This window comes from Amblyraja radiata, chromosome 33 (assembly GCF_010909765.2).
Source record: "Amblyraja radiata isolate CabotCenter1 chromosome 33, sAmbRad1.1.pri, whole genome shotgun sequence".
In the NCBI taxonomy this organism is placed as follows: Eukaryota; Metazoa; Chordata; class Chondrichthyes; order Rajiformes; family Rajidae; genus Amblyraja; species Amblyraja radiata.
In genome coordinates, this window is record NC_045988.1 from 15,756,510 (window position 1) to 15,900,688 (window position 144,179).

The 144,179-nt window shown below is 40.9% G+C and overlaps 1 protein-coding gene across 1 annotated transcript; it reads right to left on the minus strand.

Moving 5' to 3' along the window:
- Positions 1-11,791: 11,791 nt before the first annotated feature.
- LOC116991128 (otoancorin-like) lies at positions 11,792-85,146 on the minus strand. Its single transcript, XM_033049490.1, has 25 exons — positions 84,824-85,146; positions 72,602-72,704; positions 69,838-69,872; positions 65,076-65,242; positions 64,581-64,747; positions 61,428-61,558; positions 60,695-60,831; positions 59,548-59,659; positions 59,137-59,352; positions 55,383-55,550; positions 52,281-52,424; positions 51,374-51,429; positions 50,266-50,371; positions 49,732-49,850; positions 41,720-41,858; positions 34,607-34,800; positions 34,403-34,496; positions 32,426-32,570; positions 31,317-31,498; positions 22,658-22,810; positions 21,405-21,547; positions 19,133-19,272; positions 18,549-18,646; positions 17,310-17,442; positions 11,792-13,962 (listed from the first exon to the last, which is right to left on the minus strand). Exons 2-25 carry the CDS (start codon positions 72,663-72,665, stop codon positions 13,892-13,894), a joined length of 3,114 nt encoding a protein of 1,037 aa, XP_032905381.1. The 5' UTR covers positions 72,666-72,704; positions 84,824-85,146; the 3' UTR covers positions 11,792-13,891.
- Between the last annotated feature and the right edge of the window lie 59,033 nt (positions 85,147-144,179).

Here is a 144,179-nt window from a genome sequence, read left to right on the forward strand (position 1 = left end):
ATATCATACAGCTTTGAGCAGACATCTTACCGAGACACCATCCATCGCTGGTGTTGAAATGTGGTTAATCTACAAAACGTACTGTATTATAATGACTATCCAACGTTTCTTTAGCTGCATCAAGTTCTTAAAAACTTTGAGTTCTACCACATGCAAGGACATGACAACAAAACCATGGTCCTTCCCGACAAACAAGTTTATCTCCAGGAAACACATCTTCCAAGTTACACATATCAGAGATTCCTTGTTGCTTCTGGGCTAATATTATGCAGTACCTTATTTGAATATCTTCATGTTAGCGCTGCAGCAGTTCAAGAAGATTAGTACCCTAATCCAGATGTGCTTTACTGACAAAAAACAAACAATTGGAGGTCCACGATAGTCCAAGCAGCATCTGTGCAGGGAATGTATTGGCTCAGAACTCTTCTTCAGACGTTTAGTTTTCCATGCCATTCATGTCTCAACCATCCACCACACATCCAAGGTAGCCTTTCAACAATTAGCTTTAAGTCCATCATATTGACGTTCGATGTTCTTGCAGTAGTCCTTACTCGAAGGGATAACCTTCCAGATTCTCCTCTGAAGAGGAGGCATTAGGCTTGGAGCAAACGGTACCACGAGATAAGAACAGAAGTCTGTAGGAAAGACCCAGAAACGTCAACATTCTTCAAAGAGCACGTTATTTTTAATCAAAGCTGCCAATATTGATATTTTTCCAGATAATCAAATGTCATCTAGGAGCTGAACCCAAATGCTAATTGTTCCTATTCATTTCTAAATCCTTTAAAAAAAGAACCAATTGCCCTGACAACTATGTTTAGGTTAAGACTACATTTCAAGGGTGGAAATCAGCCTCGGTCTGAGTTTCAGGTCAATTTTAACCAACCAAAGTAATTTCGGTTTCCCTATTCTTGTATTGTTATTTTTTTTAGTTTCCCTATCATGCGATTTTTTTTAGTTTATTTAGAGAATGACTATGTCAAATTGATGTGCCACAGATCACAGCATCTGTGTTCTGCAGTGTGCTTACTGCAGTGCCATTTGTCACTGGCAGCTGACAACTGTTTTCCTTTAACACTGACTTAAATCATTATTGTATAAAAGTTGTGAATCTATTTGTCCCTACTGAGAATTTGCTTTAATTCTCAGTGTCACCTATTGAATCTCCTGCTTGATGTTTGATGGTGGATTATTAGTGCAACATTAAAATTTAAAAAAGATTTGTTTCGAACAATTTCTGCAAAAGTCAACTCGTCCATTAAGGCTCATTATTTCCCTTTTAAATGATTCGTGCAATTCAAAGAAAGCAGTTAACATTTCCTTTTTTTTTTTAAAACTCATCACATATTTTCTCAGGCACAAAAGTATAATTGGATTCAGCTCTAAAAATCACACATGCTTTCTTGGTTTTGCTTTATTGAAATTTCAGTATCTTCCTTTCAATGTTGAACATCAGATTTTAAAAGTTGCTAATTGGGATTAATATTGTTATTCTCTGGGTTGGTTTTTTTTTCTGTAATGTTGGAGAGAGAAATAATTCTCTTGGCGTTATTTTAATTTACAATTCGCTTGGAAACTTGCTTTCCTCCCCATCTCACCAACCTTTGTGTGTTATCCCTGCATTACTTTTGGCTTTGAGCTCTCAGAGCCTCTGCAAATGGAAGATTAGCATTCCAATCATAGGTAAGAATAACAAGTTGCACACACAAAGGGCTTAATATGAGAAAATCTCCAGAGTTACCGCACTCGAGCCATGTGTCAATTCCATCTACGTGATTACATGGAGGCTGTGGTGCTTGTTCTGACACTTTCCTGAAGTTAAGTGCTACACTTGCAACTGATTAAATCCATATCCTATTGTCCATCATATCCATATGTAAAAGCAACCCAGCTGCTCCCACTCCCCTGCCTTCTTACCCGAGCCCTGAAGATTCTTTCCTTTCAAGTGTTTCTCCATCTTCTTTCAATAGCATCGTTGAAACACTATCTGTTACTAACTTAACAATGCATTCCGCATTCCTCTGCATAAAATCATAATTTCTCAAGTCCCTTATTTTTGCCAATCAATTTCATTCTTTGTCCTCTGTTTCTTGGCCCCTTCAGCAAAGAGAACAGATTACCTTCTATCTATTCTGTCCAGGCCATTCACAATTTAAAATACCTCGATCAGACCCCTCTCTTGACCTCCTCCATTTCAGAAAGAACAACCCCAGCATCTCTAGTCCATCCATGTCATATTATTTGGAGCAAAAAATATATAGCTGTAAAAAACTCAGCAGAACAGGCAGCATCTGTGGAGGGAAATATACATAGGAAGCATTTGCAACCAAAAATAAATGTCCATTTCCCTTACAGATGCAACACGAGGCGTTGATTTCCTCCGGCAGTTTGTTTCTTGCTCCAGATTCCAGCATCCGCAGTTCCCCCACATCTAATTATTCCTATAAAGTTTCTTCCTTAATGGATAGCACATTTCTCTGCAATTTTTCTTTTAAGATTTTGCATACTTTTTAATTTAAACTTTCTTTATAGTAGTGATAGCTTCACAATTCTTCTTACCCTGAAATCTCTCTCTGGTTTGTCTCCATCTGTATTGAATCATGCTGTTTTGCTTCCCCAAAGTAAACACATTATCCTTAAGCAACAAAGACAATCTTTCATAATTTTGACTCAACACATAATCCCTTGATTAGAATTTTTATTATCTTCTTTATTATGACAAAAAATGAGACCTTACGACCTAAAAGATCATAAACAGCTCACAGCAGAGCAATCTGCCCCATTCCTTGATAGCCATCACATGGAAACAGTCCATTTGGCCCAACTTGTCCAGGCTAACCAAGATGCCTCATCTAAGCTAGTCTCTTGTTTAGCCCACATCCCTCAAAACAACTCCTATCCTTGTAATTAGCCAAATGTATTTTAAATGTTGTTATTGTACCTGCCTTGACTGTTTCCTCTGGCAGTTAGTTCCATATACTCAATCCACTGTGTGAAAAAGTTGCCCCCTAGATTCCTATTAAATCTTTCTCAATTAGCTCAGCAACTTATTGGAAATTGAGAAGAACGTAATCCTTCAATGCCCAGCAACTCCCCTTTGCCACTTCGAACACTAAGAAAGGGGTTACAGAGTCCAATGAACATGGGTGGCACAGTAGGCACTGCAGCTGTCTTACAGTCCCAAACATTTGCTCGATAGTAGGTAATTGGCCAGTGCAAATTATCCCTGTGTAGGTGAATTGCAGGAGAATTGGATAGTGAGGGACAGTTTGATGGATATGTGAGAGAAAAGAGGTTACAAGGAAACAAGTGAAAGAATGGAATTGCCAGAATAAATGCAATGGGCCAAATCAGCTTTTTGGATGTGAATATGAGAACTGCCTTCAAGAAGGCGGAGACTAGAACAATAAGCAGCACCCCACATGGTCACTGAGAAACTCCAGACCAGAATCTAAGCCAGGTCCCTGGAGCTGTAAGACAGCAGCACTAACTGCTGCACTGCCAAAGGAGATCAGCAAAAGGCAAATATTTTTGTCGAAAGCATTCATTTTGAATTCTTCACAATCACATGGTTAGCAGTGCAAGGAGGACTCAAAGATAACCAGAACAATAATAATTTTCTGCATGCCTGACTCATAACTGAAAACTCATTTTAAGAGTTTTTACCATTAGATTAGCTTGTGCAAACTCACATGGTTTTTATAATAGAAGAAGAAAATACATTAAATAATTTTCAGGTCAGGCATCCTCTCTGGAAAGACAAAAAGAGAACATATCAGGTAAAATATCTTTATCGGAACAAATGATCTTTCTCTCTCCACACATGTTAATTACCTACTAATAACACCCAGCATTTTCTGTTCTCTTTCAGATTTCTAATTTGTTTTATATCCCATAACTTATTTAAATTCTCAGCTCTTTTGATTTTAAAAAGTTTGTTGGGGCCAACTAAATAAAAAATGTGCCTTTGCTTCATTTGTAACACTGCCCCATTTTTCAACAAATATCAAATAAACAGACTAACAATAATATAGTGCAGGGCCACATAGTTCAGCCCATTGTATCTGTGTCGACCATCAAGCATCCATCAACACTTATCCTCTTTATTTTCCTCTCACAACCGCATCAACCCTCCCCAATGATTTTCCTGTCACCCATTACATCACGACTAATTTAAAATAACCTACCAACCTGCATGCCTTTGGTACTTGGGCACCCAGCAGAAACTTGTAGGATCACACGGAGAATGTGTAAACTTCACACGGACACCACTCAAGGTCAGGAGTGAACCTGGGTTATTGAAAATATGAGATGCCCATGCTAAAAAAAGTTTCTGATTTGTTCTGTACGGAGTCTCTTCAAGAAACTTTGTCAGTTTTCATGTCTAATCATTTGATCTCTGCCTGCAATTCTCCCCTGGATAAGAGTTACTCTTATCACACATTAAAAATATACTTTCAGAAGACATGTACCAAAAGTTTCAAACTGTGCAGGTCCCATTTCACAAATGGAGTAGATTAATTTATTTTTCTCTCCTACATCTTCTTCGGGGACCATTATGGAAAAGGAGAATATTCGATTGCAATAATAACACCTTCACCTTAAATTAAACTATACATCAAAATGTTTTCTACTTACAATGCTTGTGGTCTCCTGATGGTAACTTTCATTTGTCTCTGGATTTAATCATAAAGGGCAGTACAACTTAACTTCTACGGCAGGTTGCATTCCTCTAGGTAACTTTTCCATTACTTCCATTCAATTCGTGTTAAACTAAATTTCACCCTGCGTTTGTTTTCGAGGACATCTCATTCAGAGCTCTTATTTTCATTGATGTTTACTGCCAGGCCTTTACTTGGCAATAAATGTCCACTCAGAGATCTTGCTCGACCTGACTAATTCTCTGTCACATGCAGACTTAACTTCACTGCAGTATCGCATTTCAAGATTTGAAATGTTCTGGGCGAAACCTCTTCCAGGTACTTGAAGTGTCATCGAGTCGCCAACATCGGGTCTTGAATTCCAGTACTAATTTGTATCACTTTTCGGATAAGATACCACCTTAATAAAGAAGCCACGGCCTGCAGCAGAAATGGACAAACCATATGGAAAGCACTGACCAACATTGACAAATTATCTACCAGAGCCAATTGAAGTTACCACAGTGTATTGTTGATGAGATCTTAAACTCACCAGCCATCCTAACAATGGCCAGCTACCTACGCTCAGATTAGCTTTCACCACTCATTTGTGAGAACAACATTTTTTGGAGACGTCCTAAGATAATTTATCAATATTACACTTACACCAATAGTTCCTTCCACATTTTATGAGATGTTGAAGAGAAAGGTTCAAAGATGTCACCAATCAAAATGGAGTCCTCATTCAAGAGCATTTTGCTGGATTCACACATAATTTGTCAGAGAAATGGGAGCAGGTTACAAGGCCAGGCTGCACCACACCAGCAACTACAGGAGATCTGGGATGGTCAGATTGGCTTATTTTCTCTTTTGAATGCAGCACAACTTAGACCTTCTCCCCTGGGACATCCAGAATCACATCCAAAACTCAAAGCATCCTCTTCATGAGTGATCAACTAGCCAGCTCCATGCTATGGTGTGGGGACAATAACTACACTGACACATTTGTAGGGTGAATTCATGTGAAAAGGTTTACTTACAGTAAAGGAGGAGAAGGTGCAGGTCCTTGTGGAAGCGCAGTACCTCATCGTCTGGTGAGGAAAGACTGCGGCCTCGGGCTTGTCCCAGCTGCACAGTCCTTGCACTCCATGTGGGAGCACAGTCCCTCATCATGTGTGGGCAAGTGAGGAGGCACTGGCGGTCTTGCCAAATCCACAAAGGGAAGCCCAGTTAGCGGGGGGGGGTGGGGGCGGGGAGCCCATGTTTTTCCCACACCCAGGTGATGTCTGTGGTGCTGGTCTTCAGCTCCTCCTGGCCTGTCTGCCAGTGATTGGGATCAGTGGCATTTAGAGGGGGTTTAATGTATCAGTATTTACAGTGGAAGAGTGTTGTGCGTGCATGTATGTGTCGTGAGAATGCCCATGCGCGAGCGTGTATCACACGTGCATGGGTTTGTGCTGTGTGCGGGCGTGTGTGAGTGGGTGTGAATGTGGACATGTGTGTGTGTGTTGGTGCATGGGTATGTGTGTGTGCGCTCAAGTGCATGTTGTGTATGCTGGCTACATACACCACCATTCCTGGGAAAGTTAATGGCTAGCCTTATCGACATCCGTTTTATTATTTTGAGGCAAGTTTAAAACAACAATCAGGTTTAAAATGACAAGTTAAAACCAAACTTTCAAGCAGGTATGCCACCATCTCAACCTTTCACATAAATAATCTTGTTTGTTGTTGCAAAAAACTCTTTCTAATGCAAAAAGAAATAGATTTTGTTTGATTCAGTAGGAAAATACTTCCTCTATTACATTAAGAAAACCCCGCAGGGGAAGTCTTTGTTGCTCACTGATTTTTCACTGTGGAACCTGGAAGGAGATCTCTCGTAATTGTATTTCTTTAATGAGCACATTTTCTCCAGGCAATTGTGATCCATTTTCCTCCCACTCTGGAGTCTTCCTGCATTCAGTATTTAATTTTGGAACATACAAGTTACAAAGCATTTTCGGGCCTAGACAAATAAATTGACCTGAAATTATGCAATTTGAACTGAAACAAATGGCTTTAGGGTATGTGTCTTCAGTTTAAAGGTTGACATGTTTTGTTTACAATAAGGTTAGTGGATTAGGGTGGGGTAATTGTGAGAAGGATGTGAGGCAAAGAAATGGTGGAGCCCAAAGATTAAATAATTGGAAATAGTCCCATTGTGAAACTCTTCATGCCTCAGGCAAATACCTTAATCTATCACCACAAGTGTAAGTGACTGAAGGACATGCTCTGCCTAAAAAGTCACCCTAAGTATCAAAAGCAATCACCAAGATATTTGAACATGCTAAAGTAACAGTAACCAAACAGATGAAAATTATTCTTGTGTGTTCCAATTGGAAAGATGCATGGATGGACTTGTTTGTACAGGAACTATAGCTCACAAGGGCAGGACGGTGGTGCAGCGGTAGAATTGCTGCCTCGCCGTGCCAGACACCTGGGTTCGATTAAGAAAACTGTGTGTTGCCTGTATGGAATTTGTACGTTCTCCTTATGACCTTCTGGGTTTTCCCCGGGAGCTAAGATTTCCTCCCACACTACAAAGACGTACAGGTTTGTAGGCTAATTGGCTTGGTAAAATTGTAAATTTTCCCAAGTGTGTGTGTGCGCAGGGATCGCTGGTCGATGTGGACTCGGTGGGCCAAAAATCCTGTTTCTGCACAGTATCTCTAAACTATACTAAACTAAAACTGGTTCTGAAGCTGCGGAGGATGTTTAAACGTACTTTATTTTGAATTAGCTCAAACTGCTAGACACTATGATGTACAACTCATGGCGAAATTCCATTTCCCTTTATAACAAGATGAGGAGATGTATTTTGGGGCCTTTCTGCAGTGCCTGAACTGTCAGCTTGAGCTGGATCTTCTAGTTAAAGAGAACTGCTTCCAAAAAAAAACCCATCAGAAGAAAACCAAGTGCAAAATTTGTCAACTTGTTTACTTGATAAGTTACCAAATATTGTCAGATTGAATCCGGAAGCATTCTTATAATGAAATCCTAGTATCATATTCATGTCAATTATTATGTTCTTCGTATACAACGTGTTGGTGCAATACTTTTGTTTGCTCGTGTGTCAGACGAAGTTCTGCCATCGCTCTACCACAGCCAATGCCACATCTGTGCCTCTGCGGAGAAAGTCCGCAGTGCATGCCTCTCCGCCAGAAGTCAGTAGGGGCAGTACAAATATTAACAGCGATTGTAGATGTGGCATTAGATTACTTAAATGTTACCATCTGCTGCAATACACCTGATTTAGGAGTTTGCAGTATTAGTCATTGAGTGATATGTGTATGTAGGGAACAGTTCCATCACATAAACCTTCTGTTGAACAGGATCCATATGATGCAAGTTCTATAGCCACTGACGTAGGCAATAACTCGTTCATTCCACTTCAGCATTGATATTTCATTCCTCATCACAGCCACAGCGTGCATGTGCAGACATCAATAACTAACACAAGATGAAACCTGCCATTACTCTATTATTTTATATGAAGGAGTATGATGCTCTCTGAAAGAGGTAGCAAAGAGATGGACAATGAAACCATGGTGTTATTATTTACACAGCTGTTAGGAAACCTGAGGAATTCAGAGGATCAGAAATTAAAAGGCCTCTGTTCATGTCTCTTGCCTCACCATTATTCTTACAGAATTCCTTCCCCCTTCTCACTTCTGCTGGTAATTTCACATTTATGTGCATTCTCCTATTTATACTTTTTCCAACGCTACCCTATGTTGCTCAGTAACATTTTTGTCACCTGCAGGTCCTGACATCCCTTTAATCATGTCATCTTTTTTGTCTTCCATACTCTTGTAGACCCTACCTTCCAGAGGTTTGCGCATCATGCCGTTTGGGTGGCACAGCGGTAGAGTTGCTGCCTTGCAGCGCTTGCAGCACTGGAGACCCGGGTTCGATCCCGACTACGGGTGCTGTCTTTACGGAGTACATATCCCACCCCGTGACCACGTGGGTTTTCTCTAAGATCTTCGGTTTCCTCCCACACTCCAAAGACGTACAGGTTTGTAGGTTAATTGGCTTGGTATAAGTGTAAATTGTTCCTAGTGTGTGTAGGATAGTGTTAATGTGTGGGGGTCGTTTGGTGCGGACTCGGTGGGTCGAAGGACCTGTTTCTGCGCTGTATCTCTTAACTAAACTAAACTAAGGGTCTCGACCCGAAACGTCACCCATTCCTTCTCTCAGAGAAGGAATGGGTGACGTTTCGGGTCGAGACTCTTCTTCAGACATTTGATTGATTAGTAGGATTGTAACATCCTGTCAAGTGGCGGCGCTGTGATACGGCTGCGGCTCGCCTGCAGTCTGTCTGTTTTTACCTTTTTGTGTTGTTTTTTTTGTCTAGTTTAGTAATTTTTTTGGTTATTAGGTGGTGTTATGTGTGTGGGGGGAGGGTGAAACAGGGCTTTCTGTCTCTCCCTTCGGGGGAATGCGACTTTTTTGTCGTATCCCCCTTCTCTTCCCCCGTCTGCGCTGTGGCCTAATGGCGGAGCTGGCAGCCTCCAACCTGCGACCGACCTCGAGGTCCGGAGGTAGAGCCAGCCAGGACTCACCAACGCGAGGCTGGCCGTCTTCGAGCTGTGGCGACGTCCGGGTAGCGGCACGACTCGGCGCTCCGGTGAGGGCGGATGGCGCGGGGCTGAGACACTCCCGTGCGGGCGGCACGGCTACCGGCTGGAAGGCGCTCCCGTGTGAGCAGCCCGGTGCGGGGCTGAGACGCTGCTGTGTGGGTGGCTTGGCTACCGGCTGGAAGGCGCTCCGGTGAGGGCGGACCGGCTCCCGGCTGGAAGGCGCTCCGGTGAGGGCGGACCGGCTCCCGGCTGGAAGGTGCTCCCGTGGGGGCAGCCCGGTGCGGGGCTGAGACGCTGCCATGTGGGCGGCTGAGGCGGCGTTCTGGCGGCGGCGACCTGGATCCGGAGCTCGGCCGCGGGCCAGTGGAGGACAATGTCGGGAGCTCGCAGGTCACAGGCTGGTGCCTGTTTTCCGGAGCACCCGTTGCAACAGCTGCGTCCGCTGGACTGGAGGGCGGCAGCTTCGACCACCCCCGGGCCGCGGAGCTTGAACAGCGGGACTGACTTACCATCGCCCGGTGAGGTATCGCCTCGGCGCAGAGGGAGAAGAGGAGGGAAGAGACAGTAACTCTAAGACTTTTGCCTCCATCACAGTGAGGAGGTGTTTGGTGAACTCACTGTGGTGGATGTTAATTTGTGTTTATTGTGTTTTGTTATTATTACATGTATGGCTGCAGGCAACAGCATTTCGTTCAGACCGAAAGGTTTGAATGACAAATAAAGGATTCAATTCAATTCAAATGTCTGAAGAAGGGTCTCGACCCGAAAAGTCACCCATTGCTTCTCTCCAGAGACGCTGTTTGTCCCGCTGAGTTACTCCAGCATTTTGTGTCTACCTTTAATTTAAACCAGCATCTGCAGTTCTTTTCTAAACTATAAAAAAAACCTTATTTTCTCTCCTCCAAAGTTTTCAAAATTCCTCTGCTTGAAACATTAACTGTTACTTACATCCTGTGCTGCACTGTTCTATGTTCTGTGTTCGCTTTCCACACATGCTGCCTGACCTGTGGAGAGATTTTAAGCCCCTGTCCCACTTAGGAGACCTAAACAGCAACCTCTGGTGACCTTGCCCACTACCCAAGGTTTCCATGAGGTCACCGGAGGTTTTGGTCACTCTCCCTAATGGTCGAAAGTGGTTTCCGCGTGGTCGAGGCTTCATCTAGGTTGCTGCTATTTTTTCATCATGTTTAAAACCGGCCTCGACTAAAAATAGGTTGCCGTTTTTAAAATCGATAATTTTTTTGTCTAGTCGAAGCCGGTTTTCTTCATAGTCGAGGAAGGTTTTCAACATATGCGTGGGAGGTGGTAGGAAGTTGCAGGTCACCTCGACCTTGATTTTTTTTTGGGTGGCGGGCAAGGTCACCAGAGGTTGCTGTTTAGGTCTCCTAAGTGGGACAGGGGCTTTTAGGCTTGTTTTTCAAATTTCCAGCATCTGCGGTTTCTTTGATTTGCAAGGAATGTGGTTTCATTTTCCATAACGAGCTTTACTCTTAAGCATTCTTTTCTTTATCTAAAGTGCAAGAAAGCAGGTAAAGCATACAGCAACAAGGAAGGTACCCAATTTATCTGATAGTCTCACTTTAAAAGCCACAGGTGGCCATCACTTGCTTGTAGTCCCAGCTGCAAAAAAATCTCTTTTATCCATTTGTAATGGTTCACTCTCTCTTTAAATTATTCATAATTATGTTCTCTTTTACTCTGACTGTATTCACCTAACCTCTGTGTAATTCATGCTAATGTTCAGATACAAAACACACTACTCCCACACATTCTACTAATTCATATTCATAATTTATTCTTGACAATACCTTCCCACTCATATGCTCACATTGTCAACAACAACTTAAGTGAAAGATAAAATATATAAAAGGGGGCTATCATTTTAAGGTCAACAGCTCCTTCCAAATCTTTTAACCGGCAGAGTTTAGTTTAGTTTAGTTTCGAGATACAGCGTGGAAACAGGCCCTTCAGCCCACCGAGTCCATGTCGACCAGTGATAGCTAATACACTAATTCTATCCTACATCCTAGGGTGCAATCTACAGAGGGCCAGTTAGCCTCCAAACCCAAAGCCTTTGGAACGGGGGGGGGGGGGGGGGGGGGGGGGAGAAACCTGAGCACCCAGAGGAAACCCATGCGATCACAGGGAGAATGTGCAAACTCCACACAGACAGCACCAGAGGTCAGGATTGAACCTGGGTCTCTGGCACTGCGAGGCAGCAACTCCACCACTGAGCCATTCAAATTCTACCAAAACTTCAACGCAATTCTTCCTTGGCATCTCACAATTGCACGTCTGACTGCTTGCCTTTATTATGGCTGAAAGTTTATAAGAACACAACTTTGATCTCTGAGAATCCAATAAAAAACAAAATCAATTGGATGACAATTAGAAAACCTGCAAATAATGAACAAACAGCAAAGCAACAAGGTCATGAGGAACTAATTCATCAACAGTCACTTCAGTATTGATTTAGCAAGCAAATTGAATAATTGTTATACCAGCAATAATTATAGCAGAGGATAATTATAATCTTCAAGTCCAAATCTTTATTTTTTAGGAGACACAAATGTACTTATGATCACAATTGAATAAAAACATTAAGCAATGTGCGTGGCCCATGAAATTAATAGCTGAAAATATTTTATGCAATAATATCTCATAATTTGTACAACAGAATTTGTTATCCCAATTACTGTTATTAAACTATACTATGACAAAGGAGTGGCACAAGAACTTCTGCTTAAGTATATGAAATAATATGGTCACGTTGAAATATTTTCCTGTCTTTTGAAATTATTTTTCTCTAAGAACATTAAGCAGACAAAAGGCCAAAAGTGGCTCCACTTCAAAGGTTAAGGCAATTACTTCCTTAGACTGAAGGTTTAAACATGAATCCATTATTGAGCAGACACTAGGCCTTTGATCATTTATATACACAAATATCAAACTAAATAAACATTCCATTCAGGTCATTTAAAAAATACTTGTCCCCTGTCTAGGCATAAAACACATTCTGCAAACACAAACACGAGTGAAAATTAATATACAAATTTATTTAGCCCTTAGGAGTCACCACTTGTGAATTGTGTTCCTTACCTAAACCTACATTGAAAGCACAGTCTACATTGTTTTAACAAAAGATTATCCTGGTGCAATCTGCTCTTATCAATGTTGTCATTTTGCATTATAATTAACATTATAAGCATGTACCTGGATTTTCATTATTTGGCAACATAATGGTGGTTGAATATTTCAGTGGCTGGATGACTGGCTGAAAGTCACATTTTTTATATATCAATCCTTTGTCCAGTATTTTGATGGAGGTTTTCACCAGCTATTTAAATTAGGCTAATATTAGCCAAATACCAGATAGCATGCCATTATACAAATTCACCATACATGGCAACAGGACTTGCACAGGATAGATGATATTTTCTATTCTGTTGAGAATGCTCTAGACATTAAAGTGGAATAAATGGCACACAGGTGGCGTAGCCAGTGGCTAGACTGGACCTCTTTGGTAGGCAGGTAGAGTGAAGAACTAAAGTTACTAAAAAAAAATCTACATTTATTTCCCTGTCAGCCTATCAAACAATGCTAAATAATATGTTCAACTCTGATCTGAATCACGCAATCCAAGCTTCATAAGGGTCAGATGTATTATCATTTAATCAATGGAGAAAATCAATCTTCACCATACATGCATACACAGGCTAACCTCATATTGAAAAAAAACATTAAAAAAACATTCTGATAATTTTAGATTGTTGCAAAATTCTGGGTAACATTGGACAGGTGATCTATCAAGCTTTCTCTAGATGCACAATCTATAGATTAGACATAGGGGACAGATCGAGAATGGTCTCGACACGTCACCCATTCATCTCTCCAGAGATGCTGCCTGTCCCGCTGAGTTACTCCAGCATTTTGTGTCTATTATAGATGAGACATTCTGATTAGACATCAGTGTTTTCCCCCATCAGCCACACCCACCCTCTTTCCCCCAGCATGCACAAATTTATCCCTGTCCCAGCACAGCAGTGTTGTGTTCTCTCTTGAAAACAAAACCAAACAGAGAGAATAAAAACATCCAGTCATTTAGTGGAAAAAAACACAAGGGTGAAAGAAATGGTTATTCAAATCCTTCAGGCAATAAAAATTAGTTGAGAAATTCACCCGGATTAAATGGCATTAATTTCCTATTTAGATAATGCACTCTGTCCAACAATGACCATGAACTTTGAGTGGTTCCATTCCTATGATTTTATTTAATATCAGCTGATTATAATGCACTTGCAAATAAAAAATATCCTGCATATCGGATGTTGAATGCATTAACTGGAATGCACCATTTCCATTCAATAGTTTTCATTTGTTTCTTGCATGGTTTGAGCAGAGCCTTTTAGAATTAATTCGGTGTTGCTCACATGTTGTGTTATTCAATATGTTCATTTTTGGTGGATTACGGGAGAAATTCCATCTCTTGCCCTGCAACATTTTTCAAGGTGATCCAATTATCTTGCAGTTTGTAAATTTAACCTGAAATTTCAATGGGTGATTGTATGTGTTGTTTTTCTTGATGCATTGCCGAGCAACTGAAACTTTTCCAGTTCTTCAATTCACAAGTTAATGGAGTGTCACTGTCAAGCTGAGAACCAGAAGGGTCAACATGATCACCGGATTCCAGTAAATAGTGCCTGAATGGAAACAAAAAAAAACAGAGCATTAAGTTTGAAGGAAAAGCGTGGGCTTATCTGTAATAACATTTTAATACTTAATATTTGCCGAATAAACCAGACTAATCAATTTCCATTTTGTTGCAAATAAGGTGACTGAGTTTATTACCCTGCCTGATACCACCACAATCTGTTTCCATTCAGCTAACTGGGATATTAATTTAAAAATAAACAAGGAAAGGTAAATGGCTTTATACAAGTAAAATCATTATGAAGAGCACATTAATCTTGTGGACAAGCATTGCAATGTGAGGGTCTAATTTATGTTTTTGGTATTTGGCGCATTTGTGATATTAACACTTGTCAGAAGTGCATTTACTGCTCGATGTGGAGATTGTGGATGAGATTTACACAGCAAAAGTAGCTCTGAAATAAAATGACACCACCAATGTCACATGAAAACATAAAGAGCCTGTCTTACCAGCATGCGATTGCAAGCGTCTAGCGCGACCAAACGTGGTCACTTGAGGCGTACGGCCTCGCGGGGCCGGTCCCACTTCGATCAGCGGAGGCGTATGGAGTTGTGTGGGGCTGGTCCCGACATCGCGCGGAGTTCCAAAAATCTTGCACTGTCCGAAAATCCCGCGTGCCAACGGCCTGTCGGCCCGCAGGCGCATTGAGGGCGTACGCAGCGTCTTGATGGGCGTACGCAACGTCTCGACGGGCGTACGCAACATCTCGACGTCGTATGCAGCGTCTTGATGGCGTACGCCTAGCGCATGGCATTGCGCGATGATGTCACCGCCCAACGTCGTGCGACGTCCAAATTCAGTTGGCTCGCCTCCTGCCCAGCTGATTCGTGAGTTTGACGTAAATTACATCACGCGCGAACTTTGCGTGTACTTAGTGTGAACTTAGACCGAACTTAGCGCGAACTCCGCTTCAGTTTGGACGCGCTAGACGCATGCAATCGCATGCTGGTGGGACAGGCCCTTAAGAGTATAAAAAACAATGGAAATGCAGAGCAGCATCTCTATGCACACTTTCTGACTACATTCTATCTCTGTACCGCCCACTCCCCTGACCATCAGTCTGAAGAACAGTCTCTCCCATTCCTTTTCTCCAGAGATGCTGCCTGTCCCGCTGATTTACTCCAGCATTTTGTGTCCATCTTTGGTTTAAACCAGCATCTGCAATTCATTGCTACACATCACTATGCACATATTTTTTTTGGGGGGAAAGAACAAGGTATTGATAACTCCAATTCTAAAAATAGCTTTGAATGGAAATTATTGCATGGTTGGTACTGTAGCAATGGGCATGTTGCCTGCCGCTGACAGCATTCAGATGCCTGTTCCAAAATTCAGTTCCATTGAGCTCAAAAGATATACATTTTGGAAACAGTGCCAAGCACTGCTGCAATCATATAATGGTTTAGCAATGCCAATTGGGCACAAATTCCAAAGCAATTATGAATATTCTGCAATCATTTATCAACCTTTACTGTAAAATGAGCAGAGAGGACAAGTAGGGTGGGACATGGCTACCTTAGAAGAATAAAGCTTTAATTTGTGTTGGTTTACCTAATGGTTTACATTTTAACAATGCCAAGGTGGGGGAGTATGTGGTGGGGAATGTATTGATACTTGGAGTGACTTTTGCAAAGGCTCTGTGGGGAAGGATCATAAGGGAGAGTCTTGCAGCCACTGTAAACTGATGGCCGGGCTCAGTAAAACCCCTCAAAATCTTCATGGTTTTTTAAAGTGGGAACATGAGTGGCATTGATACATTGTTAGAGAAAGGATGAATATGAAAAATGTACTTACCAATTGTATTTAATATATATATTACAAATGAAGCAGTGTTGAATTTAAAAACAGCAATGCAATTTACAAAATGAAAAGTTTTGTTATAAAATACCAACATAATTTAGCTGTTATTTCATACTATAAAAATGGCTGCACGTCAAAAAAGGCTTTGCTTTTCTTACATGCGCTGAGCTCAGTTCTGATGTGCATGTGCATTCCTTTAATGATGTCTCAGTAATGGGTGAAATAAGCACAAGTTGCCCTTGCCTTGTCTCTTTCTTTCAATTGCAATCAGATCACATTAGATGCATGGGCAGAGGTGGCAATTCAATGATTGAAATCCCATCTCCAGCTAGGCATATTTTCAGAAAAGAAACAGGTTGAAGCAAAGTCTGTCTCTGCTTTTCGAGGGGCATCGCTACAATGCACATTTTTCACATAAAGGACTGGCCTGTAAATTGTTTGGATCTCTGCATGACAATCAATAACAACTTGCAGCTTGCCTTCCAAATATTAGCTTCATACGCATCTTCCCTCAACTGGAGCTTGATGACTGAAGTCTAGAAAACGTGCATTAATATGTTCTGACTAAGGGCATCTGACACACTCAAAGGAATACTTAGACTTCAAAGTGCCTTAAAGAGCATGTGCAGCTTTAAAAATCTGTCTCTTATTTAATGAAACATTCATAACTTGAAGTTTTTTAGTCATTCATTTTAATGAAGGTTTAACGATCATAATGGCCAGAGTGTCCACCAGAACTGCATGGACATCAAAATGCATGGCGAGCAAAGTGTTACCTTATGCTAGCTTTTAACTTAAATCTATCCTGCCCATTTACATTCTCAGCCACTTAAAGGTTTTGATATTTAGACACAGCTCTTTAAACATGGCTACTATGCTGCAGCATCCTAGTACTCTGCAATATTTACAAGCGACTGTCAAGAAATACAAATGCATAAATCTATACTGAAAGGCACAGCTGCAAAGTGAATGGACTATTAGTCAGGCAAGGCTCTTGGAGTATTGTTACATTGATAAACAGTGGGCGGCACAGTGGCACAGCGGTAGAGTTGCTGCCTTACAGTGCGAGAGACCTGGGTTTACTCCTGACTATGAGTGCTTGCCTGTATGGAGTTTATACGTTCTCCCATGACCTGCGTGGGATTTCTCTGGGAGCTCCGGTTTCCTTCCACACTCCAAAGACGAACAGGTTTGTAGGCTAAATGGCTTCTATCAATTGAAAATTGTCTCTAGCGTGTGTAAGATAATGCTAGTGTCCGGGGATCGCTGGTCAGTGCGGTCTTGGTGCGTTGAAGTTTCTGTTTCCGCGCTGTATCTCTAAACTGAACTAAACTAAATAATGTAGGGTTGGAAGGCTCACTTTTTTTCAACTTCATTTTAGAAGTAATGCAAGTTCAGTCCATGATTTCATTGCTGTGCTGTTCCAAAAAGCCCAATTATGGGCAGAGGCTGATTGGGGTTTATAATCAAACTCTGCTCCTTGCAAATGAAACAGCTTTTTCAAAACATTGAGACAATTCTAATTCCACTGCTCACCTGCACCATTCATGCTTCCAATATTTTCATTCAAGGCATCCAACTGCACCTGTGACAATGCTGCTTTCTGTGCTTTAGATACAGCACCATAATTTTCTGGCCCCAAGTTCCTCAACTGCTCTGAAGACATAGCCTGGGTTGATGTGAGAACAGATATTTCCGTCAGTAAAATCAGAACAACATTTTTTAATCTATAATTGAGTTGGTAAAGACAATTTTGGATTAATCTGTCCCCATTTGTAATAAACATCTTGCAAAATATTACTATAGCAAAATGCAAGCTTGAACAGTACCTTGACCTATATCTAACCTAAGTAGGATAGTTTCAGTTACTGTTAGTTTGTGGAAAATCCTGGGTACCTTTGTCATTGCCAACCAAAGGAAAAACCCAGTGAGATAGATTTCCTGCACCTGATTTATTTCAGTAATTTTGGTCGAACGTGTGGAAAAACACCCAGAGGAAATGATTGACTGCATGTTTCTTCATTACAGCCCTATGCATTTTTTACTTCATTGCAACAGCACTACCTCAGTTCTTTGGGGAGAGGAGGGGATCAATGGCTGTGGAGTTGGTGGAGTGGGTGGTGAAACAAGAGGTCCCCTATATCATAATACACAAACAAATGGCAGGCAACCACCATCTCTGAGAATACTTCTATTTATAAATAAAAGGAGAGAAATTTCACTTTAGCAAAGGTAAACATTGTGCATTTGTGAAATGGCGGCCTGTTAATCTCACTACGTTTTATTGGTTTCTGCCATTCCATTTTAAGAGGTAAACGGTATCTTGAATGCTATTTTTAGATGGTAATGGGTTGGAATTGACAAAATGAGGGCCATCGGTATTTTCCTGGTCAATGGAACCAAGGAACGCCAACAAAAGAAAATAAATCACGCAATTTGTAACTCCTTCCCTCACAAGTTCACTTTCATGTGGTTGGCCTGGACTGTCTTGAGGCCTCACACATTGAGTTGTCCAGGATGTCCACTTGCTGCTCCACAACTTAACTCCGTGATTTCATCAAAGCCAAGATCTTGAAATGGTCGGGTCTCTACTCAATTGTCGACTAAGCAGCCTGTCAGTCCCATCAAATAGATCCCAATGTGTTTCAAAGCGCAGTAAAAGTAAAGTGTTTCTCAACCTTGTTTAGAGAGAGTCACATTTTCACACACTTCCTATTTGTTTAGATTTTTCAATTATCCTGTTTCCCTTAGAAAGGATATGATGAAGATACTTGCCGAAAAAACGTTAGGAGGGAAGAAGGAGACAGCATATGGTGTCAGGTACGAAACAGCAGATGTGCTCAGCTCGGGTACTTCTTCTGCAGTCAACCCAGCTACGAAGAGAAGAGGAACAAGGTTTGCTCATGATCTGGTAATTAAATTACTTCCACCATTTGCAGTGCTGTAGCTTACCCAATTTTACAGTTCATAGAATGATGGGTCACTTGTTTTGTGAGGTAGGGAAGCTATCTATTGACTAATTCCCCAGCTAACTTTTTACTGGAGTGCTAGAAGCTTAATCGTTCCTGCCAGTTCTCTGAAATTACTCCCTGGCCAAAAGTGAAGCTCCAGTGAACAAGAGGTACGGGACCGTAGAATTAATGTCCATAGTTAGTGGAAGCGACAGGAACTGTCAGTACTGAAGTTTAAACTGGAAAGGTGGAAGATAGAAAAATGGCTATGAGGACGTGTGGGATGGATCAGTAAGGCTGATCAGAAACATTTACTTGTCAGAGGGTGGAGCATATGGAAAAGGAACAGTTGGGCCAAACACTCCATTTCTTTATAATAAACCATATCATCTTTGACATAATTATTACCGGCTACAAATCCTATCTCCTGTAGCTGTGCTCCAGTCCAGCTTTTTATATTGGGAAACGTCTGGACTGCTTTGACCTTCAAAGCAGTGCGTGCCTCTTCTCTCAGACACACTTTGTTCCCAATATCCCTGGCTGCAGATCTGTGTAATACAAGAAAAACAATCTGTGAGAGTATGGTTTTGTCTGCCACGGTCGATACATATGATTTTTCATTAAGGGAAGCAGTTAAGCAAAACCTACGCTCGGCAATTCTAAAAATATAAATAAATCCAACACATAAGTTAATTGGTGTGATGTGAATGTGCAAATGAAATTAATGAGTTCCACCAATCTTAAAACACTTTCCATTTTTTTTGTACTTTCCTCATTTATTTACCACTGCAGATGGTCTAGAGTATAGAAACACTGGAACAGGATACCATTCTTGCGACTAATTCAGTTCTGTAATATTATAACTGGTCTTGTAACACTGCATCCTCTAGCACAGAGATATGCCGATGAATCAGAAAGTCAGCTATGAATTTCATTGTAGTTTGTATCGAAGGAGCTCTGTGCTATTTTATTCTCTCATTGGACTTAGAAATCTTTAAAAAGTCACAAAGTGCAACAGTTGGTGGCGCGACTCACCCGTTGCAGCGGCCCCTACAGCCTGTCTGTCTTTTTAATTTTTTTAATTTTTTGTCTAGTTAAATGTAGTGTTGGTGTTTTTTAATACTGGTTTTAAATGTGTATATGTGGGGGGCGGGGGGGGGGGGAGGGGGAAACCGTTTAAAATCTCTTCCCTGTCCGGGAGACTCGACCTTTTCCCTGTCGGGTCTCCGTTGTCGTTGGGGCCTAGCACCGTGGAGCGGCCTCCAACCTGAACGACCCGGGGGCTTGGGAGACTGCGGAGCTGCGGACTACTCACCATCGTGGGGCTGGCTGGCCTCGGAGCGTGGGGAGCGGTGGTGACTCGCTGCTGCAACTCGACTCCTGGGGCTCGGAGGCTCCAGCAACGCAGCCGCAGGTCCGGTGGACTGGGACATCGGGAGCTCGCGTGTCCGGGTGGAGAGACCGCTTCCCGGAGTTCCCGCAATGCGACTTCTCCAGCTCGTGTCGCGGGGTTGGAACGACCCAGAGCGGGGCCGTACATCGCCCGGCGCGGCTTCATGGCCGTGGGACATTACAGCGCCCGCCGGGGGCTCCAACATTGTGACTTTTAGACCGGGAGCGGGGCCGTAAATCGCCTAGCACGGCCTAAAATGGCCGTGGGACTTATCATCGCCCGCCTGGGGCTTGGACATTGGGAAAGAAATGTCCAAGGAGAACAGGGGAGAGAAAAGACTTTGCCTTCCATCACAGTGGGTTCACGGTGATGGATGTTTGTGTGAATTAAATTGTGTGTATGTCTGTAGGAAATTGTCTTTGTTTGTATATCTGTGGAAACGGAATTTCGTTTGAGCCTCACTGAGGTTCAAATGACAATAAATATTGTATTGTATTGTATTGTATTGTATTGCATTGTATTGAACTCAGCGGGTCAGGCAGCATCCCTGTAGAACATGGACAGGTATCATTTCAGGTCAGGACCCTTCTTCAGAACTGATGTCTCTACATTATTGTGTCTTTACTGCCCTTGAGAAGATGCCAATGAACAGAGCAATTAAAATCACTACCACCATTGTGGTGAAGTGATCCTAAACATTATAGCAAAGAAGTTGTTGAATATCTTCAAGACCCAAGATTTTATATAATTTTGAAAGTAAAGGAATCAACTGATGTGGGAGGTAGATTGGTCATCATCTCTTTATGTGATACGTAGATCAGGCTCAAGGGGGCTAAAACGCTTCATGATCATAATCATACTTTATTAGCCAAGTATGTTTTGCAACATACGATGAATTTGATTTGCCATACAGTCAGAGCAATAAAAAGCAACAAGACACACATTTTAACATAAACATCCACCACAGTGACTCCTCCACATTCCTCACTGTGATGGAAGGCAAAAAAAAATCTTGCTCATGTATTTATATTTTCTGCAAATGAGATGGCTTATTTTCTGCTGTTAATTGCATCACAATAGATCAGATTTGATCCTGATTGAGTGCACCCTGCACTTCCTCCAACAACTTTCGAACTGACTACAGGCAAAGAGCTCTTTTAACAAAACAAATCCCGAACGTCACACTGAATGCGTTGGCAGTAGTCTGATCCATGTATCAAGCAGTTTTATTGTTAATCATTTTAATGACTAGCTCAGAGGCGATGGTGATTGTGGAATTATTTTTACCTGTAGGAAGTAATGGAAATGATCTGATATGGTTGAGCAGTGCAAATGAAGTAACCCAGTCCAACCAGTTCCGTGCTGCTGAGATTACTATATGCACGACCATTCATGAAGTTCTTCACTATTGTGTTGGCCCGTGAGGCAAACTTTGAAAGAAATAAAAGCTCTGTAAATCATCACTCCATTCATCTAACATTTCAAATACAAATCTATCACAGGACATTTTCACATTGTTTGTAATTCTAAAAAAAAGGAATCTCACTGTCGTCAGTATTTTGAATGTACCCTAAATAAAATAGCCCAGTAGATACTGGAAGTACAGATCATGTAGAGGGTAATAATGCTGGTTTAAAGTTTGAGGTCAATGACCTTTCATCAGGAGGCTTAATGGGGCTTAATGGGGCAAAGTAAATGGGGCTTAATTTGTTTCAGTTCACCGCCCTTTACTTCACTAACCAGGGATGGCAGGAACCTTCCTCTTCATGGCAGTGAAGGTTGATGTTTAATAAGCACGCCTGATCTCTGAATTTCTCCTCTTGAACCAATTCTACCCAGATATAGCCCTGCACAAAATGCCTCTGAATATTGCGGGTATATCCCCCCCCCCCCCCCCCCCCCTTAGCAAAATAATGGGATAATATCAGTCAAGATCTATAACAGATGGGGGTTCCAAAGCAGCATCTTAGCTCAGAGGCAACAAAGACCCAAATTTCCCTAATTTCAGCAGCAGTGTCTTTTGGTAAGTTGCTTTAGTTGAGTAACTTTGCAAATAATGTTTTCTGTTGCTTGTTAGTAACCAAAGCAAAAAGTGTAACGAGGATCATTACTTTTAACCTTTGCCATTGCAATTAAGAATAAGGGGTAGGCCATTTAGGACTGAGATGAAGAAAAAAGTTTTCACCCAGTGAGTTGTTAATCTGTGGAATTCTCTGCCATGGAAGGCAATGGAGGCCAATTCACTGATTTTTTTTTCAAGAGAGAGTTAGATATAGCTCTTAGGGCTAACAGAATCAGTGGATATGGGGAAAAAGCAGGAATGGGCTACTGATTTTGGATGGTCAGCCATGATTATATTGTATGGCGGTGTTGGGTCGAAGGGCCGAATGGCTTACTCCGGCACCTATTTTCTATGTTTCTAACTGATTGAAATTCAGATTGCAACTCGGTGTTATTCCTAAATATGGCCGTTGTCCAAAAGAAAACATTTAAATTCCATGACCTAAGTGATGAATGAAGAATGAGAAGATGATATCAACCTCACTACCGGACCACTCCATGTAATTTGAGATTGCACCAACGGTATCAATGTCGGGTTTAGTGAAATATTTCTTGACTTCCTCATCATTAAATCCAAGTGTGATCCTCTCCAGTGAAGCAAGCTGTTCATTGTTGATATTCATGCCAAAGGCCTGAAGAAGCAAGAGTCAGACATATTTATAAACACAACAATGTACATTCATATAAAGCAGTGAAACAACCCAAGGTCCATTACAAATCAGACAAAATTTGATGTGGAGGTAAAAGGGATTAGGAATGCTGACAATAGAGTGTTTAGCTGTAACAATCAATTTACAGAAAGTTAATGATGAAGGATGTCCTCAGTATAAAGGCTGGGATATAGCCACCACAAGAACTAGTGTTGCCTTTCAATGCTATCAAGACCACAGGTAGGTTGGTGGACAAGGTTAAGCGAGTTAATTCCCAGTGGCAGATGTTCTGTCAGCACCATCAAAAGTGGTGCCACCAGGCCAATCCTGGTAATGGACATTGAAGTCCGCCACACAGAGTACATTCTGTGTCCTTGGTACTCGCAGTGGCTCTCTGCAGTGTTTTGTAAAAGGAAATAAACATATTCATCAGATAAGGGACGCAGTGTTGTTAATCAGGTGGTTTCCTTACTCGTGTTTGACCAATTAAAGTGTTCATTTTAATTTTTAGGTCCACTCTGATCTATGTCTATATCAAATTCTACAATTATGGAAACGTCCTGTCTGTATCTAAACGGACCATTTCTGTCTCTCGTCCATCCTCCATTTTGGCTCAATTTCTATCTTTCGATCAGTATAGTCTGGCCCATTGAGCAAGTCCGACAACTTCGATATTGGCAAAGAAGCATAATCTGATTCCAAATGTCCAAATGTCCAATCAGATAGATTGCCTTTGCTCTCGCTATTGCTCCTCCAAACCTCTCTGCTGCTGAAAATTAACTGATTTTCTCTCTTTCCCAATTCTTCTGACTACATGAACCATCAACACTTTCTTTCCACAGCTAGTGCCTGATACACTGAATGTTTCCAGCATTTCCTGTTTTTATTTCTATGTTCTCTTGAGTTTAGAAGAATGAGAAATGATCATACTGGAACATACACATTCTTAAGAGATTGACGGATAGATTTGGAGAGCTTTATTCATGTGCTCGGATCTCTCGCCCACAACAAGAACGTTCAAAATGAGGCGGTGCCATTCAGGACAGAAAATATCTTTATGCGGAAGACATCAAATCTTTGGAGTACACACATTGCTTGATGCTGACCTGATGCTGGCTGACCCATTGAGTTACTCCAGCACTTTTTGTCTTTATTTGTAAACCAGAATATGCAGTTACTTGCATCTATCAAATCTTTGGAGAGACTTTTGTAAAAATCTTTACGGCGCGGATCCACAGAGCTCAGCTGCTGATTATATTCAAGATAAGAGTCAACATTTATGGGGAAATCAAGTGATATGGGGTTTGTGCCGGGAAGTGACAAATTAGTTAAAAGATCAGACTTAGTTACTATGAATGAACAGCCAGTTTCAAGAATAACTTCTAGACACCAACCATAAGGCTCTTGAACATTACATAACACCACCCTCAGCAACTATGAACTTCTGTGGACTATGTCTTTGGTTGCACCATAGTGTTCCTTTTTTTTTTGCACTAGTATTACGGTTATTTATCTATTGATTTTTCTTGATTATTAAATGTATCAGTATGTATGTATGTTAAGCTGCTGCAGTAAGAACGTCAATGTTCCAATGTCGGTACATATGGCAATTACACACTCTTGACTCTCTTAAATGACATATTTGCTTCTATTTATCGTGAAGCAGGTTAGCAAATCATTAACCCCATTATATTCTCCATTGTCACAGATAAATTTCACAACAGTCATCTCCCTTTTTCAACAGCACTATTTCACTGCATAATGCATCATACTATTGTTAAGTGCACATTTCTATTACCTAATGCAGTTCCTAAGACCCAAGGTGTAATTGCCCTACTGGGTAAGATGGCACATTTCCTTCTGCAAAGGTCATCAAAAAACCAAATGGATATTTATGGCATTCATGTACTTTCATAATCACCACTCCTGATGCTCTCTTTCTATTCCAGATTTACTATAACTGAATTTAAATTACCTGCCTGCCACGGTGGGATTTTAACTCTCTCCACTTCATTAATTCAGGATTCTCCAGTCGTATAACCACTCCACCACTGCAGTTCATATTATTACTTTTTTAGTTTGTTTTAGTTTAGAGATACAGTGTGGAAACAAACCCATCGGCTCACCGAGTCCGTACCAACCAGCAATCCTCGCACATTGACACTATCCTACAGACAGTAGGGATAATTTACATTTATATCAAGCCAATTAACCTACAAACCTGTCCGTCTTTGGAGTGTGGGAGGAAATCAAAGATCTTGTGGCTAAAGGGATCAGGGGGTATGGAGAGAAGGCAGGGATGGGATACTGAGTTGGATGATCAGCCATGATCATATCGAATGGCGGTGCAGGCTCGAAGGGCCGAATGGCCTACTCCTGCACCTATTTTCTATGTTTCTATGTTTCTATCTTGGAGTAAACCCACCCAGGTCACAGGGAGAACGTACTAACTCTGTACAGACAGCACCCATAGTCAGGATGGAATCCGGGTACTGGTGCTGTAAGGCAGCAACTCTACCGCTGCGCCACCGTGATGACCAATTTTACAATAGGTAGTTTTACAGAGTACACACAAATCATCACATTGTTGGATACAAGGAACTGCAGATGCTGGTCTTCACAAAAAGAGACAAAGCACTGAAGCAACTCAGCAGGTCAGGCAGTATCTCTGGAGAAGATGGATAGATGACGTTTTGGGTTGTGAGCTTTCTTCAGACTGTTTGTGGTGGGCGAGAAAGAAAGCTGGAAGAGTGGAGAGGCAGGACAAGCCTGACAGGTAATAGGTTGATACAGGTGATGGGGTTTTGTGATACGTAGACAACGGCCAGCGATGAAAAGACAGAGGTTGTGAGACAAAACGATTGAAGAGTTGCAAATTGTGATGCTAGAGGAAAGAATGTAAAGGGCCTGTCCCACGAGCATGCAACTGCATGCGGGAAGCGCGACCAAACCGGCAGCGGGGGCCACGCGGAGGTCGAGTGATCCCCGTACAGGGAATGTCCCACCAGCATGCGACTGCATGCGGCAAGCGCGACCAAACCGGTAGCGGGGGCCGAGCGGAGGTTGAGTGATCCCATACGAGTTGACGTGAAGTTCGAGCGAAGTCCGTGGGAAGTTCGCACTAGGCGTAAACGCCGTTGAGACGGTGCATACGGCCTCAATGCGGCTGCAGGCCGGCAGGCCGTTGCCGCGCGGAATTTTTGAACAGTGTCAGTTTTTCGGAGCCCCGCGCGATGTCAGGACCAGCTCCGCACAACTCCATACGGCTCTGCTGATCGAAGTGAGACCGGCCCCGCGAGGCCGTACGGCTCGTGGGACAGGCCCTTAAGTAGAAGGGGAGGAGAGAAATGGGTGTTTCCTGTCCTATAGGATGGATATATTGGCTCAACCAGCATCAAGTTACCAAAACTAAACTTGCTAATTTATGAAGAGAGTTATGCCTCTGTCCCACTTAGGAAACCTGAACGGAAAGGTCTTACCTTCCACTACCTGCAACCTCCGGCAACCACCTGCAACTAGCATCGCAACCGGCTTCGACTAAAAAATTACCGATTTTTAAAACGGCAAACTATTTTTAGTCGCGGCCGGTTTTGAATTTTTTAAAATAATCGCCGGAACATAGAAGAAGCGAAAACCATTTTCGACCATTAGGGAGACTGATAAAAACCTCTGGGAACTGCACAGAAACCTTGGATGGGGTGCAAAATCTCCAGAGGTTTCCGTTCAGATTTCCTAAGTGGGACAGGGGCATTACAAATTCAGTCATGTTTTCAGTTGGTAAGTTGATTGGTGATTGAATTGAGGCATTTTAAATTCTAATATTACTCAGATCAGGTATGAAGATAATATTTTATCTAGGTTTAGAAATTTCAAAAGAATTGAACGCACTCGCCATTAGATCAAGGCTATTCGAAAGAGAAAAAAGAAAGTACTTTCTCAAATTGAAAGGACTTTCTCACCCAAAGAAGTCTGCAAACATGGAACTCCCTCACAAAGAAACAATGTCAATGTTGATTAAGTAGGTCATTCGGCATTGAGTTCAGCAGGTATTTAAAAATTCAATGGGGTACCAAGGAATATAAATCCAAGGTACATGTGAACTAATTAAATGGTGGGACAGGTTAAAGGAGTGAATAGCCTCTTCTTTTTCCTATGTTCCCGTCCATGAGTTTCTCTACACTGAGCTCGACATAATACAAAATAAATGGTGAAATGATTCTCCTGAATTCACTCATTGGTATTGTGATGAATTACACAGTAGGAATTTGAATTAAATTCTTGTCTCATGGCTCATATTTTAATTAACCTGCTATCATCTATTCCATCATAAGAAATATTAGAGTATTGATTGTGCTTTTCTTTTGGACAAAAGTACAATTAGTTATATAGCGTTAAATTAGCCTTACTTTTAAAACAAGCTCTTCGGTACAAAAAGGGAGGTTCTCGTCAACCGACACTGATCTCTGTGATTTTTAAAAATAAAACTACCTCCATTGCAATTCAAACCATGTTGCTTTATTGCAGCAGGCGTTTTATATCATCATAATCAGACTTACAAACTTAATAGCCAATCTAAATCACATACTCAATTAGCTACAAATTATTGCCCAGGGGTACCAGTTATTTTTTCAATCGCTTCATTGATGTTATCTGCTCTAAACTGCATCGACACCACATTATTCATTTCTATCTCCTCTTGTCACTCTGAACTGCTTTAATATCTCAGCGACTCTCATCAAAATGCCATCTGAAAGGCACGGAATTGACAATTTCTCTTTCATTTTCTATCCAGGAATATTTAGTGGGAAAAGGTAGATGTTAACTGAAGGAGGGCAGAATGTGTATAAACTGATTGATGGCTTCAGCCTTGGTGAGATACGAGAATTGTAACTGTTGTGTTTGTCACATAAGTAAGTGAGTTGATTGAGGAGGTGCATTTATGTCGGCGGAGCTTTGGAATTTGCAACAGCATCAGGAATCCTCGATCACTCTTTTTGCACTGGAGCCTTTCTGGGCTTCAGAATCCGTGCTTTTAATTTACTTTGTGCGGACTTTGATTTACTCAAGGAACATGAGGACCTCGGCTTTACAATCACCCCAAAGCGTTCGAGAAGAATTGGGCCAGTCAACTTGTCAGAACTCGACTTCGCTGATGGCATCGTCCTGCGGTCAGACCAGATTAGGGAGGCACAGGAGCTCCTCGGCAGGGTCGAGACGGAGTGGGAGAATGTGGGCCTCCACCTGAATGCCAAGAAGACGGAGTACATGGTGTTCAACGTTGGTGACTATGAGCCTCTCAAGACCAGTGGCGGTGCATCTCTCAAGAAAGTGGAGGATTTCAAGTACCTGGGAGCGAGGAGGCAGAGCTCGGAGAATGACATTAAGGTCCGGAAAGCACTCGCATGGAAAGACCATATAACCATATAACCATATAATAACCATATAACAATTACAGCACGGAAACAGGCCATCTCGACCCCTCTAGTCCGTGCCGAACACATAATCTCCCCTAGTCCCATATACCTGCGCTCAGACCATAACCCTCCATTCCTTTCCCATCCATATAACTATCCAATTTATTTTTAAATGATAAAAACGAACCTGCCTCCACCACCTTCACTGGAAGCTCATTCCACACAGCTACCACTCTCTGAGTAAAGAAGTTCCCCCTCATGTTACCCCTAAACTTCAGTCCCTTAATTCTCAAGTCATGTCCCCTTGTTTGAATCTTCCCTACTCTCAGTGGGAAAAGCTTTTCCACGTCAACTCTGTCTATCCCTCTCATCATTTTAAAAACCTCTATCAAGTCCCCCCTTAACCTTCTGCGCTCCAAAGAATAAAGCCCTAACTTGTTCAACCTTTCTCTGTAACTTAGTTGCTGAAACCCAGGCAACATTCTAGTAAATCTCCTCTGTACTCTCTCTATTTTGTTGACATCCTTCCTATAATTAGGCGACCAAAATTGTACACCATACTCCAGAATTGGCCTCACCAATGCCTTGTACAATTTTAACATTACATCCCAACTTCTATACTCAATGCTCTGATTTATAAAGGCCAGCACACCAAAAGCTTTCTTTACCACCCTATCTACATGAGATTCCACTTTCATGGAACTGTGCACAGTTATTCCCAGATCCCTCTGTTCACCTACATTCTTCAATTCCCTACCATTTACCATGTACGTCCTATTTTGATTTGTCCTGCCAAGATGTAGCACCTCACACTTATCAGCATTAAACTCCATCTGCCATCTTTCAGCCCACTCTTCCAACTGGCATAAATCTCTCTGTAGACTTTGAAACTCTTCTTCATTACCCGCAACCCCACCTATCTTAGTATCATCTGCATACTTACTAATCCAATTTACCACACCATCGTCCAGATCATTGATGTACATGACAAACAACAGTGGACCCAACACAGATCCCTGTGGCACCCCACTCGTCACTGGCCTCCAACCTGACAAACAACCATCCACCATTACTCTCTGGCATCTCCCATTCAGCCACTGTTGAATCCATCTTGCTACTCCACCATTAATACCCAACCATTGAACCTTCTTAACCAACCTTCCATGAGGAACCTTGTCAAAGGCCTTACTGAAGTCCATATACACAACATCCACTGCTTTACCCTCATCAATTTCCCGAGTAACATCTTCAAAAAATTCAAGAAGATTAGTTAAACATGACCTTCCAGGCACAAATCCATGTTGACTGTTCCTAATCAGACCCTGTTTATCCAGATGCTTATATATATTATCTCTAAGTATTCTTTCCATTAATTTGCCCACCACTGACGTCAAACTAATAGGTCTATAATTGCTAGGTTTACTCTTAGACCCCTTTTTAAACAATGGAACAACATGCGCAGTACGCCAATCCTCCGGCACTATTCCCGTTTCTAATGACATTTGAAATATTTCTGCCATAGCCCCTGCTATTTCTACACTAACTTCCCTCAATGTCCTAGGGAATATCCTGTCCGGACCTGGAGACTTATCCACTTTTATATTTCTCAAAAGTGTCAGTACTTCCTCTTCTTTGATCCTCATAGTTTCCATAGCTACTCTACTTGTTTCCCTTACCTCACATAATTCAATATCCTTCTCCTTGGTGAATACCGAAGAAAAGAAACTGTTCAATATCTCCCCCATCTCTTTTGGCTCTGCAGATAGTTGGCCACTCTGACTCTCTAATGGACCAATTTTATCCCTCGTTATCCTTTTGCTATTAATATAGCGGTAGAAACCCTTCGGATTTACTTTTACCTTACTTGCCAAAGCAACCTCATATCTTCATAATATCATATCATATATCATATATCATAAAGACCTCACTAACACGGGGAAAATCTGGATGTCTCGGATGTCTAAGGGTCTCAAACTGAGATTCTTCCATGCAACTGTAGAGACCATATTATTGTACGGGTGTGAGGCATGGACTCTCACTCGAGCACCGTCCAAGTCTCTCGATGGTACCTACACCCGAATGCTCAGAAAAACTCTAAATGTCAGTTGGAGGGACCACATCACCAACTCTATGGGAAGAATCCACCTCTGACTGAGAAGATCAGGTGGAGAAGGATGAGGCCCGCTGGTCACTGCCACCGCCACCCAGAGATGCCAGCAACAAGGTTATGCTGTGGGAACCCACCCATAGAAGATGTGACCCAGGACGGCCAATAAAGACGATGCTGAAGACGTTGATGGAAGATGCATGTGTAGAGACAAAAGAGAAGGTTGCCAGCTGCACGGGGGACAGAGATGTGTGCTGCATCCGTTGGAAACCAGCACCACTGCGTTGCAAATGTTTTTCAACGATGAATTGTGTGGAAGATCTGGTGTTCAAAGATGACACTAAGCCATGCGTGAAGATGATAATTTAAAAAAAAGAGGACACGAGGTCTATGTGTGTGATAGTGAGTTAATGTGTCTGTTTTCTCTCACTGTTGGCACCGTTGATGAAAAGACTATAATTTCCACAAGGTGGTCTTCAACTTCATTAAAACCCACATTGGCAGAGATGTGGCGTAGCAAGTCATGTAATTGCACAGTTGGTTAAAACCATGAGGGGAATTAACGGGGTGACTGCATAGAATCTTTTTATTCAGAGTGGAGGGCTCGAGAACCAGAGGACATAGGTTTAAGGTGAGAGGGGAAAGATTCAATAGGAAGCTACGGTGCAGCTTTTCACACAGAGGGTGATGGAGCTGCCAGAGGAGGTAATTGAGGCAGGTACTATAACAACCTTTAGAAAACAACTGGGCAAGTAAATGGCTGGGAAATGTTCAGAGGGATATGAGCCAAAAGCAGGCAGGTGGAATGAGTGTAGATGGAGCATTTTGGTCAGCATGGAAGAGTTAGGCAGAAGGGCTTGTTTCCACATTGTATGACTATGTGGCCAAGGCCTTCCAAATATCATCACGATTATCGTGTAGATACAACCAGGTCATGCCTTCACTTGGGGATTATCCAATTACTCACCTGCATAGCCTTTGCTTTTAAAGCTTCCAGCTGTTTAGTGCTGAATCTTGTGACCTCAGTCAGTGTGTCCAGAGAATTTATAAAGTCTTCAACTGAAATGCAACCCAACTGTTCCACAGTCCACAAACTGTTTGCTTCACCGAGAGCTTCAATTTGCATGAAGGTTGGGGTCACTGTACAGTCTGGAAGTCAAATAAATACAGTTAGAGAAAGAAGGCAGTAACCAAGCTTTCAAGATTATTTTTTCTGTAAATATCAGATACCAAATTCTCAATTCTTGAAAATGTAAAGCAGGATCTCAGCCACATTGACCCAGGATCTAACCATCAGCTTCATCAGAAGTCAGGTACAAGGTAAATTCTCCAGGCATTGTAGAAGTGGTTTGTTATGGTTTATTTCTCAAATTTAGGCTTGTTTGGCAATGCATATAGTACCACAAAATATAACCCTAATCTGCCTTCGCATCCATTTAAGGCATAAGTCAGGAGAGCAAAAATAACTCACAAGATATCCTTGGAAGCTAATGTAAGAGAAACTCTTAAGAGATTCCATAAGTATATTGAAAGGGAGAAAATGTCCCCCTAAGTATCTGTATAGGCATCAATGTGGGGCCTGCATGTTGCTAAAAAGGCCAGCTTTTATTGCCCATGTTTAATTGATGGCTGTAGCCATGTGTATGCCAGGTAATAAGGGCGGTGGATTTCCTCTTCAAATAATTTAGTGATTGGAACATTCTTCAGTGAGTTGCACAAATATTGCAGTGACTCTAGTTCTAATTTATATACTGGGTCTTCTTAACGCACAGTATCAACAGAGACTGGGAAATAGAAACAAATCTCGGAGTTGATCTCTACAGAAGTTTAATTAGGCCGCAATTGGAGTATTGCATGCAGTCCTGGTCACCCCATTACAGGAAAAGTGTCGAGGCTTTGGAGAGAGTGCAGAAGAGATTCACCAGAATGCTGCCTGGATAAGAGAGTTTCCCCGAGCTGGTCGTCACAGGCCAAAAATCTTGTTTCCGTGCTGTATCTCTAAACTAAACTAAAACTAAACTGATGCCTCCTAGCTGTCCTTCTGCATTAAGTTTCTGCTAACAACGTGATACGCACCTGATGCCCGTTTTTTCCGGTTGGACGCTATCTTCTTGGTCACGATATCGAAGAACTTCCAATAAAGTGAAGAGAACTTGGATGCCTTATATAGACGAGGCTTGTGCGTAGAAAGGATTTGCTCAAGAGCTACTTTGATGTCATCCTTAGGAAAATGCAAACAATTACTATTAAAATGCATATTCCAATAAATAATTGATATTTGACTACACCTCAAAATATTACATATTACAAAAATATTACAGTCATGTGAATGCAATGACTGGACATCAATCAGAAAATAGATAAAACCTGGAAGATATTCATGGAGAATGCTGATGAAGCTGATGCTTGACAGCATCAGATACCCAGATCCATCCTGACCTCGGGTGCTGTCTGTGTGGAGGTTGTATGTTTTCCATGTGACTGCATGAGTTTACTCCAGGTGCCCTGGTCTCCTCCCGTTCCAAAGATGTGCAGGTTAGTAGGTTAAATGGCCTCAAATGTACAGGGAATGGATGCGTAAATGGGATAGCATACTGTAGATGGGTCGATGGTGAACGTGCACTCAGTGGGCTGAAGGGGCTGTATCCATGCTGTATCTTACAACCAATTATAAAAATATCCATGCAATGTGTAATCTTTACAAAACATTGGTTAGATTATATTGAAAATGCTACACTAATTTTAGCAAGTAAGAAACAAACAAAATAAAACAACATTGAGAAGAGTCAGGGAACCATTGCAGCAACAATGATTCCATATGTGAGTCAAGGAGGAAACTTGATGATGCTATCTCATGCATCCTTTCATAAAATAATTACGAAGCTCTCTTATATTTTCAGGAAATGTCATGGATAGGGGAACCTTTATTACAAAACTGCAGACCATTTACTGACTCTTTTTCAATGAAAGGTATCTTTGAGCTGTGTGAGGCCACGATGCCCTTCTCACCTGTATGTTTGGTATGTGTTTGAACAAGCTATTGGGTTTTTTTTGTGCTCTGATTTTTAATGGTTTGCTATCTGTTTTTCTTTCTTCTTTCTGTTTGAATTTGTATCTTGGAATCTCTCTCCACACTAAAATCATTACAGTGTTACAAAATGTTGTTTTCAGCCCACATGTTTGAGAACCAATGATATATTTTCTCAAATGTTCTCATGGTTGTACACGGCTCTTCTCCTTGGTGACATGGATGTCACCCTGGCCAAGCGGGAATGGTTTAATAAGTTCCGAGTTAGGACATTTGGCCCAACAAATAATCTCTGAACTGCAACAAACTATTATTATTGTTGCACTATATTTGTTATTTATTGAGTATGTGTGCATGTGTATACACATACTTCTCTTTTTTTTCTTCTCCCGTTATGTACTATGTTTACATAATTCTGTTGTGCTGCAGCAAGTAAGAATTTCATTGTCCTATCTGGGACATATGACAATAAACCACTCTTGACTCCTGAAGTCTACTCTACCATTCAATCATGGCTGATCTATCTTTCCCTCTCAAACCCATTCTTGGAGATGCAACAGTCTAGAGCTGTAATCACATTTGGCTTTTCACACTTTAGTTTAGTTTAGCTTCGAGATAGTGTGGAGATAGGCCCTTTGGCCCACTGAGTTCGCGCCAACACCAATCCCTGCACACTAACACACCAGGGACAATTTACAATTATATCAAGCCAATTAACTCATAAACCTGTACGTCTTTGGAGTGTGGGAGGAAACCGAAGATTTTGGAGAAAACCCACGCAGGTCATGGGGAGAATGTACAAACTCCGTACAGACAAGCATCCATAGTCGGGATCGAGCCCGGGTCTCGGGCGCTGTAAGGCAGCAAATCTACCGCTGCACCACGATGCTGCCCCTAGTAGCTTCTAGGAGCTTGTTTGACACATGACATTTGAGATTTTTGCACTCAATACATGTGGCTATATGTATCATATAGGTTTTAGGTGTAATTTAATTATGGCACGGCCAGTAGTAGAACCTGCTTACATTACTGGGGATTGATATAAAATCATCGTGAGATAGAACCGTTAGCAAGACATCCAAGAGAGTTAATTCATCCACTGTCCAGGCTGAGGGAGTCCTATATTAAAAAAAAAAAGTATATTGGCATCACACTCAAAGTGATCACAAACAAATAGCTTGGCAAACTCTAACAATATCTTAACAAACTAAAAAACGAATTTTGCTTACGGAAAGGCAAACACGATCATTTCTCTGAGAGCTTTTTGTTGCTCTTTAGTGAACCGCCCACATTCACGGAGTTGAGGAATTAGTGCAAGGAAGACAGTTTTATTCAAGGTTTTAATTTCTTCAGCGTTGAATTCACAGACTAAGGATCCCAAGCTGGCACCTTGGTCTTCAGTCAATGAGGAAACAGTCAGTTTCTGTAAACAAACAAGAAAATAAAATCAGCGAATAAGACAAATGGCAAGTTATTCGACCAAGATGTTTTTGTTGCTGTGAAGCAGCATCTGTTTTAACTGCACCATTGTGCCACCATTGTGGCTGTAAGTAGAGATCAGGCCACTGATTCATTACAACTCCTTTGTTAAACTTCAGGCTCATAGTTATGGCACTTACAGTATGTTCTCTTAGTTTTAGAGATACAGGGTGGAAACGGGCACATCGGCCCACAGAGTCCATGGGGACTATTGATAACCCACACAATAGTTCCACTTAATCCCACCTCTAACACAGTAGAGGAAATTTGCAAAGGTCAATTAACCTGCAAACCTGTATGCCTTTGGAATGTGGGAGGAAACTGTAGCATCATGGGGAAAAGACCCCATACGGTCACAGGGAGAACGTACAAACTGCACACAGACAGCACCTGTAGTCAGGATCGAACCTGCGTCACTGGTGTGTGAGGCAGCAACTCCACCGCTGTGCCCTTCTTTCAACATTCATGGACTGCTGTGTTGAAACATGTTGACTGAGCATTGAGAGTTAGGAGAGAAGCAACTGAGGCCATGATACTGGGACCTGAAGGATATGAACCGGGTTTAAGAGGGACAGGTGCATAGATCAGAAGCTGAATGATGTGCGATAGCACACCAGAAGCTGGACCGTACAGTTTGAGGACATTTATATAGCAAGTCCGATTAAAATTCATTAATTCTCAGCCCTGGTTTTGATTCTGCAGCAGATAAAGCAAAATCAGAAAATTAAATTTCATCTCCTACTTTGAAATCGATATTTTTCATCCTTTTGAACAGATTTTGACTATCCCGAGGGATTTGTCATGCTGTGATTGTTTCCACGATTTGTGAGGAACTGAACTGAGGGGGATTTAGTACATTATCCGTCTCCCAACTGGGAACAATGCAAAGGTTACTTAAATCCCTCACGGACTGCTGGCAAACACAGAATTGAGTGCAATGTATCACAGGGGCAATTTGTGCCAGAAATTAGTTACAAGTGGCCTTTCCATTTCAGATCTCTTCTGAAAATGGTCCCCCGTGCTTCCGTCCATTGAAATACAGTCTTATTACGAACTAAATGCAATGAAAAGATTATGATACATTTTGGTGATCTGACTAAATGAAAATCAAATGAAGGCATAATTTGGCAAAGCAACCAAACTAGTTATAGATTCACAAGAAACTGCAGATGTTGGAAGGATGAGCAAAACACCAAATACTGGAGGAACTTAATGGCTCAGCCTGACACATTAGGTTCATCCAGCTCCCTGTGTTTTAGGTTAGTTCAGCTTAGTTTAGTTTAGTTTAGAGATACAGCGAGGAAACAGGCCATTTGGCCCAACAGGCCCATGCCAACTAATGACCACCAGTACACTAGTTCTGTCCGACACACCAGGGACAATTTAAAGAAGCCAATTAACCTACAAACCTATATGTCTTTGGAATGTGGGAAGAAACCTGAGCACCTGAATAAAAACCACACAGTCACAGGGTGAACATACAAATTCCATACAGACGTCACCCATAGTCAGGATCAAACCTGGGTCTCTAGCGCTGTAAGGCAGCAACTCTACTGCTGCACCACTGTGCCACCATAGTTTAAGTAACCCCAAGCCCACTAGTTATGGAGTCATGAAGAATACAAGGTCTGGAGTCCACTGTTAGGGGTGATGGTGGAGGCAGATAAGAGGCTTTAGATAGGAACATGGAAGTACAGGAAATAGAGGATCATGTACGGGTAGATGAGACCATTCTAACGGCATCATGATCGGCACAAACATTGTGGACCGAAGGACTTGTTCTATGTAAGTTCTAACCTGCATTGCTGGAACACCATTTGCTGAAACACTGTTCAGTCCTCACTTCATTACTTCAGTAAATACCCCTTTCCTTTTCAGTTTTAGAATTAACTCAACAAGTCCAAAAAATGATGACAGCTGTGTTTATGATGTTTAGTTAATTATTGTCCTTATAAATTAGCACATGTCTTGCATACCATGGATATTATCAGTTTTCTATTTTGTTTTTCAAAAATCAGCGTGATTTATTAATGGCTTTTGCAACGTGGCATCCAAAACACACGTTAATAATTTGCTAAAATTAAACATCATTTTAAATTTAAATCGGATTGCGAGCAATGGAACCATTAATAATGCCCACAGTTAATTAAGGCATGGGAATAAAGGTGATGCAATATTCATAGCAAAGTCACAAATGAATCATGTGAGCCAACCTCATAAGTGAAGCGAATGTGTTATTGGTCCAACTTCCATCTAAAAATTGACTTTTAATTTATATATTCATTCAAATGTGAAGGGTTACTGTCACAAATTAAAACATTTGTGCTGGCGTAATCCTATACTGCTAAATAAAAGATTTGCAGTGACTGATTACACATTGAAGGTTTACAAACACTCCATACTGAATTAGAGCAATTAGTTACATTTTTTGAAGGGAATAAATTATTCTCAGCGGTGCGAAAATCTTTATCTTGTTAAAGCTAATTGTACTTTCCGTGTTTGGCAAGTAACTAATTTGTCTATGAACTTATCGCAGACATGAATTACTGAGATTTTTAATATTGATCTCTGCTAATTGTGATTCTCTGCCAAAGCGCCTGTGCTGTCCTTTGGATAAATGGTGAATGTATATGTTGAGGTATCAGATAACAGATTCTAAGGGTAGGATGGTTGCCCAAACTGGGTGGCAAAATCCCAGACCCAGAAACCTAATTTACACCTTCATCCATTTTGATTCCATTTGAAAATTGTGTTCCCACCCAAGTTGCATTTGGTTTCCTTCAATGGCATAATCTTCAAATATAATGCTGTCAGTATGACAGAAAGCAGTGTTATTTCCTCTTTGATTGCCATTTTATCACGGTACGATGCAAGGCAGATGGTGGCCATTTGGCCCATCTTTGTCTATCATGAAAATGCCAGAGCTTTTGTCCAATTTATAAATCTTTCTGAATATCAAAGCTGTTATCCAGATTGATCCATGGAATTCCCAAGCATAGAGACCTAGAGCAATAGAACACGGATGTAAGCCCCTCAGCCCAACCTGCCCATACCGACCTCATCTGCACCAGTCCCACCTGTTAGCATTTGGGCCATAACCCTCTAAACTTTTCCCATCCATGAACCTGCCCAAATGTCTTTAAATAATACATAAATACCTGAAGCATTTTCACAGCAGAAAATTTTACTCTGTTTACTAAGGAACAAAACGTAGCAAATTGTTTCATTTCAAGAAATAGTACAGATAGTTCTGCCATAATGTGTGTTTCTCCAACATGAATTGTACGTAATCAAATTGGTTTTAACATGATTTTAATCAGGAACTAGACAAACAAGAGCTGCTTTGGAGGTTGACCATCTGAAAAAATAGTGTCTGTGTTGGAAAAAAAACAAACTGATTCCATGTAACTTCCCCACAGTAATCAGGAATCATTTGTCTCTTAAAAAAACCGACTGCCAGTTTCAAAGCAGTTGCTTCGATTGACATATGTGCCTGATATTCTATTAAACAATATAACATACAGCCTTTAGTATCTTTAACTTGTAGTATAAAATAAGCATATTGTTATTAAAAAGACCGTAATTATTGTGAGCCGAAAGCATTGTAGTACCCAACTCCTTTTTTCCCCATTGACACCTTTGTTCTGATAACATGATTTTATGTAGTGCATGGTTATTTACAATCACGTCTATATGGGAATATCAAATCCAACCTCACAGAATTCACTCCAACAGCTTGCAAATAGATTTTTATCTTTGCAAACTGTTGTTCAAACATGGCATGATTATTCAAAATGGCATGGAATGAAAGCATCCATCCCCACAGGTAATAATCTCATGTTTATTATTAGGCTATTTGACAATGCAGGATATTGCAATCAAGCATGATGCTGCTCTTATTTCAAAACTCTGTGTGTCCTCCTGTCATATATCAGTTATATTTTTCGGAAGACACAAAATGCTGGAGTAACTCAGTGGGTCAGGCAGCATCTCTGGAGACCATGGGTGGGCAATGATTTGGGTCCGGACCCTTCTTAAAAATGATTGCAAATCAGTCTGAAGAAGGGTCCCGACATTAAACGTCGCCCATCCATGTTCTCCTGAGATGATGCCTGATCCATGAGCTACTCCAGCACTTTGTGTCTGCTTTTGTAAACCAACATCTGCAGTTCCTTGTTTCCCTATTTTTCAGAACATTGGCTAAATCAGTACTCCGTTATGCAGAACATCAAGGAACCGTAACCCTGAATATAAATCTCTTGGATATCCCTGGCTTTAAATATTTTCTGTTAACAGGCCTCTATCATTCCAACATTAGGCATCATAATGGTACCTTAGTCACCAGGTAGAACTAACTGTTAACATGCTAAAATAAAACAAGAAAAAACATTTACGGTGCAAGGAGTTATCACACAATTAAACATATTTTACAATCTAGATGTCTTCTCATCAGCAAACCTGCTAAATTTCGAGCTTATAATACTGTACTAAACCCAGTAAGTGCCAGTCTTGTAATTAGTGCTTTAATTAGTGATTCAGTAAGAGGACACTAATTAAGGTATTTTTTCAGGACCACAGATTCTCACTCACTTTCATTGTCTTCAGATGCCAATAGTGAACTATTAATTCGCTGAGATTAATTTTCTCTCTCTGAATTTGTTCTTTGTTAATGTCTTTAAGTTTTTTTTAAAAACATTTAAATCACGTTAAAAATACAAATAAAAATACATCATGAGATTATTTAGTGAATTCTGTTTTCTTTGATTATCATGTTTAAGAAGGAAATGCAGATGCTGGAAAATCGAAGGTAGACAAAAATGCTGGAGAAACTCAGCGGGTGAAACCCTTCTTCAGACTCAAATAGAAGAAGGGTTTCGACCCGAAACGTTGCCTATTTCTTTCGCTCCATAGATGCTGCTTCACCCGCTGAGTTTCTCCAGCATTTTTGTCTACCTTCTTTGATTATCACTTTCTTTTTCTATTTGCATTTTAGACAATTAGAATCAAAGCACTCAAATATGTTGCCCTGAGTAAAATCAAATATGGCCAAGAGGTAGGACCAGATTGTCATCAACCCACATTCCTTCATGCCAAAGAATGACAAAAGTAAGCCAAGGTGTTAAGAGTTGCTCAAAATCTACACCAAACCATAACAAGGAGAAACAATTAAGTGACCACATGTAACCTCATAAGTGTCCTATTTGTGTCCTTTATGATCTCATAAGTTCTAGGAGCAGAATTACTCCATTTGGCCCATCAACCATGGCTGATCTATCTTTCCCTCTCAACCCCAATACTGCCATCTCCCCATAACCCCTGACACCCTTATTAATTGAGCAATGACCAGCATTGCTTGCTTGCATGTGCAAAGCTGCAAAAACGAAGAGGGAAGATTCACAGATCATTAACAATAGCTGTTCAATATTTGTTTTATCCCAGATAATGAAAATAAAATAAGAGTCTCAGAAACAGGAATACATTTCTCAACTCCCGGATTTCCTAATTCTAGTCTATCTAGAATTGAATGAACCCATCCGGGTGATCCAACCCATTCTCGGCTTTTGTTCAAATGATCTTACCTTATTGAACATTGTTTGACCACCCTGCTATAGTTCCAAATCAGGTGATGCCAAGTTTGATGATAATGAAATACATAAACTGACGGTCTTTTTACAGAATATTTACTGCAATTGGTATAGTCTAAAAGCCATCAAATCCAATACTGGGAACTGAAACATCTCCAGATGGACACTATTTTACTTGTTTAGTTGACACATGCTCTGTCCCAAATGATCCATCTGTCTTTAGCTTTTCAGAATTAATGTTTTGGGTTATACCTCAAACATTGCACTACATTATGGTTCTGATATGCAGTGGCATTACAGAATCAAAACTAGCAACAAAATTAAAATACATCCGCCATTTCATCTTTTTAAATGCTTTCTGATTTGTGAACAGAAGTAGTGTGTCTGCCACCTAGTAACTATTTCACATCTTAACAATCGTCCTGGAAAGAACCAAAATTCAACTGTGATTATATCTAAAAAACAGTTCTGACTAAAGTGGCACATGTTGACTTTTCAAATATCATTACTCGATGCTTATTTTATTCAGTGTAGCAATGTTTTTTAATGCAAAGTCAATGGATAATTTGTGGTCCACTATGTTAATCCAGTTCTTGCCTTAACTAATTCGCAAAGTACCGCTTCTTCAAATTCCATGGTTACTTCTCAGGCAAGAGATACCCTTTCAGGTTTAACAATAGGCTAAAGAATGTCTCCATAGCATGTTTCAGTCTTTTGTATTCGATCTTGCTTCTCTATCTAAAAGTAGTGAAATTTTATGGTCCATTCACACGTATAGATTAGAATGGGATGATATATTTACAGTTAAACAGGGCAAGGATGTATTTAATGAATCTGTTCTCAAACCAGAGGGAATACCTGAAACAGACTTATCCACAGATTTTGATGTGTGTTGTTCTGTGTTTCACATTAACATTTTCCATTTTATTAGACATAAGTAAATGACACTGTTTTTATCTACTTTTCATTAGCTCCAGCACCATTCTGTTCATTTCAAATGTTTAGCCAGAATCTCTTCCATAAACCTGTAGATACTATTTTTTAGTTTAGAGATAAAGCATGGAAATAAGCCCTTTGCCCCACTGGGTTCACACCAATCAACGACCACCCGTATACTATTTCTATGTTATTCCAGTTACACATCCTACACAGTTCAATTTACATATCACAAGATTATTGTTTGGATGAACACCATACAATTTCCAATTATTGTTATATTTTTACCACAACACATTTGCAGCATGGTTTTGTTTTTATCTCATAACTGCTCACACTTACCAGACATTCCATGGCATATTTGAAAAGATCTCTACGTCTGTCTGACATTAGGGGCAACCCTGATATATTGGCCTGGCTGATCAGATCAACGATATTGGAGCACAGAGGCGTTGGAATCTCCCTCAGTTCCGGAATAGTCCTGAAACAAATAATTTATGGATGTCACAATTGTGGGCAGTATTTATATTACACTTTTACAGTTGGGGAAAGTTACATTAGGAAATATCAGACAATAGGAAGGAAGTATTGGGTTAGATGAATATAAAGCATCCAATTTGTAGAAAGATCTACAATTGTTAACATTGGCCTAATTCCCCACCTCAGAACCTACAGAACTGGTTAAATCAACTCATCCTCAACCAAAAGGACTGCCCTAAAAGGAGAAGAAGGCTGAGAATCTAAGAGGTGACTGTGAAAGTTGTGAGAAGAGGCAAAGAGCTGAAAGAGCTAAGGACTGAGTACAAGTACAAACTGCCGAAGTACGAACAGAGCTGTGTGGGTTTCAAAGTTAAGGAGGAGTACAAGAGGTTTGGGTTTTAATGGACCATTGTGAATTAGCACATCATGGCTCTTTCTGAATGGCTAGAAAATTTCTCAAAAAAAGGATATGTATTCACCAAGACAGTATCAGAACATGTGAATAGGCTAATATGTTGGAGTTACAAGGACATACAGATGCTGGAACCTTGAGTAAAACACAAAGTGCTGGAGTAACTCAGCGGGTCAGGCAGCATCGTTAACGTTTTGGGTCCGTCCAACATGAAATGTGATCTATCCATTCCCTCCACAGATGCTGCCTGACCCGCTGAGTCACTTCAACACGTTATGCATATTATAAATGGTTCAAAGAAACATTTAAATGTTTTGTTGAAGTCCCAGAAATATTATTTTGAAACTAACTTTAGAAAACATTGCATTGCTTCATTTTAACTATCACAGTTTAAGCATCATTTTATGTTACAATTTGTGTCTCCTTGTAGAAGTATTTAAAAGGAAAATATATGGTTGAAAAAAATGCATTAAATATAAAAAAAGAAAGTTTGTGCAATAGTATCTGATTTCATGTTTCTTTAATTAAATATTGTAGTCCCTTGAGAACATTTAAGCCAAGGGAAGAAGTTAGTTTAGACAGCCACCTTAAGCATTTATTATTAAAACTAAACACCAACTGTATGTGAAAATAGATTAATATAGAAGAGTAACAATGTATTTTGAAGGAAGAAATAACAGGTATTTTAATTCTCAATATTTGTTTGACCTGCTTTGGATCAGCAAATTTATTAGCCATTGCAAATGGCAGATAAAGCAGATCTGTGGATCAACCACACGACTTGCTCCACCACTGTGTCTTCCAAATTGGTCTTGTTAATGAAGGTCAGTGAGTTCAGTTAAATGAAAGGGGCTACTGCTTGTCTGCCAAGCCAAGCCAAGCCTGGACCCTCAGGTTGAGGATCTCCAAATGGTCTCAATCCTGAGCCCAGGGGCTGAGCGGGAGGACAGGGTTACCAGTCACAACAAAACACACTTTGACCCTGTTGTTTTAAAGCCAAGGATGGGGGCACCATGCCTGACATCCCATGGAAGCATAATTATCGAGGAGTTACCCCAAGCATTAATCGAAGCAAATTAATAGCAAAGGATAATGATATTTACCATATCATTATTATAAATATACAACAGCCAAATACCTACGACCAGATGATTTCCAACCAAGAATGTACAAACACGTGAGAGCATTGCACAAGTTACAAAAATCATCTAAAATATCTGTAAACACAAAATAGAATGCTGGAAGAATAGCAGGTCAAGCAATGTCTATGGGGGAAAAGATATATGCTGACGTGTCAGGTGGGGACCTGCATCGGGAGTATTAATGCCAGTGTACAGCAGAACAAGGGCGGGGTGGGACAGAGGCTGGTAAATGATCATTGTGGAAACAAATGGGGACAGGTGGATTAAAGTGGAAATGCGTGAGAGGACAGGAAAATTAGCAAAATAGAAAAAAAACATGTGAGTGTCTGCGAGAAAAGAAAAAAAATAGCTGTGGGTTACCTGAAATTGGAAAATTAAAAGTTTCTATAACTTTGGTGCATTCCTTTGAATTGGAAAGTTTATGCCGGTCACTTAATTGAGAACACTACACTAAAGAATTATACATCAGTTCAGTCTGATATTCATTGTTAACCAATTTCAAGAATCAATAATTAAAAGGGAGATCAACATTTATGGTTAATCAGGGAGTTCCAGCATGGAGTTGCAATGACTTAATGGATTTAGTTAATGGATTTAATTAATTTAGTTCAATCTTTTGATAAGGGATCTGTGGAAATGGACAGAGAAATAAGGATACATATTGGATAATAAACACGGATTTCAGAAGGCATTAACAAAGTCCCCATAAGAAACTGCTAACTAAATTTGAAGTTCATGGAATAATTGTGAAATTATTTCCATATTTAGAAGACAAGCCAAAGTGTAGTAGATATAGAATAGGGACGAAGATCAGGTATTCTGTTCAAGTTACTGACCCTGACCTCCCCAGGTACATTTATCAATGTACTTGCCTAGGTTAGGCTGAATATGGTCACAGATGCCAATGGGAATGAGGAGAGCAATTTAAGCATTGTCCCTTCAAATAGCACACCTTCACAAGAAATGGAGCCAATTAAATCTGTTCGTCTTAGAGACCAACAAGGTTAAACATCTCATTGGAAATTTCATTTGCAAACTATGCTAGCATTACAATTATTTGCAAAGTTTCATGCCTGAAAAGAGTTGCAGGGACAAATAAAAAGATCTGAAATATCATACATAATTTCTTGATAGGTGTTAAGGTGGCAAGAAATGTGCTAAATAACATTCTGCAGATAACACAAAAAATCTGGAGGAACTCAACGGGTCAGACAGCATCTCCGGAGAAAAGGATTATGTGACGTTTGGGGTCGAGACCCTTCTTCAGACTGGAGAAGGGTCTCGACCCAAAACGTCACCTATTCCTTTTCTCCGGAGATGCTGTCTGACCCGCTGAGTTGCTCCAGATTTTTGTGTCTATCTTTGATTTAAACCAGCATCTGCAGTTCCTTCCTACACATAACTAGCAATCTGCTCTGGATTAAAATAATTTTCAATTGCATCACCATGTTTTTTGTCCAAAGAATTTCCAGCCTTCGTCTTAAATCTACGGGTCACCCTCGTACACATTCTTTAGCCTTGAAATTATTATTGAGGAATAATACTGAAGATGTATGACATGCACTTTCCTGGAATTTCTTCCTGCTATTTCAGCCAAGTCATTAATCTAGTTTTGACTTTTATTGTGACAAAGAACTGTAGATTTAGTGTTGCTTGCTCTGTATCATTGTCCTAGAACAATTTCACCTCTACATCATCTGAGTTCACATTTACAAAGGTCTTCTGCATATTTTGATCCCCTGTGAGAATACTAGGGAGGGATCAATCAGCTATTAATATCCTGACAACTCTTCAGCATAATGAAGAGTTCAATTTAACTCATAACGGTGCAATGTTAAGATGTTTTACCTCTTTTTGTCATTTTTAAAACTTGGCTATTCTCACAAACGTGGAAATGATAACCTTTACGGTGGCCTAATTTCAAGGCGTCAGTGTAATTGACATATTTTAAAATTGGAATCTACTGTTAGTTCCAAAAATAAATTGGATATAACACACACACACACAAAGTCTGCCTTCTGGATTTTATCAACCACCAGCTTGCTAACTGGTCTCCTGCACCTAAATCACTGGAATTCTATGGTGCTTTCTGCCTCCATTAGGTGTTGAGTGGGCACAATAGAATGGTATGTTATTCCATCATTTTATCAACTAACTCCACGTTGTTTTTATTCTTAGTTGCTATGGAAACATTTTTAGTGATATGCTGTGCATCTTAGTACCGATGTAAATTCAAGGTTTAAATTGATTCACCTTTAATGCCATTGGGGGCAAAATAAAATTGATGGAGATGATGCAGTTTAACATTAATTGAACAATGCACCCTATCATACTTCAGCGATGCTACATTAGGCTAGTGTATTCTAATTCTCAAAGCAAACGACTGATTCATTTTGGAGGTCCTAAGGCAAATTTCTTATGTGGCATGAATCAAAACCAAACAAATCTATCATAAACCACACCACTATGATGTGGAAATGCTTCATGGATAGGACGTTTCACATATTTTAGCAGGAACATTTTCAGGTGTTTAAGTGGTGCTATCTGTTCATCACATTAGAAAATAGTCAATTATCATTGTGATTTATATCAATAAATCTCTGTAATTTTTTTACAGAATAAAAATAAGTATTGTTCTTATAATGATGATATCTGATTTTGAACAGTACGATTGATGAGTAGTGTGAAGTGCAATGGTTTGAATTCTAGGGCCGCACGATGGCGCAGCTGTAGAGTTGGTTCCTTTACAGCACCAGAGAACCAGGTTCGATCCTGACTACGGGAGCTTATCTGTACAGAGTTTGTACCTTCTCCCTGTGACCTGCATGGGTTTCCCCCGGGTGCTCCAGTTTCCTTCCACACACCAAAGACGTACAGATTTGTAGGTTAATTGGCTTGGTAAAATTGTAAATTGTCCCCAGTGTCCGTAGGATAGTGTTAGCCTACGGGGATTGCTGTTCGGCGCAGACTCGGTGGGCCGAAGGGCCCGATTCCGCTCCATATTTCTAAACTAAACTAAACTAGACAAAGAAAGCTGGTCTTGGTGTCCGGTTGCATGGAGATGTGCTGATTGATATTTAACACCAGGAAGAGAGAAACTTATTTTAAGTTTCAGTTGTTGTAAATTAATTCTACACTTAGTTAGCTGATTATTTTGGAACCAGAATAAAGCCAAGAAAGCCAGGAAAACAGATGGGCTTTCACTGTGCATATGCATAGATATAACAACAAGAACAAAAATATAATTGACAGAATAAATAAATTGACCAACAAAATGGGATTTTAGCACCAGCATTCAAGATGCTGTGCAGTCTTCTAAATCCTCAATATGATACACAAAGTATTGCATACCTAAAGCAACAGATAGTCACTCTTCATTTGCAAATAAACTGTGCCCTATTTGAAGATCCCATTGCAAGATTGATTTGTGTTTATGGAATTAGCATTATTCCAGACTGGATCTGGAAAAGCAGTCTAGTTAAAGGAGTGTTAAAATCTGGTCTTGCATTAAACTCTCCTCCCTCCTGGTTTGACTTTTGCGTCGTTAATGCCCTGGAGCTACAATTATTCCATCCCCTCCCTCGCCCACCTCCCGCCCACCTCTGGAATATTATCTACATGATCTGGCTCACTGCATATTCAGGTTGTTTTCTAACTACTGCGCTACAAGTTCATAATAATCATATTTACCAGAGGCAGAATTCCTTGTACATTTTCATCAGGCACTGAAACTGATGGATGACACAATTTAGATTGGTTTCCTCTGCTGACATTTACAGCGACTGCATCCTAGTCTTTTTCAATTATCTCGTTCTGCACCCAAAATGATTTAAAGAATGTTAAGAAGTCTACTATCATTGCTTCTTTGTGTTATTGGAACTTCCCCTTTAACATTGTATCTTTTGCTGGGTGGATGTCTCCAGAACCCTGTTTACAGGGTTTATAAATGTTTATGCATATCTTTCCAAAGTATTAATGCAAAAAATCCAAATAAAATCAATTAAATTTGGGAGCTCCAATAACTACAGCAACGTGAATTTCCACATAAGACGATGCTTTTTGATCAGCATGCTTTCTGTACTGTTTTGGTTCCCTTATGTAATGGGGCATATTTCCAAACCAAATTACATGACTGGAAATTTGACTATGATTCTGGCTGTCATTTATCTTGCACCAATGGTTTCTACATCTCCATTGATAATAGCATATGTGCCTCAGTTCTGGGTGGAATTATGTAATTCACTGAACTGCATGTCCTAAGAGGTGCAGACTGAAGTGGTCTTCCCATGATAATCAGCTTTGTTTTAACAGCACTGCTCCCCAAATAGTTGTCAGGCCAGCGCGGAGAACCCTACATAGTTAGCTTCACTTGCTTCCCCCCTCCCCTTCTCGCAATGGAGCAGCAGGTGAAGCATTTAGAAACATGCTGCCACTTTGGGCCTGTTGCAATTCATTACAGTTGGCCTGTGAGCCATGGCAGTCACCCATGGTCCCCAACCTCCCACCAATGACTTTATAGGCAACGTCCTTTAGGAGCTAAAACAGCCTTTTAACCTGATGTCTTCAACACAGCCAATAATATATACTTTAAGTTTCATGATAAATAAAGATCTATATTTTTGGAAGTGGATGCAAAAATACCAATTTGCATGAATCATTGTGCTGATTTTCTTCTGCTAACACCATAGTTTAATTCTTGTAAAACTGGCAATTAATTCCATGCTTGCTGTTGGTAAGTTAAGTTTGCAAATGTTTTAATCTTTGTGATTAAACATAAGAAAAATGTGCAGACAAAGGCCATTTTTCAAGCAAGCCTGTTCCACCATTCAGCATAGACGTGGTTGTTTTTTTACTGCAAACACGTTTTCCTGCTCTGCACCATATACCTTGATTCGTGCATTACATAGAAACATAGAAAATAAGTGCAGGAGTGGGCCATTTAGCCCTATGAGCCAGCACGGCCATTCAACATGATGATGGTTGATCATCCTAAATCAGTACCCCATTCCTGCTATTTCCCCATATCCCTTGATTCCATTGAATTTGGCTTTGAATGTAGCCTCCATTCTCTGGCATTTATTCCATTTTTTTTGTTGCATTCTTGACACTCTCCTAATCACATGGGGGCACTTGCTGTGAGTTGCTTGTCACACTTCGACTCGTGTACCAAAGCTATAATGCAACCAAATCTTGACATTATGATTTAAGACAAAGCGAATGTCCAGGCGATTGAAGCAAATCCAATGAATTAAACCTAAACTAACCAGGTTGTGAAATTCCATGACACATAGCTCTTTGCAAATAGAGATGATTGGTACCAATTTATACATTTCTGACACATTTAAACATGAGTCCCAAGCAGTTTGGGAATAGAAGGTGATGTCATTCTTGCAACAATTGGAGACATGAAACCATTAATCAATACGGAGGAGCAGGAGGAATAGGCTGTTTGGCCTTTGAACTAGATCATGCCTCATTCAATCTTAACCACATGGCATTCCCATGTTTTTTTTTGTCTCCCAGTTGGCATAATGGGCATGCTCTGTCTGTATTTTACAACATTTACATTATTGCACTTGCATTCTCACCACCAACTACCCTTATTTCATAGATTTTGATAATTTTCTTTTTCTAATTGCCCATTGAGCAGACAACCTTGAAACTTATCCCCAAACAACTCGATGAGGGATATTCTTTTTGTCCAGATCATCGCATGCACATACAACTAATTTGTTTTCTCGTCTCCCCAATTCTGACTAGGTGCCTTGCACCTGAATTGTAAACTCTGTAACTCTTTTCACCTATGTTGCCTGACGCGCTGAGTGTTCCCTAGCATTTTCTGTTCATATTTCTCATGCACCATCCAATCTGTCAATCTCTCTCAGAATCCTATGTGTCTCAGTAAGATCACTCCTCGTTCATCTAAAATCCATTGAGCTTAGACCCAGCCTGATAAAACTTCTCATTTGTCTTCCCTTCAATTCAGGAATCAATCTAATGAATCTTCTCGGGGTTTATTGAGAATCTCTACTGCTGGATCATGAAATGGGAGAGAAGCCAAAACAGCAGGTCATCAGTTTGATGGAACTATAGAAAGGGAAAGAATGGGGAAACGTGATCATATCAGTTTTGAAAGCGTTTATGTACTTTGGACCTTCAAATGAAAGTTAAGGTGCAAGAAATTATGGTTTCCAAGAATGAAGTGTAAATCTTAAATCAGATTGGCCAAGCCACAAAAAAAGGATGCCAAATGTCATATTGCTTTTCTATTTATTTGACAAGAAGGGTGAGTTTGAGGAAAGAATGTACAGATTACTTACGGCTCAAAAATCAAGTATGAGGCCAGGATCTCATTAATGCCTGCCTTCGTGAGGCTTCTGAAGTAATTTCCTGGAATGATTTTCTTTTCATTAAAGAACTCACTAGCAGCACAGCGAATCTGTAAATTACGTACAGAGTGTCACAATATGCATTAGAGCTGTTGCAAACAATGATCTGTAACATTGCAAAATGTGAAACTTTGCCAACGCAACTTGGTTAAAAATATTGTAACCTATTCAAATATTAAACTTTGCAATCTCAAGCTAAGGATTTTTCTTTGTTTAAAAGGGCAGCACCAGCAATATTATATAAAAGCAATGTTTTTCACTATTACATGCCAATTTCAGGCCACTGTGTATGCTTCCTCCCTCCCTAACAGACTAGATGGTTAAAATGGCCTTTTTCCGTGTCATACCGAAACATGCCGGAATGAAAAAGTCAGCATACACCAGTATTAGTAGCCTGCTTCCACACTGTTAGACAACTGAATATGAAAACAGCAACTTAATTCCAAATTAGAGACATAAAATTACCTGATCAATGGAAACATGTGGGTTATTTGCTAGGGCATTCACCACATCAGGGTTCAGTGAGCGAATGAGAGTACACGGAATACCTTTGACAGCAGTCTTCAGTTTACTTTTACATGAAATATAAAAATACTTTTAGTCAGACCAATAAAGGACACTGGAAGCACTGTGCTGAGAAATACTGAGAATACTGAGAAATTGGATCGCACTGTGCCATGTTTTGACATGATCCCATTTCAAGGAAAATCAAAGCAGAATTGAAATCTGTTGCAAATTTCGTGCAGATGCATCAATGCACACAGGATCCTGGAGACATCAGAGTCAGTCTGATACAACATTGACATAGGCCCTTCTCCCTACTGAGTCCACACCGACCATTAAACATCCATTTACTCTAAGACAACGTTATTTCCTTTCTAAAATTCTCCCCATCAATTGACATGATCCCCAGATTCTACCACTCACCCACACACCAGCGACAATTTACAGAGGCCAATTGACCTACCATCTTTTGGATGTGTGAAATCCAGAGTACCTTGGCAAAACCCATGTGGAATAACACTTCTTTAATTATTATCACAACACATTTGACTTTCACCATCCCTGGGCCACATTCAAAGACAGACAGATCTGAAGAAGGGTCTCGACCCGAAACATCACCCATTCCTTCTCCCCTGAGATGGTGCTTGTCCCGTTGAGTTACTCCAGATTTTTGTGTCTAGCGTGATAAACTGATGTCAGATTGAGGCAATGCTGTGCAGGGTGAGCTGTTATACCTCAGCTTCTGTTCTGGGCTATTGCCTCGTTTACCTGCTCCTGTGGTTGCAAAGAGCATTCAAAACTTCCCTGTAATAATTAGCATGAACAATATCTCCTTCAGCTCTGACACGCCCTGATCATTCATTATGTTATTTTTCTTGAGACCTTGCCATGCACATACAGTAGAAGTCAATAAACAGTATGGTCATTTACCCTTTTTAAAATGCTTCAATTAAAATGATAAAAATAATTTACCAAGCGGCGAAAGTTCTAAATACTAGTAATTTCTTGAAGCCCATCTGTTGAAATGATAAACCTTATTGTCAAGCGAGAAGATCTTTGTTTGGTTTACCTGATAACTTGGGCTTTGTTGAGTTGGTATTTAACACGATTAATTAGAGCAACAGACTGGGGGGAAAAGAAAGAAGGCAAGTTAGCTTCAGGAGAATGAGAGAGATACAATTTTCATTCAGAAATGAAAACACATCACTGCAATCCTTCATTGTAAAATAATTCCGAGGCAGGATACCTCTGGGCATCATCCAGAATAACACCAACATGTAACAATTTCTAATGGAACACTTACATATTTTATCAATATAGTATAGAGAAGGGAACCTATAATTGATAGGGGTTGGAAAAATGGTGTCAATACCTAGCAGCATTTTGAAACATACAATTTAAATGTCACACGTTCAAAAGATAATAATAATGATGATGGATGGGATTTATATAGCGCCTTTCTAATACTCAAGGCGCTTTACATCGCATTATTCATTCACTCCTCAGTCACACTCGGTGGTGGTAAGCTACTTCTGTAGCCACAGCTGCCCTGGGGCAGACTGACGGAAGCGTGGCTGCCATTCTGCGCCTACGGCCCCTCCGACCACCACCAATCACTCACACACATTCACACACATTCAAACACAGGCAAAGGTGGGTGAAGTGTCTTGCCCAAGGACACAACGACAGTATGCACTCCAAGCGGGATTCGAACCGGCTACCTTCCGGTCGCCAGCCGAACACTTAGCCCATTGTGCCATCTGTCGTCTCAAAAGATGGCCAGCTTTCTCAATTGACTACACTACCACTTCAAGTTTCCCTTGTGAATGGGGAAATGTGTGTTCCAAAACTCTAAAATTGAGCTTTGGGCAGTTTAATGGCTTTTTGGAGTCAACATTGTATCTGTGTGGTGTATTGAGTTCAACCTGATATCCCTTTCCCCTTGCTGCAATTCCCCATCCGATGCATTGCCTTACCTGACCCAGGTTCCAAGGCTTGTCTTTGCTCAAGAATTCTAGACTGATGTTGCCAGCCTGTTCCAAATTGCCTGTTGGAATCTGTGGCACCAGTGATTCGGGAAGTGATTGCAGAACGAAATCAATTTGCACTGAGTCCAAGATCTGTACAATTAAAAGAGGTCCAATTAGTTCATGTTTTGGTGAAAGGCGAGTCCTTTACAAGAGATGAGTCCTTTACAAGAGATGAACATCCAATATGTAGTTGGAATCCCAGTGGCACAAAATGGCAAACCTTGCTTGGTTCTCTTGGGTCTCCAGGATTGTTGCAGCAAATGTTGGTTGCCATAATGCTTTCCCATATGTTGGATGAACACGGTTTTTAGGTCTAGTCTTGAAATTTACTGATAATACCCAAGTAGAGTATTTCTTAAAGCAAAAGGAGTGCATGCAAAATGATTTGCAAAGACAGAATTAATGAAATGGACAAATAAGTGACAGATGAACCTTGAAAGTTCAAATTTTAACATTCCCTAAACCTACTAGATGTCCACAAATACATTCACAAAAAGGACAAGAAAATGCCAAAGATTTGAGAGCAAAAGATAAGAAACAAAATCAAAGTTTTTAAAGGTATTACTGAGGCTGCCAAAGCACTGGGGCACCAGTTCCATAGAAACCCATTGGTAACTGTGTCCATGGGTCAGCTTGTTCCTGATTTCTGTGCCTGCACATTGCAACCATCCAGACCTGAACCAAGAAGCTGGATGCATTTGACCCCTTAGTTTTATGCCAACCATGTAGCAAAATCATCCAGACTTAATAGGAACCTGAGAGGCCACTTTTTCACACAGAAGATCATGGGTATATGGAATGACTTGCCAGAAGAGGTAGTTGAAGCAGATACTATATTAACATTAAAAAAAGATTTGGACATACACAGATAGGAAATGTTTAGAGGGATATGGGATTAGATGGGGCATCTTGGTCAGCATGGGCAAGTTGGGCTGAAGGGCCAGTTTCCATGCTGTATGACTATTAGAGAGGAAGCACCAACCTACATTGTAAATGCAATGTTGGTAAAGGGTTTATCTATTTTAATTTATTTGATCTTAATATTTGCAATAAAGTTAGAACATTAAGCATTCATAGTAATTGTTATATTTAACTGTTTAAATCTTTTTTGAATCTGATCCTCAGAAACATTTAGATATTGTTCGAAGGTCTTTGGTAACAGCTGGTTGTCAAGAGGTCAGCAGGGCAGCCTGGAGGCTCTGACTGAGGCCCAGTTGCTTCATCTCAAGGCGTGCTTGCAGCAACCAGATCTCCAGGACAATTGGACTCACAGAGCCACACAAAGTGCGGCCTTGGAATAACTGCACAAGTACAGATTGTGGGGCAACCCATCCTAAACCTGCTTCGTTGAGCGTTGATTTTTGATCAGGAAGATTCTCATGTTCCTTCCAGGATATTGGCGACAGATAGGAAATTTATATCATAGAAAGTAATATAAGATATTAAGACTTAGTAGAAGCAAGGAACAGCAGGTGCTGGTTAATACACAAAAGGACACAAAGTGCTGGAACAATTCAGCAGGTCAGGCAGCATCTCGGGAGACCATGGATAGGTGACATTTCAGGTCAAGACTGTTTAATCAGGGGGAAAGATGATTTAATCAAACATTTTCAACTGAGCATAGACACAAAAAGCTGGAGTAACTCAGCGGGTCAGACAGCATCTCTGAAGAAAATGAATAGGTAAGATTTTGGGTCGAGACCTGAAGACCCACTGAGTCATTCCAGTTTTTTGTGTCTATCTGCTGTTCCTTCCTATTCATTTTCAACGGAACATTTGATATCGTTGCTGAAGTCTATTTCCGTTTTGCGATGAGGTTGGATCACATGAACATTGATACTAAATTGAGGAGCAATGGTCTGAGAAACTTATTTACACAGTTTTGAATGGAATGAAGTAGCTCCATGGTGCGAGAGGAGCCAAGACTGTTTTGATCTTTTAATACAAAGGAAAAAGACAAGTCTTGGTTCCTATTGCACCATGGAACTAATTCATTGGGAAGAGGGAGTATGAGATTAGTTTTGAATATTACTAATGAAAACCTGAAAAAATAAATTGATCTCTGCTCTAGTGCAGGTTTCAATGGTTTAATGGAGATATAATGAACTGTGATTGCTGGAATCTTGTGTTGAGCACAATGTGCTGAAGTAACATAATGGGTCAGGAAGCATCTGTGGAGGGAATGGATGCACGCTAGAAGTATCTTGACCCGACATTTCCTCCATGGACGCTGCTTGACCTTCTGAGTTAATCCAACACCTTTTGTTTTTAGGGTCCTGACCCGAAATGGCATCTATCAATTCCTTCCATAGATGCTGTCTGATCTGCTGAGTTACTCCAGCACCTTATGTTTTAGGGGTCCTGACCTGAAATGTCCCGTATTCATTCCCTCCACAGAGGCTGCCTGACTCACTGAATTACTCCAGCACTTTGTGTTTCAATTGTTTTATGATAGAAAGTGAGTGACCGAAGGCTGACAGATAAGGCAACCTTAACTGGGATACATTATCTCTTCAAAAATAGAAAGCAGATAAAGAAAGAATGTTTCTTTAATGAAACAAATTATACATTAGTTTTCATTACAATAAGCAAGTTGACATTAATTTGGTTATTGGAACTCATTTGCTGCATGTTCATCAATGTGTATATTTATTTTAGTTTAGAGTTACAGCACAGAAACAGACCCTTCTGCCCACCGAGTCCGCAATGACCAGTGATACCCGCACATTAACACTATCCTACACACACTAGGGACAATTTAGATTTATACCAAGCCAATTAATCTACAAACCTGTACTTCTTTGGAGTGTGGGAGGAAACCGAAGATCTCGGAGAAACCCATGCAGGCCACGGGGAGAGCGTACAAACTCCATGCAGACAGCACCCACAGTCAGAATCAAACCTGGGTCTCTGTCACTGTAAGGCAGTAGCTCTACCGCTGTCCCACCGTGCCGCCCTAGTCTTAACAAGTTCAATCTCCCGCATTGTAGATCAAACCCTCTCCAAGAGACACAGCCCCTCAGTTGCAAAATCCAAAGAAAGACTTGCCGCTTTCATGATCGACTTCTTCTGCACCGGCAACATGACGTTTGAAGACTCTGCCACATCCCTTTGAGAAAAAGCATCCAGAAGCTCCTGACCGTTGAACTTGCCAAATGACTTTGCTCCAAGACCAGAGGTGAGAACACCTAGATCTTTTAACCGTTTAACAGTGACCTGCAGGAGAGAAAATACATAAATATTATTTTTTAAGTAAGTTGCTCAAACTGAGAAGAAAAAAAAATGTATACACTGGAATGGAACGGCAAAGCTATGAATTATTCAGTCCAGGATAAAACTATTTATGTCACTGATTTTCATCTTTGCAATGTTCTCCATACACCTCATTCTATCACACATTGGTTTTTTAAAAGAAAATATATTAAAGGTAATGCACCATACAATGAATAATTTGACATTGCATTTCTTTTGGGATGTATTTACATTAGAATATCTGGTGGCACCTTCTTAGACCTGTCCACATGCTGAGATAAATTTATTAAGATAATCTGCCAGTTTGGCTAGTTTAAAATGGCTGACGGGAGAGTCAAGCCATGTTAAAACAATTCCATTGATTAAATGTATGATAGCTGATTGTTTTCAATTATGGATGATCATTGAAGAAAGGAAGACTTGCATTTATATGGTGCGTTTTACAACTTAATGATAGATAAAAGTTCACTTTAGTCTATGCAGTTTTATAACTTAGGAAGCAGTCTGATCTGCTCAGCATTTCCATTATTTTCTGGTTCAATCTTCAATTTTCAGCTTTTGCACTATTCTGCAGAATTATTGTATGGTAATACTCAGCGTACACAAAGGAATTTACTAAAGTATGCAACTCTGCCAGAAATAAAATTACATCTATAAACCTATTGAGAGCGGTTTGCATGTTATATAATGATAACTGAGCACTATGTTCTGCCTCTGAAGTTCATTATTTTTATTTCAATGCGATGCATTTTTTGAGCAGAATAGTGCAGCTACTATACACAGATAGTCTTGCTACAATGCATGTTTCCTTGACATGTGTTGGACATAATGTGAGTGATGAAGTAGGGAATATTATTTGCAATCACAGGCCAAATTGGCTATAACACAATATCAATCAGAAACTAGGGAACCACTTAAAAGTTACTTTGGAAATTGGCAGGCAGAAAAAACACTGTCTTGGATTTAAACAGTGTACGGGAAAAAACGTGTTTCCATGTAAGCACCCCGCAGTAATCAGACACCATTGCCTCTTAAGAACACAGCTACTACTTCAACTGCAAGTGGCCAGAGAAATTGACAAGCATTTCCGTTGATATTTATGCAATGATACTCAATTAAACAACGTAACCTACAGGCTTTAGTATTTTTAGCTTGCAGTAACAATAATACATATTTTGCTACTGTAAAGACCTTTATCTTTGAAATTCCTGTTGGAAAAATGACTCTGTTATGACGTCTTTAATACCCAACCCCTTTTCCCCCATTGACACAATTGTCTTTACAATGTTATTTCTCCAACACAATTTTTCTTTGGAACGTAACCATTGCATTATAGCTGAGCAACCTTTATTGTGTTTTGTGCTACTGACTGGGGTTGAATTTCTCGTCCTCTTAATGTATTGATCATCATCTCTTACTCAGAGTTTGATTAGACCTGAACAACAAATCAATCTTTCAACATAGAGACATTCTTCATAGTTTTGTGCTTTATTTGACCTTGTTGGGGGATGTTTGTCACCCAGCAGTTTGGTTGTAAGAGCTATTGGAGCACAGGTTTGGTGAGTGAGGGGACTTTGGTGAGGTAGAGGTGACGGTGAGCAGTAAACCTGGGAGGAGCGGCAAGATGGTCAGTCCAACCCAGGGCTGATAGAATATTGGAACAGTGATGTCAGTAGTCAAAGGTGGTCAAAGGAGAAAGTGAGCATCGATGAGCAGCTGGTAAGTTCTCATATTTGGCTTTCATAAACTTTTAATCCTTGCTAGGCTGCTAAATAGTCTGTGAGGCAGAGGTTGAGCAGGAGAGTTCACAGCCATGGACTGCATATTCTGACAGTCAGAGAGGAAAAGGCAGTGAGGTGTCTCTATTGACAAAGATAATAACAAAGCAGAGTTGAGGATTGACTTTGGCTCAGATGCCTAAAGCATCAAATCAGTTTGGATGGAAATAAATAAATAGTAAACATAAGAGGCCATTGGTTGGAGGAGCATATAAGAACTCCAATGGAGCTTCCCTCCAGTTCCGAATGGAGATACCCCGAGCCGCTGAGTTACTCCAGTATTTTGTGGGAGGAAGGGATCCGACCCAAAATGTTACACGTTTCTTTTCTCCAGACATGCTGTCTGACCTGCTGAGTTACTCCACCATTTGGTGTCTACCCTCTGGGAGAGACTGTTAATTAAAAAATAATGGTGGCTTGTAAAAAAAAAAAAGATAATTGTGTTTCAATTTAATTATCATGCAAAATAAATAAAACAAAATGGTGAAGGCAGCCTTGAGGATATTGACTCTACGAGCAATGTTTGATGAATGATCGAAGGGCCAAATGGCCTACTCCTGCACCTATTGTCTATTGTCTAAACAACCGGGGAGCTGGTTATTCCGGATTTCATACTGTGTAATGAGGGGGGATTAAGTAATAATCTCATAAAAAGCATCCCTTGGGGAATAGTGATCATAGTAGGCGAGAATTTCAAAGTTAATTTGAGAGTGAGTAACTTGGGTCGAACACAAGAAGGAAGACAGAATTCAATACAATTGTAAGTCAGTTGGTCTAATATTGGTTTTGGGGAAAATGCTGGAATTCAGAGCCAAGGTGTTTGAAAGTCGTAAGGCTATCAGGCAGAACCAGCCTGGTTTATGAAAGGAAAATAACACGAGACATTTCCAGGGCATTAAATGGCAGCAAAAAGCTATAAACCCATTGAGTGAATGGGCATGAAGTTATCAAATGCAGAGTGATGGAGGAAAGTGTGAAGTTATTCACTATGGAAGGTAAAATGTAAAAAAAAACATTATTATTTCATGAAGCTCCAAAGGGTGTCAAGGGATCGCAATACTTTAAATACCTTAAAAAAGTTGACACATTGGAACATCAGATATCTAACAAGGTTCATGGATTCTTCATCTTTATTGCACGGGATATGGAGGATAAAAATCAGGATGTCTTGATGAATTCTACATAGCACTGCTGAGATTACACCTGGACTAATGTGTACTGGCAATTATGGAAGCATCTACTTACATCGGAAGCAGTGCAGAACAAATTAATTGAGTTGATTTCTGGTATGAAAAGACTGGCATATGAAAGAAGGTTGAACAGTTTGGATCTGTGCTCCCTCTAGTTGAAAATAGTGAGAAGTGATTGAATGGAAACATATTCGGCTGTGAAGCGAAATGTCAAAGTGGATGTTGACAGGGTATTTCCTTTGAGGGAAACTAGAACCAAGGGACCTATTTTCAGATTAAGGCATCCTGAATTTCTTCCCCCAGGAGGTCACCATTCTTTAGAATTTTTTCACGCCAAGAGCTATAAAGGAAAGATCACTAAATATATTCAAGATGACAATTGACAGATACAAGGGGGTGCATGAAACATGGAAAAGTAATGTTTGACCAAGATCAAATTAGTCATTACCTTAATTAATGGCAGAACAGACTTGAAGGGTCAATTAGTTTTCTCCTACTCACGTTTTTTCTTATGTTATGTTCAGAGCAATGAAGTGGAACGACATGCACAGTAAGGAGAGTTATTTAACAACTCATACTCACTTCTTTTATTTCGTTGTACTTTTTGACAAGAACCTTGATTTGACCTTTGGACCATCCCTTGACATCCTTCAGTTCACTAAGAGCACCTTCAATGGCTTCTTTGGAGATGTTGGACACTTGACTGATTTTCAATCCAACCACTAAAGCTCCTAGTTCTTTTACTTTCTCAGCAGTCAAATCATTGACATTAACATTTGCCACAAGCACCCGATAGATCTGTAGAAACACATTTATATTGGATAACTCATCAGGAAATACACTACATGTTCTCCTGACAGAAATCTAAAAACTTGATTGGCTTTGAACTGAACATGGCCCTCTTTTAGATAGTTAGAATTGGACACTTGGAATGAAAATAAACTATTGGTGATATCTCATTCATTACCAACATAGCACACATAACACATTCACCTCCTTTAAGTTCCTTGTACAGTTGAGCAATTGGGTCTGCAAACTCTTTAATGCCATCGTATTAAGCATATTCAGTTGCTTGACAGGGTAGAAACATGCCAGTTGACCAAGCCTGGCGATAAAGGAGACAACACAAAAACATTTGGTTACTCTCAGAATGTGATTTAGACATAAAGACAAAAAATAAAATCTGTCCTGTAGCTGGAAATTAGACCAATTTTCCTAAAGGACTAGAACCCTTTTTAATCGGATTAATATTCAGAAATCTCTTTTGAAATTTTATCCAGATTTCACAGCAAAAATTATTGGAGTGAATTTCTCAAATTGTTCACTTACACTGTAGTCTGCAATGCACCCAAATGCAATAGCTTTGAAATTATAGCAGGAAGGAATCGGCATCTGGGCATGGAGGCATAACTTCGGGCAGAAGCTAGTTAGGTCCTATGCCTCAGCTCATTGCAAAAGCCATTATGATGCCTATTAGGGCATATGGTATGTGGTTATCTTATGAGACAATAGATTATGAGGATAATTCTTATGATTAGCATGTTATTTCTTACCATTAAGTACACTTTATTTTAGTAATATTCTATATTTGTCACCTGACTCCAATATCTAACACAGGTGGACTTCTTATTGTTAGGTGGAATAATGCTCTCATCTCAAAGCAATAGGATTTTTTGTGAAAACAGAACTTATGTAAAAGACAGGAAAGGACACAACGTGCTGGAGTAACTCAGGAGGTCAAACAGCATTTCTGGAAAATATCGATAGGTGACGTTTTGGGTTGAGTCACTTCTTCAGACTAAGTTACTCCAGCACTTTGTTTTCTTTTGTGCATTAACCATCATCTGCAGTTCCTAGTTTCTACAATAAAAGACATGGAACCGTGTCATGATCAGATCACATAATAGTAAGGTGATTATAACTTTCAAGAGAAGCATGTCACACTGCTTTAATATGTGCTTGCATTATCTTGTACCTTTTACAGCTAGTAAATGGAAGAAGACTCAGATTTAAAATGGAACAAAATTGTCCCAATGAATTATTCATTGTCAATGCCCCTTTAAATACTTAGGTCTGGTAAAAGTTTAAAAAAATTACTGCCTGATAAAGTTATAAATTGAAAAACATAATATACTCTTACTTGGCAATTGTTGCATCTTCACTGATGTTAACGTTGCCACATGCATTAAGTCCTTCGATGAGAATGCGAGCTTGCACTGGTTTGAGATCAAAGAGCTTGTCCAAAAGGTCGGATGAAGAGTTGAAAAGCTGGCATATCTGAAAAGTCACATTTTTCAAGGGTTAGTCAATTTTGATCAGATGACGTTTCGGGTTGCGGAGTGGACAGACGATGCTTTGGGTTGGACGTCGGGACTTGAGTTTTAGTTTTTTAGTTTTAGTTTTAGAGATACAGCGCCGAAACCGGCCCTTTGGCCCATCGAGTCCGCATCGGCCAGCGATCCCTGCACATTAACACTCTCCTGCATACACTAGGGACAATTTACACATACACCAAGCCAATTAACCTACAAACCTGTACAACTTTGGAGTGTGGGAGGAAACCCAAGATCTTGGAGAAAACCCACGTGGTCACGGGGAGAACGTACAAACTCCGTACAGACAGCACCCATAGTCGGGATCAAACCCGGGTCTCTGGCGCTGCAAGTGCCGTAAGGCAGCAACTCTACCGCTGCCCTTGAGTTTGAAGATGAGTCTCAACCCAAAATATTGTCTATCCCATCCCCCCCCTCCAGATTTTTCCTGGTCTGCTGAGTTCCTCAAAACGTTTGTGTTTTGCTCAATATTGAAAATCCTGTCTCTGAATGCTCCAAACATTTAAAATCCAAGTCTAGTTATTTTGAAAATATTCTTACCGTGCTAGTTTCACCTCGTGCAATGCCCTTGAAAGTGGAGGTAGGTGCTTGGACAATGAATCGACCAAGTATGTTCAACACATCGAGGGTGATCCAACTACCTTTACCCTTATCCTTACCCTTCCTTTTACCTGAGATGAAGCATAGAGAACTAGACATGATTCTGATAACTGCAACAGGCTTAAAAATGACAGAATGGAGATCGATTTATCAACTTTTTAATAACGCCTTATCCTTTTTCAAAATGCAGCAGATATCACTCGTATGTTTTTTTTTTAATTTCGTAAGCATATTTTGAAGCATTTCAGAACCAAGTTATGATATTGGAAGTGCATTTGTAAGTTGAGCAAGCCACAATCACAGCTTTATTCTGTTTAGTAAGCTCCAAAAGAGAGCAGGTAAGACAGCAGGTTCTCTAATTTAGTTTAGTAACTGAAGTGAACATGAAATATTCGCAAGGAAATTGTGAATTTTCTACTCTTCTTTAAATTTTATTATGGGAAATCACATGACCGTAATTGTACTGTGTTGTGTATCTCTGCCTGTGAACTGTGTGTATGTGCCCATGTGCAAAAGTAGCTAGAATTGCAATGCCCCTTGCTTATAGTTCCTTTGCTGAGTCAAGGCCCATGAAGAACCAGTCATGCAGTAGTGTGTTTACACAGACTTTTCTGCATGTTAAAGGCATGTGGCACAACTGGATAATGTAGGTAGGCCCCTTTGGGATTTGAACTTGCTCTATCCCTTTCCATTTCTCTGCAGATCTCCATTACTTGAGGCCAAGTAGTTTCCTGAAACCATCAGGTCCTGCCCCACCCGGCAGCTGCTGATGGTCAGACTCTTCCTCCCTTCCACTACAGGCCTTCCTGAACCACAAAGTCCTGTCCTGCACACATGACACGAAGTGTGAACTACTCGAGTTCCTTAATAACTCCATCATTGTCTTTACGCACGTGACCAAGGTACTTTTCCTGCAAATGGGATGGGATGGGATGAGTGGATGGATGGATGGATGTGGAGGCTTTGGAGAGGGTGAAGAAGAGGTTTACAAGGATGCTGCCTGAACTAAAGGTTATTAGCTAAGTGGAGAGGTTGGGAAAACATGGATAGCTTTCTCTGGAATGCCAAACGTTAGAGGGTGACCTGATAGGTCCCATTCTGGAGAATACGCCCACAATCTCCATTTATGGGGAAAGTGTGGAGAGAGTGTCCAGCTTTAAGTTTCTGGGCACTCATATTTCAGAAGACCTCACATGGTCCACAAACACCGCCGCGCTGGTCAAGAAGGCACAGCAACGACTGTTCTTCCTGAGGACATTAAAAAAGACTGGTCTGCCCCAACAGCTGCTGACAACGTTCTACCGCTGCACCACAGAGAGCATACTAACGTATGGCATCTCTGTGTGGTATCTCAGCTGCACGGAGGCGGAGAGGAGAACTCTTCAGCGCGTCGTCAACAGAGCGCAGAGGATCATCGGGACAGAGCTACCAGCCTTGGAGGGCATCTACCACACGCGGTGCCTCAGGAAGGCCCTCAGCATCCATAAGGACTCATCACACCCCTGCCACGGTCTGTTTCAACTACTTCCCTCCGGCAGACGTTACAAGGCCTTCTACGCCCGAACCTCCAGACTCAGGAACAGTTTTATCCCAAGAGCTATAGCGGCTCTGAACCGGCCCTAATGAGTGCCCCCCCACCCACCCCCTTTGGACAGTCTCCCTCAGATGGTCACGTCAATCAATTCAGCTTGTTTATTTATGTATTGTATTTATTTACCTTTCTTGTACATCAGTGGAGCTGCACACTAAATCTCCTTGCACTGACGTGCAATGACAATAAAAGATATATTATTATTATTATTATATTATTATAGAAGTATATAAAGTTATGAGATGGATAGATAAGGTCACAGGGTGGAAACATCAAAGACAAAACGGCTGAATTTTAAGGTGAAAAGTGCAAAGTTTAGAGGAGTTGTGTGGGGCAAGATTTTTGCTTACATAAAGAATGGCGGGGTACTAGAGTGCGTTGTTAGGGATGGTGGTGGAGGCACATACGATAGTAGCATACTTTAATGACAGAGGGAGGAAACAAAGATATAGTTTCCAAACTGACGGATGAGATAAACATAGGTAAGAAGGCCAGTTGCAAGATGCAAACAAGTAAATTACAAACAGATGTTTATCGATTAATGCATTGGGAAAAATGTTGGCATGTGGGTAATAAAATGGAAACTGTGAAGTTGCTGATCTTAAAATGATAAACATAATGGATACAAACTGCAGAACACTACAGCAGAAAGGGCTGTTGGAGATCCTCCAGCACTATGTTTTACTCAAATGTAAAAATTATTTATATAAATGAAAAGAAATTCCCAAAAAGCTGAGTATTATACGGGCTTCAACATCGGGAGAAAAATGGCGAGCAGGGGAGAGAAAAGACTTTGCCTTCCATCACAGTGAGGAGGAGGTTCACTGTGATAGATGTTTGTGTGAATTGGTTGTGTGTCTCGTAGGAATCGTTTTTGTTTGTATGGCTGTAGAAACAGAGTATCGTTTGAGCCTCAAATGACAATAAATATTGTATTGGATTGTATTGAATTGTAAATAGGAATGATAGCAACTGCAAGAATTGTTAGTTACGTGAAAGGCTTCAGTTTGTATACAGATTATAATTACTGTTACATTATAAACTTGACAATGTATGAAGATTTCAAGAAAGATAAATAATTCACAATATAAAGTTGTAAATTAAACTAATCCTCACTGTGCTCAGGAGCACTTTTTTAATGCTTTGTTGCTAAAGTGAAACTGTTTTTTTCTATTTTGATGAAATTTCTAGTGAGAAAGTGCCTGGAATTAACACATCATGAGGTCAATTAGAAAGTAATTGCTGTGCGTAATCTTAATGTATTAATCCCACAGATTCTGCCTGTGTCGACAGCCAAACACGCAGGATGAAAAAAGACAGAGAAAATAATTGCCTTTTTCCTCTTTCCTACTTGCTCAGTTGAAGTGCGATATTTTAAGTGTGACATTTGAAATGTGAAGCCCCTGGGTAATGCTGAGAGATGGGCACCATTTCAGGAATTTTATATATGGGTGTTCATTCAATCATTCTATTGATTCAGTCCATGTTTGCTGCTCTGTTACCTTTATCTTTGCCACCATTAGGCTTTGAACCCTCACCACTGGATGAGTCCATGGTGTTCATTCCATACGGTCCTGATGATTTTGTGTAAATATCTTCCACCCACTTATAAATCTGCTTCCTGGTACCAGGAATAAGGTCATCATATTCTTCATTTAAGACCATCATTCTGCAATGAAATGACAATGAGCAATACACCAACACAGTAAAAACATATTAATCCACTTTATTTAAGAGGGCAATAGCTCATAATATTAACCAAATTAATGTGTCATTGGTGAAGATGCATAAAGAAGATCATGTTCCCTACACATTGACGATTGATGAATAATGTAACCAGTCATTCAGTGATGAAGCAGGAACAAGTTACACATGGGTATGATTGACCCCCCCCCCCCCCCAAATAACAAGAAGATGAAAATACACATTTTTAACATAATGGGTTGCCCTGTATTTTAAAACATTTCATTGCAGGCAGACCTGCCTGCTATACTTACAGTTTCACCAGGTTGTAGTAACTAACATTAAGACTGAATGATTGGACACAGCCTGGACTCAGAGTGCTTATGGAGTCATTGAAGCTTTCAAGAAATTCGGTGATATTTCCTGCAGCAGTGAGGTTGCTTCTTAGATCCTCTTCCCATCCACGACATCGGCTTGACTTCTACGTTTTAGAATGCACACATTGTTAATTAGAAATGTTCCAAATATCCTTGGAAATTCATAGGTAGGCAAATACATAATTGCAATAGTTGTGTTTTTGTCTTTTACTCGCTGTAATCTTCTGCCCAAGTGATTCCTATAGGTACCCCAACCACTTTAATTAGATTTTGTGAATGTTGCCACACATGTCATTTTGTTCAGATCTCTAACAAACCTCAAGCAAGGAAACCCCAGAGGAAATTCTTCCCACAATATATCGTTCAGTTTAATTAGCAGTCAACAGTGCTAGGTGCACAAATACGATGCCCTCAGTTTTTAACCTCTCAAAGATACCAACTCTTAGTTATAATTACACGTGTGCTGTCAGGTCTAGGGAATTGAGCATATCTGAGGCATGGCTATTCACCTGTATCAGTTTTCTGGTTCTAACATAATTTTAACAATTTACTTGATACTGTTTTAATAAGCGCTGAAATTAAACCATGAAATTTCCTAAAACCAGTTTTAGAACAGTGCTGGTGGGCTTATGTAACATTTTAGGAGCACCAGGAAATAGGAGTCAAATTTCACTCATTATTAATATCTTTCCTCATCTTTCTGACCTCACGAACTAGCCCTTAAAGAGTAACATCAGGATGCAATTAACCTGCCTGTTAAATCCCAAATAGTGAACAAACACAAATGTCTTTACGGTTCTCAATGTCAACAACAGAATCAGTTTCACTCTCAGAAACCTTGCCCGAGGAACCTTGTGGACAACCTCTCTTGATATCTTCAGTTTAGACCTCCCTCAGGTTTGAAGACGATTGCTTCCCATTTTGAGGATTCTGTGTTGGCAAATGAGGCAATTTTGTTTCCTGTGAATTCTTCCACAGATGGGTCAGGAGGTGCAGACAGTTGTGGAGCAAGTGAAGTTGTATGCTCCTTCTCTTGCTTTTAGTGGGATGTCCTGTGTTCTTGATGCATGAACATGAAGTTGCTGCATGTTCCTTCTCCAAATTAATGGTCAGTAGCCAGAGATTCAGAGGAGTCAGTGAAGATGGTTGCATTTCTTCAAGGAGACTTTGAACACATAATAGAACATTTTCCTCTGTCTCTTCCCACAACGGAGTTAGAATGTAATGTCTGAAGAAGGGTCTCGGCTAGAAACGTCACCCATTCCTTTATTGCTGCCAGAGATGCTGCCTGTCCTGCTGAGTTATTGCAGGTTTTTGTGTCTATCTTTGGTTTAAACCAGCATCTGCAGTTTTTTTTCTTACACATAGAATATAATGCCTGTTTCATGGACAGGCAGATCATCAAGAAGGTCTACTCAAAAAGACAAAGAACTGAAGTAAATGAATGGGGTCTGGCAGCATCTCTGGAGAACATGGATAGGTGATGTTTCAGGTCGGGAGTCTTCTTCAAACTCACTTTTTGTAAACTGGCATCTTCAGTTCCATGTGTCTACAAGGCATACTGAATATTAATAATTGAGTCTAATTGAGGGCTCGGTGGTTGATGGCCTGAGAGAGGACATTGTTTAGCTTGTCCTTCCAGTGAATTCTGAGGATTTTGTGTAGAGTGGTAAGAATGGTACTTTCCCAAAGTATCAACTAAAGGTAGTCCAAATCCTGGAAGCATAGAGCCCAAGGATTATTGATAACTGGCGGATTAAGTGTTTTGTGCCGAGTCTGAGATCTTGATCTCCAAATAGTCTTTTCCTCAATTGAGCAAAAGGTTTTCTGGTGGATTGAAATCGGCAGTGACTTTCATCATGTATTTCTGCCATTTCCAAAATTAGCTCCCAGGATACAGAAAATGGTGCACATTTTTCTAGGATCTCATCATGAAGTCTTATCATTGCAGGACAGAGTGATGTATGGAAAAAAATAATCGTGTTGTCATTGAGCTGTGATTGTCATATACTTCATGGAATGAGCACATGATGGCTTCAGTTCAGCCCCACATATGCAGGCACGTGTTGTCTGCATGCTGCACCCCAACTATTGAGGTTCGGGTGACCATGATGAATTTTGATACTTTGCTGCTCTCGTCTGCCTTGCCAAAGTCAAAATGAGCTCAAGTAAGGATCCCTTGATAGCGATGACAGCAATGATTGGATTCACACTTTCAACAGATCTTCCTGGTAACTTATTGATTTTCCTTGTACCTCCACCTCACCTTACTTGCACAAAGGACAATAAACTTAAATTGACTTGATAAATATAATTTACACATGGAAGTTAAGTCATAAGGTCATAAGGAGTAGGAGTAGAATTTGGCCATTCGGCCCATCAAGTCTACTCCACCACTCAATCATGACTGATCTATCTCTCTCTCCTAACCCCATTCTCCTGCCTTCTCCCCATAACTGACACCCCTACTAATCAAGAATCTATCTTCTTTGTCAATTAAACTCTTTGTGATTTGTTCTTAAAAAGCTTGTGCAAGTACCTCTGTGTCCCAAAAGGACTCTGCCACCATTTCCCCCAACATTGTGGCACCCACCCATTCCTTGTCTACACTTGTCAGGAAATGTAAAAAAAACACCCATGCTGTATTGTGAGGTGAACTTATCAGGGCTCTTTCTCGAGATCAGATTTGTGGGGAAACATGAAGTGGTTTTGGGTGCTATTTCTTCTAACCAATGTCTTTCTTCTCTATTTGTTGCGTTAATTTCTGATGTGATGAACTTGGAACCGTTAGGTTTTTTATTTGCAAGTTTTTGTTAGCGTTTCTGCGACTTAAATCTGAAGGAATACTGGCCTGCCTGAAACTCTTTCTTTCTGTCTGTCAACATCAACATCCTGGAAGGTGGCTCAGTCTGTCTGTCATTTAAACTGACGATTCCTCATGAAACCAGCTGGTGGTGTTGTCACTAGGAAGCCAGATTCTATCATTTCAATTGAAAATTGAGGCAGGGAATTGTGCATAACTCTGCAAAATATTGTAGGAAAGATGTGTCACAGTCTTGAAACAAAACATTTGGTTTAACGTTGTTAAAAGTATATTCTTTGGTGAGTGAACATCACCAGTTGTGATACAATTTAATGTGATTCTTGCCAGAAATGAATTTTGGATTTTGCACTGCTATTGATAAACAGTGCTAGAATTTATATTTGCAAAAGATACTTGTAAATAGAATCAATGTGATATTAATACATTTTACATGTTTCTGGGTGTTAACTCCCCCAGAATCATGCAGAATTGGTTAATATTGCATTAACATGATTTGCAGGATCAAGGAAAGAGTGTTCACGTCGCGGTCCTGTTTCCACCAATCTTTCCACCACCATGCACAAGAAGCACAAGACAGACTCCATTGTATGCAGATGCTGAGAGGTGTGTTCAGCACTGGCTGAACAATTTCTAATCTTGTGATGTAGACTCGATAAGAAGAAGAACATGATTTACATTAGTTTCTTATGCAAGTTGTGCACATCATCTTCCAGGCTTGAGTAACTTGGATACACAGGATTCAGCCATCATGCCTGAGCCTAATTATTACCTATTATCATCATGGAATCATTATGAAGGCGGTTAAACCACTCATCTAGCTTAGCAGACAGCGCAGAGTGGAAATTAAACTAGGTACCTTCTTAAGAGGTGGAAATGCAGAGTGCATTCTGCACAGTAAAAACCAGAAAGCAACTTTAAAAATTGAATGTTTCAAAGGATTCTGCTGCAGTCAGATCCCCCTGCATTCAGAAAGGAAGTCTACTTACCAACTCTGTCACCAAGGAAACTGGCTTCTGAACATTTAATAAAATCTTTGAAAAGCTACAAGAATTCATTTTGCGGAGTAACAATCATTGAAGTGCAACATTGTGCAACCTGAATGTGTTGCTGTAAATGTAGCCTGAAGTTCAGGGCTCTCAAACAATTGTTTCTTTAAAGGAAACGTGATGGCTATCAGTTAGCCATCGAGCTACGCTTTCTGTATACTAAAACGTCACACTCATTTTAACAAATCTATTGCTGATTTGAATTGCACGCCATTATTATCTTATTAGGCTTGCAGGCAGTTTTCCAGGCTTTCTGAGCACTGTAATTACCAAGTGATTATTTACTGTTACAAAACTGCAATCATTACATTATTATCAACACAATTTGACAGGCAAAGTGCATGACAATTGCTAAAATACTGTACCAGCAGTTCCAGGTGTCATCAATAATCAACCCTTAGCTTGCCACAGCTTTCAATTGTTCTGTTAACTGTATGTAGTGACTTTTATTTTACCACTTAATTCCTATGAAGATCCTCAGAGCATCTTGTCACATTAAAGGTGCCTTTCATTCCAGATGTCGTTCAGGAATGGTGGACCTCCGATTGGAAATTAAGCACCTACATAATATATTTGCTGTGCTTGCCTGTAGCTTGATGTCAACGAGTAGGGATACAAAGGGAATCTTTCTCAATTCTGCTTGCAAAACAAACATGACTTAGTGGTACAGTATTGTTGACAATCAAATGATTCTTTTTTATTGAGCCAGCTTTAACACGTAAAAATAATGTACAAATCTAGGGAGATGACACTTGGAATGCATTGGATTAAAAGCAGCATTCCTTTTCAAGAATTCCTTTCATCGTAAAATTAGAGTAATTTGTTTTACCTCTCTTTGGCCTTTGTTACGTCCATGAGAAAACACTGTGAATGTCAAAAAAGATATGGATGTGAGAAAAATCTGAAAGTAATTGTTATTCACGTACTGTTGTTCATTGATTTATTAGTAATGCATAAACATGTCTGCAGAATTACATGCTGAAAAGTTTCAGAAGTCCTCTAATCTTCTAATCTTCTAATCTATAGGGTAAGTAACAACTACAGTATTCAGGGACAATTTGATGGATGATAACACACTACCTGAAGAAGTGGGCCAAAGTTGGTATATTATTCCAGTTAGCTGAATTTTACCTCCAGAAACAGATGTCAATAACATCAACTACAGTTAAAACGGATATTTACAAACCCAAGGAAGACTGTTCAGAGGTCAGGACTGGTGAAAAATTCATTTCACCTTGCACATCCGAGTACTTCCTACATGCTAGTGATTTAATATGAACCACTGGCTGACATGTGAACAAGAATAAATGGCCCAATAGTTCTTTATTGTCCTGTATGCACAGCACAGTGCATACATCTGAAAAAGGGTCTCGACCCGAAACGTCGCCCATTCCTTCTCTCCAGAGATGCTGCCTCACCCGCTGAGTTACTCCAGCATTTTGTGTCTACAGTGCGCACATAAATTCTTTTGTACAACCAAAAAATGCACAGTCACCATATTTTTACGCCATTTTCAAAAGAAAAGAAAACGACCAAAGTCTGGTCCACATGTTGGAAGTACTGGATCGCCCCCGATCCAAGTAAGCATTTAGGTTTCCCGTGGACTTCTGCGACTTTTATAATAACTCTTTATTTTTTGTGTTGATGTTACCACATTGCACTAAAAATACAACTTTAAATCGAATGTACCAAAAATAATTTTGGCTGATCATAATGGTATCATCTGCCATGATAGCAATGTTAGTTGTAGAGAAAGCCCTCTAAGAAAGATGTATTTGTGCATTTGTTCCCATTCCTTTCTTTTTCCTCCCAGTTCTCTTATCATATATTGTTAATTTAACTGGCTTCTTCTCTTGCTGAACCTTCTCATTCAATGAAATATAAAATTATTTATTTTCACAGTTTTCTGTACATTCCCTATCTCAGTGGCTGTGAATTAAATTGAAGAATTACCTGATGCGTCTGTGGTAAAACTCTTGTGTATTAAAACAAGAAAATTGAATGAAATTACTTGTGATTCTAGGAGGGTCCCTAGTGCTAATAAAGTGACACTATCTAAAGTACAGATGCTGAAAACCTCCTTATTTTGGCTTCTGAAAGGTGTTACATGGCCATGAGTGTTGCATTCACTCATAAGTCAGTCTTTATGACTTTAAAGGAATTAATTTCTGAGGCAAAGTCCAATGTGGTAGTACGATTATATAGCATATTTTATGTAACTAACTACAGTTGAAATTTAGGGTAGAGAATTTAAACCGGCATCTTCCTACACAGAGAATTTTAGCTGATGGACATTTAAACAAAAAACTTTATTTGGCTTTGGATATTTCTGAGTTACTTTGGTTGACTGACTTATTTGAATGGAGGAATGACCAAGCTAATTGCATGCTATCTGGGGTGATCTGTTTCTTGAAGGCTGTTTTTGGAAATTATTTAAATTCCATTGTTTAAAGATGTCCTCACTTGAGTTTCTTCTCAGACTTGTCCCTTGCAAACACCTAGACAACGTGTATCACCAAATTGGATTATTTCCTCAAAAATGGTGCAAATTAGCAGAGGATTCATCATGGTGATCAGGCAAAGGGATATTGGTTACATTTCCCTTCCCAAACCCTATTGAATAAGCTCAACCACAAAATTAAACTAGTTTATTGGCTACTGTTTGTTCAAAAGGCCCTGAAGTGCGAGCATTGCCTTTATATTAAAAAATAAACACAAGATATTCAGAGATAGAGAGAGAGGCAGAGGCAGAGAGACAAAGAGAAAGAGAGAGAGAGAGAAGCAGTGAGGCAGAGAGTAGCGGGGAAAGAAAGAGAGGCGGAGACAGAGAGAGAGGGAGAGAGGCAGAGGCAGCGAAAGAGAGACAGAGAGAAAGAGGCAGTGACAGGCAGAAAGAGAGAGAGAGAGAGAGGCAGAGGCGGAGGGTGAGCGGAGAGAGAAAGAGAGGCAGAGAGAGAGAGAGAGGTGGGGAGAGAGAGAGGTGGGGAGGGAGAGAGAGGCGGAGAGAGAGAGGTGGGGAAAGATAGAGATAGGCGGCAAGGGAGAGAGAGAGAGGCAGAGGCGGGGAGAGGCACAGAGAGAGAGAGGCAGTGAGAGAGAAAACAAATGCAAAATATGTGGGGATTGTTAGGTTCTGCTGATTTTTTGGACCTAGCTCACCCAAAATCAGCCACATAAACATAATAGAGAAAGGGGATATAAAATGCTATTTTTTATAATTTCTCATTACATAGATGGAAAAAATTTGGCCCTTCAGCTCTGTACCCATCTCAGAGCAATCCCATCAATTAAATTTCCTCACCCAGTTTTCCTACCACCTTGGTTCTCTGAACTGGGGATAGTTTATAGTTGCCAATTAACCCTCTAACCAGTGGAATCCCAAGGGAAACACATTCACGCACCCCCTCACAGGGGAAGTGAACAACCCCTGAACAGATGGTTTCAAAGCTGAGATGAATTTGAATGTAGTTTGGAATGAGAGACATAATAAAACATATTGGAAAGATCAGCACTATAAAACAAAGAAAAGTTCTGCCAGAACTGAATTACATCACAAATCTTCAACACTCCACAAGATGAATACCATGTCTTACCTGTTGATAGACTGAACAAGTACAAGCAGAAAATGAAGACAATTACATGAGATTTCAATCCCATTTTCGTAGACGCTCCAAACTTTGACGTTAACAGCGAAACCTTTATCAAATAAAAGATGACATAAGTAAATGGAAATAAAATTAATCAGAAACAGTAACTTGGCATATGCTTTTAATAAGTAATCAAAATATTTATAAGAGAAAGTCACGTATATTGTGTTTATTGTTGTTTATTATTGTATGATTGTATGTATGACTGCAGACACAAAATTTCGTTCAGACCGTAAGGTCTGAATGACAATAAAGGTATTCAATTCAATTCAATTCAATTCAATCAATTGAACCTCAAATCAATACATTGTGAAAAAGATACATCTTCTAGATGCGCTGGGGCACATCCTCAATGATGTGATCTGGGGTCATCGGGTGTTTCGGGTCTCACAACATCAGACACCCTCACCCAGGCGACCCAGCCGGGGTTGATCAGGCCCTGACTTGCGTCCCAGCAGCAACCACCCATGGATCAGCCATCTTAATAACTACTCTGCAGGGGTTGGGAGACTCTAGTGCGTGGAGGGATTGGGCTCTGTGGGGTGAGTCCTGGCCGGGCTCCTCCTGCGTCTTACCAGGTTCAAGGCCTGTGCGTGCGTTGCACCTCTTTCTCCTTCTCCGAGCATTTCATTCTCGCCTGATGGATTTTTAGGCCACGGTGGTTCATTAGGCCTTTCCGTAGCTTTATTGGGTGTCTTTCTCATGAAAGACACAGACTGTGTGCTAACCCAGCCTGTCCCGGGTGCCGGCTTTCCGTGCCGTCAACTGCCTCTCCAGTAGACTCTTAATATAAAAGCTTAATAATAATAGAAGTAATAGTGGCATATCTGTGACATAGAGCAATTTTCTTTTGAGTTGCTAGTACTAAATATCAATCGCAATACTAATAATAAACGAGTGCTGTTCTAGCACTAATTTCCGATGTAAACCACTATTTGGCCAGACTTGTACATTTTTGTTTGTGCCCAACTTGTGTTAAATGCAACATAATTTTAGCAAATCAAAAATAATATTAACAATTCATTTTGCAGGCACTAGATATTTACGCCTATGAAATGATATATAACATGAAAATAAAACAATGCTTTGAATTTTTTAATCTAATAACACAATGTTACACATAACCAACAAAATGATTTGAAATGCAAGAGATTACTTGTCAGGTTGGAAAATTAAGTTGCATTTGTAATATATTACTGCATGGAAGATAGATATTGCAGTTCACAATAAAGTGAGGTATTTTCAGAGAGGGCAAAGGCTGAAATCTCCCCAGTTTATTGGAATGACACATTTCTTGTGTTGATGCATGAACAATTCTGCAAATTCCTCAGCCAGTATATAAAACATATCAATTACCTTGCAAGTATTTTCAATAAATGGTGTTACTCATTTTAATTTTACTTTGAATTGTGAAAAAAAATGTAGCCTTCAATTTAAACCAATGGTCACTTCTTTAATAAATCAGCATAATTGTGCATTAAACAGACATCACCTCATCTGTATGTGTCTCAGACTGCATTTGGAAAGCTAAGAAAGCAACTCAATTTATATCTGCTCCTTAACCCACTTTGAATTATTTAGCTATTTGCTGACAACATGGTGAGTCTTCATGACATCTCAAAACACTTCACAACCAAAAGTAGATGCAGCAGATTCACAGATGCTCAAACTGAACAGAGAGCAGTGAGAACTGTGCACAAAAGATCATTTTTGAACTGAGAGTCAGGTTTGAGAGTCAGGATAAGAATAGAGCAAGTAGACCAAGCCAAAATCACTGATTTTTGGATTAAAAAACGGATATAAAAAGATGCTAGAAATCTGAAATAAAAAGAGTAAATCCTGGAAAGGCTCAATTGGGCAATATCTGCTAAAAGCAACACTTGGCATTTCAGGTGATAGATAGAGGATCTTTAACCTGAAACTATTGATGAAAGTGTAGGATGGAACTGCAGATGCTGGTTTACACCAAAGATAGACACAAAATGCTGGAGTAACTCAGTGGGACAGGCAGCATTTATGGGGTGAATGAATGGATGATGTTTTGGGTCGAGACCCTTCTTCAGTTTTTGCCTCTCTTCCCACTTTTTCTCCTTGCACACATGATTTCTGATCCGCTGAGCATTTTCTAATCTGATTGTAATGCTATGTTCTGAAGTGTGGGTAATAATTGAGCTACAGGTTGGGTTTTTTACTTTTCTTTAATCGCAGGCAATTACGGTAGCAGGTAACTCAACATGCAGTCTCCACATGTCCTCCAGGGGACTATCTGCACCACACAAAATACATCCCCAATACAACAATTTCAGGTATAAAATTAAAGTGGGGTGCGACTAATGAACCAAAATCTTATATAATAATGTGTAGGAAGGAACTACAGATGCTAGTTTAAACTGGAGAGAAGTTCTGGAGAGAAGGAATGAGGGAAGAGTGAATCGGAGAAGCCTGAAGAAGGATCTCGACCCGAAATGTCACCCGTTCCTTATCTCCAGAGATGCTGCCTGTCCCGCTGAGTTACTCCAGCTTTTTGTGTCTATCTTATATAATAATAATAATAATGACCTAATTAGTAATCATATAATAATAAACATTGGAATAACATATCGTATTACAAAAATAAAGGAAGTCCAATAGACAAAGATTAATGCTACTTTTCAAAGTTGCCATAATTATTAATTATAAACACAGCTGAGTGAGAGATAACTTAATGTATCGCCTGGATGTCAGCATCATTATGCTGCATTTTGGAACTTTGTGTAAAAGGGTTGTGTGATTTTTGTCCAGGAGAAAAGCATGAAAGTTTCACTGAGAGCTGAGATGACTACAACTGAATCAAGGCCCTCCCTGAAAATGGCAACACACCCTTGTTTAAAGCAAGGGTAAGAATTGTGAAGTTTGGAGAGAGATTTGTGAGATTTACAACACATTGGATTGAAATGTCCTGACCACGGCTCGCATTTTAGATTCAAATTAGGTTCAAATTAGAACGACAGCTGCAGCAAGATGGAGTGAAGCAGGTATGGGCTGGAATGCGAAAGATCACTGGCATGAAGCAGAAGGGTGGTACACTGCCTGATGGTGAACAGAGTCTGGCTGATGATCTGAACAGATTTTTCAACAGATTTGACTGCCCCACACCACCCCAGCCTCCCCCACCTGGTCTGCTGACCATTGCTGCTTCCTCTCCACCTCCTCTCCCTTTCTCCAACACTCCTGAGATGTCACCTGTACGGAGTCCCCTCTTTCCACCTCCCACTCCACCAGCAGCCCCACCTATGACTCTTCATACTGCTCAGGTCAAGATGATGCTGGACAGACTGAAGCCAGGGAAGGCAGTGGGGCCCGATGACACCAGCCCAAGGCTACTGAAGACCTGCTCTTCAGAGCTGTGTGGTATCCTAACACACCTGTTCAACCTGAGCTTGCGTCTACAGAAGGTTCCAAGGCTGTGGAAAACATCTTGCCTGGTACCTGTCCCAAAGAAGACCCATCCCACTCACCACAATGACTACAGACCAGTAGCGCTCACCTCACACATTATGAAGACATTTGAGAGACTTGTCCTCTCCTACATCAGGACTAGTGTGTCAACTCAAATGGATCCTTTGCAGTTTGCATATCAGCCTAACATCAGTGTCGATGATGCTCTCATTTACATGCTGCAGAGGGTGTACACACATTTGGACACTACTGATGCATCTGTAAGGATTACATTTTTTGACTTCTCAAGTGCCTTTAACACATTTCAGCCCCGGCTGCTAGGGGAGAAGATGGAGAAGATGAAAGTGGATCCATCACTGGTACTGCGGTGTTTGGATTACCTTTCCCTCAGACCACAGTACGTGCGCTTACAGAACAATGTCTCAAGCACCATCTTGAGCAGCACAGGGGCTCCACAAGGAACTGTGCTGGCTCCATTCCTGTTTACCACCTACACAGCGGATCTCCAATATAACACCAACAGCTGCTTTTTGCAGAAACTTTCGGATGACACAGCTGTTGTCGGCCTCATCAAAGGGGGCAATGAGGAGGAGTATAGAGACATAATAAGCAACTTTGTGGAGTGGAGTGCACACAATAACCTCCATCTTAACACCACAAAAACCAAGGAGATAGTTGTGGACTTCAGGAGGGGAAGGAGGAGGACTCAACCAACACCAATCACCATTAAGGGCACTGAGGTGGAGGTGGTCGCTAATCACAGGTACCTTGGTGTGCAGCTTGACAGTGAGCTGGACTGGAAGAGTCAAATGGAGGCGGTGTACAGGAAGGGACAAAGCCGACTGTATTTTTTAAGGAGGCTGAGGTCATTTAACATCTGCCAACCCCTGCTGTGCAGTGTCTACCATTCAGTGGTGGCCAGTGCTCTGTTTTTTGCTGTGGCCTGTTGGGGAGATGGCGCCCGCATAGCGGACAAAAACAGACTGGACAAGCTGATCAGGAAGGCCGGCTCAGTGGTCGGGGCTGAGCAACGAACGGTCCAGCAGGTGGCAGAGGCCAGAACTCTGAACAAACTGGGTTCAATAATGACCAACCCCACTCACCCACTCCATGCCCTGAAGGTGATCAAGAGCAGCATCTTCAGTCAGAGACTGATTGCACCAATGTGCAAAACTGAGAGACATAGGAAGTCTTGTATACCAGCTGCTATAAGGTTACATAATGCGCATAAATAACTGCACTTTTTTTTTCATTCATTGTATTTTAACTTGTATTTTAACTTGTATTTTAACTTGTTAAGTATGGAAGCTATTTGAGGAAATGTGTGGTGTTATGTCTGTCTTGAAGCTGTCGTGGCACTGTAATTTACTGTAATGGATTATTAAAGGTATAATCAATCAATCAATCAATCAATCAATTTATGTACTGAGCCACAGGTATCCCAGTTAAGCGAGTCACAGATTTACGTTGTGTATTTAAGACAAGCCAGGTGATATGTGCGTCTGTGTGCCACTCCACTCCATCACAGAACACCACACACTTGGGAATGTGTCTAGGTGATTCTGGACCAAGCATTGGATGGAGGTCACCATTCATTTAAAGGGGATTCTGGCCTGGGGATTTGGAGAAAATCCAGGCAGAAATTGATCTAACGACTGTGCCAGAAGTTTGAAACTCAATGGTGCACTAAATTCCTTGTGTTTCCTCCAACATCAACATCAAGAAGGCCAGTGGCTGGATCGTACAGCACTTTTGTTTCCTGATCTACTCTGTAAGGCCTGATTAAACAATGGGACGTCCCTGTTGCATGTTAGGCCTTTTCTAACAGTAATTCATGTGATTTCCAGGAGTAGGTCTGTTTACAATGCTAATAAAACTCACCGATCAGGATGCAGTTTATAAGGAGCCTGCAAAAGCAACTCTCAGTGCTGCAGGTGATCACATCATGGTCAGTTATAAGGGTAAACAGCTACATCTAGTCAAGCTAGAACCAAGCTTTCTCAGGTTACAAAACCAAGAAGGCGTGATACTGACATGCATTTAGTAATCAGGGGATACTGTACGAGTGACATCAGCATTACATTACGATCGAGTAATCAGCCACCTTCCATGTTGCAATAGTTCCATTAATCTAAGATTATTAAGGGATTGGACATGCTAGAGGCAAGAAACATGTTCCCAATGTTGGGGGAGTCCAGAACCAGGGGCCGCAGTTAAGAATAAGGGGTAGGCCATTTAGAACGGAGATGAGAAAAAACTTTTTCACTCAGAGCTGTGAATCTGTGGAATTCTCTGCCTCAGACGGCAGTGGAGGCCAATTCTCTGGATGCTTTCAAGAGAGAGTTAGATAGGGATATGGGGAGAAGGCAGGATCAGGGGACTGATTGTGGATGAACAGCCATGATCACAGTGAATGACGGTGCTGGCTCGAAGGGCTGAATGGCCTACTCCTGCACCTATTGTCTATTGTCTCTGGCCCAGCCTCCAAATGATGCCACTAGATGATTGAATCCCATAGGTATTCTGAGCAAATCTGCTCACTTGACCAAGCTGGAAAGAATAGGCTACAAGCTCTTGGTAAAACCCTGTTCACAAATAGAGTTGTTCTTGACCTTGATGGCTTTACTGGCATGCCTATCTATGTATCAAGTACTTCATTATCCATTTGGGGTTTTTGCATGAAATTGTCTATCTCACTCCTTCTCAGCGGAATGTGTGCGTGCTTTTACCCAAAGTACTGCTCTGTCTGCTCATACCTTTTGTTTTATTTATTGAACTGAACTTACTGTGGTGAAAAATAAACTCTTGTGTTTGCATCCTTCATCCAGGCTTCTGAACGAGAGTGTGGAAATCTCATTATGGCGCTATAGTCATTTATTATCAACTTGTAAACAAATTTACACTCACTCAAAGTCATGAGTAAGGAACAGAGTATAACTCCTGTACTTGCCTGGCAAAAAAGCTCAGGTCACCTCCAGTCTGTAGAGAAGACTCATTAATGCATTTGTAGGAATGTCCTGTTTGTTAATTCTAATGTGAAAATGTACTTTCACAAGATGGTTATGATTTCAGCGAAAAAAAATAATAAATCTAACGAACGCTTTTGCAACATCCTGACAGGCCATGACACAAGGAACTCTTATTTCACAGTATCTTAACCACATCCTTGGTCATGTAATGATTGTGATTTATTGAGCCATTTCATCAGCTACCGATAACAATATCACAGCATAGCACAGGAACAGGCACTTCAGCCCGAGATGTATTTGGCAATCAAGATGTCAATTTAAACTGCACATTTACCTACATATTGTCTATATCCCTCCAACTCCTGTCTGGTCATGTGTCTGTCAAAATGCCTTCTAAATGTTGCTATTGTCCCTTTAGAAACAATTAGCTATATTTAAGAGGGAGTTAGATGTGGCCCTTGTGGCTAAGGGGATCAGAGGGTATGGAGAGAAGGCAGGTACGGGATACTGAGTTGGATGATCAGCCATGATCATATTGAATGGCGGTGCAGGCTCGAAGGGCCGAATGGCCTACTCCTGCACCTAATTTCTATGTTTCCATGTTTCTATGTTTCTAGAGACCTCGAGATTTATTTATTCATCTGCCCTCTTGGAATGGCAGCAATTTGGCTAACAAGGGTTAGCTCCACAACCAAGTATTTATTCCCACACTCCAAAGACGTACTGGTTTGTAGGTTAATTGGCTTCAGTAAAATTGTATATTGTCTCTAGTGTGTAGGATAGCGCTTGTGTATGGGATGATCACTCGTTGGCCCTGAAGGGCCTATTTCCGCGCTGTATCTTTAAAGTCTAAAGGAGTTCATTACATAATCTGACTTGCGAGGCAACAAAGGTTGAGGTGTTCTTGATGATTCATTTGTAAAAAGGTAATCGCACCTTCGCACCTGCCCTGTTAATATGGACTACAGTACATTAGAATATTTTTGCTAATGCTTATAAATCACAGTATAACTCACCAGAGATACATCTGTACCACATGTGGTCGTTCCCTGCTTAATATTAAGGCCTGAGATACGGCTGCCCAGAAATTAGGGCACAGTTTATTTACCCTGCACTGAAACAAGCTATTATGTTGAGTTAAGGGGCTGTCCCACTTGGGCAACCTAATCCGCGAGTTCTGGCGAGTTTGTCCTCAACTCATACTCGCAGCATGGTCGACACGAGGTCGTAGGAGGTCTTTGTAACTCTCCTCCATGCTTGAGAGTAGTCCCCGTGTACTTGAGGCCTCAGCTAGGTCGCAGTGTTTTTTTCAACATGTTAAAAAATGCCCGCCAGTAAAAAAAGGTCGCATTGGAAAAAATCTATACTTTTTTTTACTCGTAGGCTTAGTCGTAGTAGGTCGGCATGTTAGTCGTAGGTAATCGAGGGTAGTCAAAGGTAGTCGTAGACAGTCTTCATCATACTCGAAAGGAGGTCGAAGGAGATCGAAGGAGGTCATCTTCACTCCCCATTATTCGGTGTCCAATTTTCCTGAAGTTAGTCGTAGCTAGTTGTAGCTGGTCTTCAAAATAGTCGAAGGAGGTTGAAGGAGGCCTTCAACATTACATTTTTTCAAACTCTCCTAAACTCACCAATTAGGTCGCCCAAGTGAGGCAGCCACTTCAGTCTCATAGGTTATTCAAATAAGATTAGGACATTGACTCCATCTCATGCAACAGCTTTATCATGGTCTCCTCATGAAAATGATTCTGGCTCCGGTCTGATTGGTTACCTATGAGATTACTCACAATTTATCTGCTGCCAGATGGTTGTGCATCTAAAATTAACATTTGTCAGTCTTTGACAACACCCTTCCCAAGGCAACCACACAACAGAAACAGACTTGATGACTGCTCAAAAGGAGGGAAGGCCTCAGAACAGTTCTTTGAAAGAGTCATTAAAGAGATATTGAATAAGGCAAGAGGTTAATAAGCAAGTCAGGTTCAATGGAGTCCAGGCCAGAGAAAAGAACACTGGATATACAAAAATACGTATGAAACACACATATTGACAAATAAACATTACTTTGTTTTCGAGATATAGCATGAAAATAGGTCCTCTGGCCTATCGAGTTCACACCAACCATTGTACCATCAATTCACATTAGTTATCCCATTAAACACTAGGGGCAATTTACAGAGGCCAATTAACCTACAAACCCGCAAGTCTTTGGGAAATGGGAGAAAACCCGAGCACCCAGAGGAAATCGACACGATTGTAGGGGGGATGCGCAAACTCTGCACAGATAGCACCCAGCTCGGAGTTGAATGGCCATTTAATAATATCAACAGGTGTACCTCAGCAGGTTGCATGCTTTGTACTTTGATGGACTTCCAAACGACAGTCCTGTTGTGAATGTTAAAAATTCAGTTTTTTGTTGGAAAGGATAATGACGCGAGTCAAGATAATTGACATCATTATGTGCATGTCTGATGTGGGAAAACATCCAGCATGATACCACATGAGATAGTTCACTCTCTCATGGTCATTAAAGAAGGCAATGTAAAACTGGTCATTAAAGTTTGCTTTGCTCTGTGGTCGGCACAGTAGCTCAGCAGTGAACTTTCAGTCTCACGGATCCAGAACTGGGTTCCAGCGCTATCTGTGTGGCATTAGTCACATTTGTTCCTTTTCCACTTGATTGCGTGGGTTTCCCTGAGCTCGGCCCATCCCAAAGATCCCAAAGATAAAAGTTCTGGATCATGTATCTGTACACTGCGAATGGCTCGATTGTAATCAGGTATTGTTTTTCCGCTGGTACACAAAAATGCTGGAGAAACTCAGCGGGTGCAGCAGCATCTATGCAGCGAAGGAAATAGGCAACGTTTCGGGCCAAAACCCTTCTTCAGACTGATGGGGGGTTGGGGGGACGGGGAGAAGAAAGGAAAAAGGAGGAGGAGGAGCCTGAAGGCTGAGGGATGGGAGGAGACAGCCCGAGGGCTGAGGAAGGGGAGGAGACAGCAAGGACTAACAGAATTGGGAGAATTCAATGTTCATCTAACAAAATTGGGAGAATTCAATGGTCTTTCCGCTGGCTGGTTAGCACGCAACAAAAGTTTTTCACTGTGCCTCGGTGCACGTGACAATAAACTAAACTGAACTGAACTGAAGATGTGCTGGTTAGCAAGTTAATTAGTCACTGTAAATTACTTGCAATGTAGGTGGGGAAAGGAGACTCAGGGTGGAGATGATGGTTGAGAATGAACAAGTTACATGGTGATGTGGGGGGATAAATTTGATGGGATTGCCCAGAGAGCTGGCAGAGACTCGTTGGGCTGAATGGCCTATATAGCGCGAAAAGTGCAAAACCAGTGCAAACTCATTTACTTTTTCAGCATCTTTAATTGATTTATGTGCATAGCATATTGCTTAATGGCCAAGACGCATTGGCAGGTATTGTTATGTGAAATTAAAATTTTGAACTTAAAGTGCTGTTGAGAGATAAGCTTTCTGTGATCACTGCTTATGACTAATCGGAGAGTAACAAAACACTGATATCTCTTTTAACAGAATGACTGGGCAACGTCTCACAAAGATCTAAAAGTCTTGTACAACTCATGATTTTCGTCATCTGCTCACCTCCCTTACATTACAGTGGTGATGCCGGGCACATCTTATGAACAAAGAAAAGCTAAGCCCTTTTGTCTTTCTGCAGTCAGATTAAGGTACAGAATCTATCTATCTATCTATATTACTAAAAGTCTGAACTTGACGGCTTTTGGCCCACTGTGCTGCTATTTCCGAGAGAATGCCGCCATGTCATTTTTGGCCACCTCGCTCAGAGCCCCCCTCCGCCTTCCGGGACCGGAGAATTTTTCCCAGTGATGAAAAATCAGAGAGATATTAATGTTTTAAAAAAAATCCCCATTCTCTCTGCTGCCCCCACTGGCGGCAGGGGGGAGGGACTATAAAACCCGGAAGTGTAGTCCCTCACTCAGCACACGTCTACTCCACGGTGAGTCCCCTCGATGCGGCAGTAAAGTGGCTGCTGCCCAATTGTTTGGCTCGCCTTTTTAAAAAGTTTGTGTTCACAAAATGAATTTTGGTTGTCAGGTGGCTGCTGCCCAATTGTTTGCCTCGCCTTTTTAAAAAGTTTGTGTTCACAAAATGAATTTTGGTTGTCGGATGGCTGCTGCCCAATTGTTTGCCTTGCCTTTTTATAAAGTTTGTGTTCACAAAATGAACTTGGTTATCGGGTGGCTGCAGCCAAATTGTTTGCCTTGGCTTGGCTTTTAAAATCGTTGCAACAGTTGGCTGCCAGCCCAAGAATCCATTCGGCCCACAATGTCTATACTAGTCCTCTGGAAACCAGTACCTTTGTCCCGCAACACCCATACTAGGGCAACAGAAAGCCCCCCCCCCCCCCCCACTGGCGAGCAATATTGGAATTGGTGGAGAGGTGGAATATTGCGTTGGTGACCAGCCCTCCCGTGTGATGCTGGGACCCAATGGGTCCCACTTAGTCTAGTATTTAAATAAAAATATGTATATACACGAAAAAAATAAGACAGCAGTTCTTCAGAGTTACTCAATTAGTCTCTTTCTCTTTTACCGTGAAAACAGGGGGCTGAGCAGTTTAACATTCCCTCCCTCAATATTGTTAACTATTTTAACAACTCGTGCACTGTATATGCACTTATGATTATGCTTTGTTTTTTATTTTTGCATCGTAAATCCATTAAATTCAAACTCCTGTATCTGAAAAACGTTTTGATTACCTTCCAAGAGCAGGGTTGTGTTCAAGTTACTTCCACCCGTATATCAGACAGTGTACTTCAGACATTACGAATACATTGTGTTAAAAAGGTTGTCCTCAACTCACCTCATGTTTGTTTGCCAACTAAGTAATTTGTCTGGCTGCTTCACAAAAAAAGTTTCTCATTGTTTATACGATCTGAACTCTCTGGTATTTTGAACACTTGCACCATGCTCTTCCCTAAACAAAGGAAATGGAACCCTAGTCTACCTACTGGTGCTTGTACTTGATGTAGCGTTTCCTTCCTATTGTTCTAGTAAACTTCCACTGCAACCACTACAATGTGAGGCTCAAACTGACATTTCTTTCGGGTTTAATACAATTTATTTTTCTTTGTTGTTTTTTTGGATTCCATTTTTAAAGTGAAGAATACCAAAAGCATTTTTAATAGCCTTTTTCTTGCTTGTTTCAATTCAACTATATTTCCAGTCCATCTCTGTTTCTGCACCTTACACCATTAATTAGGAATTATTCTATACAATACAACATCGTATCCTAAAAACATTTAATGTTGTTTTTGAAGTCAAACACTAAGCTTTGCAAAATCTGGAAGAAGAATCCAATTCATCTTAAAATTCACAACTCAGAGCTGCAGAGTGTTTGCATTTCTGATGACACGATTATTCATTAAATACCTAAGCTCCTCAAACTACTGGATGCTTTTAGATTAATGCCCCTTGTGAATACATTTTGGAACAAGCCACTGAATATATCTGCTGAGTTCAACACGAACATCCTGAAGGACCACATATAAAGCTAATCAGTCATAAAATAATGGCTACATTCATTAAACCCAGACAGTGCCTTCTGGAAATAACTCCTTTAGTGGAGTCTGTGTCTGTTTGTCTTATCTTTTTTTATGCAATTTCTACATTATTGAATTTGTTTCTTCAGAGTATATTGAAACTTTAATAATAAAAAATATTTCATTTATTTACTAAGTAAAAGCTGCAGTGTTCGACTTACCTCCTGTTGTGGTTGTGGTGAGAATGAATTTTCAGTGCTGGTTCAATCCTCTCCGTTCAGGCTTGCTGATGGTGATCGGTATTCACTTGCACCTACCTGCCTGGAGATAGGGGTTGGTGATGGGAAGAGAGCTTTATATTCTTGCACAATTTGTCTGATTTGCAAATGCACTTCATCAAATTATCATACTTAAACACCTCCCATTTATGCAACTTTCAGAGTATGATGTTAACTTACACAAAAGACAGTTCTGAAGTTATGCAATGCTGTGACAGACAGTTTCTGTTGCTTCATTCCTTTGCAGAGGTGTGGGACAAAGAAGCCTTCAATGTTCCCCACCTGTTTACTTTTGAACAGCCCAGTCTTGTTTCTCAGTGCACGCAACTGATGCTGTAAAAAATAACCAAACTAGCAACTTTCAGCCTCCACAGAAGTGGCAGGGTGAGCTTTCATTTGTACATCAGACCCCAGCTGGTTATCAAGACCCGACATCATGTTCTAATGCAAGCCCACTTATGTGGAAGGGTCTCGACCCGAAACGTCACCCATTCCTCATCTCCAGAGATGCTCCCTGTCCCGCTGAGTGACTCCAGCATTTTGCATCTATCTTCAGATTCAGATTCAGATTCAGAAAACTTTATTGTCTGTCGCAACAGAAAATCTTCTTTGACGTGGCTCCACATACAAACAGGACAATGTACTGACAAGCAGTCATACAACACAGACTTCTGCGAGCACACACAGTGTGCACAGATCTCAAAAGCAAGTACAAAGCTTACTTGGTAGTCATACTTGCTGTCGTTAAATACCGCACTTAATGACTCTCAGAAAAACACTAAACAACTCAGAAAACATACGGGAGCAGCGCGCCGCGAGTCGCTCACAGAGTAGCGCCCCGCCCCTTGGGTTGTCAGCAGCAATACAATAATAAAGAACGGTTTAAACCAGCATCTGCAGTTCCTTCCTACCCACTTCTGGGGCTGCTGTTTGAAGGAGAAAATTGAATGTTGCCTGTCTTTGGGCAAGACAAATCGATATATTTTCTCTGGGTACAATTTTGGAAATATAATGCAATACTTAACAGGTTCAGTAATTAGTATTTTCCTTCTAATCTTAATTTTACATTTTTCTTTTCAGATAAACGATTTCATGGGATATTAAGCCATGTAAAGATTTTCTGATAGGCATTTTTAAAGTCCGCTTTAGTGTGCTTTAAAGAATTTTGGTGGAGATGAATGGCTCGGATTTTGATTGACTGGGCCTGCCCAATCATGTGTGCTTTCCACAAGCAAGGGTGGATACCATGAGTAATATCTGGCCTGTATTTATTTGTATCATGACTGAAACCAGTTGTATCACTTCCCCATTGCGGTATTAACAACAATCACCAACAATATACCATCATTCTCATGCTTGACACTATGGGTGTATTTAGAGTCATAGAGTTATAAGTGATACAGTGTGGAAACAGGCCTTTTGTCCCAACTCGCCCACACCGGCCAACAATGTCCCAGCTACATTATCCCACTTGCCTGCGCTTGGTCCATATCCCTCTAAACCTGTCCTATCCATGCACCTGTCTAATTGTTTCTTAAACAATGGGATAGTCCCAGCCTCAACTACCTCCTCTGGCAGCTTATTCCATATGCCCACCACCCTTTGTGTGAAAAAGTTAACCATCGGATTCCTATTAAATCTTTTCTCCTTCAACTTGAACCTATGTCCTCTGGTCCTCGATTCCCCTACTCTGGGCAAGAGATCCTGTGCATCTACCGGTCTATTCCTCTCATGATTTTGTACTCCTCTATAAGATCCCCCTCATCCTCCTGCGCTCCATGGAATAGAGACCCAGCCAACTCAACCTCTCCCCATAGCTCACACCCTCTAGTCCTGGCAACATCCTCGTAAATCTTTTCAGAACCATTTCAAGCTTGACAATATCTTTCCCATAACATGGTGCCCAGAACTGAACACAATATTCTAAATGTGGTCTCACCAACGTCTTATACAACTGCACATGACCTCCCAACTTATATACTCAATACTCTGACTGATGAAGGCCAAAATGCCAAAAGCCTTTTTGACCACCTTATCTACTTGCAACTCGACCTTCAAGGAACGATGCACCTGTACTCCTAAATCCCTCTGCTCTACAACAGTACTCAGAGGCCTACCATTTACTGTGTAAGTCTTGCCCTTGTTTGACATCCCAAAATGAAATATCTCACACTTTTCTGTATTAAATGGGGTGGCATTGCTGGTTAAAGAGTGGATTAATGCAATAACAAGGAGAGACATTAGCTTGGATGCTGCAGAATCAGTATGGGTAGAACTGCGAAAACGCTTGTTGGCGTGGTATACAGACCACCAAACAGCAGTAGGGAGGTCGGGGATGGCATCAAGCAGGAAATTATGGATGCGTGTAACAAAGGTACAGAGGTTATCATGGGTGACTTCAACCTACATATAGATTGGGCCAACCAAATTGGTAGAAGTGCTGAGGAGGAGGAGGATTTCCAGGAATGTTTACAGGATGGGTTTTTAAACCAACATGTAGAGGAACCGACTAGAGGGCAGGCCATCCTAGACTGGGTATTGCATAAAGAGGAAGGATTAGTTAGCGATCTTGTTGTCCAAAGCCCCTTGGACAACAGTGATTATAATATGGTGGAATTCTGCATTAGGATGGAGAGTGACACAATTAATTCAGAGACCAGGATCCTGAACTTGAATGAAGGAGACTTTGAAGGTGTGACGTGAATTTGCTAGGATAGACTGGCAAATTATACTTAAAGGGTTGACAGTGGAGATGGATTGGCGAAGATTTTTAAACCAACATGTAGAGGAACCGACTAGAGGGCAGGCCATCCTAGACTGGGTATTGTGTAAAGATCCAATTCTACACGGCCATCATAGAGTCTGGTTTGGCTCAGCCACCAAGCACGACACCTGGAGGCTGCAGTGAATCGTCTGATCAGCAGAGAAGATTATTGGCTGCAACCTTCCCTCCATTGATAAACTGTACACTGCAAGGGCCAGGAAGCGAGCGGGTAAGATCATCTCTGACCCCTCTCACCCTGGCCACAAACTCTTTGAATCACTTCCCTCTGGAAGGCGACTCCGGACTGTCAAAGCTGCCACAGCCAGACATAAAAACAGTTTTTATCCACGAGTAGTTGCTCCCCTCAACAGCCAAAAACCAGTAGCCTTCCTTTGATCTGGTATTTTGTTGGTTCACATGCTTGATCAATGGTGTTTTATCATTAATGTTTTATTATTATTAATGTTTAGTGTTTTTCTGAGTCATTCGTAACTGTCACTGTATGTCATGTTGTTACTTGTGGGCGGAGCACCAAGGCAAATTCCTTGCATGTGAATACATGTGAATGGATGAACTCCAAAAATTGTTCATCCCTGCCTGGCGAACAAATAAAACTGGGAAGGCGGCTCAACCGTGGCTGACGAGGGAAGTCAAGGATAGTGTTATGGCCAAGGAAGAGGCATATAAATTGGCCAGAAGATGCGGCAAAAATTTAGAACTCAACAGAGGAGGATGAAGTGGTTAATTAAGAGGGGGAAAAGAGAGCATGAAAGAAAGCTTGCAGGAAATATAAAAGCTGACTGTAAAAGGTTCTATAGGTCTGGTAAAAAGGAAAAGATTGGTGAAGACGAGTGTAGGTTCCTTACAGTCAGAGACGGGTGAACAAGGAAATGGTTGAACAGTTAAATGAGTACTTTGGTTCTGTCTTCACTAAGGAAGACACAAATCTCATTCATCACCATTCTCCACATGGCCTGACAAAACTACACCAATGTCACAGAAAAATAACAACGCTTTCACTGTCTCAAAATGATGTTTCTGTGACAGTGTTTCTGTTGTTGTGGGTATCTGGGGACACATTGAGGGAGATTACAGAATGAATTATGTAGTGATCAGACCAACAGACATTAGTACTCGCCACAACAAGATGGTACAAACACTCCTGTAGTCTCTTGCTCAGAGAATAAGGTAATGTAACTGGTGCCAGTTTGTGGGCTGGAAATGAGGCCATATGACATTATGATTCTCTCTCTGATAAAACAGTATTGATTATGAGAAAACCATGTTCCAAACATGTTAGGAGCAGGAACCCTACGGAGAGACCCTTCACTACTACTTCTTTGCGGATTACACCTTCCAGTGTTTGTTTTTCTCACTCTGATTTGTAAGTTTACCAGAAGGACATTTGGAGATGGTGGATGGGAGAGGCAGTGGAGCACTCACCTCAAATTTGTCTGCCTGCAGAAATGTAATTCCATTTACTGTTTGCTTTCCTTTGGCATGCAAGATTTAACGATACAGTGCTGATCTCTGTGCCAGAAACTGGCCCTTCGGCCCACCGCAGCGACCAGCGATTCCCGCACATTAACACACCAGGTACAAATTTTACATTTTATACCAAGCCTATTAACCTACAACCCTGTATGTCTTAAGAGTGTTGAAGGATAACTTACACAGGTCACGGGGAGAATGTACAAACACTATACATACAGCACCCAAACTCAAGATCAAACCCGGGTCTCTGACGCTGTAAGCACTGTGAGGCTTCAACTCTACCACTGCACCACCGTGCCACCCTGACACTTTTTCAAACGCTCGCCCACCACATCCCTGACCCTTGCCACCAACAAGCAGGCCATGGGACGTGAGCCAGTTTCCAGAACCCATGGGAACCTATTCTATCTATCTCACTTACCCTGCCGTGCACCTTCAGAGACTCTGTCCTTTCATACATGAAAGACAGCAGAGGTCTGTAGTAAGACCATGGAAAACATGGACCACACTCCACAGCTGAAGAGAACCTCTCAGCAAAGAAATTGATGCTCAACTTTGCCATTGTGCTATGGTTGAATAAAAGCAGAGAGAGGATCTCACAGCTGGCACCATACTCAGAGGCAGCAACAATTCCTCCCCTCCCATTTGACAATAGACAATAGGTGCAGGAGTAGGCCATTCAGCCCTTCGAGCCAGCACCACCATTTAATGTGATCTTGGATGATCATCCCCAATCAGTACCCCATTCCTGCCTTCTCCCCATATCCCCTCACTCCGCTAGTTTTAAGAGCCCTCTCTCTTGAAAGCATCCAGAGAACCTGTTTCCATCACCCTCTGAGGCAGAGAATTCCACAGACTCACAACTCTCTGTGAGAAAAAGTGTTTCCTCATCTCCGTTCTAAATGGCTTACTCCTTATTCTTAAACTGTGGCCCCTGGTTCTGGACTCCCCCAACATCGGGAATATGTTTCCTTCCTCTAGCGTGTCCAAACCATTAACAATCTTATATGTTTCAATGACATGCCCTCTCATCCTTCTAAACTACAGGGTGTACAAGCCCAGCCGCTCCATTCTCTCAGCATATGACAGTCCCGCCATCCCGGGAATCAACCTTGTAAACCTACGCTGCACTCCCTCAATAGCAAGAATGTCTTTCCTCAAATTAGGGGACCAAAACTGCACACAATACTCCAGGTGAGGTCAAACTAGGGCTCTGTACAACTGCAGAAGGACCTCTTTGCTCCTATACTCGACTTCTCTTGTTATAAATGCCAACATGCCATTCGCATTCTTCACTGCCTACTGAACCTGCATGCTTACTTTCATAGAGTGATGACATCTACAGTTCCATCAGTATCTAGGCCCTCAGCCAAAGTGAGCGGTTTAGGTCTCATTTCTGGAGGACGGCTCATGTGGCTACGCCAGTGTGAGCGTAATGTACGCCATGGTACATGTACGCCTGAATGAACCAGCAAATGGCCTGCTCAAACATCGACTGAGGCATGATCTCTGCTTGGGTCAGCAGAATGGACCTTAGAAGTTGCTGTGCTACCGGCTCTGCACTACACAATCTCTCAATCACGTCTTACACTTGCAAAGTGAAGGATAGGAGGTAACATTGGAGCCCTCCTCTGACCAAGCTGACAATTCATCAGATTAAATTATTGATTCCCTATTTAAAAGCAGGTCTTTCATCTGTTGCCATCTGTTCTGGCCTCTGATTGATCACAATGCTAAAATAAAAGCTGACATTAGATGAATATAGCAAACAAAAGCATCACTACCATTTGGGGAGGGATAGGAGGGAGATGGATAATCTGATCGAAATAGTGTGAGAACAATCCCATGCTCAAAGTTAGCAAGACTAAAGCCCCTATCTTACTTAGGAAACCTGAACGGAAACCTCTGGAGACCTTGTGCCCCACCCAAGGTTTCCGTGAGGTTCCCGGAGGTTTTGTTCTTTTAGCAGAGAAGTTTTTTTTCTTACAATATAGGTTATATATAATACAATATACACTATAGACCTCATATAGATCTCCTTTATTTCCAGCAGGGGACCCACAGTTTCCTTCAGCTCATTAAACAGCTCAGATGTGATTCGTAGAAAGTTTTTAAATGCAGACAAATCCTCCCCTTGCAGCACCTTCATCAGGTTATCATACTGTCCAAGCATCAAACTTCTTTGCAAGGAGGGCTTCACCCACTGACACTTCTTCTTCTGCTTCCTTTTCACCCTTGTGCTTTCCCTTCTGCCTTTCTAGAAAGGCTGATGAAGCAAAAGGGCTGCTGCTGACAGCAGTAGATGTACTTTTAGTAACATCCACCTAACTTGTTCCTTCCCTGCTCTCATGGTTCAGAATGATTAAAAAAAAAAACCTGGAGACTTCTCCGACCTTAGGAGACCACTCACGACCATACAGGCTGTAAAGAGGTCTCCAAACAGTCGTAGATTCTTTCTGGTCGCCGCTGAATTTTCAACATGTTGAAATTGTCGGCGACCTATGACGGGTGCCGGCATCGCCTGTAAAGGTCGCGTAAGTGCGACAGGCCCTTAAACCTCCAAACTCGGGTGAATTTGATAGACACAATATACTGGAGTAACTCTGCGGGACAGGCAGTATCTCTGGAGAGAAATGATTGGTGACATATTGGGTCTGGACCCTTCCTCAGTAGGGGGAGGGGAGTGTGGGAGGAGGGGAGGTGTAGAGTTGGAGACGAGAAAAGACCAGGACTGACCAGGGCCAACCACAAATTACCTCAGGCTGGGCATTGCCTGGTAGGTCCATTGTTGGCCAGGTGAAGGTGTGATGGATTTGATGTGCTGGTTACATCACGTTCAATAAGTATCAGCTAATTGCAGATCTATACACATGCACTTCTTTTTTTAAGTCTCCAATAAGGAATCTGATCAGACACATTTAATGATGGATTCTTTTATGGTTCGGTTCTATGCATGAAGGATGTTCTCATTTGGTTTCTGAAATGTGGGAGGTCCCACTTCTCTCAGCGCAGTCTTCTCACACTGATCAAAATTGAACGCTGGATATTCTGTTCCAGAATTGAAGATAGATACCGTGAAGTGTAAGACTTGCATGATCATCGCACTTAGTTAATGGCACAGCGATAGCGTTGCTGCTTTACAGCACCAGAGACCCATATTCAATCCTTACTATGGGTGCTGTCTGCACGGAGTTTGTGCTTTCTCCCCGTGACCACGTGGGTTTTCACCAGGTGCTTCGGTTTCCTCCCACATTCCAAAGACATACAGTTTTTTAGGTCAATTGACTTCTGTAAATTGTAAATTGTCGCTAGTGTGTAGGATTGTGCTCGCCCACGTGGTGGGTTAGTACGGACTCGGTAGGTCGAAGCGTTTGTTTCCACGCTGTATCTCCAAATGCGAAGGTAAATTAAATTATTTATTTAGGCACAGTGTTACGAGATGAGAAGAATGGGGGAACGAATTTTGTCTGATGTAAGCTTCTCCCATGACAATCTATGGCGGTCTGCTCAAACATTGCCTGAGATTAAGAAACATAGCAACAGCGGTAAACACTGGTTGAAACTGTACAGCTGTTTGAGGGTGTAACTTCTCTGACGAACTGATCAAAAGATAAATGACAAAAACCTTTTCATCTATTCAATAGGTTTTGTCTCTCAATCAAAGTCATATCAGCAATGCAGGTAAAACTGGAGACAACTCACTCTCGTACTTAAGGCAATATTTCATTGAACAACTAACGCACTCACATTCTGTTATAAACAACAGGAAGTTTCTTTCAAAAAAGTATCATCATTGTAATCAAACTAAATTGAACAGACACAGCACAGAAAGAACAATGGTGATACATTACCTGTCGTGGGAAAATATAACATCCTGAATCTTGGTGATGAAAAGTAACTGTCCAGGAACTGTTAAGTCACAGGCTGTTCTTCCTTTCAAAAACATAAAGCCCCACCCAACAGGAAACAAAGAGTTCAAGAACACAGTAAATTATATTTTATTTATAAGTCAGATACAAGAACATCTCCTGTGTCACCAACACCTGGGGAAATGTGGCAAGGGACGGATGGAGAGAAGGGAAGAGGATTGATTAAGTGCTTTTCATGGCGTAATGATCAATGAAGTACTTTTCTAGCCTGTTCATCCTTCTGATGAAGAAAACTCTTGGGGCATCACACCCTTATCAATGACAATACGCTAATAATCAGATGATCTGAGTTTTCTGGGAACATTAATTGTGGGAAAAATACAGCCCAATCTACTGGGGAAATAAGAACTCCTGAACAAATACAAGGGAACACTTTCTACCCACTACTTGACAGCAAATAAGGCCTCATTTTAAATACCACACCCTAAACACAGCTCCGATAATAAAAGCACTCAATACTACTTTTGAGTGTCATCAGGGATTACATACTTAGGTCTCTGGAGTAGAACTCAAACTCACAGCATTCTTACTGAGAGCAAGATTTAAATCTGAACATTACAGTTTACAGCAATGTGAACATTGTTGCAAGATAGTTCCTCGCTCTGTGATCTAGCAAATACTCGATTCATTGTTCGCAGCTGCCTTGTGTACATTTTAAAATGATTTAGAATCCTTCATTTACCTTCTATATCTCTCGTTCCCCTTTCCTTTGACTCTCAGACTGAAGAAGGGTCTCAACCCAAAATGTCACCTATTCCTTTTCTCCAGTGATGCTGCCTGACCCGCTGAGTTACTCCAGCTATTTGTGTCTTATCTTTGGAGCAAACCAGCATCAGCAGTTCTTTCCTACACATAGAACCCTTCATTGTTTGGTGTCTCTAAAATAAAGTGATGCCCTTGGAAGGAAACAAAGAATTCAACATTAAGCAATTAAACAACAAACCTTATAAGACACGACATTAAGGGATTGAATCAAATTGTTCAGAGTCGACACATTTTGCTGAATTTTCATTATCACCACATGTATGTGATTTTCATACTGCTAATTTTTGATGATACGTTTAATGGGTATGATGGTGTTGAATGCTGAAGTGTTGTCGATGAACAACAGCCTGATGCACTTTACCTCTTGATACCCAACCATCACAAGCAAGGAACTCAATTTAATGCAGTTTGGCTTTTGATGGTGAGGTAAGTCACCAGAGGAGCTGATGCATCCTTTCCCTTCTGAGGAAACACACCTGTGCTTCCTCACCTCTGCTCCAGCTATGATCAAGACCAATTAGACAAAGGGCTAACCATGAATGGAATCCGTGGGCCAAAAGGCGTGTATCTTTCCATCAATTCAATCTATGAATCAGGTTAGAACATCCATTGCAAGACCTCTGGAAAATCAGACAGGAGAGCAAGATCTCACAGTAGTTTTTAAATTAATGCCACAACTTGTTTATTAACTTCCAATCGTAGTCTTCATGCTATGTTTTTATTGAATCCTAAGGGCCAGCATAATTCTGTGGTTCTCTGATTAGACTACTCTAAATACTTGTGCAAAAGCAATTCATGGTTGAGGGCAAATCATATGAGTAACTTCTGGAGACACAAGAAACTGCAGATGCTGGAATTTGGTGAAGAACAAAGTCCTGGAGTAACTCAACGGTTCAGGCAGCAACTCTGGAGGACAGGGATAGGTGACATTTCAGGTCGGGACCCTTCTTCAGACTAATTATGTTCGTGGGGAGAAAGCCAGAAAAGAGATGGGAGCAGGACAAAGCCTGGCAAGTGACAGGTGGATATAGTTGAGGGGAGATGGACAAAGGCTAGGGATGAATAGGAGACATCAAAGTGACAATAGGAGTCAGAAATGAGACATAGACAAAAGGGTGTCAGATAAGGAGAGAAGATGAGTGAAATGAAAAGCCAGAGGGATGGATATAGGTGGAAGAGAACAGGGCTGGAGGCGATGGGGGGACCTCTAGTATTGTTAGTTATACCGGCTCCATTAATTTTCATCACCATATACTAAGTTGCTGCGACAACATGGACGTTTCACAGCATTAGATTGTGAGACATCAGGATTAATAAAATTAATCAGTTGGAATCCCAAAACTGATTTGATCAAATAAATTGCCTGTCTGATATAAACTATATTATGCACCATCTTTGTCTAAATGAAGCTTAAATGGAAGACAATTCGAGGTTCATATCTTATCACAAGCAAAGATTCCAAATAATCTGTTCAGTAATATACATTGGGAATTGGGATAAAATGTCATTTGTCAGAGAAACTGCAAGTATTTAATCATTTAATTTAATTCACAAAGGAAATTTTTTGCATTATTAATTTTTTCAGCATTTCTCATATTTCAGCTTTAGCCACAACGAGCTGTGAAAATGCCACAACACACAGTCCAGTAGAATTCAGTATTCACATTGGGAAGTTTTGAGCAATTATCTAGAACTGAAACATCAACAGTGTAGGAAAGAACTGCAGATGCTGGTTTGAATCGAAGGTAGACCAAAACGTCACCCATTCCTTCTCTCCAGAGATGCTGCCTGTCCCGATGAGACATCAACACCTTCAGTTAAAGTCAATGCAAAGAGAGGGCATGATAATTCATTCACACATTTAACTGTTTTTCTTTGGGCGTTTGCAAACATCGGAAAGTTTGACAGAGAAAATCATTCACATTTTGAGAAGAACCCCTTCCTACCTACTCTGCCCATCACTGCCCGACATCCCCATCAGCAACTTATTTGGTTCCCCTATCACCAACCTTAGTCTCACCCACACCCTCTCACTGAGATGTGCTGATCACCTTCCCTCCACACTCTCACTGTAATGCATGATCTCGACTAGAGGGATCTCAGCCATCCCTCTGCCTCCACCGATACTGCTTGACCTGCTGAGTTCTTCCAGCTGTTTATTTTCCAGCATCTGCAGTCTCTTGTGTCTTTAAATAAACAATATAGAGTTGCAGCTTAACTGGTATATGAAGCAGTGCTGTCATTAACTCTTTCCCAGACCTACTTTGGAAATCTGTGCCACACTAGCAGAACAACCTACCTCTGCTTCTCTGAAACAGTCTTCTATACATAGCAGAGGTAGGTTGTTAGGCCATCTGTTTTGCCATAACACCATTGCTGCTCATGTGCTCCTTTGGTAATACACCCTTCTGTTGTTTGAGGTCTTTCAATATCCAGCCCATCAATGTCCAATAATGGAAGAACACCAGACTATGATCCATACCCACAGAGCTTAATTTGTTTAGGAAAGTCACTGTTCTCCTCCTTATGTATCCCAGTATACATAGATGGCGCCAAAGTAGAGATGGTCAAAAACTTCAAGTTCCTAGGATTAAATTTCATCAGCAATTTGTCTTGGATCAGCCACGTTGAAGCTATGGCCACGAAAGCACCCCAACACAGCCTGGTTTTGGAAAAGCTCCATCCAAGACCTCAAGAAATTGCAGAGAATTATGTACATAGCCCAGACCGTCACACAAACAAACCCCCCTTCCAATAACTCAATTTACATTTCACTCTGCCTCAGCAAGGCCAACAGCATAAACAAGAACCAGTCTCACCCTGGTTACAGCCCTCGTCCATCAGGCAAGAGGTACAGAAATTTGAAAATGCATATCTCCAGATTAAGGGACTGTTTCTTCCCAGCTGTAATCCAGCAACTAAATTGTCCTGTCGTCAACTAGAGTGTGGTCCTGACCTCTCATCTACCTTTTTGGAGATCTATGAACTATCTTTAATCAGACTTTATCAGACTTCAGTGTTATATCTTGCACTAAATGGCGCACCTAAATCCTTTATCTGTGCCCTGTGGCCGGTATGATTGATTGTATTCAGGTATTGTCTTTTCTTTGGCTTGATAGCATGCAAACAAAAGCTTTTCACTGTACCTCCGTACAAGCACCAATAGTAAACTAAACTTATCAATTATAGGCCTGGCCTTTCAATCTGCAGCCAGTGGAGTCTCATTAATATGGAAATGAGTTCCATTCAGGAGATATTGAAGAGATAATTGTTTTTCATCCATCATATAATTAGGGCAAAATAAATAGGGACCAGGAGAAATAATTCATTGCGTTGAGCAATTATATCATCATTAAAAAGGTATTGTAGATCAACTGTATGCAAATAGGTTTCTCTAATTGGGTTGGAAGTCACCGATTGAAACGACAGACTTTGTGGACCACAAATGACTTTAAACAACGTTTGTAGGCAAATTATGGTCCCATCCACCACAAAGACGTTTTAGCTGAAGAACCTGCTCTATAAACCGCATAGTTAATCCTAGTTTTGAATACTGTTACCTTGTATCAAGTAACAATGCCTGATAGATGCCACACACTAAATGATGGTTTGCCATCGATCTCAAAGTATCATTGACAGTGCTCGTGAATCTGAAGATTTAATCCAGGACAATTTTTTTTATGAGGAACAATTCAGTGTTATTTACCCAGAGGCCTGATCAGCCACATCAGAATCGACAAAACCAGAGTGGAAGTAGTTTAGAGATACAGCATGGAAACAGGCCGTTTGGATTGAACATCGATCACCCATTCACATAAATTCTATGTTATCCCGATTTCTGATCCACTGCCAACACACTGGTGGCAATTTACTCACTGCCGATGATGGTTGACCCACCCGTCTTGCCCACCGCAGACCAGAACCCACCCACAAGGCCTAGCTTGCCTGTCGTGGATCCAGGACCCACGCCGCAGACCGGGAACCCACCTGGAAGTCCCGGCTCTCCTGCCTAGAGTGGAAAGAGTTGGACGGTGGGGCCGTTTAGGAGGGAATGCACTGCCTCGACAGTGGAGTAGGCCGCTGGAGGCCCTGCAACAGCCTAGGGCTCGGCTAGACCTCGCACCAATCCAAGAGGCCGAGCACGTGGACCGCATGCGGCCTACAGCGGCCCGGACCGGTGGTGCAGCGGCAGAGGACACCAATGGCTATACTTAGCCAGGCCAACCCTGCAGCGCCACCTGGATAACTTTGTGGTCAGGTCAAGAACCCTGCTGAGCCGGGATATTTAGAAGGATGAGAGGGGATCTAATTGAAGCATGTAAGATTATTCAGGGTTTGGACACGCTAGAGGCAGGAAACATGTTCCCAATATTCGGGAGTCCAGAACCAGGGCCCACAGTTTAAGAATAAGGGGTAAACCATTTAGTACGGAGATGAGGAAACACTTTTTCACACAGAGAGTTGTGAGTCTGTGAAATTCTCTGCCTCAGAGGGCGGTGGAGGCCGATTCTCTGGATACTTTCAAGAGAAAGCTATATAGAGCTCTTAAAGATAGCGGAGTCAGGGGATATGGGGAGAAGGCAGGAGCGGGGTACTGATTGTGGATGATCAGCCATGATCACATTGAGTGGTGGTGCTGGCTCGAAGGGCCGAATGGCCTACCCTTGCACCTATTGTCTATTGTCTACTGCACTTACAACAACTAGGATTTGAAAATGGAACCATATTGGCGAATCTGTATACTGTGTAGGAAGGAACTGCAGTTGCTGGTTTAAAGTGAAGATAGACACAAAATGCTGGAGTAACAGCGGGACAGGCAGTATCTCTGGAGAGAAGGAATGGGTGACTTTTTGGATCGAGACCCTTCTTCTCTCTGTATACTGTCTCAGTGGACTATACTACACACTTGTACTGTATCTGAGATGTAATATGTATCTAAGTGCTTCTGTATGGTGATACGTACTGAACTGTATACAAAAATGAATTTCACTGTACCATACCATTATTCTGTTTCTAGCTGTGCGGGTGCTATCTGAACCTGCTGAGTATTTCCAACAATTCTGTTTTTATTGCCTCATGCCAGTTCTCCTTGTCATAATGCACTTCCTCAATGGAGTTCAGAAATATTTGCTCAATGTTTGAAGTTCTTGCAGCATCTGCACTACATTTGGTATTACAAAACAAAAATATCAGTTGGTAAATGAAACAAAATATCTCCTTATAACATGGGTAAAGTGTTATCCATGAGCTGAAATGGTGCTTGGTGAACAGATTCCAAATTTCCCCTGCACTCGTGTAGAACAATATTTGCCTACCAGTGGTCATTTAAGCTGAGAGGAGCCAATTTTATAAAAAAGATATTAAGGGCAAGATATTTTAGACAGAGAGTGGTGGGTGCCTGGAACGTGTGGCCAGGAGCATTGATGGTGGCGGATGTGAGATAGGCACCTCGCATTTTGCGCAGTGGTTATAAGCTTGAAAAGGAGCGTGTAAAGCAAAAAGCACATGAAGCAAACCTATGCCAGGCATCGGACGCAACTACGCTGTCATAAGGTGCCAGGCATAAATTTGAGTACGTTAGTCCGAAAACAAGAGCCCGTAAATTAAACTTTGGTAGTATTTAGACATGCGCACTATTCTAAAAATGAGGATATCAAGTATGCATATATAGAGTGCAAGGTGGCTGCAGTGGTGTCTAACGTGTTTTTAGATAGGCACATGGATATACAGGGCATGGAGGGATATGGATCATGTGCAAGCACCGGACATTAGTTTAACTTGGCATCATGTTTGGCATGGACATTGTGGGCCAAAGGGCCTGTTTATAAGCTAGATGTTATATGTTATCTGAAACTAATGAACAAAATAGATACAAAAAGCTGGAGTTACTCAGTGGGTGAGACAGCATCTGTGGAGAAAAGGAATGGGCATTGTTTCGGGTCAAGATCCTTTTTCAGACTGAGAGTCAGGGTAAAGGGAAACGAGAGATACAGACGGTGATATAGAGAGATAAAGAACAAATGAGTGAAAGGTATGTAAAAAAGTAACAATGATAAACGGAGCAGGTCACTGTTAGCAGTGGACTAGGTAAAAAAGAATTACAGACAATGAGAACAAGATTACTTTGAAGCTAGTACAACGACTCTGGTGGGGGGGGGGGGACAGAGACGGAGAGAGAGGGGAGATGCATGGGTTGTAAGCTGCAAATATCCTATATGTGTCTGCCCATTCGCCGTAAGCATGAGAGAAATGTACACCTAACTCTGGCAAAAAATAAATATATCCTCCCTTTTTTCTTTGTTACAAACCCCACCTAATCAAGTGCCCTGGCAATTGTCGCACTGAAGGGTCAGAAAAATATTGTTACTTTCCTTTGAGGATTGTTGCAAAGGCGGCAAAATTAATGACAACACAATGACCTAGCTGATCAGAAGTGCTATTGAAGAGCTTTTGGATGATGCAGCGATTCGAACAGAACCACGGGCTAATTAAATGATTAGAATGAACCTATGTTAATACCTCTTACAAATGCACAGAAATGTATGATCAAGTGAAACCATTCGGACCATCATGTCCAAAATGATCGGAAAAGATAATAATTCCTTGCTGTAGATCCTGAGCCCTGGTTTAAAATGAAAATACTGAGGAATGAGGATCCGTAGTGTGATAAAGTCTGTCTTTGTTTTCAACCCTTAGGGATGATGCCACTTTCATAATGGATTGTAATGTGATCATTCAACTGTGACTTCCATAACACTGGATAATCTGTCATGTTCAATACCTTGGAGAATAACGGCACTCATTACACTTCAGGTTTCATGAGAGATATAGTTACTGTATAATCGCAATTGCAGATCATGGAAAGTTCTATAGCAAAAGTTATAATGCATGATTGCAGCATTCATTATGAACTCATTAGTGCTTCATATTAACACACAGTGTGTTATGACTGAAGTGACTGAGGCAAATGGAATGTCAGTTGTTTCATTACCTGACTTAAAGGAGGTTATTAAATCGCTGGAATGAATATTGCCAGGTAAGCAAGGGACACATTGCTTATGAACAAACTAACCCATTAAAACAATTACTGATGGGTTAGGCCATCCAGCATTTCTAACTCATACTTCATTAGAATCTTCTCAAATTCTGCTTCAAATGTTTCCACAGTTTTGCTATAGCTTCATTAACAAAGCTTTTCCAGGTTCTGAGCATTCTTTATACAAAACTAATCTTGAATGTAACTTTTGGATCTGCATCATGTTTGTCATGTGATAATGCTTTCCTTTTTTTTTAAACATAATATGGTTTTTGTATTCTGCAATTTGATCCCTTCTCATTTGCCTCATTTCAAGGCTGAATCATTGTAATTAGTGTAATATCTCCTCTTAATTCAGTCCTCAGACACCTCTTCTCAATCTTCTGGTCCTGTTCTCCAATCTGACTAAAGCCAGATACTTACATTGGTGGTTAGCTAACACAAAGTTTAACAAAATGGATTCACCATATAAACAGCCTGGCAGCTTTAGAATATAGGAGCTGATTAACCACCAGATTTGACTGGAAATATTTGCTGCGAATGCCCGGTGTTTACGTATTTGTGAAAGAGTCGATAAAGATGGGGCACAGGTTGCTCACTATAGAACAGGAAGGCTTGTTGCAGCGTTATAGGGCTTTGATTTGGCCGCATTTGGAGTATTGCGTGCAGTTTACAGGAAGGATGTGGATGCTTTCGAGAGAGTGCAGAGGAGGTTTAGCAGAATGATGCCAGGTAGGGGGGAAGGGAGGGAAATATTCAAGACAGTTGCTGGTGGGTGATAAGGGGGAAACACATATACTACCAGTGCTGGAACCTGATTAATATGGAAGGTGATAATGGGAACCATTGGGAGAGAGGTGAATGCCAGATGGAACAAGAACCCAATGGGCGATATGTATGGGTACTTAGTGGATGGAACCAGGAAAGGAAAATAATAGAGGAGGGAAGAGAGAGGGGGGGAGGGGGGGGAGGTGGAGGGGGAGAGGGAGAGAGAGAGAGGGAGAGAGGGAGGAAGAGATGGAGAGAGGGAGAGAGGGAGGAAGAGAGGGGGAGGAGAGAGAGAGAGAGAGAGAGAGAGAGTAAATTGGATAATTCAATGTTCATACATTGGTTTGTGGCTGCAGTCTGCTCAGTCAGAACATGAGATGCTGTTCCTCCAGTTTGTGTTGGATCTCATCTTGGCAGTGCAGAAGGCGGAGGGTGGACACGTCAGTGTCCGTACGGGATGGGGGAATTGAAATACATGTAACTGGGAGCTTGGGGTGGCCATGCCAACAGTACTTTCTGCACACTGGCCATCTACTTTAGATGTACGAGTATGTTGCCAGGGCTTGAGAGCCTGAGCTATAAGGAGAGGTTGGGAAGGCTAGGACTATTTCTTAGAGTGCAGGAGGATGAGGTGTGATCTTACACAGGTGTATAACTTCATGAGGGGAATAGATAGGGTAAATGCACAGTCTTTTACCAGGAGTAGAATGAGCTGCCAGTGGAGGCAGTTGAAGCAGGTTCTATAACAACATTTAAAAGACATTTCAGCATGTACATGGATAGGAAAGGTTTAGAAGGATATGGGCAAATAAATGGCCTGATGATTATGGAAAGGAGATTAAGAACAGGCCATTGGAATTTAAGCAGAAGATGTGGGGCCAAAACTAAATGAGAGCACTGCATTTTGGGACTTAGAATTCTGACAAAGAAAGGCCTATGCGGGGAATAGATTATTTTTACATTTATCGTTAGAAAGTTAATCTGTTGAGTTTTACTATTCTTCCATAAAAAGGCAGGAGACTCTTGCAGCTTATTAGTGTTGTCAACACTGAGTTTCCAATTAAACTAAATACCACCGATCATTGTGTCAATAACCATATTTTCATTGCGTTTCAATCTGAAGGAAATATGCAGTAGTTCTTGTTTGTTATCCGTCTGTTTATCCCCCAACTGTGGTCATCAACACAAGCGGGAATTGACAGATTCTTTACTCCTCATTGAAATGACAATGCACGCCTCTGAGTGACAAATAACACAAGCCCTGTGTTTTATGTACAGATGTTTGGTAGAGTCCATCTGCAAGAGGATTACCTGCAAATTCCAAACTCTAAATATCATCACGTGCATTGGAAACAAATAAGGTACCAGGATATGTTTAATCCTTGCACAGGCTAATAAATGCTGATGGGAGGGGGATCAGCATTGATGAGCAAATACAATAAACTGATCTTTGAAATATATTTCAAAGATGCAGATGAGGCACGCTGGTCGGCATGGTTAACTTGGGCCAAATGGCCTGTTTTCTGGTATGAAGAAGGGTTTCAGCCCGAAACGTTGCCTATTTCCTTCGCTCCATAGATGCTGCCTCACCCGCTGAGTTTCTCCAGCATTTTTGTCTACCTTTGAAATATATTCACTGAGTTCAATTCACTATGGGAATCTTAACCATTTACAGGCCTGTACAGACTGGTGCTCTTCATCCAACAGTTCAGCTTGCCTTTATTTTTCTATCATCAGACCAGACACAAGCTTTTCCCTCTCCACTTTGGACTGAGACTCCTGCCATTTATGATATTTTAATTTAGTTTCGTTTAGAGATACAGCATAGAAACAGGCCCTACGACCTACCGAGTCCGCACCGACCAGCGATCCTCGCACATTAGCACTATTTCCACATACTAGGGACAATTTACACATATACCAAGCCGATCAGCCTATTTTTGGTGTGTGGGAGGAGACAGAAGATCTTGGAGAAAACCCATGCAGTCACAGGGAGAACGTACAAACTTCATAAGTACGAATCCAGCAAATATTAACTCATCGTACAACATAAATCAAATACTAACAAACACTGAAAGCATATGCAGGTGGGCCTTCAAAGATCTGACCATCAATGTTAAATGCAAGTGGTGGGAACGCATGAAGCCAAGAGATTGTGGATCAGTTTCCAGGAATAGACTGTACATATTGTGCTGATAATTTGATTCAGCACTTGGGCAATGTTGCCTGTCAGGAGGTACAGGTGAGGTGTTCTGCCAGGTTTGAAGTTGCCATGTTCATACATCCTGTCATCTCCACACTCCAGAGTTCTGGCAACATTTATAGAAGAGAACTGTTCTCAGTATCCACCTCAACAACACCATTAAATTTAATTAAATGTGTTAATATAAAAGATGATGTGGGACTATTCTGCGTGTAAATTGATATATACAGGCCAGTTAATACCTTCTTTGCCCTTTTCTCATTTTAATTTGGTTGGGGAAATGTGTGATCAGAGACCTGGTGTGGCTCATTAATTTTAGGCTATTGCAACAGGTATTCTGAGAAACATACCATTTAACATTATCCCACTGGAGAACAACAGCATTTTATAATATTAAACTTCTCATCTAACAACAGTCAGGTTTAAATACAATTCTGAGCAGTGTTAGGGCAAGGGGTCTAAAATAGTTTGGTGTTGAATAAACAGATTAATAGAAATTTAATTCTGATTCTGAGCTCAATTGATGTCCTTTATTCTCCAAGAGTAAATGGTGAGCAACTTGTTAAATAATTAAAGAGTATTAATGCAAAGAAGATCCAAGATGCAATTTTTTGTTTTCCCAATTCTAAAATTCTGAAACATCTGTCCAAAAACAAAAAAATGTTTTCAATGTCTAAATGTTGTCATAGAGTCATAGAGTGTGAAAACAGGCCATTTGGCCCAAGTTACCCATGGCGACCAGTGTGCCTCATCTACATAGTCCGACCTGCCCATATCACTCTAAACCTCTCCTATCCATCTACCTGTTCAAATGTTTCATAAATGTTGTGATAATACCTGCCTCAACTAAGTCCTCTGGCAGCTCGGCCATCTACCTACCACCCTTTGTGGAAGAAAAAAAATTCCCCTCAGGTTCTTATTAAGTCTTTCCTCCCTCACCTTAAACCTTCTAGTCTCCATTATTGCTGATTGTCCACTATAACCAAGTAAGGGGTGACCGATTAAGGGAGTATCCTTGTGCATGTAGTAAAATCAAAGAACTGCAGATGTTGGTTAATACACAAAAAGGCAGAATGTGCTGGATTACCTCTCCGGGTCAGACAGCAAATCGGGAGAACGTGGACGGGTGATGTTTTGGGTCAGGATTTTTCTTTAGACGCTCAGTCTGAAACTTGGCTTGCAATCCAGGTGAGGTGAGTCGTGGATCGGCAAAGTCCTTGGTTGCGGTCTGCGGGCAGCCAGAGTGCAGGTGAAAGTCGGTGGCAGTGGCAGGCACAGCCTGGAAGTGGCCAAGGAAGCTGCGTGGGCCAGAGGTGGCGGCAGTAGGTCTAGCCTGTCATAGAGTCATACAGTGTAGAAATAGGCCTTTCAGCCCAAATTGCCCACACTAATGAACATATCCCATTTAAACAAGTCCCACATTTGGCTCATATCCCTATAAACATATCCTATTCATGTATCTGTCTAAATGTTTCTTAAACGTTGTGATATTACTTATCTCAACCACCTCTTCCGGCATCTCGTTCCATTCATCGACCACCTCCGTGTGAAAAAAAGACTCCTCCGTTTTCTATTAAATCTTTCCCTCCTCACTTTAAACCTATGTCCTCTGGTCCTCGATTCCCCTGCTTTGGGCAAGAGACTCTGTGCATTCACCCAAGCTATTCCTCTCATGATTTTGTGCACCTCTATGAGATCACCACCCATCCTCCTTCATTCCAAGGAATAGTCCCAGCCTGCTCACACCCTTGAATCCTGGCAGTATCCTGGTAAATCTTCTCTGCACCCTTTCCAGCTTGACAATATCTTTCCAGTAACATGGTGCGTACCCAAAACTCAACGCAATACTCTAAATGTGACCTCGCCAACGTCTTATGTAACTGCAACATGACCTTCCATCTTCTATTTTCAACACTCAGACTAGTAAAGGCCAATGTGCCAAAAGTCTTTTTGACCACCCTATCTACCAGTGATGCCACTTTCAAAGAACTATGTACCTGCATTCCTTGATCCCTCTGCTCTACAACACACCCAGAGCCTTCCTATTCATCATGGAAGCAGGCAGGGAAGGGGTGCGGGCTGGCGTTGGCAGCCCGGCCTGGAAATGGCCAGGGGTGTTTTTTCTTCATAAGTTCATAACTCAGCAGAGACAGCATCTAAGGTCAGGATCAACCCAGGTCTCTGGCACTGAGTGGCAGCAATTCTACCATTGCGCCACTATGCCACTCTGATGTTGAATGAAACCTTGCAACGCTAAATATAATCACCTATATCTCCTTCTCTATTTGAGTGCAATATTTTTGCTTTTGGTCAGTGTGCAACATGTATAAGCCGTAGCTTTCTGAAGGCATGGCTAATCTGTGTGCAATAAGTATGAGAAGCAGATTCTAGCTCCTGAAGGCAGACTATTATCTAAATGGTGGCCGACTAGGAAAAGGGGAGATGCAGCGAGACCTGGGTGTCATGGTACACCAGTCATTGAAAGTGGGCATGCAGGTGCAGCAGGCAGTGAAGAAAGCGAATGGTATGTTAGCTTTCATAGCAAAAGGATTTGAGTATAGGAGCAGGGAGGTTCTACTGCAGTTGTACAGGGTCTTGGTGAGACCACACCTGGAGTATTGCGTACAGTTTTGGTCTCCAAATCTGAGGAAGGGCATTATTGCCCTAGAGGGAGTGCAGAGAAGGTTCACCAGACTGATTCCTGGGATGTCAGGACTGTCTTATGAAGAAAGACTGGATAGACTTGGTTTATACTCTCTAGAATTTAGGAGATTGAGAGGGGATCTTATAGAAACTGATAAAATTCTTAAGGGGTTGGACAGGCTAGATGCAGGAAGATTGCTCCCGATGTTGGGGAAGTCCAGAACAAGGGGCCACAGTTTAAGGATAAGGGTGAATCTCTGGAACTCTCTGCCACAGAGGGTAGTCGAGGCCAGTTCATTGGCTATATTTAAGAGGGAGCTAGATGTGGCCCTTGTGGCTAAGGGGATCAGAGGGTATGGAGAGAAGGCAGGTACGGGATACTGAGTTGGATGATCAGCCATGATCATATTGAATGGCGGTGCAGGCTCGAAGGGCCGAATGGCCTACTCCTGCACCTAATTTCTATGTTTCTATGTTTCTAATACACAAAATACCACTTGCTGTTGAGGCTTTTGCTCAGATAACATGCATTTTACAGTTCGTTACCACAATAACATCTATTTTAACATTTGCTGAAATGAGTCAATACAGTGGTAAGTTCAGGTTGAAATCAAGCATGGAATTGGATCAAATCTAGAAATGAATCAAACTCAGTAATGTTTCTGATGTTTACCTTGTTGGTCACCACAGCGTTCTCATTAATTGGCAGAAGCCTCTTTTCATTTCCTTTCAAACTTAAATAATTTACTTTCTTGTGCAGGAAATTGTGTTTGCATTGTTTAATCATCTTATTGCAGTCTTCTAAATACTACGTAAGAGGTATCCTTCTCTGTGACTGGTGCAATTAGAATGTCATATTGATTGCTCTATCATACAGGTTTGTAGATTAATTAGTCCTCTGTAAATTTTCCCTGGAATGTAGGGAATGGATGAGAAAGTGGGATAACATAGAACTAGCATGGACAAAAGGCCAATTTCCATGCTGTATAACTAAACTAAACTAAATTAAACTAAACCAAGCCAAACAACACCGTTTAAATTCATCAAGCATTTTCTGCCATTCATCAAAATTGTGGCTGATTTTCTATCTTAGGGCCATTTACCAGCACCTATTACCACATCCTTTGATCCTCAATATCCAGAAAATTATTTCTCTTTTTAATGAACAAAAGAACTGAGCATCAAGCATAGAATTGGATCAAATCTAGAAATGAATCAATTCTGAATTCTGAAAATACACTGCAGAATTTTTTTCTCGTTTCATTCCTAATCATCACATTCATCGAGTTGTACATACATGCGGGTTCAAATGCAGAATATATTTCCCACCTCCTCCTACCATTCTCCTGTCCTTTACTTTTTTTTTTTTCTTTTTTTTTATTAGAAGTACGGTAAATTACAATACTACACAACACATATGTCTTAATACATTTTTTGTACCGCTTCATTTTTTGAGCTTTAAGAAAAAGATAGAAGTAAAGAAAGTAAAGAAAGTGCGCAAGAGTCGTGAAGGTGCAAGAGAGTGTTGAGAAAAGAAAGCCCCTTAGAAAATAAGTTAGAGAAGGAAGTAAAGAAAGAAAAAAGACCCTAGAAAAGAAGGAAAAAGAAAGGGGAAACAATCGCTCTATTATAACATTAAACTCCGCAGAAAGGAGACCACCAACCAAGTCTGTTTTTGTTAATTTATTGGTTTGTTGTTGGTTTTTTTACACCACGTTACCAGATCCTGGTACCTTTTATTTATTTATTTATGTTTTGATTACTATTGCACCTTATGCTTATAATAGTTCCAAAAACGTAGACCACGTCTTTTGGAAGTGGTCTGCTTTGCCTGCTAAGAGGAATCTCATCTCTTCCAGATGTAGTGTTTCAAACATATTTGATATCCACATTTTTATTGTTGGTGTAGGCGCATTTTTCCAGAATTTAAGTATGAGCTTTTTTTCGCCCGTAATTGAGTAAATTCTTCTGAAACACGTTTAGTTCAGGGTTACCTTCCGATATTCCAAAAATAATTCATTCTGGTTTTGGTACCAGTTTTATTTTAATTAAATTTTGTAAAGATGTCAAATATTTCATTCCAGAATTTTTGTATTTTTGTACAAAAAACGAAAGAATGCGCTATGGTAGCTTCTTGACAGAGACATTTATCACAGATGGGTGAGATATTAGGGAAGAATTTATTTATTTTAGCTTTTGAATAATATAGTCTATGTAATGTTTTGAATTGGATGACAGTATGTCGTACGTTGATCGAACATTTATGCACCTGTAGTAAGTGATTATCCCAACTCTCTTTTGAAATTTTTATAGCTAATTCTTGTTCCCAGTCTCTTCTAATTCCATCAGTTGTGGGTATTTCTATGTTTAAGATGATGTTATATAAGTACGATATTAGATTAGCTGATTCCGCCTTTGTCTTCATTGCTTCATCCAGTAAGTCTGTAGGCATATTATGATAGTCTTTTGTGTATTTTTTCAGATAATCACGAATTTGAAGATATTTAATTATATTTTTATTATAATTTTTGTTGCTCAGATGCATTGGTGAGAAGAGAGTCGCTCCTATATTACATGGAGAGCAGTCCTCTCTTTCCATTACAATCCAGTCCACCTGCTGGGCAGAATTGTCCAGCAGGTGAATCATATTTTTAATATTTACTGCCCAATTATAATACATAAAGTTGGGGAGCGCTAGACCACCCAACTCTTTTCGTTTATTAAGGTGTATTCTTTGTATTCTATGGGATTTATAATCCCATATAAAATTTGTAATGTCTGAATCCAATTTTTTGAAAAACTTTTTTGGGAGATATATAGGTATTGATTGAAATAGGTATAGGATTTGTGGTAGAAAGATCATTTTTATAGCGTTTATTCTGCCTATTAGGGACATCGGAAGTGTTTTCCAGAATTTAATCAAATTATTTAGTTTCTTAAGTAAGGGATTATAATTGGCTTTAAACATATCATGGTAGTTTCTAGTAATTTCAATTCCCAAATATTTGAATTTTTCTGTGGCTATTTTAAAGGGGAATTTCCAGAGGTGTGTTGAGTCTTTTGGTTTTATCGACATAATTTCACTTTTGTTCCAGTTTATTCTATATCCTGAGAAGGATCCAAAGTCCTCAATTAAATTTAATATGTTTGGTATACTAATTTGTGGTTTTGTGATGTACAATAGTACATCATCGGCGTATAAGGATATTATGTTATTTGAGTGTTTTGTATTATAACCGTAAATATCCGGTTGTGTTCTTTTTTTTTCAGCAAGGGGTTCAATTACCAAAGCAAATAACAGCGGTGATAATGAACATCCTTGTCTATCCCCTTGATAATTCAAATTTCGTGGATAGTATATTATTAGTTAGTATTCTAGCCGTGGGTTTGTTATATAATAATTTTATCCATGCGATGAAGTTCTCTCCCATTTGGAATTTTTGCAATACTTTAATCATATAATCCCATTCTACTTGGTCAAACGCTTTTTCTGCGTCCAGTGAAATGATAGATAACTCTTGGTCATGAGATTTATGTGAGTGCATTATGTTAAGCAAGCGTCTCAAATTATTGAATGAATGTCTCTTAGGTATAAATCCTGTTTGATCCTCATTTATTAATCTACTAACATACCTGCTTAGTCTTCTGGCTAGTGTTTTCGCTATTATTTTTTGATCCGTATTTAACAGAGCAATAGCTCTATATGATCCTGGCTCTTCTATATTTTTTATCTTTTTTAAGTATTAATGTGATCGTTGATTCTGCTAATGTTTCAGGTAATCTTTGCTCTTTAAAAGCATATGTATACATTTTCTGTAGGCGTGGAGTAAATATGTCGTAAAAGGATTTATAGAATTCGTTACTGAATCCGTCTGGTCCTGGTGTTTTTCCGTTCTTAAGTGTGTTTATTGTGTCTTCTATCTCCTTAGAAGTAATTTGTGCTCCCAGTTCCTCTTGTTCCCTCAGTTCTAATTGAGGGAGATTACAATTATCCAGAAATTCTGAGACTTTATTATTGTCTATTGACGTTTTAGATGTATATAGATTCTGGTAAAATTGAGCAAATCTTTTATTGACATCCTTGGGTAGTGTTAATAATTCCCCTCTATCTCATTTAATCTTTAGTATTGCATTCTCTTTTTCCTGTTTTTTCAATTGGCGTGCTAGAAGTTTGTGGGGTTTGTCCCCGAATTCAAAATGTTCTTGTTTAGTAATTTGAAATAGTGTTATAACTTTCTCTGACAACAGTTTGTTTAGCTTGAATTTCAATAGTAGAATTTTATTATGTTTATCCATAGTTGGATCTTTAGCATTATCTGTATCTAATTGTTTTATTTGTTCTTCTAAATGTCTTTGTTCGTTCTTATTCTTTTTATTTTGAAAAGCTTGAAATAAAAAAAAATAATGACTCCTCTAATAAATGCTTTGAAGGGTTCCCATAATAGCGTGGGGGATATATCTGGTGTATCATTTATCTCAAAAAATTGGTCCATCTGTTTTTTTAGATATATACTCCCTTGTGGGTCTTTTAAAATTTGTGAGTTAAACCTCCAGAGCGATTTATTCATAAACATTCCTTCTAATTTTAAAACAAACGTTAACGGAGAGTGGTCTGAGATCACATTGATGTGGTATTTAGGGTTCATAGTATGCGGAATTAATTTTGTATCCACTAGGAAATAATCTATACGTGAGTATGTTTTGTGTACCGTTGAATAAAATGAATAATCCCTTCCCGTCGGGTTTGCAATCCTCCAAACGTCTGCTATATTTGTGTTTTCTATATATGTATGTAAGAGTTCACTGGTTTTAGATTTCATGTTACCTCTTTGTTTTTGCATCGATTTATCTAGATAAGGGTCTAAAACACAGTTGAAGTCTCCTCCAATGATAACATTTTGATAATTAAATTCTGCAATTATATTCAAAATTTTATTAAAAAATTGAGGATTATCAAAATTGGGCGCATAAATGTTTACCAGCATAATTGGCGTAAAATTGATTTCTCCTGTTACTATAAGGTATCTCCCTTCCTTATCTGATATAATATTCTTTGATTTAAATGGTATTCCTTTACGAATAATGATTGCAGTGCCTCTAGATTTGGAAGTGAATGAAGAGTGAAATGTTTGGCCTATCCAGTTCGCCCTCAGTCTCGTCTGATCTTGGTGTTTAAGATGCGTTTCTTGTAGAAACGAAATGTCCGTGTTGTATGATTTCAACTGAGCTAGTATCTTGCCCCTTTTAATAGGTTCATTAATACCCCTTATATTCCAACTACATAGTGTGATTCCTCCCATTTTCTTTTGATTGTCGTCATGCATTTTTACCAATTTTAATGACCTTATTTATTGCAGTGCCTCCATACCTCAGGACTCTGGTTATTTGGGGGGCGTTTATATTATAGACTTCTTTGGTAGCTCCCTTCTGCGATTTTCCTTGAAAAAAAACCACATAGATGTGACCTATTGTGATTAAAAAAAAAAATAGAACAAGTAAATTTACAGTGTCTGAGTATTCAACACTGTAGTGAGTGTCCCACTTGTCTATGGGATTCGACATACCGCTTCCGGTGTAGATGTTATGAAGTTAGCCCCGCTGCCTTTATTACCCTAAACCTAGGGGGTCGATACCATTTCCAAATTAGTTCTATTTCACCCAGTTACACTATATATATATGTTTCATTACGACTTATCAAATCTAATCATATATTCAATTACCTATATTCCTCACTCTTTATCTATTAACTATTTATAATCGGTTTTAGCTTTGTTAATAGTGAGCTGTTCGCTGAAAGGGTTAACCAGAGTCAGGCTCCTGGAATTATGCCAGGTGTCTGAGTCTCCTCCCCTCCCCACTCAAGCTGCGAAACACATAAGATTGCAGTGTTGTTTGCGTTATAAAGCAGGCAACGCGTTTTTACAATTTTTACCATTATATACCTCAAGTTAGTTTCCATTACTATTTCTATATTAGTATTGTTAGTTATTAATTATTATTAATTCTCTATATTTTGTGAAACTATGTAAGATCGTAAAGCGACACTTGTCCTTGTAATGTTTTCCCCATTCAGCTCAGCAGATCGTCACTCCCATGTTTATCAGTCTTTCCCCGTTTGAACACAAAGTGTCCTTGAGTTGAATTCCACAATGTCCAAGGGGAGATAATAATGTCTAGACACTTCTCGTGGAAAAGCTGTTGCATTTAATAATTTTTAAAGATTGGTGTTATTTCTCTTTTCTTCTAATATTCTCTTTGAGGGAGAATGAGCAAGTTAGTTTGTTCATAACGTCCTGGTACCGTGATTAAACTTCTGTTCCTACGCTGTGAGTTCTGCCACGATTTCTTGAGCATATTTAAGAGATGCTACCGAATTAGTAAATGTTTTTGAAACTCCATTGTAAGTAATACGCATCCTGGCCGGATAATACACTCCGCATATGACTTCCTTGACACCGTAAAGAGCTTCTCTTGTCTGTGAGAACATTCTTCTCTTTTGCACAATCTCGTAAGGGTAGTCCCGTAGGAGTTTGATAGAATCATTTCTGTACATCATCTTCTCTCCGTGTTTAATTTTTTTCATCAGCTCTTCCACTGTTGAGATATCCCGAAGTTTGATTATGATCTGTCGTGGATAGGCTTGGTCTCCTTGTGATCTTGGTTTAAATCTGGGTAGTCGATGTGCTACTTCAATTACAGGTGCCTCAGGTAGCTTGAGTATGTGTTTGATTAGATTGGCAGTGAACTCACAGGCATTGTCCCCCTCAGCTCCCTCTGTTACTCCACGTATACGTATATTTTGGCGTCTTGAGCGAGCTTCTAGGTCAACACATTTATCAGAGAATTTTGTTAGTTGACTCTTGAGGCTGTCTAATTCTAACTTCATCGCCTGCATATCTCTGGTCATCTCTTCCACAACAGCTTCCATATCTTTCACCGCAGTTACATTTGCAGAAACAGTTTCATACACAGCCTCAAACATCTTTGTGGTCTCTTCTGCCACCTTATTAATTTTCCCCGTTAATTCTTCTTGCACATCCTCAACTCTTTTTTGCAGAGCCCCAATGCCCGCAAGGATTTTTTGATTACCGGCTTCCATGTTTTCCATCATTTTTAAATTTCCAGTTTCAATGTCCTTTCTCAAGTCTCTTACCGAGTTCTTTATCTCCTCCATTTCGGGTTTCTCTTTTGTGGCCGTCTCAGTCTTAGATCGTGTAGCCATTCCAGAGTCCACTCCAGAGGTCAGCTGTGCAGTTTCTTGAGGTTTCTGAGTCTTCAGCAGGTGTTTTGTAGCTTTCCTCTGTGGGCTCTGACCTGGAGACGTGTTTTTCATTTAAAATGAGTTTCCCTCCGTTAAATTCACGGCGCTTACTGATGACATCATCAGCACAGTGACCGGTAGGTTTTTAAAAACGGTCCCGACCTCCAGACCCGATTTTTACGCGAAAAATCACGATTTTTTCAGCGGAGCTAAAAGATTTGCGACTGCTAGCAGAGCATCACGCCACCGGAAGTCCTCTCCTGTCCTTTACTAAAACCTCCTGGCTATGTCTTCACTCTACTCCAGTCTCGAGTTCCCAATCTCTGCTGAACACACCCCAATCCAATGCAGGTCATCCGTTCTGTCTACACACGTGGGTGGCTATAATCCCAGCCCTTGGGATCTGGTCACATCCTTGCTCAAATTCCTTCCACCTAACTTTGATTATGCAACCACCTTTCTTCCCGGTCCCTGATCAGTCACTTATAGTATAGTTACGTTGCCAGTAGGTTCGATTGGCAGATTAAACTCCATCCTGGCTTGCATTGTGTAACAAGTTACATGTTATAGGAGTAGAATTAGGCCATTTGGCCCATTGTCTACTCCACCATTCAATCATGGCTGATCTCTGCCTCCTAATCGCATTTTCCTGCCTTCGCCCCATAACCCTTGGCACCCATACTAATCAAGAATTTGTCTATCTCTGCCTTAAAAATATCCACTGACGTGGCTCCCACAGCCCTCCGTGGCAATGAGTTCCACAGATTAACTACCAACTGACTAAGGAAGTTCCTCCTCACCTTCTTTCTAAAAGAGCATCCTTTAATTCTAAGGCTATGACCTCTGGTCCTAGACTCTCCCACCAGTGGAAGCATCATTGCATGAGGCTAAATGAAGCTTCAGGATGAGCATAAGATGGTATTAAGCAAACCTTTGAAGTCACTGGGAGAGAAATTCATCATTGATCATTGGTGAGGAGTGTGTGGAATAATATTGACCATTGGTGGAACTTGCCTCCTGATGTTCAACTCTGCTTCAACTTTAAATTATGCTGATAACAAAAGGTGAACTTCCCCTCAAGAGGGTCAGAAAGAAGACAAACAAGCTCCAGTTTCAAATGAGAATTAATGGGTCTGAACTCAGCTCAGATAAAGTTTGTTGCATTTTCCGATGTCAGGATGTTCAAAATAATGACCAGCTTTCGTTACAAAGAAACATGATACCTATTAAAAAGGACATAGTGGAAGTGTAGTCAGTCATAACCCTAACCTTTTGTAAGATTTGTTTCTCGTTCTGTCGTTCAAGTGCTGGCATTCAAAGGTGGGAACATTGTATCAGTCAACGGTATGGAGGGGGCAGCAATTGAAAAATGGCTGACAAACAACATGTGAATAATACAAAGGGAGATCAATTTCTGCTCTGATGACTCTCTGCAATTTTTCTTTTAATTTGTGAGCCATTGTACAGGTCCCACAATTGTTCACACAAAAAAAATCAATTGTCACTTTAGAAATACACCTAAAAAATGTTGTTAGTGTTTAGATCCCCTGTTGAAAGATGAACTTGCCAAGTGGCTGACTGAAATAATCAATTTCCAAATAAGCTTTCAATCTCACCCACCATTATATTGAATGAAGCTGCTCAGCTACTAGTGTAGCAGTGAAAATGCATTCACATTTAAGTGAAGTGTTATGTATCTTTATTTCAAGATAGTGTTCATTTAGAGTAATTGTTGCACTGAAATAAGGTGAATTCTAATGCACTTTCAATTTTTGTCTTCAAAATAAGGGCGGTTTACGTTTATAATAAAAACATTAACTCATAGAATAAATACAGCATGGATTTCCTCATTTACTCACCAACACCCACACATTCTACCATTTACCTGCACATTAAGGGCCTGCCCCACTTGGGCGTCATTTGCACGTCACGCAGGTGGCGAGCGAAGATTTTGTGTATCCCAAAATCCTGGGGCACCGCGCGTCACTGCCTACGTCACCACGCACCATGCGCGCGTCACCACGCACGTGCAGTGCGTCTTGACGCGTAAATGATGTCGCGTAAATGACGCGCAAATGACGCCCAAGTGGGACAGGCCCTTTAGTGGCAATTTACTGATGGCAATTATCCTGCCAACCCACGTTGTTGTGATGCGGAGTGAATCCGGAGAACCTGGACAAAACCCACGCAGTCATAGAGAGACTGCCCGCAGGTAGGATTGACCCTATATCCCTGGCGGTGTGAAGCAGCATTCAAATAGCTGAGCCACTGTGCCATCAGTACCCCCCTACATGCCAGGAGCACTCAGCAGGTCAGCCAGTATCTGGAGAAAGCAAACCGGTTAACACTTCCGGTCAGAAATCCTTTGACAGAACTGTTTTGTCAAAGAGTCTTGAACCTGAAGCACTAACATTGTTTCTCTTTCCACAGATGCAGCCTGACCGATTGAATGTTTCCATTATTTTCGATTATCTTTTCAGAATTTCAACATCTGTGTTTAGATTTTGATTAAAATTTACAACTAAATTCATCCCATCATGAATTCAAAAAGTTTGAAACTGCATTGTCGTTCATGAGTGTATTTGAAGTGTTCAAATCCAGGATGCACAGTCGGCAATCTGTACTTGTCAAAATCTCGCAAGCAGCGATGTGATAACGACCAGGCTGGATGCAAGGATGATGTCGCCTCCGCACCCAATACACTATACCTTAAAGACCTGTCCCACTAAAGCAATTTTTTCAACGGCTGCCGGCGACTGTCACAGTCGTAGCAGTGTAAGGGTTTTGCGTTTCCCTTTACTCCACAAAAGGGATTCCCCTAGGTTCTAGACCTCGGAATTATGGTGGGATATGATAAAAGGTTGAATTGACCAGAGTGTGCCGATGAGAGAAAACAGAAACCAAGATGGACTCAAAGCAAGTCTAAAATTTACAGGCTTTATTAAACAATGAGAAATCGAATCTCACCAACACTACACAATATGTGGCTAAACTTATGCTTTAAACTAAGACTATAGACGGAAAACTATCGGGCACGTTGTGAAACTTACTTTAACACAATTTTACTTGCAAGCATACTTTTATCTTGACCTTTCTCCCCTCAACCTCCTATTTCGGGAACTTCACCAGGTCACCAGGATACTCACAGCTAAGTCGATGCAGGCCCACGAGCTGTCCAGCAGAGCAGGAAGAGCAGGAAGAGAGAGAGAGTTCTGGCTTGACTTCGACTTTTATACCTGAGCTTCCTTTGAAACCCCCAGGTGGTCCTCTGGATAAAAGGGGTTCTTTTGATGTTTCCCAGTTTCGATCTGGCATGAACAATAGGCTTCCGATGATAAGGGGTTTGCTGATGTCATGATCCCTCAGCCTGATCGTTATCATCCCCGATGGTGATTGTGCTTGTGCTGGCCTGTTTACCACCGTCTGCTGAGGCTTGGTTCCTTCCTTTGTGTATCCAAGAGAATCTCGTTATCTCCGTCTCAGCCTTTCCTGTTCACACCGTTGTGTGATGTCCAAGTCCACAGGCCAGACGGGTTTGATTCTTTCTGTGGATTGGGGGGGGGTTTTCCGTTGCAGCCAGCAAATTTGTCTTTTAAAATATCCATGTCCTTATCCAAGTCCGGATTGGCCCCAATAACTTACAGCAGGTTGCCGAAAAAGGTGCGACTAGACCCCCCCCCCCCCTACGATAATGTCTACGACAAGCTACGACAACCTACCACCTAGTCGATGTCAAGCTACGGCAAGCTACTGACAACTGGCGACCCATTAGGATGTCCATCTATGACAATCTACGACCACACAGGCGACAACCTACGACAACCAAAGTCATCCTAGTTTCACCCGCGACAAGCTATGACACACAATGAACCTGTCGGCGACAACTGTAGATAATTCAGTCGCCAGTACCTGTCGCCAGTACCTGTAGGTTGACATAGGTATTCGCCAATGGAATTCACCAAAGTCAGCACCCGGCGACAACCACTATCACCTGGCGACAATCTGCGTTATCCTGGCGACGACCTACGACAGCAGCTAAGACAAGAGAAGACAAGTTATGTCAGGCCCAAATCTTTGAACATTTCAAAATCCAGCGGCGACCAGCAAAACGTTATGACTCTTTAGGCGACTCGAGGAGACCACTCACGACCATACAGGGGTCACCCCGCGACCATGTGGCACCAGCCTAGTCGCCTGTAGTCGCTGAAATAAATCACCTAAGTGGGATAGGGGCTTAATGTGTCCGTTTTATAATTCCAAGTCAACAAAGGGTATTGTGGCAATATTGCAGACACATCATGCTTAGTTCCAGCCAATATTACACAGCACAGTTCCTGCGGCCCAGAGTGATTCCCATCTCAGGTGCTATTTGGGCAAGTGTTTGCAAGATTTCACTGTCTGCTCCATTTTCCTCCCATATCATGAAGTTGGGATGGCAGATTAATTGGCAGCTGTAAATTGCACCCACTATAGTTGGGTGCCAAAAAGAAAATCAGGGGGAGTTGATGGGTGTGTGGGAGAGAATAAGTTACAGAAGACAAAAGTAGAATCCAGGAACAGGCTCGTCAGCCCTAAATGTCTGAACAGATCATGATGGCAAATTAAACTAATTGCATCTTCTTGTGCATGGTCGTATCTCTCTATTCCCTGCCTATTCCTGTGTCTGTCTGAATGCCTCATAAATATTGCTGTTGTATCTCTTCCTATAAGTTAAGTGTGGGAGTATGAAATTGATGGATGTGTTCTGGGTTTTGGCATCATTCCAATGGACCGAATGGCTTTCTTCATTGTATGGAAATATGACATACGGGTGTCAGGACTTAGCACAAGGGTACCCAGCCTGGGGTAAATGTACCCCCGGGGGTAAATTTCGCCAAATTTGTTGATTCTGGATTTGTGCATATTTTTTTCATTGACTGACTGTGTTTGGTTCTGGTATACCGAATCTGTTCATCATTACTTGTTCATGAAAAAGTGAAATAACATTGTTATGTGCTATTAAAGTTGCCAGTGGTAAACGGGAAGAAAAAGTTTGAGAACTCCTGACTTAGGTGTTTGACCAATTGTCTCTTTGCTTCGAAGCCACACGTCAGGAACAAGGATCCCTTGTCCCTCACCATCTTCCAGTCCCGCCTCAAGACCCATCTCTTCACCTCTGCCTATCCTTAGCCCCACGTCCCCCTCCCTTTTCATCTGTGCATTAATTGCCTCATATTGTGTTTTGTATTGAATTCTGTCTTTACTTTGTGTACTAGTCATGTCTCTACTATTTATTTCATTCCCCTTACATGTTTTTCCTCTACCTGCTAAATTTTTGTAAGGTGTCCTTGAGACTCTTGAAAGGCGCCCATAAATTAAATTTATTATTATTATTATTAAGGATCAAAAATATAGGCACCAAGTGTCAAATTGTAGGAAACAAAGAAAATTGATGCCGAGGCACATGATGGATCAGCATAATACACACCACAATGCACACTGACAAGCTTTAGCAGGAGGCACTGACAGTACCCCCAGGGTGGAGAAAGTATCAATAATTCAAAATTAAGCAAAGTGGCTGATGATGCTATTTTCACTGGAAGTCACTGAGTGGAACATGTGGTAATAGAACTGAGGGCATCAGGGAGTTATACTTCCACTGGTCATATACTTCAGTTGAGTGAATATTATTGCAACATTATGGATGAAGCATCTTAGACAACTCACAGACATTCTGATTCTCAGACTTATATCCTGCTCATAAACCACTCTGAAGAATGTCTCTGAAGATAGACACAAAATACTGGAGTAACTCAACGGGTCAGGCAGCAACTCTGGAGAGAAGGAATGGGTGACGTTTCGGGTCAAAACCCTTCCTCAGGCTGATGTCAGGGGAGGGGGCTGGGACAAGGATAGAATGTAGTTCGAGACAAAAAGTCTAGTGGGAGAATTGGGAATGGAGAGGGGATGGAGAGAGAAAACAAGGACTGTCTGAAGTTAGAGAAGTCAATGTTCATACTGCTGGGGTGTAAACTACCCAAGCAAAATATGAGTTGCTGTTCCTCCAATTGGCACTGGGCCTCACTCTGACAATGGAGGGGGCCCAGGAAGGAAAGGTCAGATTGGGAATGGGAGGGGGAGTTGGAGTGCTGAGTCACCGTGAGATCAGGTAGGTTAAGGTGGACTGAGCAGAGGTGTTCAGCGAAACGATCGCTGAGCCTGCGCTAGGTCTCGCCGATGTAGAGACGTTGACGCCTGGAACAGCGGTTACAGTAAATGAGGTTGGAGGAGGTGGAAGTGAACCTCTACCTCACCTGGAAAGACTGTTTGGGTCCTTGGATGGAGTCGAGGGGGGAGGTAAAGGGACATATGTTGCATCTCCTGGGGTTGCAGGGGAAAGTACCTGGGGAGGGGGTGGTTTGGGTGGGAAAGGACGAGTTGACCAGGGTGTTTCGGAGGGAACGGTCTCTGCGCAAAGCAGAAAGGGGTGGAGATGGGAAGCTGTAGCCAGTAGTGGGATCCCGTTGGAGGTGGCAAAAGTGTTGGTGAATTATATGCTGTATGCAATGGCTGATGGGGTGGAAGGTGAGGATAAGGGGGACTCAGTCCTTGTTATGAATGGGGGGAGGGGGAGCAAGAGCAGAGCTGTGGGATATCGATGAGACCCTAGTGAGAGCCTCATCTATAATGGAAAAGGGGATCCCTTATTTCCTAAAGAAAGAGGACATCTCCGATGCCCTGGTATGGAACACCTCATCCTGGGCGCAGATGCAACATAGACGGGGGAATTGGGAGTAGGGGATAGAGCTTTACAGGAAGCAGGGTGGGAAGAAGTGTAGTCAAGATAGCTATGGGAGTCAGTAGGTTTGTATGTATGTCGGTCAATAGTCTGTTTAATGTCTCTGAAGATATTGAGACAGACTATAGAGGGAACCTAACACATAGAAACACATAGGATTGACACAAAGTGCTGGAGTAACGCAACAGATCAGGCAGCATCTCTGGAGAAAAAGGATGGTGACGTTTCAGGTCGGGACCTTTCATCAGACTCAGAAAAAGACCCGACCCGAAACGTCACCAATCATTTTCTGTTGGGTTACTCCAGCACTTTGCGTCTATCTTTGGTATAAACCATCATCTGCAGTTCTTTGTTTCTACATAGAAAAGAAGTGCAGGAAAAGGCCCTTTAGCCCCAAAGATCCTCACTGATCATGAAGGTAATTTAATCTAATTGCATCCTCTAGCAGATGGTTGTATCCCTTTATTCCCTACTTATTCATGTAGTATTATTCCTGGGGTTTGGAGGGAGAGATAAATCAGCCACGATTGATTGGTGTAGACTTGATGGGCCAAATGGCCTAATTCTCCTCCTATCACATAATCTAATGGCATAATAAATATTGCTCTTGTATCTCTCCCCTTGGAGTGCATTTCAGAGACCAACCACTCTCGTATTCAGTAGACTATGACTTTGCTCAATCTGTCACTTTGATGTTGGGCTGCGAATCCAGTAGTCGTATAGTGGCTGTCGTACAGTCTCCAGCAGCTGTCAATGCAAAAATCTGCACCACATTGGACCCAACGCAAAGGGCCTCTTCATTTGTTTCCCTGTGAGGAATCTGACAAGATTATTTGCAGTTTCTGCTCAATTTTATGATGTACTAGACTAAGTGGGACCCGTTGGGTCCCAGCATCACACGGGAGGGCTGGTCCTCCAACGTAATACTCCACCTCTCCACCAATATTGGTGGCCAGTGGGGGGGGGGGGGGGGGGCGGGGGGGGGGGGGTGCGGCTATCTGCAGCACTAGTATGGGTGTTGTGGGCTAAAGGGACTGGTTTCCAACAGGCAAGTATGGACATTGTGGGCCAAATGGATTCTTGGGCTGGCGGCTCAGTCACTCAAGCCTGTTGTGCTGGCAGTTCACTCACTCACAGCTGGTGGACTAGCAGTTAACTCACGGCTATTCATTGAAATTCCATTTCAAGCAGGGTGCAAGGCCACCAAATTCAAGTGCAATTTCATACCATTTCAAGCAGGGTGCAAGGCCACCAAAAGACAGCGAGTTGTGACCTTTCCCGCCTCCATCTTGCAGAGACTGAGCCACGCCCACACTTCTGTGTTTTATAGTGCCTCCCCCCTCCCACCAGAAGGGGCGTGGCCTTCATGGCACAAACAGGAAGTGGTCAAGATTAGACTTTTAATTATATAGAAGGCTAAGCAACTTTAATTTGGCAAGGACATTTTAATTAGGCAAAGCAACTTTAATTAGCCAAGGCAACTTTAATTAGCCAAGGCAACTTTAATTAGGCAAGGCAACTTTAATTAGGCAACACAGCGTTAGAATTTCCAAACTAAAGGCAACACAGCTTTAGCATTTCCAAACCAAAGGCAACACAGCTTTAGCATTTACAAACCAAAGGCAACACAGCTTTAGCATTTACAAACCAAAGGCAACATAGCTTTAGCATTTCCAAACTATATTTTCAAATCACATTAAGGGCACTGACAGGTCAGTAAAACCCCTCACAGTTTAGTAGACATGTGTTCAGTGTTATTCACAGTTCAGACTGAGAGACGTGACCCTCTCGCTCCCCCATCTTGCAGAGACTGACTGAGGCACTCAACACTTCGGGATTTTATAGTCCCTCCGAAAGTGTTGAGTTCTGGAGAGCGAATCTCAACATTTTTTAAACACTAATAACTCTTTTATTTTTCATCAATGGGAAAAATCCTCGTCCTGCACAGCGGAGGGGGACTCTGAGTAAGATGGCCAAAAATCACAGCCGTAAGTGGCAGCGTTTTTTTACTAAAATCAATATACAGAACAACAGGAAGTGGTCAAGATCAGACTTTTAGTAATGTAGATTTGAACATTTTCCAATGTCATGCCAATGGCATTGTGTTTTTTCTTAATCTTCCTCATACATTTTCAAATGATTCAAATATTTTTTCAAAGGTGTGTTATGATTTTTAAATATCTCTCGAATACAAAAATCTTTACAGTGTTGTCAACTCTGATGCCCAGTGACGTTAAGGGTGCAGCATAGCCAGCTGTCATTTTCGTCAAAGTGTTGGTGTAGGTGAGATAGCGCTCAAGTTTAGTTTAGTTTAGATACAGCGTGGAAACAGGCCCTTCGGCCCACCGACTCCACGTGATCCCCATACACATACACTATCCTACACAACTAGGGACAATTTACATATATACCAAGCCAATTTGCCTACCAACCCTGTACGTCTCTGGAGTGTGGGAGGAAACTGCAGAATCTAGAGAAAACCCACGCAGGTCACTGGGAGAATGTACTAACTCTGCACAAACATGCACCGGAATCAGGATCGAACCCTGGTCTCTGGCGTTGTAAGGTAGCAGGTCTACCGCTGTGTCACCGTGCCGCCCGTTCACCATCTGATCTACCCCTTACCCTCCTTACCCATCCCTAACCACCCACTCACCCTCCACACATAAGGTAATGTTTTTTTGCGCAAAAGATCCTGCCACATCGTATGTGAATAAATGAATACTTATTCTGATAATCAGTGAAGAACGAGGGCAATTTTTGCCACCGACTGCAACCACCTCGAGCACCATGATAGATGAATGATTTGAAACATTGGCTGCTTTGACCTGTTTGCCTCCCATGCCACCTATGCTTCCAGCAGCACTGATCCCTACCTACATGAGGCCTTCAAAGTTTCAGTGCAGGCTGACTGCATATTCTGTAATCCTCTGACCCTATTTGCAATTAAGCTGTATGATTCTATGGTGATTTATTGAATAACCATCAGAATATTTCTCATGGGATGGTAAATATCCGTGATCGCAACTGGGGTGAAACAGTTCAAATTTAGTGATCTCAAATGGTGGAAAACAGAAATAAAAAAACAACAGTTTTAACTTACTTTTTTCTCACAGTCATAAATTATTCTTAACAGGTGGGAATCCTTTGATTAATGCTAATTGGTTATGTCACCAGCAGTTTCTTCTTTGCAGCTAAAAATCCACCGGTACAGCTGAAATAGAGGTACTTTAAACCAGAGTTGTACCACAAAAGCTGTGGAATAACTTAGAATGAGCAGACAATTTTTAAACCACACAAATTATATTACCCTAGCTAGAGAGTAAAACAAATCTGTTAAATCTGGTGGCATTATTCTGCTAATATGAATGCTTGCATATGCAGGTCAAAGCTGTTCCTCTTCAATTTCCAAACCCCCACCACAACCCCAACAGCATGGGTAGACTTCCCTGTAAAGAACTTCGAAAATGCAAAGCATGAACTCACAGCTTTTGATCTTTTATTGTGAATAGTATTTAATTTAATTTTTTTTAACTTTGTTCCAGTTTAGAGATGTAGCATGGCAACAGGCTGACCATCAATCACCTGTTCACACCAGTTCTATGTTATCCCACTTCCTCATCCACTCCTTACAGTTAACCTACAAACCTGCACGTCTTTAGGGTGCGGGAGGAAACCAGAGGACCCAGAGGAAACCCAGATGGACACAGGGAGAACGTGCAAACTCCACACAGACTGCATATGAAGTCAGGATCAAACCTAGGTTTCTGACAAAGTGAGGCAGCAGCTCTACCAGCTGCGCTACTGAGCCATCCTGTTTTTCTGTGTTCATCTGGTCCATGCCATGGTATGCTTCTTGTCCAGCATCTTGTTCTTGTGCAAGAAGCTTGCCATTTGCTGGTAACAAATTCATCCTATTCCAGGTGAAGCTCATGATTTTGTTCCCTTTTGCGCCGAATAAGCATAGCCCAAAGTACAACAATTGCTCACTGAAATATTAAATAGAATTTCCAAGAAATATGGTTTCATTTTTGACTGAATTTCAATTCTTGTCTGAAGATGGGGAAGTCTTTGAGGACACTCGAGGGAAAAAACTCTGCTGGACAAAGATGGTGGAACATGATGACGAACAGAGACAAGATATTTATGAGCAGAGTGGCTTTGATTTTGCCAATGCACAATCATTTTAGCTTACCCACGACTAAGCTGTGCAAGTTATGGTACCTTCAGGAGATGTAGAAATAATTGCCTTCAGTGCACATTCTGGAAGCTGACAATAAAGTGATTCATCTCGACTGAATTGGGAATTGTTCAAAGTTCTACAGTGATGAGATCTTGTTGGTTGGTTGGGAGGTGGGCAACAGAGATGCCTTTCCAGATCAGGCTGCCTGATGTCAAAGAGGATAAAACACTCTGAAGGCAGTAAGAGGGAGGTGGCTCAATGGTGGAGGCGATCACTGGTTGAAACAGCACAAAGACTTTGACTAGACTTCTGAGACTATTATCTAAATGGTGGCCGACTAGGAAAAGGGGAGATGCAGCGAGACCTGGGTGTCATGGTACACCAGTCATTGAAAGTGGGCATGCAGGTGCAGCAGGCAGTGAAGAAAGCGAATGGTATGTTAGCTTTCATAGCAAAAGGATTTGAGTATAGGAGCAGGGAGGTTCTACTGCAGTTGTACATGGTCTTGCTGAGACCACACCTGGAGTATTGCGTACAGTTTTGGTCTCCAAATCTGAGGAAGGACATTATTGCCATAGAGGGAGTGCAGAGAAGGTTCACCAGACTGATTCCTGGGATGTCAGGACTGTCTTATGAAGAAAGACTGGATAGACTTGGTTTATACTCTCTAGAATTTAGGAGATTGAGAGGGGATCTTATAGAAACTTACAAAATTCTTAAGGGGTTGGACAGGCTAGATGCAGGAAGATTGCTCCCAATGTTGGGGAAGTCCAGGACAAGGGGTCACAGCTTAAGGATAAGGGGGAAATCCTTTAAAACCGAGATGAGAAGAACTTTTTTCACACAGAGAGTGGTGAATCTCTGGAACTCCCTGCCACAGAGGGTAGTCGAGGCCAGTTCATTGGCTATATTTAAGAGGGAGTTAGATGTGGCCCTTGTGGCTAAGGGGATCAGAGGGTATGGAGAGAAGGCAGGTACGGGATACTGAGTTGGATGATCAGCCATGATCATATTGAATGGCGGTGCAGGCTCGAAGGGCCGAATGGCCTACTCCTGCACCTAATTTCTATGTTTCCATGAGACACAGGCCCTGTGGCACACTGCATCTGTGTCGACCAGTGATCATCATACACTAGCACTATCCTACACACTAGCAGCAATTAACAATTTAACCAAAGCATGTTTGGTTAACCTACAAACCTGTATTTCTTTGGGGTGTAGGAGGAAACTGGAGCACCTGGAGAAAACCCATGTGGTCAAAAGGAGAAAGTTAAAACTCTGTATGGACACTACCCATAGTCAGAATCAAACCCAGGTCTTTGGCGCTGCAAGAGAGCAACTCTACCACTGTGCCGCTCAGTGACTTTTGATTAATTATAAACCAAGCCAAATTTACTGAAGACATTATAACATCATCCTTATCTATAAACTAATTCCCAACGTCATTCATATCCATAAATCTAGTCCCAGAAATATCTGTTTTAAAACTCTGGAAACTAATTAGGTTTCCATCCACTCATTTTAATGGACGATACCAAAACTCGATATTTTATGTACTGTGTGGATTAGGAACAATGTTCAATTAAATAAAGTGGAATTGCAGAAGAATCAAGATTCTAGACAAGAGTTATAGTAACTTTACAGACTAATTGTAGGTTTGGGCAACAATTTTAAGGCACATATAAACTTAGGTGAATGCACAATGGATAATAATATCACTAAATGCAGCAAGGACAATATTTATACAGGAACTTAACTGCCAATAAATGAACTTACCTTGATTAACCTTGATCAAAACAACATGCCTGTCATGTTTCAAAAATGGATTAGTTACCAACAACACATTCGTTTCACGCACAGCTCAAGTTACTACTTCAAAGAAATCCAGTATTGTGGTCAATATGATTTCCCTTCGCAAAACCATGTTGACTTTACCCTTTTGCCTTGATTGTTTCTGAATGCTCTTCTAAAACAACAATAATAATTGCTTCTAACCTTTTCCCAATGACAGTTGTTAAGCTAACAGGCCTGTAGCGTCCTTTTTTCTGCCTTCCTTGATTTTTGAGTGACGGAGTTATATTTGGTATTTTGAAATCAAACAGAAACACTCGGATCTATGCAATTTTAGAAGACTAATGTCAACACATCAACTATTGCACTGGCCAGTTATTTTAAGAACTTTAGATGAACTTCATGAGGACCCAGAAACTAATAAGCTCACAGCTCCAAGCATGTGATCCGTGCAACTTCCTCAGTGGTAGTCACAAACCATGGGCAAAGGCCCTTCGGCCCAACTTACCCATGCCAACCAAGATGCCCCATCTATGCAAATCAGACCTGCCAACATCCTTGTAATTATCTTGGGAGTCTTCGACCCTTCCAATTACCAATGCGTAGCTCTTTTAGGGAAAATAAACTAAAAAACAAATACGATTAAAAGTAACAGCAGACCAAAGCAGACTCACCATCAAGAGATTCACAAATCTGACTCCAACAATTCCTCAACCGGTAACTGAAGCAAGTTTAGCCCTAAGCAAAGCAGATTGATCACTGTGAATTAAAAGAATGAAAATGTAAATTCTTCCTGGTTGCCTGATTTGGGTTCTACGGCAGATGTTATTCAGTCACCGCTTCTCCTCTCTAATGTCCGCTCCCTGGACAACAAACTTGACGAACTGCGTCTTCTCAAGACAACATACAGGGATATACGAGACTGCTGTGTGTTTGTTTTCACGGAATCATGGCTCCACGGCAATATCCCAGACACGGCAATACAGCTGGAGGGAATGACATCGTTCCGTGCGGACAGAGAGGCAGCTAGCTCTGGTAAGAGCCGAGGTGGAGGCCTGTGCTTGTACATAAACAAGGACTGGTGTGTGAACGCTACGATAGCCGGGAAACACTGCTCTCCGCTGATAGAATTCCTCATCGTGAAATGTCGGCCTTTCTATCTGCCGAGGGAATTCTCCGTTGTTTTTGTTGTGGCTGTATCTGTTGCTCCAAGTGCCAATGTAAATTCTAAGGCCAACGAAGCACTGGGAGTAGCAATGTTACAAAATTTTGAGATTTAAAAAATCAAGTCTGCAATTTATCCCATCAGATAAAGCATAAAAAGAAGTTTAATTTGACACCTAATTCACTTTCATATCTCAAGTATTTAAAAAGTTATGGCCATTTTCATACTCGGAAATGAGCATCTTGTTTCCTATTGATTTTCTATGGACATAACAAAAAAGCTGTGATCGTGAACAGTCAAAAGCCCATAACTTTCTTAAAAATTAAGAGAACTGAATGAAATTTTCAGTTATCATAGATTGAAGCATTCTGAAACAAATATAAAATAATCTTACTTGGATGACCTGAAATTAAAGCATATAATTAGTTAGTTATCTAATTGTAGCTAATTTCAGACTTCAATTACTAGATCTAAACATCTATCCATTTCTTAATAAATGATTAACATTTTTAAATAGCCTAAATGTCCAAATAATATTCACAAATAATTCACAATAAAACATGATTTTTCTCATTTACATTAATTTATAGACCAAATGGAAGGAATTTAGTGTTCAATTGCTGTAAATAAATGCCCATTTAAATCAGCTTTCCAGTGGGTCCCTGTGGAACGCGCTGGTTTAGAACGTTCACATTGCGGTAGATTTGTGCCCCTAAATGCCGAGAAAAATACTGCGGGATATAATGGGCCCAAAATGAGCTACTCGCAATATTAAACTTTGTATAAAGGGATCTTTAGAAGCCCTTTTTAATGTAAAAATATACAGCTTACCTTCAATTGTCTGCTTTATGAGACCCTGCGGTTGCTGGTGGTCGCGGGTTTAGAGATTGATTTTTAAACTACTATAACTATTATACGAGGCCTTTAAAACTAATAATAGCTTTTGCGACGGGGTCTTTCAGCGATTTTTCGTTAATATTTTACCAGGCTGACCATCTTCGATTGGAACAGCCTAGAGAAAATCGCGTTTTAAACCCGCCCCCCTCTAAACGGCGCCAAAATCGCGCACACCCGCAGCGACAGATTTTCAGCGACGCTTCAGGTAGGCTTTGCAACATACCTACTGGGAGCTCTGCATGACGCCATCAGTGAGTTCCAGACCAAATATCCTGATAGCTTCATTGTGGTGGCCGGGGATTTTAATCACATCAGCCTTAAGACTGTGCTCCCAAAATTCAAGCAATATGTGGATTTTGAGACCGGGGAGAGAACATCTTGGACTTGGTTTACACCAACACGCCAGAGGCTTACAAGGCAGCCCCACGCCCTCACCTGGGCCACTCGGACCACATTTCAATGTTTTTAACACCAGCCTATAGACCTCTGCAAAAACAAGTCAGAGCGGAGAGAAAACACACCAGGGTCTGGCCAGAGGGAGCAGCCTCAGCACTGCAGGATTGCTTCCTGCACACTGACTGGGATGTGTTCAGGACAGCAGCATCCTATGATGATCTCATCAACATCGAGGAGTACGCAGAGACTGTAACCAGCTACATTGCCAAGTGCACCGAGGATGTCACTATCATGAAAACCTTCACTGCACGTGGAAACGAAAAGCCATGGATGACAGCAGAGGTGCGCTCGCTGCTGAGGGCTCATGATGCAGCCTACAGAGCCGGTAACACAGCCGCTCTTCGATCCACCAGGACTGCACTGGAAAAAGAAATCAGGGCAGCGAAACGTGCCTACGCGGGGAAAATCCAGGGACACCTCTGTGACACAGGAGACACCAGGAGGATGTGGAAGGGAATCCAAACACTGACGGGGTACAAGGCAAGGCAGCAGGTAACTGACACCGACACTTCTCTCCCAGATGAACTGAACAACTTCTTTGCACGTTTTGATGCAGCAAACGCCACACCCAAGGGGAGAGCCAGCCCCTGCTTACAAACCGACCAGCCAGTCCTGACCATAGACTCAATGGACACACGGAGAATCCTGTCTAAGGTCAACCTGTGGAAAGCAGTCGGACCCGACAACATCCCAGGATGTGTGCTCAAGGAATGTGCTGAGGAGTTAACAGATGTGCTAACAGACATCTTTAACATCTCCCTTAGTCAAGCCATTGTCCCCACATGCCTCAAAACTTCCACGATAATCCCCATAGCGAAGAAACCAGTGGTTGCCTGCCTAAATGACTACCGCCCTGTCGCCCTGACCCCAATAATAATGAAGTGTTTTGAACGCCTGGTGAAACCCCACATTACTGCCAGCCTCCCCTCATCGTTAGACCCCCTCCAGTTTGCCTATCGCCCCAACCGTTCTACAGAGGATGCCATCTCTACCACGCTGCACACAGTACTCACGCATCTGGAAAACAATAACACATACGCCAGAATCCTGTACATTGACTTCAGCTCAGCGTTTAACACCATCATCCCACAGAGACTTGTGGAGAAACTAACCCTGCTGGGCCTCAACACCACCCTGTGTCACTGGATCTTGGACTTTCTGACAGGGAGACCGCAGTCAGTCCGTGTTGGCAAGAACACTTCAGGCTCGATCACGCTGAGCACCGGCTCCCCTCAAGGTTGTGTGCTCAGCCCGCTGTTGTTCACATTGCTCACACATGACTGTGCTGCCAGATTCAGGGACAATAAGATCATAAAATTTGCGGGTGACACAACAGTGGTGGGACTCATCAGCGGAGATGACGAATCAATGTACAGGGAGGAAGTGGAACAACTAGTGGACTGGTGCGGCAAAAACAATCTAGAATTAAATGTCGACAAAACGAAGGAGATGGTTGTCGACTTCAGGAGGGTGCAGCCAAAGCATACACCCCTCAACATCAGTGGCACTGCAGTGGAGAGAGTGGAGAGCATAAAGTTCCTCGGTGTGCAAATTACAGACAGCCTCACCTGGTCCAGGAACACCACTGGGACCGTCAAACGGGCCCATCAGCGACTGCACTTCCTGAGGAAACTAAAACAGGCCTCACTCCCCACCAACATTCTCAGGACTTTCTACAGGGGTACGGTGGAGTCTGTACTCACGTACTGCATAAATACGTGGTACTCCACCTGCAACTGCTCGGACAGGAAGGTTCTGCAGAGGGTAGTGAGGGGAGCAGAGAGGATCATTGGCGTCTCCCTACCCTCGGTACAAGAACTGTTCCAGAGCCGCTGTCTGAAAAAAGCTCAGAGAATTGCTAAGGACAAACTGCACCCCCTCCACATACACCTGGATCTCCTGCCATCAGGCAAGAGATATTGAAGCATCAAAGCCTACAAGACTGCTAAACAGCTTCCTGCCACAGGCTGTGAGGCTGCTAAACAGTCACTCTGTACTCACAGTCACTTGATTCTGCGGCTGGCACGGACACTTTAATAACTGGCACTGGCCACTTTAATAACTGGCACTGGCCACTCAAATCAGCTGCCCCGGACATTTTTATGATTGGTTTATTGTATTTTAACGTTGTGTTTTACCTGCTTTTAACTATTTATTTATACTGTTCCATCAGGGACTGGATTGTTTTTAGTGTTATTATGTGTGAAACATTTTAAATTTCATGTGCGATGCTCCGCTATTCCCTGGGAAACGTCTTTTCATTTTGCACTGTACAACTGTTGCTTGCAAGATGACAATAAAGGTTGATTTGATTTGATTTGATTTGATTTGATTAGGTGTAGAACAGATAATAGTGGCATGGAAATGTTTTTTGTCATGTGTTGAGGAATTTGAGGAATTTGAATAACATTTTGCCTTAAAACATTTGACTGGTCTAAAGCCTTCGCCGAAAATTCAGCTCACGGTTTGGTTGAAGTGAATATTTGTTCTGTTCAAATCCTATGCTGACAGATCCCACTATGGATGTTCATCATATTCCTTTTTAATTTAGTTCAGGTACTTTCCAAACACATTATTTAATTGCATAGCGGCTTCAGCAATAATGGGAGCTGGGCTTTACAATAATGTTGACTCTGGGTTCAGTCTCACATCGTGCATTTTATCAGCGTTTGTTATTGGCCTTCTTTCCACCTATATACCATTTATGAAAGAGATCCTTAAATGATTAATACCACTGTACTATTTACTCTATCGCTGGGTAAATTACTTAATAAACTCATACAGAAGCCATGGAAGCACTAACATGGAAAAATAACAGACCCTTTAAAAATATTTCAACAGCTTTTCAAATAATTTTAATAAGAGATTGCACCTGAAATGTGCAAACATACTTTCTCATCACGAATCATATTATTGCATAATCACCGAATAGTTTTCTTGGATAATGATGTTCTTTTGAGGATGTTATTTCAACCGTCCCGTTCAGGAAATGTATTGCACATGACCTCAATGCTTTAATGTTTCAACTTACTTCTTAAATACTTGCCTTTTCATTATATTTTGTATGGAAAGAAAGATCCTACTAATTCTTTCCATGCTTCATATTAAATATTCCAAATTTATATATATACAGTGGCTTGCAAAAATATTCATACCCCTTGAACTTTTCCACATTTTGTCACGTTACAACCACAAACGTAAATGTATTTTATTGGGATTTTATGTGATAGACCAACACAAAGTGGCGCATATTGTGAAGTGGAAGGAAAATGATACATGGTTTTCAAATTTCTTTACAAATAAAAAACTGAAAAGTGTGGCGTGCAAAAGTATTCAGCCCCCTTTACTCTGATACCCCTAAATGAAATCCAGTGCAACCAATTGCCTTTAGAAGTCACCTAATTAGTAGAGTCCACTTGTGTGTAATCTAATCTCAGTATAAATACAGCTGTTCTGTGAAGGCCTCAGAGGTTTGTTAGAGAACATTAGTGAACAAACAGCATCATGAAGCCCAAGGAACACACCAGACAGGTCAGGGATAAAGTTGTGGAGAAGTTTAAAGCAGGGTTAGGTTATTAAAAAATATCCCAAGCTTTGAACATCTCACTGTTCAATCCATCATCCAAAAATGGAAAGAGTATGGCACAACTGCAAACCTACCAAGACATGGCCGTCCACCTAAACTGACAGGCCGGGCAAGGAGAGCATTGATCAGAGAAGCAGCCAAGAGGCCCATGGTAACTCTGGAGGAGCTGCATAGATCCACAGCTCAGGTGGGAGAATCTGTCCACAGGACAACTATTAGTCGTGCACTCCACAAATTGGGCCTTTATGGAAGAGGGGCAAGAAGAAAGCCATTGTTGAAAAAAAGCCATAAGAAGTCCCATTTGCAGTTTGCCACAAGCCATGTGGGGGACACAGCAAACATGTGGAGGAAGGTGCTCTGGTCAGATGAGACCAAATTGAAGTTTTTGGCCTAAATGCAAAACGCTATGTGTGGCGGGAAAACTAAAACTGCACATCACCCTGAACACACCACCCCCACTGTGAAACATGGTGGTGGCAGCATCATGCTGTGGGGATGCTTTTCTTCAGCAGAGACAGGGAAGCTGGTCAGAGTTGATGGGAAGATGGATGGAGCCAAATACAGGGCAATCTTGGAAGAAAACATGTTAGAGTCTGCAAAAAACTTGAGACTGGGGCGGAGGTTCACCTTCCAGCAGGACAACGACCCTACACATACAGCCAGAGCTACAATGGAATGGTTTAGATCAAAGCATATTCATGTGTTAGAATGGCCCAGTCAAAGTCCAGACCTAAATCCAATTGAGAATCTCTGGCAAGACTTGAAAATTGCTGTTCACAGACGCTCTCCATCCAATCTGACTGAGCTTGAGCTATTTTGCAAAGAAGAATGGGCAAAAATTTCAGTCTCTAGATGTGCAAAGCTGGTAGAGACATACCCCAAAAGACTTGCAGCTGTAATTGCAGCGAAAGGTGGTTTTACAAAGTATTGACTCAGGGGGGCTGAATCCTTTTGCACGCCAAACTTTTCAGTTTTTTATTTGTAAAAAAATTTGAAAACCATGTATCATTTTCCTTCCACTTCACAATTATGCACCACTTTGTGTTGGTCTATCACATAAAATCCCAATAAAATACATTTACATTTGTGGTTGTAACGTGTCAAAATGTGGAAAAGTTCAAGGGGTATGAATACTTTTGCAAGCCACTGTATAGCCAGTTAGACAGGAAAGTCTCCTAATTTGCTTCAAGCTATTTCCGGCACAGTTACACAGAGGATGGATCCTTGTAACCGACATTTACATTATGCAACCTCCCTCAGGGCATGATGTAGAAACAAAGAACTGCAGATGCTGGTTAATACCCGAAAGAACATGGAGAGAACACAAAGTGCTGGAGTAACTCAGCAGCTCAGGCAGCATCTCGGGAGAACATGGATAGGTGACATTTCGGGTCAAGATCGTCTGAAGAAGGGTCTCAACCCGAAATGTCATTTATCCATTTTCTCCAGAGATATTGCCTCGAGCACTTTGTGTCCTCTCTCAGGGCAGTATGGAACAGAACTCAAAGATCATCTAAAATGGAATGTTAAGAAGGACTGCATGGTGATTCTGGCTGGCATTTATTTAATAAAGGCTAGAATACAAATCAAGGATGTAATGTTGTGGCTTTATACGCCACTGGCCAGACCGCATTTGTAATAATGTGAGCAGTTTTGGCCCCATATCTGAGAAAGGCTGTGCTGGCATTGGACAGGGCCCAGAGGAGGCTTACGAGGGCCTGTTCTTGTGCTGTACTGTTTCATGTTCCATGTTCTAACATTGGCTTTTAGCTAAATTTCAATTGCATAGTGCAATTAAATAATTCCAGACTGCTTTGTAACCGTGACTGAGGCATCTAAAAACAGATTTAGGAGATGTTCACATTTGACTGGCTATAAGTAATTTAAACAATTGCTTGGCCTATAACTTTTCAGTGGCAATATTAAAAAGCTTGACCTACCCCGGCAATTAATATACTTATCGTGTTTGCTTTCTTATGGCTGAGATCACAGCCTAGTGTCAGATAGACATGAACAACATAACTTGGGTACATTATAATCGCTCTTACCCTTTATGGATAATAAACACTGCATGAAATTGCCAATGAAGCGTCAAATTCTGAACATTTTATTCTGCTTCATAGTTGTTATAACTAGACAGATGCTGGTCATGGAAAGTCCATACGTATCAAGAAATGAACTGGAACCTGTTGACTTTACCTATGAAATGAAGAAGGGTCGCTCGGGCAAGTAAACAGAAGTGTGCCTGCATCAATGGTATCAAAAATTATATTGGTTAATGTAGCCTCGTAGCTCTGACTGACAATCTCAAGTCTACATTCAATTCTCATCAAAAATAAATTGTTTATTAGAATTTGTTTAATGACGTTTGGGCAGGCAAAGAAAAATGATAATGAAAGATGCCAAATCATCATGAATTTGTAAGGTTTTTAAATCTAAAGAACTTGCTGCTTCTATATGTGTGGGATAGATAGATAGATAGATAGATAGATAGATAGATAGATAGATAGATAGATAGATAGATAGATAGATAGATAGATAGATAGATAGATAGATAGATAGATAGATAGATAGATAGATAGATAGATAGATAGATAGATAGATAGATAGATAGATAGATCCTTTATTGTCATTCAGGCCTTTCGGTCTGAACGAAATTATGTTGCTTGCAGTCATCCACAGAATCAATAATAACAAAACATACAATAAACACAAATTAAACAAACTCCTGTTATGCTGTTGAAAAACATTGCAGACCATCAATCGGAGTTTACCTCACCACATTTCAAAATCAAACAGTTTAAAACGGCTAGAAATTCTCCAGTGGATAAAAGGGTACATTAAAATGGGTCTGAAGAAGTGTCTTGACCGGAAACGGCATCCATTCCTTCTGTCCAGAGATGCTGCCTGTCTCGCTGAGTTACTCCAGCATTTGGTGCCTACATTGAAATGGTGCTGTGTTAGGAGCTTGTGCCAACTCTATGCTACTAATTTTAGCTCATGCATGAGGCTCAAGGTACCATTGCAGGTGGACGGCAGATCAGTTCAGTTTAGTTTATTGTCACGTGCATCAATGTACGGTGAAAAGCTTTTGTTGCGTGCTGTCCAGTCAGCAGAAAGACAATACATGATTACGAAAGAGCCATTCACAGTGTATCGATACATGATAATGGTATAATATTTAATGCAAGGTAAAGCCAGCAAAGTCCATTCAAGGATAGTCTGAGGGTCACCAATGTGGAAGATAGTAGTTCAGCACTGCTCTCTGGTTGTGGTAGGATGATTCAGTTGACTGATAACAGCTGGGAATAAACTGTCCCTGAATCTGCAGGTGTGCTTTTTCACACTTCTATACCTTTTACCTAATGGGAGAGGGGTGAAGAGGGAATGGCCAGGGTGCTGGATGGAGTGTAGTAGATGAAGGTGGGATCCTCTGCTGGTAGTGGGTAGTGGAGACGACATAGATAGGTGTGGAGCAAGGGAAACATTGTCAGCATCATCTTAAGTCGAAGTATTTTTCAATATTCCTTCTAATAATCCAGAATAAGAACACATTTCAATCTAATTTTGATATTAAGTTCATGTTCATTATTGTCACATACACCAATTGGTGCAGTGAAATTCACTGGCCAGGTCAGTCATACAATTTAAAAAACAACAGACTAAAAAAAACACATTTTAACATAAACATCCATCACAGTGACTCCTACACATTCCTCACTGTGATGGAAGGCGAAATAAAGTTCCAAGTCCTTTCTTTGTTGTAACAGAATCTATGATTTAGCAAAACATTTACATGATATTGTTCATTTCTACTTGCTGCACAACCAACTCCCCCAAAGAACGTTAGATCTGTTAAAAGTGTGTATATTTTTATTGATATCATTAATTTTAAATTGCCAGCATTTATTACAATGGATTAAAATGGTTTACTTTACTGAGTATCCAAGCTGTTGGTTCTTTCCATGAATTATTTCATTCATGGACCAATCATACTGATCAGTAAAACACAAAGTGCTGGAGTAACTCAACAGGTCAGGCAGCATCTGTGGAGGGAATGGACAAGCAATTTTTCAGGTTGGGACCCTTCTCTTTAATGTTATTGCAAGTAATATCATTGAGATTGGTAATCTCTTGTGACTTCAGTGCTGGGTTACATTAATGACCAGAAACAAAGTGTGAGATTTTCTCCCAAGCACCAAAAATGTTGGTGTTGGCACCAAAGATTCCAGGCTGGTAATAAAGTGTAAATATGTAAAGTTTATAAAGAATCTCGTCCACATGCTTAGCAAAGATCCTAGAGAGGATATATTTGATGCTTAGGTACAGTGGCTCAGAAATGGAGGTGGACTCAGCCTATTGTTAACATTTTGCTGTAGTTAGTTTTGCAATTTTATTGCACATTCGTGCAACTGGACTAACTGCACTGCAAAGCTGATTAGAAGAGTGAACAAATCAGGAGTCACCCACTTACCATGGCATCACCAATAAATACGCACACCAAACTTTGTAAATGTCATGAAGAAATTTTCCATTTTATTTCGTACATTTTTCAAAATTTATACACATCTCATTTCATACATTAGCAGTAACTATAATATAGCAGTCACAAGGGGGAGAAAGAAAGATACATAGATAAGTTGAATTTTCCTTAGCTAACCTTAGCAATGAGTGAGATGCAGTAAATCGTCTTAAAAGATTGCACTAGGTCAAAGACAGTGATATATGTGAAAGTATGCAACGTCCTTTTCGAAACCTGTTGCACAGAATTATCATAACACACCCAGTTTTTACTTCTCCATAGAAAGAACGACACAGCCACCAATCACGATCCACTTAACACAGAGTTGCCTAAGCGGTACGATGCACAGAAGCAGCCACTGAAAATTGTCGCAGTCACATTCCCGAAACTGAGTGCATTATTAAAAAAATTAACTCGTGCAGCATCACAGGAGCTGGTGCACCTCAGTGAAGGGCAATCCTTGTCACATTTTTTTTTAAAATTTTACATAGAGCAAGCCCCTTTGTAGAATGGTGCTCCCCCTATGAGAGTGATTGGTTTTATATGAACATCCTGAGTTTTACAAAAAAAAAAACACAATTAAGATAAAGGAAAGGATAAAAAGAACATCAGAAAATGACATATTTATTAGAAGGTTGGTTATTGTATGGCAATTACACTGCATCCTCATTAAAACATATACTAACACGACTATGGTAGTATTAACAGCAGAACATCTGTCACACGGGAAACAATGAAGCATTATTTTACAGAGGAGAGGTTTTGTATAGCATACGTCAGCAATCAGAAAACATTAGACTTTTTAGATACATTACAAGAAGACTGTCTCAAATCTCAGTAAAAATTCCACTGTATAACACAGGATCATTGTATTAATTTGTGCCCAATACAGAACTGCAATGACATTAATATAATATATAAAATATAACCACAATAGCAAATTTGGACAATTATATTGTGACACAATGGAATTTTGTTCAAAGACAGTATCGTAAAACACATCAGGTTTGAGCTAATTTACCAGTGATATAAGTGAATTTCAGTTTGAAAACCTAGCTTTCTGATTATGAAATTTAACATTTTGGTGATCTATCCATTGGCAATGGGAAGACTGCACAGCAAACAACTGTAAACCAAGTAGATGCAGCTGACATTATTGTAGATAGAACTTCAGATACTGTTAGCAACATACTGCAATAATCCAACTATAAACATTTGCAGTTAAGAATATGACCATGATTCCCTTCTGAACCTAGCTGTTGCAGTTAACCATATCAAAAAACATTGTAACAAAAGAACCCCTCATCTTAAGTAACTGAACATTGTTCTCTTGTGGTTATATCTCATGTTAGCCGTAATAAAATGTGCACTGAAACCATTTTTCATTTAAAGCTTGTGTGACTTTTTCTTCAGGTTGAACAAGTTACATTTTAAATTATCAGTCTTTGAGCAAGCTAACACATATCACCATATATAATCTTTAAAAATATCTATATTATAATTAGCATGCAATTAAAAAGTGTTAACTTTGAGTTTCGATGATTAATCAGTTGTGATATGCTGCTGCTTTCACTCTCCTTGGGAACTCAAAAAATACATAGTATACACTACAAGTGATCTTCCCTGCTTGGGTAGTCACTATCCTATGTACAGTGTAGATGGAAGTGCAGACATACAGCCATTGAGATGTGTAAAGAGGCAAGTACTGGAATGTGGATAGTAATTCTGCACTCAAAGGTATATCTTATTGCTTTAGATTCTAAGTGATCAAAGGGGTCTTTGCATTCTGTTAATGTACCTTGCTTGTAAGTTGAACAGTAGTAGCTGATGAGGCGCATTGTTCAACTTGTAAGAGGGAGGCAGGTCAGGAGATTACATGATGGTAGATGGATGGCCCCTATTGACCCTGGACTGGTGTCAGCTGAGATTGCAAAGAAAATTCAAATCTACCCCTGCTGCCATGATTGATTTGACCGTCAATAACAGTTAGTCATGGTCTGAGATGAATGATAACCCCATGACAGTGTATTTTATCTTGTCCCATTTCCAGTATGTATGTCAGTTGCCACTTTCAGCTACACCAAGCATTCAGCGATGGGGTAAAGGCAGAGAGAAATTTAATCTCCAGGCACGAGTGATAAACAGGTGTAATAATATCAGTTACCAATTACATTTTGCTTTACGGCACCAAATTTAAGTGATTGATACTTTCAAACCTGTTTAGCACCAAACTCAATACCCTTGGTGTTTTATGTGCAAAGTCATCCATTCTAACTGCTTAAACAAACTCTTAAAGTTACAAACAAAACAAAACTCTTACGATATAATGAGTCATCAAGGGTATGGGTGCCTTTGTTTTCTATATACCAGTTGCTAGTATAGCAGAATTGTGAGTTTTGTGGATTTTAAACTTATTTCAGAAGTAAAATTTATCGCTGAAGTCTTCTGATATGCAATTTAAACGTGAAGGCATTAATGCAGTGGGTAGTATAGGTTTGATGCCTAAACTTGAATGGAAGCTGAGTAAACATGTCAAAACTCATCAAAGAATGATAGATCAACTTAAGTGGGGCTTCCACTTTTTAGAAACACGATATTATCCTAAAACAAAATACTGAAAGAGCTGCAGATAAACGCACAAGTAAAACAATATAAGTATCTAAAAAAAAAAGCATACTTCTTGGCTTTTATATTTTCACTGACTGACATTAAATTTCTATCATTCTCAATTACACTCGTTTCAAATTTTAGGCAAGCAGAAAAATATTTAGTTAAATTTTCATCTAGCTACCTCCTTATTTATACCTAAAAACTGAGGCGCAGAGGAACAAAATCTCATGGAGAATTGACCCATATGGGTCATCTATTGTCCCATTCCCAATTCACCATTCAAATTGGTACATGTAAACAGGAATGAATGCAAATAAGTTTCAGTTGATAGGGTTAACACCAAAATATAATTTTCACCTCCATCAGAATTGCAAAGCAGATAATTTCAGAGGGAGCTAAAGGGAGTACTGGTCACAGAAGGAGAAATGTGTGTAGATCAGGCACTTTTCCCAACTACAACTGGTTGTATTCTTGAGCTTCAAATACAAGGGGTCCTCGGGATGCGTGAGGGTTTTGTTCTTGAAAACTGTCCATAAATTGAATTTTCTATGACAAAAACAAACAACTTCCCCCAAAATCGCAATATGAAATCTTTAACCTTCGGTATAGATTGGGCAAGTGATAGATCAGTACAGGTGGTAGGAATTGCTACCAGCCAGAGAACTGCAGCAGATGTTTGTCTGAATGCAGCCTGGGTTGTGATGGAGGGAGGAGCTGATCTGCTGAAAAACTATCAGCAGGTTAATAAAGTTTGTATTCAAAAGAGATGGCTTGGGGTTCGGAATATTTGTTTTGTACCTGAATGAGTGTTTGGAGGGGGCACTAGCTTTTGCAGTGGGTCATCTCTGCATTCTGTGTTCTGGTGAAGAGAATTTAAGTACTATATCCAAGGATTTGCCTAAAGTCGGATTTTCTGTAATCCAGCATTTGATGTTCTACCTGCACTTGCTGCAATATTGTCTCTAGGTTTTTTTTTTAGTTTTAGAGCAGATCAGCACACCAAGTCTGCATTGACCAGCAATTCCCGCAGATTAACACACAGGGGACAATTTACACTTATACAAAGTATACAAACTGAAGCCAATTAACCTACAAACTACAAACCTGTACGTCCTTGTGGATGGAATCCAAAGATCTCGGAGAAAACCCCATGCAATCCCAGGGAGAACGTACAATCTCCGTACAGACAGCACCTGTAGTCGGGATCGAACCTGGGTCCCTGGCGCTGTAAGGCAGCAACTCTACTGCTGCGCCATCATGCTGCCCGCTGCGCCACCGTCTCTGTACATTGTATTTCTTTCTCTCCTTCCTCTAATTGCTTGTGCCAAAAGGTCCATTAATTTTAGATGCCTTGTTGAATGCTTTGCCCCCTCAGTTGTCGAGCTGCCCAAGTGACCAAGCACATTGCCAGGAGTTCAATGCTTTTTAATATTCCCAACTTTCAATGAGGACAACTAAATGCATCAGGTGGACAGAGAGAAGATGTTGCCTGCACTGCATCTGATAAACTGCTAGAAAAAACCTCCCCTACTTAGTTTCATGAGCTCAATGTTATTTTGACCATCTCATTTCACCCAAGGTACCAATAATTTTGCTGTATAATAGTTGGAACACAGCTAAAGTAATACTTTAAAAAAATTCAATTTAATGTCTCCATCCTTAATTTTCTCATTACAGTCTTGTCTAACTCTTTTTCGCTATTTTCACCATCAAAACAGCCTACAAATCCTATCGTTCCATTTGTATTATCTTCCAAAATGGGATAGCAATCTCTAAACAGGAAATTGCAATAAGTAGTACTTAATAAACTTCTCTCTCTCCTTCATGAAACATTTAATTACATTACCAGTCAACAGTGCAACTGAACACAAATTAATCTACTGTAGTCTCATTATTGCTGGTGAGGTGATGTGTATTAGCACATAGATGAATTCCTCTGTTGTTTTGGAAGATTAAAATTGCAGAATTTACAGATGGTTCTTCAATTGAAGCTATCTACTAACGTGTCTGAGAGCACTTTGTTGTGAATGCTTCTCTGTGACAGTGAACGGATGTCTTTAGGAAATATTACTCTTCATGACTTAGTGGGCACAATGTCTTTGACATGCAGTTTGTTATCAAAATGTATGCAACGCTTGCAAACCTCAAGGCTGGAGTTTCTTTATGTACAATGTGCAACAAAAGAGCAAACATGTGCATTCACCGTTTTGCTGTGAAATCTGTGGTGTTTTTAGCTTCAACGCCCTTCATAACAAAAAAACAAAATTGACCAAAAATATGCTCAAAAAGATGAGGGGGAGTGGCTTTCATGCCTCAAGCAGGACCTGTGTGTTTCCTAAAAAAGACACAAAGTGCTGGAGTAACACAGCGGGTCGGACAGAATCTCTGGAAAACATGGATAGGAGACGTTTCAGGTCACAACCCAAAATGTCACCCGGCCATTTTCTCCTGAGATATTGCCTAACCCGATTAATTACCGCAACAGTCATAGAATATTGAACAGTACAGACAGGAACAGTTCGTTCTACCCACCATTATGGCAATCCAACTGATCCCATCTACAGTATGTGCATACTGTCTGTATTCCTCTATTCCCTGCCTGTTAGTGTATTTGTCTGAATGGCTCTTAGATAATGCTATCATATCTGCTTTTATCACCTCTCCAGGTAGTGTGTACAGGCATCTACCACTCTCTGTGTAAAAAAGTCTTGCCTCACAAAACAGACATGTAAAGAAGAATAGCATGCCTTAGTGATCAGGTCAATTTCCTAACCTACACAATTTCACCTGAAAATGATAGCTCATGCAAACTACCCTTGGTTATGCATGATTTTATGTATGATTTGCTCACGAAAAATGGGCAAGAGGGAACCTATTTCAAACAGTACTTTGTAAACCTATTTATGATACCTGCACAAAGATGTCTCTGATGTCCCATTTCTGTCACAGTCATATAGCATGGAAACAGGCACTTCGGCCCAACTTGTCCATGCTAACCAAGATGCCCTACCTAAACTCATCCCATTCGCCTACATTTGCCTCATATCCCTCTAAACCTTTCCTATCCCAATTATTGTCACAATTGATGTCACAATTATTGATTAAGCAAAAATCAAGATATGTAAAACTAATTCCAAAATCAAAGTATAATTTTTCTCAAAGTATTTATTTGCATATGTGTTAATTAGTTGTGGTGGAATTACTTCTGGTGTGGATAATGTGAAATTAAATAATTAGCACTATTAAATCAGTGAGATTGCAGGTCCTTTGCTTTGTGTTCTGTCTTGCACTTGAAGTCTGCTCTGCAAATAATCTAAGGCAGCACCAAGCCAAGTGCAGATGACTCATAACAATCTCCCACAGTCATAGTCAACATACGTTGATTTGAATTTGTTCTGACACCATTTGGACACTTTTGATTTAATTCATTGTTAATACAAACACCAACTAAAGCCTCTATTCAGCACGAGCAGCAAATAAATAACAGAGACCAAAATTTGAATGAAGTAATCCTTTCTGCACTTCTGTTTTTAATTTTACTTCCTTGTCACATCTGTAGACCTGCATCAAAGGCAAGTACATTTCTGCAAGCAACCGAATCCATTGCAGAAATGAAGTAAAATCATAGACTTTGTGTATTGGGAGTGGGGAACTGCTTCAAAGAGGGCAATTCACTATCAGCCAGACAAGAGTCATACAGCATGAAAACAGGTTGATCGGGCCAACTTGCTCACACCCACAAGAGGACCAAAGACGGACGGTATATACCAGCATCTGTAGTTCCTTTCTGCACGAAGAAAGATTGTGCTGGAAATACCCAGCAGGTTAAACTGCAGCTCTGGACAGAAAAAAAAGAGTTAAATATTTCAGGTCAATGACCCTTGATAGTGTTTTCTCTCCACAGATGCGGCATATTACAGTGCATTGCATCTTTAATTTTAGAGTTCCAACAACTGCAGAGCTTTGGTTTTCAGTTAATTCCCAAAACTTTGGGCAGACTTAATATTCCAGTGATATAACATGCTGAAACTCCATTTCCTAGCTCATGTCAGTGTTTCCACAAGCAGACCGGTAATGCAACAATCGATTTGCTCAAATGATATTCAAAACAGAGGTGACGATGAAATACAATGAGTCAATGACTACAAAATACATCTGATGCATATCTCTACATTTTAAAAATCACTTCCCCACCTTCAGGGTGATGACTGAGAAAGAAAACCACAAGAACTGCCTGGCTGAGAGAGTTGAGGACCAAACAATGTAGTTTACAGCTAGAGATGTATTTTATTTTACATGGTCATTGTTGTAGAGTCGTGGAATGATCGAGCAAGGAAGCAGGACCTGTGGCCCAACAAGTCCGCGCTGAACATCAACTGTGCATTGATATTAATCCTACATTTATCCCATTTTACTTCCACTAGATTCTACCACTCCCCAACACATT

Bases quoted from the DNA above. Each gene is read 5' to 3' on its own strand.
- LOC116991128 (XM_033049490.1), bottom strand. From the start codon at position 72,665: ATGGGATTGAAATCTCATGTAATTGTCTTCATTTTCTGCTTGTACTTG. The intron at 65,243-69,837 runs GTAAAACAAATT...TCTAAAACGTAG, and splicing joins GTAACAAAGGCCAAAGAGAG to AAGTCAAGCCGATGTCGTGG. The intron at 34,497-34,606 runs GTAAGCAAAATT...TTTTTAATATAG, and splicing joins ATGATCGTGTTTGCCTTTCC to GACTCCCTCAGCCTGGACAG.